At 44.0% G+C, this 122152-nt stretch overlaps 1 protein-coding gene and 1 long non-coding RNA gene across 7 annotated transcripts; both read left to right on the top strand.

Annotated features, from left to right (window-relative positions):
- Window positions 1-2084: 2084 nt before the first annotated feature.
- On the top strand, window positions 2085-5338 carry LOC144929831 (uncharacterized). The gene is made up of 5 exons (XR_013634973.1): window positions 2085-2106; window positions 2746-2776; window positions 4515-4572; window positions 4968-4998; window positions 5312-5338. It is a non-coding gene; the product is annotated as an uncharacterized LOC144929831 (long non-coding RNA).
- A 24110-nt stretch (window positions 5339-29448) lies between these two features.
- Window positions 29449-101592, top strand: OTUD7B (OTU deubiquitinase 7B). 6 transcript variants are annotated; one of them, XM_073323618.2, is made up of 12 exons: window positions 29449-29605; window positions 64026-64176; window positions 71955-72125; window positions 73209-73424; window positions 82989-83090; window positions 85803-86029; window positions 88618-88730; window positions 90095-90222; window positions 90889-91038; window positions 91948-92059; window positions 93897-93981; window positions 95441-101592. In XM_073323618.2, exons 2-12 carry the CDS (start codon window positions 64092-64094, stop codon window positions 96767-96769), a joined length of 2718 nt encoding a protein of 905 aa, XP_073179719.1. In that variant the 5' UTR covers window positions 29449-29605; window positions 64026-64091; the 3' UTR covers window positions 96770-101592. The 6 variants fall into 6 exon arrangements, with proteins under 6 accessions (XP_073179719.1, XP_073179718.1, XP_073179721.1 ...); XM_073323617.2 differs by having other exon boundaries at window positions 91945-92059; XM_073323620.2 differs by having other exon boundaries at window positions 85803-85930; window positions 91945-92059; window positions 95441-101591.
- The last annotated feature ends 20560 nt before the right edge of the window (window positions 101593-122152 follow it).

The raw sequence follows: 122152 nt of genomic DNA, 5'->3' as shown, positions 1-122152 counted from the left end.
ATAACAAACAAACAAAAGGTTCCTGAAGACATTTACATATACATTATTAATGTTCAGTCTGTGAAAACTGAGGTTCGTGTATGTAGCTCAGACTCTGTGAGGTCTGGTCTACACACTGTTTTCAGATTGGTATAACTATGTCTATTCGTGGTGTTATTTTTTTACTAATATAGTTATATTGTACAATCACTAGTGTGAATGCTCTTTTACTAGTATAAAGGTGCCTTATATTTCTATAGCTTATTCCCCTTCCCATATGGTATAACTGTTAAAATAATAATAATAATAATAGTAATAATAATACTGTAATTAATAACAAATACAAATAATAAAGCAGTATAACCTTTGTGTGTAGGCAAGGCTGCCTTTTGCTAAAAATGATTCCTCTATTCACCAGATAATGCAACATAAACAATCAGAACCAACAGGAAAGTAATTCTTCTACATGTGAAGGGACACAATTATAGAATACCAGGGTTGGAAGGGACCTCAGGAGGTATCTAGTCCAACCCCCTGCTCAAAGCAGGACCAATCCCCAATTTTTGCCCCAGATCCCAAATGGCCCCTTCAAGGATTGAACTCAGAACCCCGAGTTTAGCAGGCCAATGCTCAAACCACTGAGCTATCAATCTCCCCCTCTGCTGAGCGCAATGAAAGTGCTCAAGCCAGAAAAGTCTCCTTCCCCACTTTCCTTCTGTAAACATGGCATATTCCACTTAGACGCACAGGGAGCAGATAGTAGAGGAGAATCCAGTAGTATCTCCAGAGTGAGACAGATTGTAACAGTCTTAAAATCCCAGTGTATAGTTTGAACAACCAACTAAATCAGACAAGGGCACCTTAGTTGGGAATCAGGGGGGTCAGAAGTTCTCTGTGAATGAGGTCAAGGGATAGGAGGGGGAGTGAGGGGAGGTATTGAGACTTAGGCAGCCAGCTCTTGGCTGGGAAGGTGGGTTCCAGGGGTTGCAAACTTCTCCCAAGCGTGTTCCAGCTTCTCTGATTCCCATTCCCTGCTCCCTAGCCTGACCCCGGATCCTGCAGCGACAGCTCCAGCCCCCTGGATCCACCTCTCCCCCTCTGCCCCAGATGCATGCAAGTTTACACAGGGGTGGAGCTCCCACAATATTTCCATTGCAGGGGTGCTAGTCCCCCCTACTTCCCTTCATTCCATCGCCCCTGACCTGGGTCTCTCCTGTTCTCCAACTGTGGCACACAACTATTTAGTCTAACTCAAGTTATTGGGCTCAACAGAGGGGTAGCTGGGTGAAATTGAATGGCCCATGGTACACAGTCGGTCGGACAAGATGATCCAATAGTCCGTTCTGGTCATAAACTCTATGAAATCTGGATTTGTTGGTAACATGGCTTGACTGTGTGTGTGACATTGAGGAAGGAGTAAACCTCACAATAGTCATTATATCTTTCACTGGCTTCATTTTTGTGATCCATCTGGGTAGTAACATTCTGCTAAATTACATTATACTTTTAAAACAATGGCCCTGTTCCTGGAATATACTCTCTGTGTAGAATCCTGCTCTTGCATGGAGCACCAATGAAGTCACATCGCAGGATCAGAGCCTGTGTGATTACAATATTTATTAGCCTAATGTGATTATCATATTTATTCAGTATCAGTAAACGAGTTAACTTTCTTAAAGTTGTTTACAGCATATACCTAACATATAGAATTAAAAACAGTATTACAGGTGTTCTAAAATTTGACAAGTATATTGTAATAAGACCTGAAAAAGCTGACATTAATTTCAAGATCTACAAAGGTGACACAGATGGTAAAATTTTCCCAACACAATGATTGATATATTTATTTTTCTTTCTTAGGTCCAAGAAATTGATGCTTTGAGGACAGAAAATAGGAAGCTAAAAAATGCGGTATATATTTTACATAATGTATTTCAATTTTTAGGTGGTTAAATGTATGACAGCTCTCTGCAGTTGCTCAGGGAATAATTACAGAAATCACTTTAGCTAATTCTGTTTTTTCAATATACAGAGATTTCAATGTTAATGTTTCTATATTTGTGCCTAATCCCATTTTCATTCTGTTTCGTTTTCATTAGAACTCAAGGCTGCGTTATAAAACTAAAGGTACATAATCTAAAAAGAACCTAGAAGTTTCCCAGCTGGATCATTATAGATATTAGAAACAGAATTGAAGATTAAATGTGTGGGTTTGAAAAGGTTTAGATGCAATATTATGGTAGAAAAATGATGAAAATGAAGAAATTGGATATGTATTGTAAAATTAACCACTGATAAAATGAGTTAGACTTTAAGGTATATATTCTGGCCAAAATGTTTAAACTTAGATTACTTAAATTTAGCATCTAATATGTGTCCTGAGCTTCAGAGGTGCTGAGCACCCACATTTCACCTTTAAGTCAATAGAACTTTGCATAGAAATCCATGGGCAATGTATGGCTGTCTTAGACCCCAATGCTGCAACATGTAGCATGTAGACAGAGGACTGCACCTGCATTGAACCACATAGAAAACAACATGTTTCACACCACATTTTACAAGATCAGGGCCCTAAATTGTTTGTAAACAGACTTTGTGAAAGACAAAAACGTCCACAAAAAAGAAATTATCTGTGGGAAAATTTGCATGGATCTTTTAATGTTGGAAAGTAATGGGGACTTGTATGGAGTTTGGTAAACAGAACTTCACCTTTTTTTTTTTGGGTGGAAAAATTAATGACTCCTTTTTTCTCCCTTCTCTTCTTAGATTGGGCATTAAAGAAAGAAGAATATGAAAAGTAAGGTTGATGCACTAGTATTTTCTTACAGAGGGTTTAAAATGGTCCACAACGGTGCTAAAATGTATTTGCTTTCAATAGCACTTCCAAATTTTGCAAAAGGTGGATTCATTCCTGTCAGAGTTCATTTAGAAAAATCGGCTCACTTTTGTGCCTGTTTTCCATCTGAGTTCTCCTTGAACCACAGTTTTTGCTTGTTTTCCTTTTTCCTACATGGGATGAAATTAAACAAATGCAAATTTAGGGTGAATAGCAGGAAAACATGGATCAATGGCTCCATGTCTAGTTGGCAGCCGGTATCAAGTGGAGTCCCCAAGGGTCGGTCCTGGGGCCGGTTTTGTTTAATAACTTCATAAATGATCTGGAGGATGGTGTGGATTGCACCCTCAACAAGTTTGCAGATGACACTAAACTGGGAGGAGAGGTAGAAACGCTGGAGGGTAGGGATAGGATACAGAGGGACCTAGACAAATTGGAGGATTGGGCCAAAAGAAATCTGATGAGGTTCAACAAGGACAAGTGCAGAGTCCTGCACCTAGGACGGAAGAATCCCATGCACCGCTACAGACTAGGGACCAAATGGCTCAGCAGCAGTTCTGCAGAAAAGGACCTAGGGGTTACAGTGGACGAAAAGCTGGATCTGAATCAACAGTATGCCCTTGTTGCCAAGAAGACCAATGGCATTTTGGGATGTATAAGTAGGGGCATTGCCAGCAGATCAAGGAACGTGATCGTTCCCCTCTATTCGACATTGGTGAGGCCTCATCTGGAGTACTGTGTCCAGTTTTGGGCCCCACACTACAAGAAGGATGTGGAAAAATGGGAAAGAGTCCAGCGGAGGGCAACAAAAACGATTAGGGGACTGGAACACATGACTTATGAGGAGAGGCTGAGGGAACTGGGGATGTTTAGTCGTCAGAAGAGAAGAATGAGGGGGGATTTGATAGCTGCTTTCAACTTCCTGAAAGGGGGTTCCAAAGAGGATGGCTCTAGACTGTTCTCAGTGGTAGCAGATGACAGAACGAGGAGTAATGGTCTCAAGTTGCAGTGGCGGAGATTTAGGTTGGATATTAGGAAAAACTTTTTCACTAGGAGGGTGGTGAAACACTGGAATGAGTTACCTAGGGAGGTGGTGGAATCTCCTTCCTTAGAAGTTTTTAAGGTCAGGCTTGACAAAGCCCTGGCTGGGATGATTTAATTGGGGATTGGTCCTGCTTGGAGCGGGGGGTTGGACTAGATGACCTCGTGAGGTCCCTTCCAACCCTGATATTCTATGATTCTATGAAAACCTCTCAACAATGAGTTCTGGTATACTGTGGAACAACTAAGGCCATTGTTTAAGTCACTGAAAACTAGACATGAGAAACCATTGGAGAACATAAGCCCATCTGACTTAATTGGGACTTAAGCACATGCTTAAAATTAAGAATGTACTTAAGTGCTCTGATAAATTAGGGCCACAGGGAACATCTCTGCATTGGCTGGGGTGAGATGATAGATTAAATTCCCCCAGTACAGATGAGCCAGCTAAAGTTCTATAGCCCATTTAAGCCCTTAGTATGAAACTTAAATGGACTTGTAATTCTGCTGCACAGGGGTGAACGAATTTCAGTTAGATAAATAAATCTTCCCAACTTCTAGCTGCTATGATTCCAATAAACTGATGTAAGTTAATTTTATAAATTAAAATAGTTCTGGTGAGTGACACATCTACTTGCATTTTGCTTTGTTTTCAAAGTGAGATTGAGAGGCTTTCTGGTGAGATATCTAATTACTTAAATGTCACCAATTTCTGGGTGAGTATATCTGTATTACTAACAGTTCGGGGGAGGTCGTTGATGGGATTACCCCTCTTGAGGATGTTGTTGTGCTGTCAGCTAGTGTGATATAAAAATAGTCAGACCAAAGAAAAGAAGCCCAGGGACATTAACTATTCCAATGATTGGAGTTCATTCCATTTGTTTAGAGGGAATAGAAGACTATCAGAGACAGAAAAATTATGAATCCCAAAATGAAGCAAAGAAAGAAAGCAATTATAAATCTTTGTTTTACTTTCTCTGCCTGCATCAGGGAAACAGATGCTAGTGATGCATTTAGGAATGCAGTACTTCTGGTTATGTCCCAAAGTGGATTTTTTCACAAAAATGCCTGACTTTTTCTGATTGACTGAAATGAACTGTCTCTCCTTTAGTATGAAGAGTCAGAGCTTTTGAATGGCTCAGGTATGTTATTTTTAGAGATCTCAAAGAACATTTAAGATAGTTATAAAAGTACTTTCCTCTGTCTGGCTGTCATGTTTATTTGTTTGTTACAAGGCTACTGTAGTGTGTACCTCAGCTATCTTATATCCTGCCATAATTTTCACTGGTTTGTACTGAAAACATTGATCCAATATTAGAGCATGAACAGCAGCATGCTAATTTAAAATACATCACAAAGCAAATAACTTGAGTGTGGTGTTAAGGCTGAGAAATCAAGCCTTAATCAGGAAATTCTAACGGTAGAGAGACCATAATACATTTGTATGTTTAACAGATAAGAGAGCACCGAGGGAATCGACCAAACATGTGAGGTGAGCAATGGAACAGGTGGCATTTACTAGCTACCGTTTGAAAGGAAATGATAACATGAGATAATACCAGGATGTCATCACTCCGCAGACTGTGGAGTTTGACCTGAATAACTCTCAGGTGAACTTTCTGAAAATAGACTGTCTGATTTGCAGAGGTGCTGAGCACTCACAACTCCCATGGACTTCATTCAATGTGCTGGGTGATGAGCATCACTGCAGGTCAGGTCTGTGCTGTCTCAGGACCAGCACCCCAAATTGATAGTCACAGTTGAACCTTTTGTCTTTGGCTTTAAAATGTTCAGATGTAGGCTGTAAAATGCATTTTGTGTCTTAAAAGGAACTCTTTCAAAGAAAGTTGCAATTCCACTTCAACATTATTTAACTACACATTTTAATTTTGAAGTACCTACATTTAGCAATAAATTTGTAGGAGCTGAGGGCAAATAGCAAGTTAAACATAAACAGTCTGGGGTTTTGAATATTATAAATACCCAAAAGCTGCAGTTTAAAGGGCTAATCCTGAATGATCAATGGCTTTTTGAAATGATTGTACTTGCATTTGAACTTCTACAGTACTCAGACAGAGGGCGCTCTTGGATCGGAGAAAAGGTAACAGCTGTTCTCTCTATTAATTCATTAGATTGCACTTCATTAGATATAAACTAATTTAAATGTTGTGTTTTTGTGGTACTTACACTACTGGGATGGTTTCCGTGTTGAATTAAGTGGCCACAGCCTTCCATCCACTGGAGGGATGCTGTAAAGGGCCAGCATTGCCCATAGAGTGGATGATGCTCGCCAGGGCATCCCTTTAGCAGCTTTTGGGAGGATTGGTGAGTAACTCCTAGTGGGATTTAAAACTAGTAAGTACCACAAGCAGTGTCACTACCATGCCCCTCCCTTTGGGTAAATCCCTTATGAAAGAGAAGGGTGTGTCATTTTCATCTCCCCTTGCACTTGGTTTAATGAAGATCTATAGGAGGGAATAATAAGAAAAGGTGAATTTCAAGTTGGTAAATATAATGAGAAGATCTGCTAGACAGAGTCTTTTGGAAATGTTTGGGCAGGATTAGCCAGTCTCAGAGTCCTTTATACATAGCTGTGGTATATGGGTCCCTAAATCTGTGTGTGCATTGAAATAGCAATAAATTGTGAAGGATTCTGCAGCCAACTGTAGTCTTTAGATCCCTTAAGGCGTGAAATTTCAGTGTGGTGCGTTGTGAGTCCAGGCTTCCAGCTGCTTTTACTGTTTGAAAGTTGCATAGCTAAATTTCTGTGCATCTTGCTAAAAATGTTTCTAAGTGTACAACCAGTTCTCCGTATGAGAGTGGTCTATAAATTAGAACCTGGCACTGGGATTCAGGAGTTCTTATTTCTCTCCCTGACTCTGCGCCCCACTCACTGCGTGACACAGGTCAAACCACTTAACTTTCTCATGTCTCATTTTTCCTATCTACAAAATAGGAATAATAATACTAAGCCACTTTTCTAAAGTGCTTTGAGATCCTCTGATGAAAATGGCTATATACATGTCTTTATTGTTAATTTGTCACTAAGACATCTAGTGAATTATCTGGTGATTATCAGCATCCAACCTTTTTGCCTCCCCATAGATGTGCAAAAGAAAATTTACATCCAGAATAAGATCTACATTGCAAATATCTCAGTTGCATTGATCTGAGGGACCGTTATTAAATAAATGGGGATGGTTTAGTGGTCTGGACATTTGACTTGCACTTACAAAATTCCCTGTCAACACAGATTCAGGTTTTGGCAGGGTTCATACCTGCAAATACTTAGGACTTAGGTGACTGGAGTTAAATTCCCTGCTCTGCAACAGACTCATTATGTGACCTTGGGCAAGTCACTTAATGTCTCTGTGCTTCAATTCCCCATCTGTAAAATGGAGTTAATAGCACTTCCCTGCCTCACAGGAAAATTGCAAGGATATTGCATTAAAGACTTTGTGGCACTCAGTTGGGGGTCATGTAAGTACCTATGACAGACAAGTATCAGAGGGGTAGCCATGTTAGTCTGGATCTGTAAAAGTGGCAAAGAGTCCTGTGGCACCTTATAGACTAACAGACGTATTGGAGCGTAAGCTTTCGTGGGTGAATACCCACTTCGTTGGATTCATAAGATGCCACAGGACTCTTTGTCACTATGACAGACAGAGATAGCTCTTCATTTTTGTAAGCAGGGGTGGGTGCTTTGCTAAATGTGTGATAAAGAAATAAATGACCACAGTTGCTCAGGACCTCAGTTTTTCTAACTATTGGTATCATTTCTGTTCTTCTCTATGGATCTTATTTAAGGAGTGTGTTTGGAAGCATCCCTAGCTTTTGTTACTTGCTTTATCTAATTGCTATAGCTATGCTTGGTCTCAGTGGAGTTATTTGCAGCTACATTTGGCCTTAAAATGAATGTGAATCAGTGAAGGGAGTGGGAGTAACCATTGAGCACACACCCTGGGTGTCAAGTGGCAAAGGCATTGGCTGGCACCCTTCTCTAAGCATTTGGCAATGAGGGTTGTCACCTGCTACTTTCCTAATTAATTCTTCAAGAGTGTAAATGTAGGAGCAGCTATAGATGCGACCCAAGCCCAAATGCCATTCTAGTTAGGTATTTCCTGTGCTGAGGATACAGGTAATAAATAGGACTCCACAGTTGGAGGGGGCTTATCAATTTGCTCAGATATCTTGTATAACTAGTTACTGGGACGTCATGCCTAATGAGTATTTCAGCTTGTGCATAAAGGTTCTTCATAAGAGGCAGTAAGCAGAGACTTATCTTGAAACCCAAAGCGAACATTAAACCTAGTGTGAGGAGGATGGGCCTTGAGACGTGTGGAACAAAGGAAAACTCGCCACCGCTGGAACTGGCCCATTGTATCTGTCAGGCAGCCAGCACATACACAAGATTGGTTATCATGTCATAGGAGGTTACCATGTCATAGGAGGAATCTCTCAAGGAACAGAGTGGAAGAAATCCAAATGTATTTTGAGTAGAGTAGAGTAGAGACATCCTGAAATCCCTTTCAGCGTCTCTCTTCAGTGTTGTTAAAAAGCAGATTTCTGGGAGCATTCTAGTGTTGTTTCAAAAAGCTATGACATTTCCTTTTGGCCATCAGACATGATGTAAATGAGTAAATCCCTATCAGACAGAAACTTGTACTTTAAAATCAATGGGAATTAGGTGCCTAAATACCTTTTGAGGTTCTGGGCCTAAGTCCAGTTTTTATAGGTGGCAAGGGACTATTGTATTGACTGGTCCACTTATTTCTTTCCTTTGTCAGTTTCTAGTATTCAAGGATGCCTTTTTTGTCCTGTGCTACCTATTGCATCTCATCTGTTCAGTGGTTCCTGGTCAGAACACAAACCATAAGAAAGATAGCATTACAACTTTGTTTTTCTAAGCCACCTGTTGTTTGTTTTTTTATAATTCGTATGTTTTAAAAGCTTTCTCACTCTCTTCTTTTCTGTGCTTCCCTTTCTCACCTCCTCCAACTTCTCTGTTCCTTCTGCCCCTAATTTGAGAGTGGTGCATTCAAACAGCTGCAGAGATATTTTCCTTCTAACCCCTGGAAGTGGCTTTGGCTTCAAACTGTCACCAAAGTGGTTTGTATCAAACCTGAGTGATCAGATTGTTTTGTATGGGGAAGTGGCATGTTCAGCATTGTAACTTCTGTATTACAGGCCTTTATAACTGTCTAAGAACCAAGTGTCTCTGTTACTCAGAACTAAACATGGACGTTAGCGCCTGGCAAATCAGACTGTTGTAGCCCTTGGTTTGGAGTACCAGAAAGGTTTCTGTTTTTACAGGAAAGAAGCTAATACTACTTTTAAAGAATATCAGCTCTGATTCGTTAATGTTGAAGAACAGAGAACAGCTCTTGGTCCTGTTAATCTCAGTGAGAATAGCATTTGGGATTAGAAGCTATTCCTAGCATGAGAGAGCTAAGAAAAGAGGTTAAACATAGTCAATCCAGTGCACCTCCACTATAATGTCACTATTTATAGTATAATTTTGAATGGATAAATCCTGCCTTTCAGCTCCAATTAAGCAATTCTCCTTATCTTCATCTTGTAAAATATTTATTTGTTGCCTTTTTAAGCACAGGTGTGATTGTGTTTTATTTCACTTTGCTGATTTATGAGCTCTCGGATATATTCCTGTAAGAACTATTGTAGGCCAAGAAGCTACACACACTTAGAGATCTTTATACTGTACTGTTTTGTATGTTTTTAAAAGATCTAAGCTTTTTCCATAAGAAGGTATTTTCTAAGGACCGATTTTTGCCACTCATACTCCCTTACTCTAGGAGTCAATGGGACGGCACATGGCATAAAGTACTACTCATCATAGCACCAGATTGTAAAATCAGGTCTTAAATTAGGGTTTAATTGCATTTTGTTGTTTTCTGGGCCTGTTTTGGTTTAAAATGCTTTGATAATGTCAGGAAAGCACTTATTTAATTATTTGTTCTGTTTCTGTGGAAATGCTTTTGTAATGATGTCAGCGATGTTACTTTTGACTAAATAAGCCAAGTATGTTGTCTACTCTTTAGAAATTCATCTTTGTAATCATCCTTGAAAGAATAAGAAATGTCTTTTTGTTCATTCACCGGCTTGTATTGTGTTGGATTTGCCAAAGTGAATTTTAAAAGCTTAAAGTAGATTTGATTTTCTGATCTTAAAACTAATATCTTACTAAAGAAGGATGCAAAAGACATGTAATTAATCTCCTTTTGTTTGTTTTTGCAACACAGGACTGTTGCAACTCAGACTGGTGATGATAGGTCAAGGTACCATATGATGAAACTGATATTTCTTAAAACCATTGCACTTCAGGTGTTAGCAAAGTACTTTGTTTCTTTACATAAGCTCATTGTACATAGGTTTTTACTTAATTTCACATTTAAAGGCTGTGAAATACACCCAAACACTCAAGTTCAAGTTTTTGCTGTTAAAGTATCTTAATCTGGGGCTGGATGACATGGGATGGATCACTCAGTAATTGCCCTGTTCTGTCCAATCCCTCTGAAGCATCTGACACTTGCCACTGTCAGAAGCAAGATCCTGGGCTCAGTGGACCATTAGCCTGACCCAGTATGGCTGTTCTTATGTAACCACTTCATTGGTATCAAAGGATTTGGCTGCTTCTTTGTATTTTTGGATGCCCAACTTGAGACACCTAGGGCCAGTTTTTCAGAGGTGCTAAGCATCCATAACTCCACTTGAAAGCAACAGGAGCTGCAGGTGTTCAGCACCTCTGAAAATCAAGACTAACGGCGAAACCTTGGCTTTGCTGAAATCACTGGCAAAGCTCCCATTCACTTCAGTGAAGCCAGGATTTCACCCTACATGTTTAAAATCAGACACTCAAAAATGGAGACACCCCAAATTAGTTGTAAATTGTGGCCTGAGCCTTGAGCCTAGCTTATAAATCAACAGTGGCATGATTGTGTCTTTTTATGTGTCCTGAAAGCTCTTTGGTCAGGGAATGCCTTTTTGTTTTCTGTGGTGTACAGCACTTAGTAAATGTGGCGCTGGGGCTCCTCCAGGCTACTGCAGTACAAATAAAAATATTTTAAAGTATCTAGCACTCTTTTGGTGCAATACAAATACATAGTCGTATTGATTATAGATTAGAGTCTTACTGAAAAATGTAAGATACGGTAGCAATAATTGTGTTTTGAAAGGAGTGGCATAGTAGTTCAATTAACTAGTTTAGTAGTTGAATAAAAAGGTGGCGTAGATCTCATGCTGGAGATATTGATATCTTGTTTAATTTGTTTTTTTCTTCTAAACCCAGCTGCATAGTTGAAGAGCCCTTGGCAAAGGTAATCAAGATCTCTTGGCTTTACCTCACTTGAATCCAGCAGACTGTAGGCAGGTGCTATGCAAACTTCCTCTTACAGAGTTTTGTCAATGCCCCTCGCTCCTGACCTTCAAAGTAGTCCTGAGCCTGTGCTGTTCAGATAGCATCAGTCAGGCCAAATATCAGTAATATCTGTGGACATACGTTTCAGAGTAGCAGCCGTGTTAGTCTGTATCCGCAAAAAGAAAAGGAGGACTTGTGGCACCTTAGAGACTAATAAATTTGTTTGAGCATAAGCTTATGCTCAGATAAATTTGTTAGTCTCTAAGGTGCCACAAGTACTCCTTTTCTTTTTGTGGACATATGGGAACTAGAGTGAGACCACAAAATTAATTCCTTTGTTACCTTAACTGGAATTTGAACTGAAATCTCCAGAACTTCAAGGCTGCTTTGGTAGGGTCAGTGCTGCAACCCATAGTCGCTCTCGCAAGTAGTCCCATTGAAGCCAACAGACCTACTGTAGTCACTAAAGATTTCTAGAAAAGAATTCCAAGATCAGGCCCTGGGTTTTCCTTAAATACTTTTCCACTGTGGCATTTTTCTAACTGTAGAAGACCGATATCTTAATGCCATTATTGCTTTGAGGAAGAATCAACAAAAACATTATCTAGCTTTTGTGATAAACCAAAGTCCTGCTTAGACTTCCACGGCATAGAAACTAACCATGTTTTATTAACTGGAATTGGTTTATTCTGATCTACTGATTTTCCAAATTAGTTAATAAAGAATATGATAAAAACTTTCCACTGCTACCAGAAATGAAGTGGTCCAAGTTAAAAATAGCTCAGATGGTTCTTTTATTAAACATGCAGAGTGAAAATTTTCATGTACCCTTATAGGAAGTTAATCTGTTATTTTTAGAAAAGACATTTCCAGCAACTGTTTTGTATTTCGAAGAAATGATAACCATCTTGCCTTCTCTTCACAGGATGAGTCTGAATGGTAGAAGAGCAATTTCACTTTAATATGTCTGGCTGCCGGACAACATGTTTGACATTGTTTCACATTTAACTCTTACTGAACAAATTATTCAAATATATATATATTAAAAATAAAAACCTATTCTAATCCCACTGATGCTTTATTTTAGTTCGGTTACTTTTAAAACATTCTGATGACAAAAGGATTTCTTAGAGCCAGATTTTATACCTTTATTTTGAATGGCACCCTCTCCAATCCCAGTAAAATCAATGAGATTACTGGTGCAGTAAAATGCTATTCAATGTGAATAAACTGATCAGAATCAGGCCCTTGTTATTTAAGAATAAATAGATTTACCTTTACTCATTTTGAAAGGAAGGATGACAGAGGCAGATTCTGCATGGATAAGGGGATTTACTGTTATTTTCTTCAAATAACTTTATTAAATTCTCACTTAAGATAATCGCCTTCCACTAGCTGTACCTTAGCATATAATCCTGGTCCAGTTTTTATAGCTGGTCCATCTCATTAGGTTACAGATTTCTATGCCAACCATTCACAGCAACAAGTTTCCAGATACTGACACAGCAAAGCCTAAGGGATTGGCTTGGGGGTGGTTTCTCCTGATAAGACTGAGACTCCACAAAGTCATTCTTTACATGACATTTATTTTCTTTGAGTAACTTACTTGACCTGTATCAAATAGCTTCCTGCAGCTATAAAATTTACACCATAGATTTTAGTCATACCTTTACTTGTGACATTCATATATAACTGCTCCAGTTGGCTTGTTTGGGAAGTCGTTTATAGGTTTCTGATTAAAGGCAAGAGGTAGTACTGCAAACTATATCTGGGAGGACAAGAAACCATTCTGCACAAAACAAAAACACAGTTACGGAATAACTTTCCATGTTATGTTTATATGTTGCCACTTGAGATGTCATAAACACTGGGATTCACTGTTAGAAAAAAAATTGGATGTGCCCACTTGAACCAGCTGTCTCAGTTGTTCTGACATGAGTGTCTGTTTTCTGCTAATATCACATCTGCATGATGAACTGGTTAGCAAACGTACAACATTTCAGTTATCAAGCTCCCATGCCTGCGGGTGGGAAGTACCAGAACTGCAGTGAGACACAGAAGATAATCCTTCCATACATTCTGTCATTGTGTCATGTGCAAAGCTTCTGTTGAAAGCAATGACAGCACGGCATATGAAAGGATTGCAGGATCAGATGTGTGTGTAATCATGCCACACCCAGCATGTTAACCCTGTTGTCAGACTGCTATATGTTAGGAGTGAAATGGGGTGAGTTTCATCTCTGTGAATGATAGAATAATTTTTAAAAGCAGCAGAGTCTTTTGATGAGAAATGCATGTTGGAAATGTTTCCTTGGATCCCATTACTGCCTGTCTGTGTGTGTCATGGGAGACTAACCACATTCTAAATATGCAGGTCTCTGCATGTCATCAGAAAATATATTTCATCTCTTGTACTTCTTAGTTTGACATCATGGGCCAAATTCGTCTTTGGTGTAACAAGATATAGCTCTGGAGTTCCACTCGCACCAGGCCTGGATCTGGTCCTGTAAATTAATATTTTCAGTGCACAAACAAAATTATTTTCCTGTGATATCACTACGGGGGGTGGGGGGGTAATAAGCTACAGTGGATGTAACAGATCACCAGCAAAAGTAACAACTTGTTCAAAGAGCTGCTAATGGAATGGAGCTATAGCTCATGGAAAACTGATACATACAGTAGGTGCTTATCGACAGTAATGTCTCTATGTCCCCTTCTTTGTGATATTTCTCCTTCCTCTGGTTGTCTAGAATATTTACTAGGAAACTTTCTAGTATATTTAATGGGTTCATTTTCCTTAGCTATCTGTCTAAGGTACTCTGATGGGATAGAGCACTGGACTGGGACTCAGGAGACATAGGTTCTAATCCTGGCTCTGCTGCTGGATCCCTCAGTTTCTCCATCTGTAAAATGGGAATAATGATATTGACTTCCTTTGTAAATTGCTTCGAGGACCACTGATGAAAAGTGCTAGATATTATTACATGGCCCCCAGTGGTGTAGTGTCTGTCACCTCTCAATCATTAATGTGTTTATCCTCACAGCGCCCAGGGGAGAGAACGATTACTATTATCCCCGTTTCCAGATGGGGAACCGAGACACAGTAGCTAAGTGATTTGTCCAAGGTCACACAGGAAGTCTGTGGCAAAGCAAGGATTTGAACCCAGTTTTCAGGTAGTGCAATTACCATCCGATCATACTTATTTCTCTACTGAGCTCCTCATCACAAGGCTGATCCAACTCCCATTAATGTCAGTGGCTAGACTCCTGTTCACTACAATGGGACTTAGATCAAACCCCATCTTTGGAGAGCTGCTGGTCCATAAAGCCATAATATGATTTGTCTTGATATGATGTATTAGATGTCATCTGCCCTTTAAGCCTCTCATTTTCTGATCTAGTAAATCCATTCGTCGTACCATGAGTACGCATGTTTTTTTTTCTACCCAGTTACATGTCATCAGTAAATATGAATATCTGTATTCAACTGCCTTGGGGATAGTCTGCATTTATTGAACAGACCTACAGTAAAGTGCGTTTTATGGTTTCCTGCTGGTCATTTGGAAAATGTGCATACTTCATTATCTGGAATGGGCTGCATCACTTCATTATTTTTTTCATAATCTAATTCTTGCTTCCTCTTTTACAGAGAGGAAAAACAAACAAACAAAAGGTCTTTTTCTATCCAGAATGTTATCAAATGCCTTTTGGAAGCCACATAGATATGTCAATTGTATCAAGTTAATTACCCACTCCATGAGCTGTTTGGAAAAAGTCAAGTAAGTTTTAAGGCAAGAAAAGCTTTCACTAACCCAAGTGCCTTCTGGTTAGCTAAGGTCCTTATCATCAAGTCACTTCTCATTGTCTTCTTCACAAATCAGTCCAGTATTAACTGCTCGATTCTAATTCAAGCTGAAAAGGCTTCATGGTCCCAACCCCGGTGCTTTGCTGTGATCATTTTGCCTCCACTGAAATATTTTCTATCCAAAGCACAGACAATAGCAGTCCTAGCTTAACAAATGTCTTCCCTCACCTAGGTTAGTATGTTGGCACACAGACCATCTGTTCCTGTGTCTTTATCCCATTTTACTCAAATCCCTTATCCTCTTCATTGTGCTGTTCTTATACTAATGTCCCCTAACATATCCATGTGATCTCCCACTAGTCATAGCATTGACTCAGGACCTGCAGCTTAATCTCCCTTAATATCCATAAAGGTTCCTGTTTGCCTTGGTGTCAGCCTCTTGTGAAGGAGGTAAGGACAGAAACACCACGCCCTGGGACAGACCACTGGGCCACCAGTACAGTACTTCTGCCAATAGGCAATCCCTGGTGCTCCAAAGGAAGCTGGAAATCTCTATGCTGGGCCTGTTCCATGGAACCTGAGCTTTGAGTCTTTATTGCCTGTGGAGCCATGGAATATTGTTATTGAGCAGAGCCTGTTTACATAGCGTCTTAGTAACTGGGAGAATCGAGCTAAAAAGCTTGACTGCAATAAAAAATAGCGGGGGTAACAGCGGGAAGGCTAGGTTCAGATTTGGATATTCAGGGCCAGATCCACAAAGCTATGTAGGCACCTACCTGCAGTTGATTTCAATGGAAGTTAAGAGCCTAAATACCTTTGAGGATCTGGGCCTCAGTTCTCATTAATATTAATAGGAATGGGGCATTCTAAATCCCCTAGGTCACTTGAAATACTGAATCCTACAGTATAAGCAAAAAACATTTTACGCATACTGACCAATCTGTATTTGCCTTGCTTCTACTGTATCTACACTACAATGACAACTGAGTCAGATTATCCCTTATAACTCACTCCTCATTCGAGTCCATTTCAAACCCCATTTCTTCAAGGAGCCTTATGAACTACATTTATATCTCTTATAGATGAAACAGACGTAGTTACCCTCGAGCGGCATTCATTAGTCTCTGAAGTGACCATCTTGTTGGGGCCTCCTGCACTTCCTTCTCCACCCCATATTATTTTCAATATAGATTGCAGACAATTTGGAGCAGGGATTCCATTGTCATCTGCTTTAATTAGTGCCATACATAGAGATCTACAGTGCTGCAGAACTACTAAAAAATAATAGCGTTACCCCCTGGCCCAGTTACAATGTTTAGTGTAGATGGGAATTTAACCAGATTGTGTAGCTGACCTAAAGTCCCAGAAAGTGGCTAAGGTCCCAGATAGTCTGCTAATTGGAACTGTGCTATTACTTAATCTCCTGAATCAGCTGCAAAGCCACAAAGACCTCCTCTTAAGGACACGGATATAGCCCTCTCGGAAATTAACTGAAACCTACAACTTGTTTCACATCAGATGGGAACAACTTTTAGTAAATACCAACCTGGGTTGTAGTTGAACTGGCGACATGGAGACGAGAGGCTCCACATCCCATTACCCACCCCCTGAATTCATCCAGGCAAACTTTTTAACCTGCTGTTATAATATTCAAGGCCACTATGTAATGTACCATATATGAACACTGGGGATTCTCAATTTTATGTCCTTAATTCCCTGAGACCTGCAGTGACCCAAAGGGGAAAGTCCATATGCAGACAGACAAACAAGAGACTAGATTCTCAACTGGAGTAAACCAATGGATGTCCATAGAGCTATGCTGATTTACATCAGCTGTGGATCTGACCCAAAAAGTTATTAACTTCATGCACACACACACCTTCTCTTTTTGTCTAGCTGTAGCTTATAGCAGACAAAGACGGTAGGTCCAGTATACCCAAATAAATGCAAACTTGGTGTTTTAGTTCAAAGAACATACTGTTCTTGTGTGTTCTTCATTTTTTTGCTTCCAAGGCATTAAAACTGAAACAAACAGCACCAGCTGTAGCCCAGTTAAACTTAACAGTTCACAGGTGAGCAAGATTTATCCAAATAGATCCGCTGTTGTCTAACATTCGCTTCTCCTTTAGGGGGGTTTGCAAAGAAAAGATCATATGCCAGGATGCTCCTGCTCCGGCAAAACCACCCCAGGCTTCCCCCAAGGTGGCATAACCACCTTGGAGAACTGTAATCTGGCATTTGCCAGGGCAGCCACACCCGGGCATTTCCCATCTTTCTCTCTTGATCTGTGAGGACAATCCAGTTAAAACTAACCGGATGAAGGGTCCAATCTCACCCCAAAGGGCTGGAGACAAGTGAAGATGGAGCATTGCTTTTAGAACCAGCTGCTTGGCTCCTTCATTTAGTTCGACTCTCCAAAGGGGTTGAAACCTTCTTTTCCAACTGCAGTCACTCTGTTCTTCAGGCAGCATTTCTGTACTTTGTGCCCTGCTTGGGAGAAGCAGGGGAGCAAAGTCCCTGTGGTCGGCCACAAAACCACCTCATTGTCCTCCCTCAAATTCTCCTTTGCTGTGATGCCTGCAAAAAACTTGACACCAGTTGGACAGCTGGTGGGCTGAGACCGCTGCCTGTCATGCTAACCAATATCATCTAATTCTTTTGCTGTAATCCCCGATCTGTCAGTATCCACCTGTTGTTTCTCATCTTTTACTTAGATTGTAAGCTCTTTGGGGGTAAGGATAGTCTTTTTGTTCTGTATTTTGTACAGCACCTAGCACTGTGGGTCCTGGTCCGTGACTGGGACTCCTGTGTTACCATAATACAAATAATAATAATGTTTTTCAGCACACCGGCACATTTAGCCTCTAAGCCCCAGTATATCCAGTTCTTTGCCTCTTGATTGAGACTCGATGTCATATGCTGCGCTCCTCTTACAGAGATTACTGTACCATTCATTTTCACATGAGTGATGCTCAGACTATGCAAACCCAAGGGACACAACCAGCCTCTGGTTCTGGCTACGTGGAATTTGGAGAATCAGGGTTGTACTCTTCCAATTTTTAGAGCTTAGAATAAGGCACTGGAAATCAGGACGCCTGGGTTCTCTTCCCAGCCGTGCCACTGACTCACTGTGTAAACTTGGGTAAATCACTTAACCTTGCTGTGCTGCAGGTTCCTCCCCCTGCATCTGTAAAATTGATTTAATAAAATGTACTTAGGCAGCATTGAGAGGGTTAATCCATTAACATTTGTAAAGTGCGTGAGATCCTCAGATGAAAGGCCCTTTAGAAGTGAAAAGTATTGTGATCTGGTGGCTACTGAGATGTTTCCAACCAGGAAGCTCCAAAAAAGCTTTCATCTGAATACAAAAATCCATAAAGAATCTCGGCAGGAAAGGAGCAGCCCATTCAGAGCTGGTGTTAGTAAGCGAAACTGTTGAAGACGATGGAGTTGTGCTGACTTACGTCAGGTCAGAATTTGGCCTGGCACGACTGATGGCATCGTGTTGTGTGGTAAGAAGTGACTGATGCAAGCTCTTAAGGAACTCCAGTGCCTTTCATCAGAGACAGCATTGTGCTTCCTGATATCAATAATTTTTCAAGGCAGCTCCCTGCCTAGGTGGAGTGTAGGGAGACAGGCATGGATCCTCATTTGTGCTGTCCCTTTCCCGCAACCTTGGTTTCAAGTCCACGGAGGGAGGGGCTGACCTGGAGGGCCTGGTCTTAGTTACTCTATTTTGACACTGGGACCGGGATGGCAGGGTGGGGGGAGTGAAGGTGGTTTTAAGACACATTTGCACTCCATGTACTCTGGGAGGCCCCTGGTGTAAGGTAGCCTTGAGGCTGCACTAACTTATGCTTTGCACCCCGTGGCCCCCTGGAAGCAGAGAACAGTCATAGTATAGTGTTCTCTGGCCATGTCCGTGACCCAGCCTTTTGCTGGGGGCTGGAAGCAAGGCCTTTACATTAACTGCACACCCTCACAGGGGGATCCTCAAAAGGCTCTTTTCACTTCAAGGCCCCTTTATTCTGCCAGAGCAGAAAGGGGCCCACGGGTGACTGAGCGTCAGGCCTGGAGAGTTTAGTGCTTCATGAGTGTCACCCTTTGGGCTGCAACAACACGCCCCTTTTTTTTGGTTACAATTTCCCATCTCTGGTGGCAGCAACAGCGGGCGCTCCCACAACTGCACCAGGGTTGTGCGCGTGACGGTGTCTAGCCCTGCTCACCAGCCCGCCTGCCGTTGGTGCCTCTACTGGGCTGGCAAATGAGAAGGTCCCGCTACTGCACCAAGAAGGGGACTTGCTACTTGAGGTTGTTGTAATGTGACACTTCTGCAAGCAGCAGCAGGGAGCAGTGGGCCAGGCCCATCAAGAGAAATTTGGGGCCCGGTACACCATGTTTACTAGCACCCCAACCCCTCCCATTTCACTTTATTTACACAGATGTTGGGGTGGGGGAGGCCCGGTACAGTTGTCCCCTCTTTATGCCTCTCTCAGCAGCCTTGCAGAGCACTACGCTGAGTGGGAGGGAGAGGTTTATAGTGGGATGATGTATGCAGTGGTCAGAGACTGGTCTCAACTGATTAGGGCATTGATTTGCTTCGCTGAATTCTCATTATGGGAGATGCGGGTAGCACACGTTACAGGCTGGTCTGGTAAATACAGTATTGTTATGCCTTGTTATTATTACTAATATTTCCGTAACACCGCCACCTAGAGGCCCCAAGCAAGGTCGGGTCCTCCCTGTGCTGGGCGCTGCACAGACAGTCTCTGCCCCGATGAAACTTCCACTGTAAGTGGACAAAGGGTGGGAGAGGGGAAGTGACTTTCCCAAAGTCACGCAGCAGGTTAGTAGCAGAACCAGGACTAGACCCCAGGACTGCAACACGCCAGGTTACTGTGCTGCCCTGCCCTCACTGGCTCCCACTGCACCCTCTCACTGCTTCTTTGGTGAAACAGTGGAAATCAGTCACCAGGTTTGTCATCTGTTTCCAGCCCCAGAATTGATGCGAACACATTTTGGAAAGGGGAACCAACAGAAAATACCTCCTTGGAGGCGCTGTGCATTGAATATTGTGAGAATATTGCCTCCCGCACATTGGACTGCAGTGCCTGAGCTTTTGTTCCTCTGCCATCCCAGCTTGCTCAGGCAGCCCAATTCACCTGGCGTCTCCTGTTAGTTCTGGATTCCAAAAAATCGTTCCCTGGCTCTTGAAATTTACAAACAGGCCCCTTTTCTGCCGAGCCACCAAAGGTGCGAAGATGTATTTTAGGAACCATTCTGCTTCCAGGTTGGCCTCAGTACTGCCAGAGTATCCTCTGACGGGAATGATTGTGATTGCTAGACGTCTACCCGAATCCCAAGACGAGGCTACGTCACCGAAGGGCTTGAATTGCAGTGACAGAACCACAAAGTTGCAGAGCTCCAGACGAAATTGAAGGCGACACCCCGAAGTGTAAATTCACTGGATTGGAGCAGCAGCACTGATGAGATGCACATAGGTAGGTGAAATACGTGCACGGCTGCCGGGGGATGCAGCTCACAGCTTTGCTTCCTGAGCTTAGTCTTCGAACTCTCAGCAGTCTGATTATTAGAGCTAGACATGAGGGGAGCTGCAAAGTTGGCTCCTGGGTGCGCATGTCATTATTACTCTGTGTTATAGGAGGCAGTGTGTAGTGGATAGAGCAGTAGATGGAGACCTGGGTTCTAGTTCTGGCTCTGCTGCTGGGTGACTTTGGGCAAGTCACTTTCTCCTCTCTGTACCTCAGTTTCCCCATCTGTAAAATGGGGACAATAATACTGACCTCCTGTTCAAAGTGTTTTTAAATCGATAGACGAAAAGGGCTAGGTGTTGTTTGCACTGGAGTAGCGTTTAGGAGCCCCAGACAGGGACCAGGTCCCCAGAGTGCTCGGTGAACAAAGATGCTCTCTGTCCCAAACAGCTTACAGTCTAAGGAGAAGACAAGAGACAACAGGTGGCTAGAAACAGACAGGGAAGCACAAGGAAGCGATGAGACAGTATTGGCCAGCATGGTGGGCTGTAGTTTCAGCATACAAGCAGTCTAACTGTTGTAAAGTTTTTTGTAGGCATCATGGAAAAGCAGAGTTTTAAGGAGGGATTTGAAGGAGGACAAAGAGGTGACTTTGTGGGTGTCTATGGGAATCTCCTTTTGAGCTTGAGAGGCAGCCTGGGAGAAGCCACAGAGGGGCCTGTTTGCAAGGTCACCCCAAATTCAAGTGGATTGGGGTTAGCAGTTTGGGTCAGCCCATCTGAAAGAGCTATGTTTCTTGGGAACAGTGTTGCACTCAGCTGTTCAAATCCTGAAGCTCTTTACACTGTTTGCATCTAGCCAGACGCACATTCGAGTCACCGAAGGGCCTGATTCTCTGTTCCCTTGCATGTTGCACAATCATTTACACCAGGGAAAAATAGATCTAAATGCTACCAGGTCAGAATGGGCAGCATCTTTCACTCACTTTACACCAGTGCAAATGACTGTGCAAGGTGCAGGCCAGCAAAGCCGAGTATGAATTTGCCCTTGTTTCTCAATAGCTATTATTAAAGCTTGGTTGGTGATACAGAGACTGGGGCGGGCAGTGCTACAAAACCAGAGTCCCATAAAGCATCAGCTAACAGGGATAGTGACAAGGTGAAAACTGTGCTGGCCGAGTGAAAGTTCAGCATAAAGCTGGTTCCTGCAGGGTTCCCATGCTTGTGCTGACAGCCCTGCTGTGTCATATATTGGAGAGAGCTGCATTAGCAGCAGCTTGACTTCACCTGCCACATATGGCTGAATATTGACCTGCAGCTCCATCACGCTAGATCGTGCCAGAGTGAGACACATGGTGTTGGGAAACAAATGGAGGAAGCTTAGCTGCAGTGTGTGCATCTCTGTGTGTGTGTCTCCTCCTGGAACCAATTCAAGGTCTCTCATATTCACTGTGTCACTTGGCCTGGTGCTGTCTCACCTCTTGTGATTCTACCTGACCCAACACGCTAAGCTAGGGTGGGCTTGTTCCCCGTGTGTAAAATGACCTTGCCATCAGTGAGAATCAGGGAGTGATTGATGATGATGATGATGTGTGTGCCGTCACAACAGCTGCTGTGTTTCAGCCCAGAAGTGGCTGCATTTCAGCGGCAGAGTGGAGACGTCCCTCTGCGTGGCCCCTTTAAGTTTGTCAATCTCTTTGGAATGAAAGGGGCTGTGGAAATGTAAGCCGATTTTATCTGAACTGGGAGGATGCCCTTTTTCTCTGCTCCCGCTGTGGTGTTGGCGGAGGTGAGTTCATTGACAAAATAATTTCTCCCGGGCTATGCAATCAGAGGGCCTTAAATAAGAACTGGCAGAAAAGGGACAAGCAGACTTTTTATTTTTTCTTACACTCTGAGCCTCTCGCGTTGATCTGTGCGCTCCAGGCTGCTGGAAAGAAGCAAAACCTGCAAGCTCTGAGAAAGGAAAATCACACAAAACGCACTGGTGATGGGGAGCTGGGACCATCTGAAATTCTGTTGATTTCTATAAAATCACTGTCACTTGGGAAGATCTGCCCTTTGCTTAAACACCGCAGTGAAAATCAAACCCGGCCTCACAGGGGCCAGCCTTGAGGGCACAGCCTTTCCTTTCTTTGCTGGACTTTTCTATGCCTCCAACACGATAAACAATCCTTTTGTGTCCGACATAAACAACACCAGGCTGCTGGACAAGAACAAAAGCCGCGATTCATTCCCTGGGTCAGCTGAGCTGTCCACATGACGAGCCCCATCCTGCCTCGACTGCCGTGGATGGTTGCCGCTGAAACAGGCCTGAGAGCAACAGCTCCTCTGATTAGAAGAGCAGCCTTGGATTGGAGAAGGGGGCCCCTCTCTGCATACAATGGGGCTCCTTATAAACTCACGGAGGGTAACATGTTAGTGGGCTTGAAACCGAGGGGGACTGAGAGGGGAGGGTTGATAGAAACCGGAAATATATGGCACAAAGCTAAGAAGCAAAGCTTCACCCCCCCATCCTGCAAAGGCGGCATAATGGGCAAAGCTGGTGGGCCTTGTGGGCCTTTGCAGCAAGGCAAAGTGGGGGTGGAAACGCTTTTAGCCAAAATCATGGCGTTTTGCACGCGTGTTGGGCAGGGCCAATAGGCAATTCTGTGGCTTCCGTGAGACTGCACACGGGAGCAGGGATCAGCCTGTGCAGCCTGTACAGTCAGGTCCCTGGACTGTAAAGCCTAGATCCTCAAAGGTAGTTCGGGACCTAATTCACATCGACTTCAGTGGACGGTAGGAACCTAAACATCTTTGAGGCTCAGGGTCTACGTTCTTTGGGGGCAGGATGTCACAGCATGGCTGGCCCTTTAAGGGAAGTTGCATCCAACCACAGGTGTGAGGGCTCAGCTATCTCACAGCTGGGGCTGATCAACTAGGGATCAGGTGATTAGAAAAGCCTGCAAGGGGCTCAGTCTGGGGAGCCAGTGACAGGCAGCCCATAGGGGAAGTGCGGGAGAGGGATAGCAAGCAGGTTGATGCTAGTGGGAGCCTAGAGCAGGTAACTTTCAGGCAGCCTGTCCAGTGGAAACTAGGAATAGCCAGGCCTCTGCAGAAGACCCCGGATTGGGGGAAGGGGCAGCTGATGTGCTGTGTGAGTTCTATGGAGAAGAAATAGAGCTAAAGCCCTAAGCAAAGGGCCCAAACCGGGCTCTGGGTGGAAGGCTCAGCTCCAGAAGCCTCATGGGCACTGAATGGGTGTATGGTGCCCAATGCAATGGGGCTCCAGTCCAGGAGTGGGCACCTAAGGCTACCTCAACGCTGCATGGCAAAGCTAGGTCCAGGAGAACCTGCACGTGAGGACTTGGTATTTTTGAGCGTCAGCACCTACGCTGCATTGTAAATCTGGGTTTATATGCTAACACGTCCACACAGAGCTTCTGATTGGGCATTGTGGCTTGAACCGTTTCCCCGCTGCAAAACGACAGGACTTGAATCACAGTCTCAGTGAGGTTTGGACTCCCCTCCCCGGGTGGGTCCTAAGACCTGGGTCCTGAGCGCTTGCTGACCGGAGTCAGACAGATTTGTGTGGGCATGGGAGTGGGGTTGGGCTCAAACCTGAGTCTGAGTCTACCTTGCAGTGTAGACATACCCTCATGTAATAGAAAATGGAACTGTGCTGGATAGAGCTCTCTGTCTGAAAGACAGCTTTCCCCCTTTATTAAAGTTATGAAGGGTCTATTCAGTCCTCAGTCAAGCGGCTGGCAAGGGAGCTGATCTGTACCTTGGGGGCTGGCTCTTTGGCCCATAGAAACTGAAACCCATCAAAGCATCCCTGAGATGGTTCCAGCCTCTCGTCACTACTGACCTGAGCTGGATTGGACTAGGTGACCTCTGTATCCTGGCTTTCCAGCCCCTTGAGCAATACAAGTCTGGCGGCTTCGTTTTGGCTTTCTACAGCAATATGACTGGACTGGAACGTTGACACTGGCATAACGGTGAGGCCCAGTGGCTACGGGGCTCATCTAGGAGTCAAGATAACTGCGTTTGATTCTTCACTCTGCCGCTCACCTCCTGCGTGACTATAGGGAGGTCGCTTTGTGCCTCCGTTTCCCCATGTGTAAAAGAGGGGGGATGATACTGACTTTCTTTTGTAACATGCTTTGGATAAAAATCACGATATAAGAGCTAGACGTTATTACAGCCAGAAGCCAAGGTGCTATTCCCCACTATGGTGCTAGGAAAGAGAGGAAGAAAAGGGAGGTGCAGGTGGTAGTGTTAAATTCAGGTTTCAAGTACAAGGCTTGGCTTCATCTTGCCCAGAAGATAACCTGTTACTACTGCTCGTCCTCTAGCCCCAGGGGGAGGGATCTGTGCTTTGGAGCTGAAGGTCTGCAGCTGAAAGCCGACTGGCGTTCCCTAGGGGGAGTTGTAAAAAATAAATTACAGTGATGCTGTCCGGCCCCAGAGCGTGGGATGACACACCCGGGCATCTACTGAAATGCAGCCATTTCTGGGGTGGAACTCTTCAGCATGACGCAACATTGCCCCTTAATGCAAATGATATGTTGATTACTGTTGGCTGATGGAGGGGCTAGAAATAAGAACTAACTCCACCCCCACCAAACACGCTCACCAAAGCAAATAAAACCAACACCTGGAGAATCAGTCGTGGCAAATCACTTGTGCTACTGTAATGCCTGGATTCTAGAGGCCCCAGCTATGATCACTGTGCACTGCACATCTCCATAGTAAGTGCTTGTCCCTTCCCCTTTCCCCGCCTACCCTCTGCCTCTGCGGATGGGAACAGACACACAGAGAGGGAAAGGGACTTGCCTATAGTCACAACAGGTCGGAGCCAGGAACAGAAACCAAATCTCCCTCCCGAGTCCCAACCCAGTGCCACATCCACCAGATGCCTGCAGGGGGTGGTGTGAAGCCTTGCTGTGGTCTCCCTTGGGTCTGATCAAACCAGTCAGAAACCCAGCCAGTGCTAGGGTCATGCTCAGTCAGAGCACAAAGTGCCGGGGTGACCCAGGCTCCGTAGCTGTGCTGGGATTGTTATGGGCACCCTAGCACATAGGTTTGGTTATAAACAATGCTGGGAATAGAAATGTTTTGGAGATTTTAAGAAGTTATTCTAACCAACAAAAACTAAAGCATTCAGCAATGTGGGTCGCCTAAATTATTAGGGACCCAAAATGAGACATCCCCTGCCCAGAAAAGAGCCTGGTTAGCAGGGAGTGGGTGCTCTAGGGAAGCGGAGGCTAGAAAAAAAGAGTATCAGATAAATGGAGGTGCTGGAAGGACAGTCCCGTGGCTACAAACGCTATTCCCTGCCCTGTTTGCTATTAGCAGTGACCCCAGTGCAGAGAGGCATGTCTCTGGATTGACAGCTGATTCTGCTGCTTGACAATTTTCAATCTGAAGTGGCTTTCAATCCACGAAAAAAAATTCACACTAGTCCTGATTCCCAGTCCCTTGCTCCTTGGGGAGTTATTTATGGCAGAGCAAAGTGCATACAGAGTGCTAGCCAAGGGGAACGGTAACGTTTTGCGTGGAGGTAAAGGACCGCCCAATGTGCAGGACAATGGAGAATCAGCTTCCCTGCATCCTGCTCTAACCACTAGACCCTGGTGTCTGTTAGTGCCTGCCACTGGCATGCAGAATAACCGCAGCTAGCACATGATGTATTGATTACACCCCTGCTGACCTGCTGTGATGGGTTCTGGGCTAGTGTAGCCCTCAGTGCTTTGGTTTGATTTTAAACTTTGATGTGTCGCTGTAGGCCAGTCGCTCAGCGCAGCCTCATCCCTCGCTCTCCAGAGCTTGGGGAAAACGTGGGCCTATTACACATGCGTTGCAGTGAAGTCTCCTTCTTACGTGAAAGTCTGGGAAAGGGTTAGCAGGGTCCTCTCAGCCCTGAATAACTCCCCATCCCTGCAGGACAGATCCTGACCTCAGTCGCACTTGTGCAAATCCAGGGGCCGCTAGAGTTACTCTGGGCCTGTAGCAGAATCCCATGCAGTGTGGCTATGGGAACCTCTGCTCTGCTTTGTGAGGATGCATCCTCCCTGCCTTTAAAAATAAAATGAATGGCAGCTGACGCGGTGCATTTTCAGCATGCCTCGCCTGTGAGCGCTGGCAGCCTACGGCCGGGGGAATGCAAAGCACTTGGTGCCTCTTAGCCCATACGGTACACGCCGTCCCTTTCCTTTCAGGGTCTGAGCGGCAGGGCAGCCCACAGAGCATTGTTCCCTCTGCTCCCTCATCTTCTACGCCCCAGACTTCCTGGGGCACCCAGGCCAAAACTGTTGCAGAGAGGGAGGAAGAAGGAGCTTTTATGATTTCATGGCAAAGGCTTAGGCATTCCCCCTCCCCCTCTTCCCCTCCCCCACCCCAGTGGTTAAAAGGATTCCAGGCTGGAGAGAGGACAGAGTGAGAGACACTGGGTATGAGTCAATGACCTTTCAGAAGGTCCTGCTTAAGGGTCTGATCCTGCCAGGTGCTGAGTTCCTTCAAATCTTATTGACTTCAGTGAGACTGCTTGCCAGAGGAAGGATCTCAGGATGAGGCCATTAGTCCATATAATACAATATCACACTTAAGAGCAACTACATTCCCCCGGGCCTTGGATACTTTCACTAGCTTTGCAATGGGTTGGCCCTAAGGTCCTGCTCTTGCCCCCAATGAAATCCATAGCAAAAATCCCAGTGATTTCAAGAGGAGCAGGATTGGGCCACCGATCACTTTCCCTGCTCAATCCAGCCCCTCCCCTGCATTTTCACTGCTGCTGGTGCAAGAGCCTCCTGCCATATGGATCGTTCTCCCTGCACTGCGGTACGTCAGCACCGCAGTGACCATTACGCAGCCCTTACTCAGGGCTCATCCACGTGGTGAGTTAGTGTACAGCAAGCCAGGACCTCAATCTACAGCGCCCCACTTTGCTGCTCACGAACTCACCATGTGGACACTGCTACAGTGCAGTGAAAGTCCTGGAGTGATGGTAAGTGACCACACAGTGAGTTAGTGCACGGCCCTGTACATTCGCACCCTGGCTTGCGGCACACTAACTCACCACATAGCTGCTGTGGGCAGGGTTGCACTGAGGAACTTCTTCGTAGTGGGTGGGGGCTTCAGGATAGTGCTGTGTTGTTTGTGCACCAGACAGAGGCACCATCAAGTAACAAACTCTCAAGAGTAGCAATTGCCTGCTGTTACCTAGAAGATGCAACCAACATCAGGGCCCTGTTGTGGTAGGTGCCGCACAGTCACATAACAAGAGACATCCCTGCCACAAAGGGCTTGAAATCTAAATAGGCAAATGAAGTGTTATCCCCTTTTTACCGATGGGGAACTGAGAAATGAAGTGACTCCCCCGAAGTCACACAGAGAGATGCTCTTGGCAAAGTCAGAACCCAGATTTTCTGAGTTCCAGCCCAGCATTGTAACCACATGAGCATCCGGCTTCTCAATTACATTCTCAAATTCTCCCTTTGGGCTGAAATGTTCCATGCTTGATCTCAACCTAGAGGCAATATACTGGAGCAAAATCCACAGAGTAATTAATGAGTTAGTGAAACAGTGGAAATCATTTGGGGGGGGGGGAAGCGGGGTTAAATTTTAAAAAAAGATGTATTTGCTCAACTAAAATTGAAATATTCAGGTAACCCCTCCGCCTAGAATCTAGAGTCATGGGGCAAATGATCAGGTCTTTGCTGCACATGTGCTAGGATGTAAAATTCACTACCATTTTGCATCTGTCTGCGTCTTCCTCACAACTCCTAGACATCATTATTCCCATATCTTACGCAAAGAAAGACCCCTCACTTTGATTTGTTCATTTCTACTGTTTCAGTGAGTTTTTTTCCCCCAGAAATGCAGTCTCTATACAAACCCCAACCATTCAAAATTCATGAATCAGCTCCCCCCCACTATGAAATTGGCTTAAAAATAAGCATTACTGTTAAAATTATTTTTCAAATTAATACTTTTGGGTCTTTCCCTTTGCTTTGTGGTTTCTGAACTTTTAGGCGACAGTTGGGATCATATTTTCCAGCATTTCTCTAGAACCATAAAGGCAAAAAACTTACTGGTTTGTTTGTTTTTTTTATGAAAGCTGGGATTCTCACCCCAGAAGCTGGGGCTCTGAGAACACCAAAGATCATGAGACTTGTAACGAAATCTCAAATTAGCAACCTTGGAAATAAATACTTTTTGGCCTTGTCAGCTTGAGCGAGGGGGCTGATCTAACAAGCAGATTGTAAAGGACAGGAGAAGGGTTTCTGTCGGCGGGGGGGAGAGAACGGGGAGAGGGATACTCCTGGCAATTGCTGCACTAGGATGTTCTGGGGGGTGGGGGGGGTGTATTATACGGCAAGGCTTTTTGCACGCTCAGACTTTAAGGCCACAAGGGACCACCATGATCGGACAGTTTGCCCTCCTGTGCACGGCAGGCCAAAGAACCTTACCCACCCCCGCCTGCAATAGACCCCAGCCTCCGGCTGTGTTGCACTGAACAGCGTTGTCATGGGTGTTGTCTCGGGGATGCTGCAGGGAGGAGCTGCACGGGGGAGGGTTGCCATGAAGCCGGGTGCACGTTGGCACGTGGCGAGGGTGCAGGGTGACTGCACGGGGGGAAGCGCCGCACGAGGCGGTGCACGCGGGTGGGGGCTGCTGGCGGCGCCAGCTCTCGCGCGCCAGGGCAGCGGCTACCGGCGCCTCGCGCGCGGCCCCGCCTCGCCAAGGCCACGCCCTCCGGCCCCGCCCGTCTCCAGGGCCGCGCAGGCGCAGCTTGACAAGTGGCGGCGCCGCGCTGCGATTGGCCCCGGGCCGGAGGTGGGCGGGGCCCGAGTGTCCCGTGTCCCCGGGAAAGACGTCCGGGCGGAAACCCGGCGGGCGGAGGGTTGGGAGCGGCGCACACCCCTCCTCCCCTAGAGGAGAGCGAGCGAGCGGCGAGAAGAAGGAGGCGGCGGCGGCGGCGGCGGCGTAGCGAGAGGGTCCCGCAGCGGCCTTCGCCACGCACCCGCCCCCGGGCGGGGACCCCTCAGCGCCGGCCGGGGACCCTGAGCGCGGGGATGGAGCCGGCCAAGGGTAACTCCCCCCCCCCCCGAGTTCCCTGCCGAGCCCCCCTCAGTGGCCCCTCCGGGTCCCCCCCGCCGAGCCCCCCCTTCCCCATAGCGCCCCCCAATGCCGAGCCCCCCCTTCCCCATAGCGCCCCCCACTGCCGAGCCCCTCTCCGGGTCCCCCACTGCCGAGCCCCTCTCCGGGTCCCCCCCGCCGAGCCCCCCCTTCCCCATAGCGCCCCCCAATGCCGAGCCCCCCCTTCCCCATAGCGCCCCCCACTGCCGAGCCCCTCTCCGGGTCCCCCCCGCCGAGCCCCCCCCTTCCCCATAGCTCCCCCCACTGCCGAGCCCCTCTCCGGGTCCCCCCCGCCGAGCCCCCCCTTCCCCATAGCGCCCCCCACTGCCGAGCCCCTCTCCGGGTCCCCCCCGCCGAGCCCCCCTTCCCCATAGCGCCCCCCAATGCCGAACCCCCCTTCCCCATAGCGCCCCCCACTGCCGAGCCCCTCTCCGGGTCCCCCCCGCCGAGCCCCCCCTTCCCCATAGCGCCCCCCACTGCTGAGCCCCTCTCCGGGTCCCCCCCGCCGAGCCCCCCCTTCCCCATAGCGCCCCCCACTGCCGAGCCCCTCTCCGGGTCCCCCCCGCCGAGCCCCCCCTTCCCCATAGCGCCCCCCACTGCCGAGCCCCCCCTCCGGGTCCCCCCCGCCGAGCCCCCCCCTTCCCCATAGCTCCCCCCACTGCCGAGCCCCTCTCCGGGTCCCCCCCGCCGAGCCCCCCCTTCCCCATAGCGCCCCCCAATGCCGAGCCCCCCCCTCCGGGTCCCCCCGCCGAGCCCCCCCTTCCCCATAGCGCCCCCCACTGCCGAGCCCCCCCCTCCGGGTCCCCACTGCCGAGCCCCCCCCTCCGGGTCCCCCCGCCGAGCCCCCCCCTTCCCCATAGCGGTCCCCACTGCCGAGCCCCTCTCCGGGTCCCCCCCGCCGAGCCCCCCCTTCCCCATAGCGCCCCCCAATGCCGAGCCCCCCCTTCCCCATAGCGCCCCCCAATGCCGAGCCCCCCCTTCCCCATAGCGCCCCCACTGCCGAGCCCCCCCCTCCGGGTCCCCCCGCCGAGCCCCCCCTTCCCCATAGCGCTCCCCCACTGCCGAGGCCCCCCTCCGTGTCCCCACCGCCGAGCCCCTTCCTTCCCCATGGTGCCCCCCACTGCTGAGCCCCTCTCTGGGGCCCCCCTGCCGAGCCCCCTCCTTCCCCATAGCGCCCCCCAATGCCGAGCCCCCCGCCGAGCCCCCTGCTTCCCCATAGCGCCCCCAATGCCGAGCCCCCCTCCTAGCCCCCCCACCGAGCCCCCTCCTTCCCCATAGCGCCCCCCAATGCCGAGCCCCCCTCCTAGCCCCCCCGCCGAGCCCCCTCCTTCCCCATAGTGCCCCCCCACTGCTGAGCCCCCCCTCCGGGTCCCCCCGCTGAGCCCCCTTCTTCCCCATAGCGCCCCCCCACTGCTGAGCCCCCCCCTCCGGGTCCCCTGCCGAGCCTCTCTCAATGGTCTCTCCAGGTCCCCCCCGCTGAGCCTCCTCCTTCCCCATAACGCCCCACCCTCCGTGTCCCCCCTGCTGAGCCCACTCCTTCCCCATAGCACTCCCGCCGAGCCCCTCCCCCCTTGGGGTCCCCTGCCGAGCCTCCCCTCAATGGCCCCTCCAGGTCCCCCATGCTGAGCCCGCTCCTTCCCCATAGCACTACCCCCCTACCCACCCCAGCCGAGCCCCCTCTCCAGTCCCCACCCTTCTGGGTCCCCTGCCGAGCCCTGTCTCTCTCCGAGACTTATGCATAAGGCCCCCCAGACTTCCATCAGCCCCTCCCAGATCCCTGACTCAGCCCCTCCCTAGCTCCCCCGCTGGTTCTCATCCTTAGCTCTGCCCCCATGACCTCCTGCCTCGTCGTCTCCCCCCCCACCCCCTTTGCACAAGCCTCCAGCCTCAGCCCCTTCCAGGATTCCCTCCTCCTCCATCTTCCCCCTCATTCCAGGACCCCCAGCCCTGGCTCCCTGCTTCTCCATAGCACTCCCCCCCCTTATCTCTGTTCCCTTCCCCTGCAGCCTTATTCCCCGATAGCCCCCACCTCCGCCCCTGCCCCATCACGCCCAGCTGTATCCCATGGTGCCCACAAGCAGGCCAGCTGATTACGCAGCCCTAAGAAAGGTCCCTCGTCACCCTCACTCACTCTGCTCTAACTCTCCCTTTCCTCCTCGCATCTCTCCCCTCTCATTACAGCTTCCTCCCTCTTTCCTCTTTCCTCCTTCCTCCACTGCTTCAGTGCCAGGCAGGGACCAACTCTCCCTCCCCTCCGCCCCTATCTGGCTGATGATTTTCCCCTTCTCAAGTTTTATCTTTCTGTGTTCTCTCCTTGACTCTTATTATTTTTAAATACACTAAGGGTGACTTTGCTGGAAGAACAGCTGCAGGCAGTGTTTGTTTTGTGGACTCACTCTCTTCTGTGATAAGTAGTTAGGGACCCATGTGTCTGAAGCCTGGATGCAAGGTTTAATTTGTTTAATTGGTCTCACTAAACTTTCTCTCTTAGGCTAGTCAGCTCTGATAAATGAGGTTGAAGTTGGGTAACATCTTCCTTAGGCTACACTGGTCACAATGTCATTAGCTTTGAAACAGCTTTATCTTAAGTGCTGTTACTGTATCCTCAGAGGGTTGTTTTGTTTTTCTAATACAGTATCCTTTCAGTCTTGGTACGAAAGGGTGATGAGCTGCCCTCTTGTTTTGAGAGTGCTATACAAGTGCTAAGTTAATATTAGTATTTGGTGAAGCCCTGTGTGTGTGGAAATGCACACAAGATGTACAGCCTGGGACACACACCTGTTAACTTGAAGTTGCAATGCAAACAGAAACTTTAGGAGATGCTGATGACTAAGTAAAGCTGTTAGATTTCCTGTGTCTGTAATTAATAGGTTAACAGTGGATAGGGGTGAACATAATGGGGACTCCTAGCCCTGTGTGTCTACTACTCTTGTGTATTTTTAGACTGGCTACCCTCAGTGGCTCACAGCAGTTAAAGATGGAGAAGCTGTATTATACTATCAAATCCAGCCCTGTCTGCTGCACCTTACCATGCATCCACAGGGTTATAGGTGAATGATCATGCATTCACCTATATCTGCATCATTGGTTCTTCTCTTGAATTCAAAAGGAAAATTGGTGTTTACTCCTAGTGTTTACTCATATTATAAAGTGTCATTTACTTTCAGTCCTTTTTATCTCTTGATCTTTTCTAGTTCCAGTGTAGTGAAGAGTTAGTCAGACATGCCGTCAACTGAGGACTTTGCACTGCCCTGGCAGGGAGATGGACTTCATTCAAGTTTCTAACTCTTATGATACATCAGTAATTATTGGCACCCTCAGTATACTAAGCCTTTCACAAACAAAGATGCAGGTGAGGTTCCTGCCCTGAGAACTTTAATAATGACCCCAGGGATATGTTACCTATGTTAAGGCCAGAAGTAGAAAAGTATGCACTTGAACGTCTGTATTTTTCATAAAGATATATTAGATGACCTAGATAAACTGGGAGCAGACTTCTAGCAAACTTAATTAATGGGTTTCCTCCCAAATACTACCCAAGAGAACCTTTTAAAAAAAAATCAAATCTTCATGTTTGCACTCTGTAAAATATTTCTTAATTGGGGCATGCTCTGAAAGAGCCTAAGATTCTACTATAATATTTTGTCCTGCCAGAAATGCTAGTGCATGTGGTAATCCTAATGGAAGTCAATAGCTTCATAAACGTCTGTGTCTGAAGTCTTGCTGCTCAGCCAGTGATTTCTAACTTGAGCTTGACTAGGACCCTGGTCTTGCAAAGAGCTCTGCTTTGACAGACTCATAGTGAGGTCAGCGGGGCCCTGTGCAGGCAGAGGGGTCTACCTGTGCAAAACTTATTGCAGGATCAGGGCCAAAGTAGTTTAATAAAGAGCACTAAGGATCTGACCTTGAGTGGTGCTGAGCAATCTCAGTTCCCATGGTGGTCAGTGGAAATTGGGGCTTCTTAAGCACCTTGCAGATTTAGATTCTTGAACAGAATGATCAACTTTTATTTTCTGCAGGTGGCTGCCAAGTCAACCAAGATGTCATTTTGTTTTATGGCCCTATAGAAATTAAATATAAATATTTTTGCACAATTATATTAATAAGGAAAAGATCGAGAGGGGATAAAGTCACTATTAGAAGTCCAAGAGCGTTGTTCATTTCTCATTTGGTATTTGTCATGAATAATAAATACTACTTTTGAATTACAGTGGCACCCACAGGGCACGATGGTTCTCCATTGTGCTAGGCACCCATTGAACTTATAGATCCTGCCCCAAGGAGCTCATATCTAAGATAAAATGCAGGTGGGGGAATGAGGATAAGGGCAACAGTGAGAGGAAGTACTGCAGAACTTGCAGGTTTGAGGGTTGCTTTTTAATGATAAACAAGCGGGACAGTGATGTCACTGGTTCCTTCTGGCCACTTGCCTCATCATTAGGTTATTAAAATGTTTTCACTTGCAAGGGAGTAATAATTAATCATTTTAATCTGGTTAGGATACTCTGATGTGGACCAAATAGGATTAATATTAACAAACTAGAAATCTACGTGGCTTGCAAATGCCATCTTTGTATGTAAATGCTACTTTCTGATATAAATCAAAATGGACTATGCTATCATCCTGCCTGGTCGCACTAAGGATTTAGTTTTTTTAGAAGGCTATTGTCTGTCACGTGCCTGCTATTTTTAATGGTGCCAAATACAAGATAGAGATGCATCCTGCTGATAAATGTTGGGAAGCAAGGCTTTATTTTGCTGTGCAGCATGCGCTTTGTGTGCGTGAGTATATGGGCGAGAAGAAATTAATTGCCTTGAAGTGAGCGTAGTGAGGCAATGACACAGGTTTAAAAACAAGACCTGAGTTTACAAGTCCTAATCTGATGAGGAAAGGGAGCTTCTTGCCTTGATAATTGAAGGTTACCTCACTGCAGAACAGTAGATTCTGTGTGCTTTCACTGTGGGTGAGAAGGCTCATGACTCACGGACTTCAACTGTTGAGCAGCTTGGACAAACCCATGCTTACAGGAAACAGTCCTCGCATTGATGTTCGATAGTGGGAGTCACTATGTAAGGAATGCAATAACAGGACAGGTATTCTGTATGGTTTCAGGAGGCAGTGTTGTCTAGTGATTACACTAGGGACACAGGACTCCTGGGTTCTATCTGATGTCTGCCACTGAGTTGCTGTGACAATTTATGATTAGCTTACCTGTCTGTAAAATGGGAATAATACTTAAGCATTCCTGAGTGTTACGGTGTATGAGTGAAACCTTTCCTTTTGCTTTTGTTTGATGAGCTCCTGTGTCCTAATAACCAAATGCTACCACAGGTTAGCAAGAATGGCAGTCTTTGCTCAGGAGATATGTGATGGTGGAAGAGGAGTGTGTTGCTAATGAAAAATAAGATGTCCTGGCAAAGTAGTTGTGTGGCAGCTGGAACAGCTGTTACCTTTTGTATCTTCCTTTGCAGAATGCCAGATTTGAATAATTTTTTAAAATATCTATCAGTTTTTACGTACTAAAGAAGTGGGTGAATTCAGCTGGTAGTGTATTTAAATGGATATATTTTAAAGGTAAATCCAAGGAAGAAACCGGTTATGCATGCACATCTTTAAGGGCTTGTTCCCTTTCTTCCAGTCTTCTGGTTGATCCTGCCATGAAGTCATAGACTCTATTTACAGTTTCCCCATCATTGCCATAGCACCAGACTGTGGTGCTGCAAAAAACAGTATTATAACTTCATTGCAGGATTGAGCAACAGGAAACACTATACTGCGTGGTGGGGAGAGTTATACAAGCACAAGGAGTCAATTATAGAAATTAGGGTTGAGGACCTTTTAGGTCCCATCTAGCTCATCCCCTAATTAACATGGGATTGATTCCCTGTAATACGTTTTCTGATGCATTGTCCAGTTCTCTTGCTTTGGGAGGTTGCTTCATAGTCTAATGCACTTCCAGATACTCAGAATTAACTTTCATTTGTTTAACTTCAGCCTATTTATTTGTAATTATATCCATCCTCCTAAACTGCTTTCCCACCAGTGGATGAAATCCTAACTTCGTTGAAATAAATTGAGTCAGGATTTCACCATTTGTGTTTTATGCATGTGAAATTCCTCCAAACTTAATATAACTGTTTGCAGATATGAGTGAGTTATATTTAGCTCTGTAAACTTTCCTCAGGATTTGGTCTCTCCCGCTCCTTAATTTTTGTTATTCTTCTCCAGAGTTTGCTATTTTTCTGATGAGACCACTTAAAGTTCTGGGCATCCCAGTGCCAGAACCATATATAAAGCAATATCTAATCTTTGCTTCCTGACATGATGCTTTTGCAGTCTAAAATGGCATTGTCTAAAATTGCATTTCTGTCTTTTTGGTCAATATTGGAAAAAGAGATGCTGAATATCGGGCAAATAAATACCTTTGCCTAGATGTTGTTTTCCTCAAGTGTAGCAGCTGTAAAAGTTTCTTTAAACAGGTTGACCTTAAGTTACTCTTTAAGATGTCCGGTAAGCTGTATGAAAACCAAAGACCTATCTATACTGTCAAGAAGTTTACTGAATCAAAGATAGTATATGTAAGAGTCAGTGCCTGACAGTGTAGTTAAATCTCTTATGGCTTTATTTTCAGAGGTGCTGAGTGCGCTCAGCTCCTATGGGAGGTCAGTGAGAACTGCGATGGCTCAGTAGTTTTGAAAATCAGGCCACTAAGTATTTCCAGCCTAACCCCTGACTTTTATGCAGGTGCAGTTTTCTCAAGCTTTCTATCTGTGCAGATAGCCAATAAGAAAACTGCTTGTGTTTATATTAGATAAGGGCTGCGTACTTGGCTGAAGTGGAGGAAAGATTCTAACTTGATTCATTATGTATTCTAATTACTGTAATGATCTGTAATGTAACTGTGTGGCTAAGAAACAGTTACAGTTGCATAGGGATCATTCACACGTTGTTTGGCGCCTTTGAAGCTAACTGGCTCTGGCACTGTAAGAACTTGTGAGAGTCTGTACTTACCCATGCTTAGAAATGTAATGAGAGCATACATTGTTTAAGCTGTATTTGGAAGTGTAAAGTATTTTTTTAAATTTTTTTCATAGTTTTTTTTACAGTGTTTTCTTTTTGTCAAGTTCTTGCATAAAAAGGGCTTAATTGTGTAAAACTTCCAATTCACATGCTCATTTCTGCATTGTCTTCTTCTTGCCAGCACAGCCCTTCACCCTCATGAGGCGGTTAAATGCAACACTGTGAATGTTACAGTATATGGGTCTTTGGGACAAAACCTTACAATCCAGAATTCTGTCTGCACTGCATGGATATTAAAGATCTGATGGCAGTCTTCATAAGAGTTCCGGTTACTCTGGGTGCCTCAGGCCAACCATTCCTCCCCCTTAGGTTGTGCAGCCTCCTGTAGGCTGCTGTTATGACTGGTTGCCGTCCATTCCCCTGCAGATGGCTGCATTGAACATGTATCAGAGTAACAGCCGTGTTAGTCTGTATTCGCAAAAAGAAAAGGAGGACTTGTGGCACCTTAGAGACTAACCAATTTATTTGAGCATAAGCTCTCGTGAACTACAGCTCACTTCATCGGATGAGTACTGTGGAAAGTATAGAAGATCTTTTTATATACACACAAAGCATGAAAAAATACCTCCTCCCACCCCACTCTCCTGCTGGTAATAGCTTATCTAAAGTGACCACTCTCCTCACAATGTGTATGATAATCAAGATGGGCCATTTCCAGCACAAATCCAGGGTTTAACAAGAACGTCTGGAGGGGAGGAAAAAACAAGAGGAAATAGGTTACCTTGCATAATGACTTAGCCACTCCCAGTCTCTATTCAAGCCTAAGTTAATTGTGTCCAATTTGCAAATGAATTCCAATTCAACAGTTTCTCGCTGGAGTCTGGATTTGAAGTTTTTTTGTTGTAATATAGCAACTTTCATGTCTGTAATCGCGTGACCAGAGAGATTGAAGTGTTCTCCGACTGGTTTATGAATGTTATAATTCTTGACATCTGATTTGTGTCCATTTATTCTTTTACGTAGAGACTGTCCAGTTTGACCAATGTACATGGCAGAGGGGCATTGCTGGCACATGATGGCATATATCACATTGGTGGATGTGCAGGTGAACGAGCCTCTGATAGTGTGGCTGATGTTATTAGGCCCTGTGATGGTGTCCCCTGAATAGATATGTGGGCCCAGTTGGCAACGGGCTTTGTTGCAAGGATAGGTTCCTGGGTTAATGGTTCTGTTGTGTGGTATGTGGTTGCTGGTGAGTATTTGCTTCAGGTTGGGGGGCTGTCTGTAGGCAAGGACTGGCCTGTCTCCCAGGATTTGTGAGAGTGTTGGGTCATCCTTCAGGATAGGTTGTAGGTCCTTGATAATGCGTTGGAGGGGTTTTAGTTGGGGGCTGAAGGTGACGGCTAGTGGCGTTCTGTTATTTTCTTTGTTGGGCCTGTCCTGTAGTAAGTGACTTCTGGGAACTCTTCTGGCTCTATCAATCTGTTTCTTCACTTCTGCAGGCGGATATTGTAGTTGTAAGAATGCTTGATAGAGATCTTGTAGGTGTTTGTCTCTGTCTGAGGGGTTGGAGCAAATGTAGTTGTATTGCAGAGCTTGGCTGTAGACGATGGATCGTGTGGTGTGGTCAGGGTGAAAGCTGGAGGCATGTAGGTAGGAATAGTGGTCAGTAGGTTTCCGGTATAGGGTGGTGTTTGTGACCATCGTTTATTAGCACTGTAGTGTCCAAGAAATGGATCTCTTGTGTGGACTGGACCAGGCTGAGGTTGATGGTGGGATGGAAATTGTTGAAATCATGGTGGAATTCCTCAAGGGCTTCTTTTCCATGGGTCCAGATGATGAAGAGGTCATCAATAGAGCGCAAGTAGAGTAGGGGCGTTAGGAGATGAGAGCTGAAGAAGCGTTGTTCTAAGTCAGCCATAAAAATGTTGGCATACTGTGGGGCCATGCCGGTACCCATAGCAGTGCCGCTGATCTGAAGGTATACATTGTCCCCAAATGTGAAATAGTTATGGGTAAGGACAAAGTCACAAAGTTCAGCCATCAGGTTAGCCGTGACATTATCGGGGATAGTGTTCTGGATGGCTTGTAGTCCATCTTTGTGTGGAATGTTGGTGTAGAGGGCTTCTACATCCATAGTGGCCAGGATGGTGTTATCAGGAAGATCACCGATGGATTGTAGCTTCCTCAGGAAGTCAGTGGTGTCTCGAAGGTAGCTGGGAGTGCTGGTAGCATAGGGCCTGAGGAGGGAGTCTACATAGCCAGACAATCCTGCTGTCACATGTACTGTATGTATATAGTTTGTGCAGAACTTTGGCAACCTTTGGGCCTATCTCAGTGCTGGTGCTATAGAAATCATCCTAAAGGATGAATGGTGCTAAATAATACTGTTGAAACTTAGATGGATGCAAGTATTGTTCAAAAACTAGTCACTGAACACACATAGTTCACTGCTTTTACTATGAAACACTGCACTTTAATAATAATAATGCATATTAACATGTACATTATTTAAGATTCAGTCCTTGCTGCATTTTTGGTCAGTTACTGTCTTGGCAGTGCTCTGAAACTGAAAGCTAGAGTTTTTAATTTAACCTGAGAGAGAAACACTTTAGAATTAATAAATACAATTAAGGGTGAAGTCAGTCGTGCATTTACTGGATAGTGGTGATGTGAGTAGGACTTCGGAGTTATTCAGGTTTCAGAGTAACAGCCGTGTTAGTCTGTATTCGCAAAAAGAAAAGGAGTACTTGTGGCACCTTAGAGACTAACCAATTTATTTGAGCATAAGCTTTTTGTGAGCTACAGCTCACTTCATCGGATGCATCCGATGAAATAGCAACAATGCTAAAAGTAAGTAGTTTCAAAACATTTTGAAACAGAAGTGCCCCCCCGCCCCCCGTTTCTAAATTAAGGAAGTTTTAACTTTTGTAAAAACAGCAACTACGCTTTTTATAAGTGGCATCTTCCTAATTAATTGTATTTTTGTGCTAGAATTAAAATATGACCTAACCACTTTCAGCATTAAGGCTGATAGCATAAGGCGCTTCAGACCATCAGCCTTAATGCTGAAAGTGGTTAGGTCATATTTTAATTCTAGCACAAAAATACAATTAATTAGGAAGATGCCACTTATAAAAAGCGTAGTTGCTGTTTTTACAAAAGTTAAAACTTCCTTAATTTAGAAACGGGGGGCGGGGGGGCACTTCTGTTTCAAAATGTTTTGAAACTACTTACTTTTAGCATTGTTGCTATTTTGGCTTAGCAGCTGCTTTTTGTAATGTGCATGTAGATTTTGGACCCAGGATATTCAGTTAAAAATGTCTTGCCTCCTGTGTCTGAAAACCCCGCCTGGGGGGAGAATACAATTTGCTATCCTGCAGTAGCTCACCTCATGACAAACAATAGTCATTCAAGTTGAAATTTAATACACTTTGGCTTTTTGGATGTCTCAGACTGGGACAGGTCTTCACTTGGGCTATCTGAACTGATGGGTATTTGTCAATGGGAGGAAAATAGGTATCCTTCCTCAAGGCTGCCCAATAATCAGGAATTATTTGTATCTTGTCTTTTATACAATGCTAAGCACATAGCCAGCACTTAGCAAATATAATAAAGGTGTTGGGTCACATCAGGCTCATTGTGTTTGTATCTGCAGTCTCTGTATTGTGTTACTAGTCTGGCTTTGGTGTGCATTGGCTATTTGAGAGTATATTAGACACCCAACCAGTGTTGCATATGTCTGATCAGCAATGTGCTTGGGAAGGAAGAGAGATGTCCAAAAGCCAAATGTGGCAAAAGTTAGAAACCACCCTGAAAGACTTGGATCTCATGTGTCTGGATGAAGGGCAGTTGTGTAGTTTGCTTTGTGAACAGCTATTTTGATAAGGAGCAGGGTTTGGTCAGTACAGGTGTTGGGCTGCTTAGCGCACAGCATTCTGTCCTGCCTAGCCTAAGGGTTTTATCCTGAATATTCCATTCAGGCAGGTTTTCAGTGCAAGTCTAGGGAGGCCATGTGGGGTTTCACAATACACCTCTTTGGGGTGATTACTTCCGTGTAACTGTACATGGTGATAAGGGAGGAAGAAAATGTTGCACAGGGCTTGAATCCAGATACATCTTTGCTCTTTAACTGATGAAATGGAGTCCCGATGGCATGTTGTGTTGTCTCGTGTTCAGGGCCTTCCTAATAGGGTAGTGGTATGGGTGACACAAGTCCTATTTCAGAATTAAAAATGTTTCAATATTTATTAAAAAATGATGTTGGGCACTTTCAACTTGGTCAGCCTCCAAAGCTGTCCCAAATTGTAGGTCTTGTTCTTGTAGGTGTGTGTTATAGCTCACAGTTTGTTTATTTTTAAAAAGTTAATCTTCTGTCATGTCATCTGAGGATCTCCAAGCACTTTGCAAACATTTAAGCTTCACAGTACGCCTGTTTAAAAGGCTCTCATCCAAGTTTTATGGTTGGGGGGGGGGGGATATTGAGGCACAGAAGACAAACAGTGAGTTCATAACAGAAATGGGACTACAGCCCTGAAGTCCTGGCTCCCAGCCCAATGGTCTATCCACTAGTCTGTGCTTCCTCCCACACAAGAAGATCACACAGTAAAGCGGGGGAAGGGGTCTACAAGTTTTAAGTTTCATGTTCCTAATGTATTTCTTTGGAGATATTTTTCTGGATTTAGCTAAAATGTACAACATAGGGTTGCATTTAAGATCAATATTAATGCTTGATTTTGGCAGTGGCCCTTATGAAACCATAAACTACTACTTTCCAGTAAAATTTAAAGTTCTAACAAAGCAGCTGTTCTTCTCACTTCATTTTCTTTACGTTTTTAAAGTGTATATTTGATCATGTGAAAACTCTCAAGTTCTCAATCCTAGAACTAGTGTATTGGGTGCAGGCATGAGCAGTTTGATACGGTGGATTTTACTTGTGTCCTGGTAAGATGCTTGGTAAAATGTGATACTTGGTTCATCATGCTCTGGAAGACCCAAGTGACTTTAAGAATGTATCTAATGTGCTTAATTTACAGTAAGTGAATAAACATACTTCATCAATTGCATTTTTATTCTTTTCCCTTTCTCTTTCTTTTTGTCTGTTCTCATATTGAATGTTTGTATCATTTAGACTGAGATCTTTGGGGCAGGGACCATGACTCTAGTCTCTGTAAACTGCCATGCAAAATTATGGCTCTGTATATGTATATATGTTTTTGATTGTAGCATGCTAATTAGTATCAGCATTTTTAAATCTTATTTTGCTACATAAACAATTGCAAGGTACCACTATTATGGTAACAGCAAGTACTGTGTGTGCCTAACACTGTAATTCTGTTGCATATTTTTATGGTTTGGAAAATAAGTCCTTTTTTCAGAAAGTTTGGCTGGCATGGGACATGTCTCATAAATGATCAGAAAAAGCAGACTAGCTCAGAAAGACACAGACAGATCAGCCTCGATTTATATTTGGGGCTGTATTTTTATGAATGCTATTCAATCCTTTCTGAAAACCTGACTCTAAACATTAGTGAATGGAATATGAGCTTCATATATAACACACTGATTATTGGCAGTTTCCACGGTATGCATCCGATGAAGTGAGCTGTAGCTCACGAAAGCTCATGGTCAAATAAATTGGTTAGTCTCTAAGGTGCCACAAGTACTCCTTTTCTTTTTACTGATTAAAGGGTTGCCTATACTTGTGAATAGTTTGTTTGGTTTGAAGGTGGGATTGTTCTAAGGACAGCAAGTTCCTCATACAAACTATTAACGGCTTTTTCCTCTCTTGGACTCCAAAGGAGGATGATCAAGATTTTTGATTTTTTTTTTGTTTGTTTTTGTTTTGGGTTTTTTAAACTTGTCTATGGCCAGATCTTCATTAAAAACTTTTGCTAGTATAATTTTGATTAGGGGTGTGATATTTTTAGGACACTTCTGTACTGGCAAAAGTCATCACGTAGACACAGTGTGCTGTCAAACACGTTTTTTATATTGGCATAACTCGTGTCAACATTCACATTAGCATAGCTGTACTGGCAAACCCTCCTAACTTGTCTAGTATAGACATTGCCTGATTACAATATGCTATGCTACAGTTTTGCAGTAGTTCAGTCTTGTATGTACTGCATGACTCAACTGTGTCTTTGTTTTTAACCATCCAGGGACACTACTACATTTATAACTGTCCTTGCAACATGGTTGACTTTTGCTGGGGGCTGCAAAAGTGGGTTAACTTCTGTAATTGTCTTGGGCGCTTAAGCTTTGTGTGAACAGTGTAAAGATTTTGAACACTTAAATACTTGACCTTATCAATATAGCCTTGTTCATACTAAAAGTTGAAATACAATTCAACCCAATTTGGCAGTCCTGTGGGCTTGTCTCTTGCACTGCCTACTGTATGAGTCCAGAGAGGAACCCTATGGTTAATACTGAATGCTGTCTGCTTTCTGAATGTATCTGATTCATACAAATTGTTTTTCACCTTCAGTTCAGCGATTAGCAGCTACTAGACCTGTCTGTGTTGTCCTGATAGGTTGGCCCAGCTCCTCACTTAAAGGGTTCCATTGGGGTATGGTTACAGCTAAAGGCGATGTCTCCTTTTCTGTGCAGTTACATATCTATTGCTTAGAAGAATGAGGGAATTAAACTTAGTAGTGATGAATATGGATGTTCTTAATGTGACTTAGTACTTATGGCATTCGGTTTCTGTGGGTGTGGTGGCTAAGCAAGGAGTATTATTCATGTAAGGACCAGGTTTATTATACATCAGAGCTACATGTGGCTCATAGTTCACAGTGTAATCTTAATATTGTTTTCCCAATGCTTCTGTGTAATAACATTTTGAACCACAGTTTAATTTGACTGCAAACCCTATGTTTAAGTAGTGATCATTTGTTAAATAGTGCGCACACAATTTGGGGTGAAGGAAAAGAAGGGGTAAAAATGCAAGAGATAAACTTAAATGTTACTCTTAGCTTTGAAGTTGCTAGCATTAGAGTGGTATCATGACTTAAATGTCGTGGTATAGGTTTTGTGCCTAACTGTTCCCCATATTTAAAAAAATCCTATATTATGTGAGCGTAGCAGGGTGCTGCTGAAAAAACACCTAATTAGCCCCTACTCAGCCAGCTCCAATCAAGAGAAATAGATTGGGGCTGGTGTAACAGGCATGATGCCTGGCCTGGGGATTGACTCCACCTGTGGGCCTGACAAGCCAGCAGTTCGAGGGCTGGGAGCCAGTAGGAAGGGGGGCTGCCAGGAGAAGGGGCAGTTTCCTGGCTGCAGGATGACTGCTAGCCAAAGAGGGAACTAACCCTGTAAGCCTTGTAAATAGCTCAACACTGGTGGTGGGAGAACTGTGTGTGTAAATAAAGCCAGGGGTGCTGCATAACCGGAAGCCTCTCTGAGCTTTATTGGGGCAGTCAGCGGGCCCCAGGAGGAGGAGCGGGCAGAGGACCCTGTCACAGTGAGGTTAGAGAATGCACTAGTAATTAAAAAAATTGGAATCCTAGGCACTGGAGATGGATTAGGACCCACTTAATCTGCTTCCTGCCCCACTATCCCCTGGTGTACGTTTACTAATGTTAAGTCCATCTGCATGAAATTCTTCCGTTCTACCTCACAGCCCAGACCATCTTATGACATAGTATTTCTGACATTTGACACACCCAAGTCCTGTTAAAAACAGGCTTCTGTAACTGGGCTGGGAACTGCACAGACCCATCCCAATTTCAATGTACATATTTTTATTTTAAACAGCACAAGAAACATTTGAATGTACTTGAAGTTAGGATAGACATCAGGTTTGGCTGCTGTTAAAGTAAAATCACCTTTAAAAATAAAAGGCAAAGTCAGATAAACAACTTTAAATTCTTTCGCAAATGAAATATATTTCTTGGGCTGTAACTGCAAAGATCCCTAATGTGGTGTTGGGTGTTGTATAAACAAGTCACCTGTGTGATCATGAGTTAATAGGAAATTGACATCAAGTACTGTAAAGAAATAGGTGTGCACATCCTATGAATTTCATAGTTCTTTTAAGACAAAAATGCTTTCTTGGGCATTTTTAAGAGCCTGATCCTGCAACACTTACCTGCATGAGCAGTCTCTTTGACTTCCGCGGGGCTGCTGGATTTGACCTAAAAATTGCATAGTCAGTGTACAGGCTCAGAATCCTTTAGCATCCTTTACAAATGTTCTTTCTTGAAACCTAAACCTTGAGAAACCTTAAACAAAACGTGTCCATGTGTGCACTCAGTCTTTTCAGGAGTAGTTATTTAAGGTTGGGCAAAAATAAATACCAAACCTTTTTTTCCCTGTTCAGTCTACTAGGGTTGTGCCAGAATCAAGATTGGATGCTATCCTACTGGCCTTGATAAGATTGCCCAGTTTTCTGAAGGTCGACTACTTATAGGAGCCGAATTATTAAAATTCTTAAAGAATTGTAATGCAAGAGTCTCTTATCAGTGGTGTTGAAAGTGCAGTTGCCAATTTGAGAATCTGTAATGTTTTGCTTTCATATTTGTGTACAACCAATATAGGATCTGGCACACTGATCTGATTCAGTGCCAAATGCAAACCTGGGAACAGTCTTTAAAAACAAAGTTTGGTATAGAGCTTTTTTAATTTGACGAGTGGTATTGACAAGGCAAATGACTCCAGTATTGTAGGCTGTGGACATAAGGACTCTGTCATTGTTGGCAGAAAAGTTCTGTAGTGTAACTCATATAGGTTTATGCAAAATACTATATTGGGGGCTTGATCTCTCCAGAGACCCATAAGAGACCACAGAACTATTCTGAATTTAGCATGTGTTCATTAGAGACTTGGGTAAAATACCAGATATACTTCGCTCCTGACCAATAAAAATGGCTTGGTTATAACTTTTTATGTGTGTGTAACGCTTTGTAAATTATAAATAGGGGTGACTTTACCCACTGCTCAAATGCAGGTGTTTCTGGGGTGTTTTAACAGCACAAAACTTTGCATGGTGGTTCTCTCCATTGGCATAGGAGTGTTCTCATCTAAGCACTGCACCTGTGCCGATGCAGTGTGTTTCACACCGAAGCAGTGCAAGATCAATGGAAGAATTCTTCTGTCGACCTAGCTATGCCGCTTGGAGAGATGGATCACCTGTGCATAGCTAAGTTGACGGAAGAATGCTTCCATTGACCTTGCACTGTCTACGCCAGGGGTTAGGTCAGTATAGCTACATGTCTCAGAGGTGTGGATTTTTCACACCCCTGAGAGAGATGTAGCTACACTGATGTAAATTCCCAATGTACAGCAGTCCTCACTCAGTTTGCTAATCTCTGCTTTGTGAGAGATCTGCCTGGAGCACAGCACAAGGTGGTCAGCTACAAGCCAGTATCAGAGGAAAGTGCTGACCTTTTAATGACTGATTTAAAATATACTCTCATCTAGGGGAGAAAAAATCAACCATTTCAAATGTCACAAACTGAATTCCTAAAGGGAATCTGGATTTGACCACACACCTCCAGAGATTAATCTGAGACCAGGCCTGATTCATTCATTCAGCATCGCTGCCATCCTGTCCCTCCCTTTTATTTAGTGCACTGCAATTTATTTAAAAAATGATGTATGACTCTGGAGAAACTGGTTTCCTCAAAAGGAGGTTATTGGTGCCTGAATATCACTCTTGCAGTATGACAATATGTACAGAGTAGGACAAACCAAGTTAAAAATCCAGTAACCAAAGATCCAATCATTTTCTATCAAAATACAAAGGAGTGATCCATGAATCAGACTGGAACCCTCAACATGTAGTTCTATGATATATAATTAATTATATGCCATGTGCTGAAATACCTATGTGCAACAGGATAAGTGCAGGATGTACTAATAACATTTATTCTACTCTTTTCCTCATTCTTGTTGACCCTGTGGTGGTTACATTTTAGAAGTATTTCATTTTTTTTCTTTCAATGCCAATAATAATTCTTTAACTTCATTGTGGGGCAGAATTCTTTAAACCTAATACACTAAGAGTAGAATTGTGTCCAGATAATTCTTTTTTGAACACCCACGGAGATTTTAGTTAGGGCTTGTCTACACCATGCAGCTTTTTTGACACAGCCTTGTCACTAAAAGTCAGCATGTGTAAAACACTCTTTGTCGGCACTCTGTCGGCTCTTTTGCCGACTAAATACTTCTAGCCCCACGAGTGGCGTTCACTTTGTCCGCAGGAGAGCGCTCCTGCCAACAAAGTCGCAATCACCCTGCCACTTGTGTCCGCAAAACTTTTGTCTTTCACTGGGGGGGCTTTTTAAAGTACCTATGAAAGACAAAAGTTTTGTTGACAACTTTGCAGTGTAGACATACCCTTAGAGGAGCAGAGAAAAGCGATTGAAATTGAACTGATGCACTTTGCGCCTGGTCTTTGGAGGGGTCGAACACTTATCAGGACTGGATTTCTCCCCCCCCCCCCCCCCCAATTGACTAACTTAAACTGTAGATTTAAGTCTGGCTAAATATTCAAGTCTCACCCTGATACAATCCAAGTCATAAACTGCTTAAACAGGATGTGATAAAAGTTGAGAAGACCCTCTGTAAAGGTGATTTGCTACTATAATTCAGTATCAACTGTAATAAGATCAAGCTTGTGTGTGTGTTCTTGTAAATATATTCTTTGTTTCATATTTTGCAGTAGAAGTTGAATATTGAATAAAACCAATTCCTGTGTGTACTAAGATAATAGGACTTCTGTTTTCCCAACTTTTTTCTTGAGTTGACTTTGCTTTTGAAAAATGCGTCATGGAATGTTGTCCAGAGGTTTGACCAAGGTACTGAAATTGAGGTTTGTTCTTGACTGTACCTCATGCTCTCGCGCTGTGAGAGTTCCCTTGTGTTCTCAGTTTCTCCTCTGCAAAATAAGACAGCAAATACTTACCAATGTGTCCTAATAGTGAAGTTAATTAGCCTTTTTATAGCTTAGCTAATGTCTGTAAAATGCTAAGTAGTCATCATGACATCCCTATGAGGTGGGTATTTTCGTTCTATTAGGATAACTAACTGATGTCTGTAAAACACATGAAGATCTGTGTAGGCAAGGATATATTATTGGGGTCACCTATCCTGCATCATAGTCAAGGTTGAGCCATGCTCCAACATTAAGAGCAGATGTTTGAGTGCTATAAACTCCACATGCATTCTTTGATTGTTTTGAGAATTGGTATGCCTCGCTGAGGCCTGGAATAGGGTTAGTGGAGCAAGTTTGGGGACATTTGGTCAAGAGGTTTCTCAAGATATAGCTACACCTAAAAATGATCTGGCTTTTAGAATTTTCAGTTCTTCTAACATTTCTTGGGGCAGAGCTAGGAAAAACAGTTAATCTTTGACCCTTGTAAAACTCATATTGCTGTACTGCCTCTGGGCTCAGCTGTTCAGTGGAATGAAGGACCAATTCAGAAATATGTCAAGGTATTACTGTACAAGAGCCTGAGCACCTTAGCTTAACAGTGTCAGCTGTAAGTGCAATTTTGAGGAGGGTCAGCAGCCTATAAGCATATCCCCGATGCTATCTAGCTGTCTGAGCCTCCCCTTGGGAGAATTTCATGGGTGGTACTGTCTGGGATATGAAGCCTGGTACAGTGGCCTGGTGCTAGGCTGCCATACTGAAAATGAGATGAGAGACGTACCCAAGAGTCCTTGACAGGATGAAACTGTGCCAGGAGGGGTTCGCTGAACTCTGCAGCACCAGGCACCACAGTCTGAGTCTGCAGGGAGGTAAGAACAGGGCTGTTTGGTGCCTGACACAGGGATGCAGTGCTGAGATTGGACTGGGGAGCTGAGAACAGGCATGCTCAGTGCATGCCACAGTCATGCAGTATTGAGGGGAGATGAGACTGTTGGGCTTGTCTACCTGCACTGCAGTTCAGACCAGGGGTTCTCAACCTTTCTGAGCACCCCCCCCCCCATGCTATAAAGTCCACGGTCCACGTGTGCCACAACAACTGTGTGTGTGGTTTTTTTTCCATATAAAAGTCAGGACCAGCATTAGGGGGTAGCAAACAGGGCCATTACCTGGGGCCCTGCGAAGCTAAGTTGCTCAGGCTTCAGCCCCATGCAGTGGGGCTTTGGCTTTCTACCCTGGGCCCCACCAAGTCTAATGCAAGCCTTGCTTGGCGCAGCCCCTGACACCTGCTTGTGGCCACTGAGGGGGTCTGGGGTCCCTGGCTGAGAACCACCGGTTTAGACTACAGGGGTGCAAATTGTACAGCGTGCCAAAATGTTGCACTCTATCTGCAAAATGTGGACTGTGTTAACACAAACTAGGTACCTTTAGTTTGCAACAGCAGCATCCACAAAGGGCTGTTGGAGTGCAACATTTTGGTGCACTCTGTGTTCACACCCCTGTAATCCGTAATGTGGTAGAGTGTAGATACAATGGCTAAGTGGATGCCACAGGCACATACCCCTGAATTCAGAAGGGGAGGGAGAACTCCCATTGAGATGAATGGTACAGTTTACATCTCTTAGAGCTGTTGTTTCAGGCTATATACATCTCCATGTGGAGCTCTCATTCTGCTGAGAACATCTCATGGAGATGAATGAGCCACTTTGCACCTCTGAGCTTATTTGGGGGTGCAGTGTGTGTTTGGGGTGGGGATGGTTAAATGTATGTTTTGGGGTTTTCAGAGGCTTACAGTAAAGTTTATCGATCCTTCACCTTCTAGAAGGGCACAAGGCAGTGCTAAGCAACCTTACGCCTTATGTCTGATTATGAACAAGCAAAGTTATGAGAGAGCATAAAAAGCAATCCCTCCTGTGATCCGATGAAGTGAGCTGTAGCTCACGAAAGCTCATGCTCAAATAAATTGGTTAGTCTCTAAGGTGCCACAAGTACTCCTTTTCTTTTAACCAGACTTTAGTAAGCTTAACAGCAGCTTTGGGTAGTGGAGACCAAACTGGGGCTGAATGGACTTACTGCCCTTTTGTAGTGAATAGGAAGAGTGATAAAATTAAGTCATAATTTAGTTCTAGCTTTTAAAAAACCTGTTAGTGAAAACATACAGATTTCATAGAGGTGTCCTGAGATACTTCATCTGCTCAATAGGCTGCCTTGAAGAACTAGCCAGTTGAACTTACTGCAATGAGCTGTCATGTTAATATGCTTATAATAGGTGTCCATGTGGTAGACAGTCAAGATAAAAAGAATGAGAAGTCCTTGTGGACCTTAGAGACTAACAAATTTATTTGGGCATAAGCTTTCGTGGGCTAAAGCCCACTTCATCAGATGCATGCAGTGGAAAATACAATAGGAAGTTTCAAGCTCTACTGTATTTTCCACTGCATGCATCTGATGAAGTGGGCTTTAGCCCACGAAAGCTTATGCCCAAATAAATTTTAGTCTCTAAGGTGCCACAAGGACGACTCCATTCTTTTTGCTGATCCATACTAACACGGCTACCACTTTGAAACCAAAAAGAACAGGAGGACTTGTGGCACCTTAGAGACTAACCAATTTATTTGAGCATAAGCTTTCGTGAGCTACAGCTCACTTCACTGAAACCTCTCACTCTGAAACCAGTCAAGATAAAGAGGCTGGTGGTAAAAATACATTAGCTTACAAATTGATTTTCATTGTAATGTGCTACTGAAGCTTGAGGTCCTGACAGGAGCTGAATACTTTGTTTTGCATACACTTCTCATCTGCAGAGATGTAAAAGCGCACCTCTATACTCATCCTAACATGCCTTTCAGAAACAAATGCTCAATGGTGCTAATAAATAGTATTTCCGCTTAAACTGCTTAAAACAAAATTAGATTTTTGTAAGCAGCGTTGTTGTCATCTTGTCAAGGTGAGCAGTGCTTATCTAAGATTTATTTATATATATTACCAGAAAAAGGTAATTCTGTGAACTAGCAGCATTGGGCATTCCCTTACAAGTTACTTCAATATTTAGCAAAGTTCTGAAGCTGATTTGATGTCTTTATAGTGCCCTAATTTGTTTGGCATGTCTGAAAATTAGATTAAGTTTAAGTTATAGTGGATCCTTCTGTTTCTTGCTATTTGGTGTTTGTCTGCTATCGACTTGGACGTTTTTGCCAGTGTTTGTCTCAAAGAGGGATTTTCTTAATCAAGAAGCGCAAGAAATTTTATCAGCCTGACTCTACACTGATCATTTCTCTTGTTTTTTGCATGCATATTTCAGAGTCTGCATCACAGCAGAAGAGGCGTTGAACTTTGAGAATTCCTAACAGTCTTGGACATTGTGGTTTTAAAATGAGTAGTCATGCTCCATTCGAGGAAAATATTGACATCTTTCTCAATAGTCTAAAATAAGGCTGGGGGGGTGTTTACATCTCTAAGTCTCCAGTTGTTGAGATGCTAGTGGCATTGCTGCTGCCACATCTGTGGGAGGTTTGTTTTTCTTGTTTTTTGTTAAAACAGCTCCTCTTTTGACTCTGGGGATTACCTTTTTAATCAAACTTCATTGCATTAAATCTTTTTTTCATGGTTTTCCCCTTTGATTTTGAAGGCTGGAATTTAATACATACTGAACTGGTATCTTAGACTTGGAAGGACCTGTTGTATTTTGAAATTAGGCAGCATTTTAGGAAAATATGTATGAAAGCTGTGTTGAGGAAATACTTAACTTACAGTATTTTACAAAAGTAAAATCTTCTGTGCCCTGAAGATCTGGTAATCTAAGTAGATAAAGCAGAAGAGCACAGGACAGCGGTTGAAAAAAGATATTGTGATGGGCTTATTGATTATGGGGGATTGCTAGGAGAGATTTGAAGGAGGGGGAAGATAGTGTGTTTGGGGACAAGGGGAGACTGCTCCAGGGGCTGCCTGAAACAGAATAGAGGAAGACAAAACAGTAAAACAAGAGAATTAGAGTGAGCATGTATGGAACTTTTGTGTGAATATCATAATTGCAAGATGTACCTGCCAGTGCCAGGTTCTGAAACTGAATTTTAGTGAGACTTGTTATACCAAATTGTGGGATTGTATACAGTAGGATTTGAGTCTATAAGATCATAAATTCAAGCAAGACTTAAAAGTTGGAGGAGGGGAAATGTCCAGACAAATAAACTATTACTGTTTTGAAGTGTTTGACCAAGAGGAAGTAGGGTTTAAAGTTGCTTCCGTGAATGTATTATTCTAGTGGGAGGGCACTTCCTGGTAAGTGGTTATGGTGGGCTCTATGGTCCTCCGCTATGGTCCTTTTTGTCAAACAAGTCAATAATTTACCATGAAATGTCTGATCTAGTGGGGTGGTTATTGTTGGCATAAAAGGTGGATAATAGCGAAAATGTCAAGAAAATAAAGTGGCTTAAAAGTTGCAAGCTGTAAAGATGTGATCTCAATAGTAACCAATCAGTGAGCAAAAAGAAAAGGAGTACTTGTGGCACCTTAGAGACTAACCAATTTATTTGAACATAAGCTTTCGTGAGCTACAGCTCACTTCATCAGATGCATACTGTGGAAAGCGTAGAAGATCTTCTATACACAAAGCATGAAAAAATACCTCTCCCCACCCCACTCTCCTGCTGGTAATAGCTTATCTAAAGTGACCACTCTCCTTACAATGTGTATGATGATCAAGTTGGGCCATTTCCAGTACAAATCCAGGTTTTCTTCCCCTCTTCCCCCCCACCCCCCAACACACACACCCACCCACTCTCATTTGTGCTGGAAATGGCCCACCTTGATTATCATACACATTGTAAGGAGAGTGGTCACTTTAGATAAGCTATTACCAGCAGGAGAGTGGGGTGGGGAGAGGTATTTTTTCATGCTTTGTGTTTAAAAGATCTTCTACACGTTCCACAGTATGCATCCGATGAAGTGAGCTGTAGTTCACGAAAGCTTATGCTCAAATAAATTGGTTAGTCTCTAAGGTGCCACAAGTACTCCTTTTCTTTTTGTGAATACAGACTAACACGGCTGTTACTCTGAAACCAATCAGTGAGCATTACTATGGTCTCTGTATTCCATTAGAGTTGTAATTTACTGCAATTTCAATGTCCTGATGACAAACTATTTTTCCTGTTTTCATTACGTAAGGTTATACCTCAGTTTTAATGTGCCTAACACAGAAATGTATCAGACCGAGTTCACGGAACATAGATCTCAGTGTCGTGCCATTGACAAGCAATAGGTCAACTGGAGTGCATGTGAGAACAGTCACAAAAGTAGGATGGCAGCAAGGCTGCTAGCTCTTGTATTTTAATACAGTTGTGACAGGATCCCATGTGGAGAACAAGGGCTGGTCTACAGTAGAGTTAGGTTGGCTTAAAGTACATAGCTCAAGGCTGTTTTAAAAAAAAAATAAAAATTCCCTCCCTGTCCAATGTACTTATGTCAATCTGAGCCCCAGTGTAGACATTGCTAGGTTGGTGGAAGAATTCTCCTGTCAAGGTAGCACAGCCTCTTGCAGGATTTACTGTAGTGACAGAATTCAGAGGAGCAGCCGTGTTAGTCTGTATGCGCAAAGAGAAAAGGAGGACTTGTGGCACCTTAGAGACTCACCACTTTAACCATAAATTGGTTAGTCTCTAAGGTGCCACAAGTCCTCCTTTTCTTTTCACAAATTTATTTGAGCATAAGCTTCACTTATGAAGTGAGCTGTTGCTCACGAAAGCTTATGCTCAAATAAATTTGAGAGTCTAAGGTGCCACAAGTCCTCCTCCTTCTTTTTGTAACGACAGAAGAAGTCATTTCATCGCTGCCATAAGTGTCCATGCTACAGCAGTACAGCTGCAGTGTTTCTAGGGGGATGTACCCGAAGACTGGAAGGGGAGCAGAGCAAATTTGAGCGGGGTTGCTTTAGAAGGAAAGAACTGGGCTTGTAATGGCTGAAAATGAGAATAGAGACTAGAGGGCTAAAGTAGAGGAGACTATAATAGCCCATAACGTTTATGAACTGAAGGCCCAATGGCTCATTTAATTTAATTGCTAGAATGATCTCTGTAAGTTGCTTGTCTGGAATGCAAAGTGCTTCCTAAATTGGCTACAAATGAAAGGCTGATTTAGGTGGAGCTGGATAGGAGGGAGGGGAGATAACTGTAGAAACATTAACTTGTATAGATTTTAATGTCATGTATGCTAAGATCTCCCAAAACCAATATACCATGGCTTTTCATTGAGAAATAGCATACTATCACTTGGATTTACAGTTCTTGCAAATCTGAAGGTCTGGTTATGGTATTTATGTGACAGTTGCACCCAAACTGTGCTGAAACTGTACAGAGTTTCTGGAAGACTTTCTGCCACAAAAAGCATATTATCTAAAATTTCAGAAAACTGTATCTGAGGATAAGTAATAGACACATAGCTATACATTTAAAGCAGTCTGGAAAGCTTATATTTATTGTGCCTTTCAAACCATAGGAAGTATTTTCACACTGACTTCGCGATGCAGCTCTTTACTTCTAAGGTGATCTGACGAAGTCTTTATTCCATGCAAGTTTCCAGATGGAAGGTAAACACTTCCTGTGAGGTCCAGTTTAGAATTAAAATTTTCAACCTCTATGTAAAGGGCTCCCCCACTAGGGGAAAATCAATAATGCACCATTCTTATACATCCTTCCAAATGAGGATTTCAAAGAGTTGTAAATATCAATGAATTAAGTATCCCAACTACTTCATGAAGTAGTTGCCCCTCCTGTTTTTAGATAGACTGGCCAACTTTAAACATGAAAATATCTGGCACTACTACCAAGTCTGTGCCAAGAAACCCACAGGTATCTAGCCTAGGGGTGAAATAGATATGATTTGTAATGTTTGATGGCTTTGGTCCCAGAAATCTGTTTACAAAGCAGGTGCCCCCCAGGGAGCATTGTGTTTGACAGTTTGGGTTATTTTATCTGAGTGTTCATCCTGGATTCTTTGGGCACAGCGTTTAATATCCATACCAAAAGGAGTGGATAAGAGCCTTTTGCTCCTAGGCAAAGAATTGTTGGGAGGGAACCGCTGGCTCTTTTCACAGCAAGGAGGGTTATTGTAGGGAATTCTCACCTGGTGTATATACTTGATGCCCATTTTTAAATTCTGTGAAATACTTGTTTAATATACCTAGGGTAATCAGTTATGAAGCTTCACTGATTCTGGTCTCTTTGTAAACCAAACCTAGGCCTCGTCTACATTTAAAAGTTCGGCTGACATAGCTACAGCACTCAGTGTTGTGAAAAACTCACACCCCAGAGCTCTGCCAACCTGATTTCAGGTGTAGACGTAGCTAGATTAATGGAAAAATTCTTCTGTCAGCCTAGCTGCAGCTGCTTGGAGCAGTGAATTACCTACAGGAATGGGGAAAAACCTCTTCCGTCGCTGGAGAAAGCATCTGTTACAGTGCTACAGCAACTGCGTTGTCATTGCTGTCCGTAATACAGACACGGGCTTAAATCTTCCGAGGCTAAACCTTTACGTTGGTGGGAATCATTTCAAAGTGTTTCAAAATAACAAACATCCCTGGTTCGGAAAATAAAATGTGCTAAGGAACTGCCTTTTATGGCTGTCTGCAAATATAATTTGGAAAGCCAACATGCTTCCCCCTGATGTTTAAATAAATTGCTTACTCCTAGAAAGCTCAACAGTGAAATTAAATGAGTAGAGAGAAACCTATTCAAGAGAAGCATCAATGGGATAGTTTCATATCTCCCAAAAGAATATAGAGCTTGGAGAACGTTCACGAGAAGAAAAAAATTCTGTTGGGAAAAAAACCTGGCCAAATCGTTAGGACACTTGTTTCTGCCTAAATTTTATCTATTTTAACTATTTGATCAGTTAGGAATCTTAGCAACTCAGGCCTTTAAGACAGTGACTAAGACAGCGGATCCCACTAAGGGAGAATTTGAGAACTGTGTTTTCAAATTATTTTTGTTTTGCACAAAACTGGAAACACGTTTTTTCACACACACAGCACTCTAGTTTACAAACCTATAATGGTCTCGTCCCGAAAGGCTTCAAATTCTAAGTAGCCAAACAGAAAAATATTTTTTCTCAATTATTAAATATGTTGAGTATTTGTAGAATTCAGAGGGATAACTTATAACAATTGAATGTCTATTATACAGTGAGTTTTGCAAATCAGAAATCCTAAATGTGACTAATTATAACCTGTTGTAATATCAAAGAAACTAAAAAAAAAAGCCAGTTAGAAACCCAGTATGCTTTAATCCCTGTGTGCATAAAACAGACTAAATAAAGCAAACTAATATGTTGTAAGAATAAATACAAAATTTAAAGTGGAATTTTGAAAAGTGCCTTTGTAATTTGATTGCGTATCCCATTGACTCCAATGGGACCCTGCTTCTAAGTGACTTAAGTGCTTTTTAAATTTCACCCTAATTTTTACACAGCTTGTTTTCTTACGATTCGTAAATTTTTCTGTAGTTTATGTGCTTGGGTCATAGCATCCAGGGAAACCAATTATGCCTTGGGTACTAAAGACTATTGATTTGATTCTCAGTTACGTTAATACCCCTTTACACAGCTCTGGCATTGTTAAAGTGGTGTAAGGCTTTATCTACACAGAGTTACACTGGTATAACTTAGGCCTGGTCTACACTGGGGGGGATTGATCTAAGATGCATCAGCTACATTATTCTCGTAGCTGAAGTAGAAGTTGTGTATCTTAGATCGACTTAGAATCACTTACTTCGCGTCCTCGCTGCATGTGATTGGTGGCCGCCGCTCCCCTGTCGACTCCGCTTCCGCCTCTCGCTGTGGTGGAGTTCCGGAGTCAACGGCAGAGCGATTGGGGATTGATTTATTGCGTCTACACTCGATGTGATAAATTGATCCCCGATAGATGGATCACGACCTGCCAAATCGGCGGGTAGTGTAAAACATGGCCCTAAAGTGTGAATTTAAAATTAGTATAGCTAAACTGATGTAAATGTCTATGTGGACACTCTTATAAGCTAGAGCAGGGATCGGCAACCTTTGGCACGTGGCCCATCAGGGAAATCCGCTGGTGGGCTGGGATGGTTTGATTACCTGCAGGGTCCGCACATTCGGCCGATCGCCAATGCGGATTGCTGTTCCAGGCCAATGGGGGCTGCGGAAAGAAGTGGCCAGCAAATCCCTCGGCCCATGCCACTTCCCGCAGCCTCCATTGGCCTGGAACGGTTCGCAGCCAGTGTGAGCTGCGATCTGCCGAACCTGTGAACGTTGCAGGTAAACAAACAGTCCTGGCCTGCCAGCGGATTTCCCTGATTGGCTGTGTGCCAAAGGTTGCCGATCCCTGAGCTAGAGGAAGGCCATGTCTACACACACTGCCACTTACATTGGCAAAACTTACAGGGAGTGTGGAAAAAACACCTCCTGAGCAATATAAGTTTCGCGGGCATAAGTGGTAGCGTGCACAATGCTATGCTGGCGGGAGAGCTTCTCCGTTCGACATAGCTACTGCTGCTTGTGGCGTGTTTGTATTATGTCTACAGGAGAGCTGTCTCCTATCGGCGTAGAGCGGCTACACGAGCGATCTGCCTTGGTACAGCGGGGCTGCTGCTGTAAGCTCAGTGTAGACGTGGCCTAAAACTGGTTTTCTTCGGTTTCGCTGAAGTTGGTTGGAAACACATTTACGTTAAACCAAACAAGCTACTCTTTTACCCAGTTTTTGTGCTAGTACAAATATTTTGCATAGGGATGTGAATGTTTTTTACCCAAATAGTTATACCAGCTCATCTAGTATAGAAGCTGTTACACTGGTTTAGCTTTATTCCTTTTCCTGCACAGGAAAAGCTATACTGATAGAAGGCTCTGCATCCGCCCCAGGGGGAGAAGGGGAGGTTGTACTGTTTACAAGTGTAGTTAACAATACAATTTCTGTGTATAGATGAGCTTTTACACTGAAATGATTGTCCGCACAGGGGTTTGCACTTGTTTACTTAAACCAATTTAATTAAACTGATGCAGGTTTGTGTACAGATAAGCCCGAAGTATTGTGATGAATTCTCAATCACTGGAATCTTTTAAATCAAGATTGGATTTTTTTAAGAGCGAGATGGTATAGTTTGAACAGGAATTATTTCAGGGATGTTTGACCTCCTGTATAACACAGGCTGTAGGACAGAATAAAAGATCAGTGGTTTCTTCTGGCCTTAGAATCTGTCTCTATATGTATAATTAATCTAAGACTTGGTCTAAACTGAAAAATATATCCGCATAGGTATTTTGGCCCGGGCTATGGAAGAAAAATACCAATGTAGCACAGCACCAAAAGCCCCGGTCGAGACATATCTACGTTGATGAAAGAGGGCTTCCGTTGACATAGCTAACTTCATTTGGAAAGGCGGTGTTCCTATACTGACCAACTCCTGTTGATGTAGGCTGAATCTATGCTATAGGGCTGTGCCAACACATGGCCGTATAGTCTCCATAGTGTAGACATGCCCTCACTTTAAGGCCCATTTACGCTGCCAGAGTGGTGTAAAGAAGCCTTGGAGAAAATGCCTTTGCCTTTAGGTGCAAACTGCTAGGCCATTGGGTCTTCAGAGAACTTGACATGTCACCTGGAGAAGGAAAATAGGTTCTATAAAGAACTTTGAGGGAGGATGTTTATGTTCAGCTGCTGCATTTAGTGTTGGTTTTGAAGACGCACTCCTATTACAGGTGGCAGAAACCAGAGGAAGTATTCCCCAGGCCCTTAATATTTACTGAGCACCCTTCACGTATATGGCAGCACCATTTGTTCATCTTTCTGAAGTATTGAATATGCTTGTCTGGAGATGAAGGAAGCTATATTCATCACTTTACCAGTACTATTCATTCGTGTCCATAAGAGGATTTTTGTTTGGTTTTTTTTACCTATCCTGCATTTGACAGGAAGAAAAAACAAAGCCTCACTTAATTTTATTATTTCTCTTACAATGTAAGCTTACCCTTCTGGCCATTCAGAAGCTAACAACTTGCTTTTTTTTTTGCTTTTTAAATTGTCTCGGCTGATGTAGCTCAGCATGCTGAAGACGTCTGATGCTGTGTTTCCTGTGCTTTATTCTCAAATCTTCTGCTGCATCTGAAATTTTCACTGCATTGGAAATCTTGACAAGGATGAATTCTGGAGCTGATTAACCTTGAAAGACCTGCAAGTGGGGGGGCGGGGGGGTGTGTGTGTGTGTGTGTGTGTGACTACTTGTATCAACAGTACAAATGGTAATAAATGCATCTGAGCATTGCTGCATTTATACAGTCCGGCACAGCTGTTTCATTGTAAAAGGCACATTGGTCCCAACCACAATACAAAAAGCTACTGTGTGGGGGGACCTAGTTACAGCGCAGCTGGGAATTGTGGTTTAGGCCCTTGTCTAAATTCAACTTGCGCACTGGCTTAATTAAAGGTGTGATTATTTTTTTCTAAATCCATTCCGTTAACTTAGTTCAAAAGGCTCTGTGGATCCTCCTAATTGGATTTAAACCTGGTTTATGTGAGTTTAGCTTGTATTAGTAAATTATAGGTGCAAGCTAAACAGATCTAACCAGTTTTAGATTTTTGGAAATCTTGACAAGGATGAATTCTGGCGCTGATTAACCCTGAAAGATCTGCAAGTGGGAGGGGAGGGGGTGACCACATAAAGGTTTGCCCTAGATTTTAATCTGATTTTAAACGGCTGCTGTTTGTCTGTACGCCAGTCCTTAAATGAGGTTGACCTGTGTAGTAACTAGGTGTACAGTGTAGTTGTAACTAGGTACCCCAAGAGGTCTGCTTTCTATAGAATAAGCAGAATAAACTACGTATTCATTGTAAAAGGTGAAAAATCAAGGAAAGACACGAAAAGCATGGTGTCCCATAATGGCTTATTAAGAGAAACAGCTTCTTTAGGTGTGAATGTTTTGGCTGTAGGAAAGCCTCCAACAGTTCCATTTAATCTGAGTGTGTGGGTAATCGTTGTTTGTCAGTAATTCCTCCTCTTATATTTGTGGGTGATCAGAAAGATGTTTTTCTTTTTTCATTGCAAGAGGTAGCACTATCTCTCAATGAGTGAATGAGACTGATATTGATCTCTGCATGCAGTGTTGTAACCATGTTGGTCCCAGGATATTTAAGAGACAAGGTGGGTAAGGCAATATCTTGGACCAATTTCTGTTGGTGAGAGAGAGACACTTTGGAGTTTACACAGTGCTGGAAACAATCGCTTAGCAATTAGTGAGGAACTTGACGTGCTAGAGGTTAACCTCTGTGACTGTCTGGTTTAACTTCAGTGTTGGCTCACTTTAGACAGAAGTGATGGTGTCCTATCTCACTCAAGGCAAATTTGGGTTCAGAAAGTGAATTACAATAATATTTGAGGTATAGCCAAATCTGAAGCCAATAATAGAACAGGTCTCAAATACTGATTTATCTGAAGCTTTTCTGATCCTGTTTACAGTGTTAGTCTTATCAATCTAACAGAGAAACACTAATGGGAGTGGGAGGGAGGGAAGAGATTGGATAGTTTTTCAAAAGATGGGCCTTGTAAAACATTTAACACATGATGAAAATAAGTTTATCTTGAATTTAAAAAAAACCCAAACAATAGTGAAATGTTTGCATTTAACCCACTTCGGTGTTTTGGTTGTGGTCACTACTTCAGCATTGTGCTCATGGTTCTTCAAAGTGAAGCTAACTTTTATTATGCAGGACAAATTCAGTGTGGTAAGTAAAACTGCATACATAGGGAAAAGTTTTTTTTTTTTTTAAGGACATTTAGAATTTTTTAAACAGAATCTCAATGTTATGCTGACTCATTCCCATGTGGATTTCTAGTGAAGTGTGTTAGGTAAAAACTAGATTTTTGAAGGGAAGAGATTTAAAACAAAATGTTCCCTTTGAAGCATCTCTGATTCTGTGGATGAGCTTCCAGGGAGTACAGAAAGGATTTAGAGTAGCAGTCGTGTTAGTCTGTATCTGCAAAAAGAACAGGAGGACTTGTGGCACCTTAGAGACTAACAAATTTTATTTGAGCATAAGGTTTCGTGAGCTACAGCTCACTTCATCGGATGCATTCAGTGCTGTAGCTCACAAAAGCTTGTGCTCAAATAAATTTGTTAGTCTCTAAGGTGCCACAAGTCCTCCTGTTCTTTTTTTTTTTAGAAAGGATTTAGCGTACACTGGTGCAACCTGAAAGCATTGTAAATGTTGTACATGTTAAAACCAGTCCTAACACTTTTTTTTGCATTAGTGTTTGTTGCTTTTACAGCAAGCAGGAAACTCTACCCATGGTTTACATTCCTCAGTGGAGCTAATCTGATTTAGACAATATGTGTAGATGAAGCGGTAGTAGTTCTTGTGTTCTGAGACACTGGCTGGGAATCAGGAGATTCTAGATCTGCCACAAGCTTCCAGTGTCACCTTGAATCAGCCACCAAATCTCTGTGCTTTGGTTGTCTATCTGTTAAATTGGGGGGGAAAGGGTGGAAAAGGGGGGGGGTAGTTCTCTGCCTCACAGGAGGTGTTGAGGATGAATATATTAATACTTGTGAAGCAATCCGATAATTTTGCAGTTAAACAAATAAGGTCAATGACTGGAAGTTGAAGCTAGTCAAATTCAAATCAGAGTGCACATTTTTAATTGTAAGGGTAATTTAACTGCTGAAACAATTCACTCAGTGATATGGTAGGTTCTCCATCAATTGACATCATTAAGACAGGTTTCAGAGTAACAGCTGTGTTAGTCTGTATTTGCAAAAAGAAAAGGAGTACTTGTGGCACCTTAGAGACTAACCAATTTATTTGAGCATGAGCTTTCGTGAGCTACAGCTCACTTGATGAAGTGAGCTGTAGCTCACGAAAGCTCATGCTCAAATAAATTGGTTAGTCTCTAAGGTGCCACAAGTACTCCTTTCCTTTTTATCATTAAGACAGACATCCAGGCTTGATTTAGTGATGTGCTGTAGCTCAACTACAAGTCATCAGGCTGGATGTAGTAATTACGGGGTGAAATTCTATGACCTGCGCTAAACGGGCTGTCAGACTAGCTGACTACAGCAGTCCCTTCTGACCTTAATCTCTGTATGAGCTATTGCTTTTAAGGCTAGCATGTGTGTGCTTGTGCTTCAGGTCTTTGAGGTATTTGTTGTAAAAATATTGGGCATTGCTGCGGTGAGTAGAAAGCACTCTCTTATCCTAAACAGAGTTTTGAGACCTTGGTCTCGTTTTGTCTGGATTATGAGATAGCGCCCTCTAGGCTGCATGGTGCCGCTCCAGCTTGCCCTTGCTGTAACAGCCACAGTGATGGTGAAACCACAAGCAGATGTGCTGCATAAAAACACAACCCGAAAACTAATGAGGGTGTGGATGTTTCTTCATTTGAACCCTGGCAATTAGTCTGCTTAAAGTTCATTGCTGTGTCTTCAGAACTGAAGTTTTCCGTCAGTTTCACCTCTGAGATACTGACATTCGTTTGCATGAGGCAGTTTTCGAAGCAACTGTAAATGCTCTGGGTGAATGGGTGTAGGCTGGTTTTGCTTCTTTTTTCTACATTTCAAAGGTCAGTGCTTTGCTATGTAACTTTTTTAAAAATTGCTGAAACCGTCAAAAGGAAATATGAGATTATCTTTGGTTCCAACAATATACAAGCTCTCCTCTAAAAGCTGTGTAAACACTGAATATAGCATCTGTCAGAGGTTAGGTAGCATGTAAAGGATGAGTGTGTGACCCAGAGCTAGAATGTAGAGACGTTTCTATACCTGATTACCATAACCACAGCAATGGTCCCCACGTATTGCCAGCAAAAAACTTGCTTTATACTTGCATATTCTAATGTTTCTATAGCCTACAAATGAGGACAGTCCAGAAATTGCATAAGTGATAAAAAATATTATGGCTTTTCCATTGTGATTAGCAAACACAAACAATTACATTAAGCTGATAAACAGAAAATTCAAATATAATGCTTGCTTGTTTGCTTACTTTAGAGTTTGAGATCTTTATGCCATTTTGCAGTTTTGCTCATCTTTCATAGGCCTAGAAATTTTTGACATTTGGTAGGGTAAATGGGTTAGTCTGTCTTGGTAGGATACTGGAAATATCTTAATCAACCTTACACACACATTCTCCCCCCCGCCCCGATTTGCATAGGAAGTTTCAGTTTAGAATGAATTTTTCAAACTGTTTATATGCCCTGAAAATAGAGCTTTGAAAATAGCCCCTTAGCTACAGTGCTGCTTAATCTCTCCAGGATATTTGCTTGGTCCAAACTTCTGTGGATGCATGCATTGATTTCTGGCCTAGAGGAACATAGCAAATCCAGATTTGCTATGCCTAAGTAGGAGCACACACCTTGCATATCTCTCCAACTCTTTGGAACTGTTTACATTTAGATTACATAAATCTTGTGTCTGGACTTAAATTTTTAGGACTGGCTTGTTTGATTCCTAGGAAGAGATTTAGCCATTGGAAGGATCTTTTTCAATACACCTCTTTCCAGAGGCCTTTCACTGAGGAGAGTAGTGACTTTATGGGTAGAAGGAGATCTTACATAGAAAATTGCAAAGGCTGCTAAGCTGATTCATATTTCCACCAAGCTGAAGTCCATCATCATTATCTTTACAAGGTGGACTTGGCGGGTTTTATAACTGCAAAATCTGAATGGAAAGTTTTGTAAATAAAGCTGTTCACCAGCTATTTCATAGCTTTATTAGCGGTTGGTTGTTTTTAAAGCAAGTGCATGCTGAAGTGGTTTCTGCCTAGTACAAAGTTTGATTGGTCAACTATTCTAGTCCAAAGGAAGGATAATTTTTTAACCTGAAAAGTAGTTTGTTTTGTACAGACTGCATCTACTAATAAAAATCAGTTCTCTTTTTTTTTTTTCTTGTGAATTACAAACATGCTTTGAAGAGGAATGTCTCTAGATGAGAGGTCAAGGATGTACTGGTTTCAGTACAGATATCGAGAGATCCTGCGAATTCTCTAGATAAACTAATTTATTTTGCTGACTACTTGTCTACTGTTTTGAAATAAGTCCTGCTGACTAAAGGAATGGCTTTTCTTAAGTTAGTCAGCTTTTGTATTCCTTTAATTAGTAAAGCTACTTCTCTGTACACTGAATATTCTTTGCCTCACGCTGTGTTTCTGGTTTTGCATAACGTCTCATTTAAGTTTAGTTAAAAAGTTCTGGTATCACAAGCCATCACAGTTCCTGTCACATAATTTAGGTGTATTGAAACAATTAGGGTTCTGTTCCAGGAAACAAGAATAGCAACATAATTCATATGCTCTATCAATTAGTGAATAGTCAGGCAAGCAGCCACCTCTAATCCTGAAACAAAATTAGTTTTTAAAAGATGAGAATGAACCATCTGCTATTGGATACTTCCCAGTTTGCTCATAGCCTGCATTGCCAGGCTAATTATTTTATACTTTGTAACATGAGCTGTGTACATTTCATTCTTAGATTGAAGACTAAGCTTTGATCTATGTCCCAGCTGTTTCCAACTGCCTGCAAGGAATTCATGATCACATGACCCTGGATATGGATGTCGTCTTGTCGGATTTTGTTCGCTCAACGGGGGCAGAGCCAGGACTGGCCAGAGACCTACTTGAAGGTAAAGCGTGAGTGACGGGGTAGGAACAGTTAGTTCTTCAGTAGGTTTTGTGTTGGTATAGACGATAGAAAAAGGAGTCGATCGAGAGGGGTAGGTAGGCTGTTTAGTGGGGGTGGTACTGCCCGTATTAAGATGACCTTTGTAGCTCGATTAGTGAAATCTTGGCTTGATCTCATGTTCCATGCCAATGCAGTAACAAACCTCAGCTGGCTGCTAGGGATAGAATGCGTAAAACGGAAGTATAGTGTTGGAATATGCCTTTTTATTCTCGCGTGATGCACACCATAAGCAATCCTCTCAAGGGCTAACAAAAATTGGTGTTTGATCAGAGGTGTTTTCTAAAGCTTGAACAACTTGTACTGGGAAAAGAGCCTTTAGTGTACTCTACCATATGGCTATTTCAGAATTTTGTGAGTGATTATGTTGTAGAGGTGTGAATTTCACATGTGCCCCTTTTGCCTCTGAACTACTCACTTGTAAACTTTTTCTGCTATTACTTTGCCATAACCTTGATCTTGGATTAAGACTTGAGACAAATTCACTGCATTTGTATAATCTCTGATTATTTAATCTTCCATGCATTTAGTAGGCAGACAGCTTTTATCATAAAAATTGCAGCTTTCAAAACTGTACACAACCCTGGGGATGTGTTGTGCTTTAGACATACAGATCCCAAAGCAAATACAATCTGAATTGTAAAATCTAATTTGGAATCGCTATTTCTCATTAAATTAATTCTACATTTCTGATCAGTGTATGAATATTAGCTCTTGCCTACATAGCAGTTCTGATAGCATACAATTTTTTTTTTCCATAGGAGCATAGGTCAGTGGTTCTTAACCAGGGATACGCAAACCCCTGCAGGTGTGCAGAGGTCTTCCATGGGTACATAAACTCATCTAGAGATTTGCCTAGATTTACAACAGGCTACATAAAAAAAAAGCACTAACAAACTCACTACAAACTAAAATTTCATACAGACAACAAGTTGTTTATCACAGTATTTATATTCCAGTGGATTTATTTTATAATTATATGGTACAAATGAGAAAGTAAGCAATTTTTCAGTAATAGTGTGCTGTGACACTTTTTTTGGTATGTTTGTCTGATTTTGTAAGCAAGTGGTTTTTAAGTGAGGTGAAACTTGGGGTACAAAAGACAAATCCAACTCCTGAAAGGGAAACAGTAGTCTGGAAAGGTTGAGAGCCACTGGTGTAGGTTAATCGTTTATCTTTGTTATGAAAATAACTAACTGTGTTTATAATTTTTGCTGTTTAAAATGACATCACACTTCAGTCCAGTCTCCCATCTAATATTTATAAACACTTTCAACCTGGTGGCAGAGTACTGAGGGGGAAAATGAGCAAGTCTTCTCCCAATCTCTGTCAATCTTAACTATAGATATTTTAACAATTCCAGTTTTGGGTAGATAGTACTTCAGTGTGGGTTTTTTAATGTTCTAATCAAATTAAGATGCTAGCATGCAACTGTTTTTTTTTGTTCTTTAATGGGACATGCTGTCGGTTTACTACTAGTGCTAACGAAGATGGGACCAGCTGCCGATATTTTTACTGCTGTCATGTAGCCCACTTAGAGAAAAACTAGCCAACATTTCAAGAACATCTACATCCAACTTGCACTAGTTTCTCTGCGGTTACTACCAGTTTGGATCTACAACAGTAATGAGGTACAGGCCCTAAAGTTGTTAGTGTAGATCCAAATTCCTTCACCTCTTAGCTTCCGTTTTCCCCCTTGATAATGCCCCTTGAGGGCTGAGGATTGGCTCATATTCATATAGAGAGCTTTTGCTCTTCAATTACTTTGGGTGATGGGCAAAGTTCCCATTTACTTTACTGGAGCCAGGATTTCACTTTGTGTTTACAGATGGTAATATTGTCGAGAAGGAAGTCTGTCGAGTGTGGGTTTTGTGGTGTTTATATATCTTCTGGTTTCTAATTTAAGTTAGTGTTTCATTTTAAGGATTTTGAATGTTGTCTTTCAGGGGAAATACTTTAGCTTGAGATGGAGAGGTATTTTATAATTTTTCTCTCCCACTCCAATACTTGTGTAGTTAGTTATTTTGACAGCTGTAATCTTAATTAATTTTCATAATTCACTAGCAGAACTGCAGTCTTATATTTTTTTTATTTGCATTATCATAGTGCCTAGGAGCCTCAGTCATGGCCCAGAATCAGAGTTGCTAGGCACTGTACAAACACAGAACAAAAGTAGTCAGAGTTTACCATCTGAGTATAAGATGAGATAACAAAGGGGTACAGAGAGACCAGCGGGAAGGTTCAGGGAAGCAATAAGACCATGTGGGTCAGCATGATAGACTGTGGTCTCAGCACACAATCCATCTAAATGTTGTCCAATCTTTCTGTTGGCCTGGCAGTAAAGGAGAGTTTTGAGATGGGTTTTTGAAGGAAAATGAATTTGTTTTGTGGATGTTTGAGGCACTCCTCACAAGTGTGAGGAGTAACATGGAAGAAAGCATGAGGTTGCCTGTTCGAATATATAACAAGCAAGTGATGGAGGCTGATGACAGACCGGAGTTGACTTTTTGATCCTGAATGAGAGAAAAGTAGGGTTGGGAATAGGCTGTGAAGGGCCTTGCAAGTGCAAAGAGGTAGATTGTTTGATATGTTGGAGAAGAGGGAGCCAGTGGAGGGATGCAAAGAGAAGAATGACCTAGTTAAAGCTGCGGGTAGGGAAATTATCCTGGCAGCAGCATTCTGAGTGGATATGATGGGGACAAGATTGCATTTGTCAAGACCAAGGAAAAGGATGTTGCAGTAATCGAGATGCGAGGTGGTGAGAGTTGTAGCTGTGTGGATGAATAGGAAAGGAGATATCTTAGCGTGAGATGTTATGCAGTGTGTAGTCTGTTAATAGAAGATCTCTTTTAACTGCATTTGCCAATCAATGTTTGAGAGGTGGGGCAAGGCAGCTAGGCTGATTTGTGGGGCGGGGGGATTCGTATGGTTTTTGGAACAGGAATATTTTATAAAGTTAAGTTATCCAAAACCTTGACAATTTAAGAAGGGTGAAAGTATGCAATGTGGCCCCTTTTGTGTATAAAGAGCCATATGCTTGTGTCAGCTATACAGAGCTGAACATATGAATTTCAAGCTGTCTGACTCTGATTACACGTTATCCTGTATCTTGATTACCTTTCCTACACACAGTTAGTTTTTTATACCTGCTTTGTAGTTTTGATTAGAGTCTAACTTTACTAATGCTGTTAAGTGTAAATGGCTTTGCTTGGCAAGACCTGGTGTTAAGTTTCAGGTGTAAGGATTTCAATACAAAAATAAAGAATCTGGAAAATACGTCATTTGGAAAGATCATCCAGGCTTTGTCTTCCAGTTAGAATGTGCACTTGTTAGATTTTCTTTTTGTGGCCTCCAGAAACCAAATATTCTGCAGAAATAGTTGACAGATCTCAGTTGTCCATGGTGAATTTCCTTTTTGTCTCCACTGAAGTTCTAGCCTCTGGAATACCCCTTTATTTTCAGTCTGGTTATTCAGATGTCAATGCAGGATGTGTGTGTGTGAAATCTGATTAATTCATGTTGCCATTTGCTTTCAAAAACCATATGGGTCTGAGCTACCTAAACCACACTCGCTTTTCAATGAGAGTTTACTTTATGCTCTACTTAAATACTGCATTGTCATTCACAGAAATGTATATTCAGTTATAACAGAATATTTAAAGATTAGTGCCCAGTGGAGCACCCTTATCTACAAAATAACTGCATGCAAAATTTAGTGTCTACGGTATTTATTTACATGTCTACCAAAATTGCTTTGTGGTGTTGTAGCTGTGTCAGGCCCAGGATATTAGACAAGGTGTGTGAGGTAATTGGTCCAATAAAAGATATTACATCACTCATCTTATCACTCTAAATTTACTTTACTAATATGTTTATAGTAAGAGTTTATATAAATATCTGATATTAGTGGTGGTAGATTAAAAATGGCAGTGTTGTGATGAGGTCAAATCTAAGACCTTACTGCTAATCTAGGGACTGCTACAGTTTGAAAGACTAGTGGCATGACTGTCTCTTCCAAATAGTTTGGGAATTTATAAGACACCCTGAAGATAATATAAAATATCATAACCAGAGTTTTTTTTTTTTCCTTGGCTTCCTTATCTGGCTCCTTCCCATCCTTGTCTAGTTCAATATTTTATGTATAAGATGAAATGTACTTTTTCAATAATAAAATTTGTCTGGAGTAGAGTTGTGTAAATCTACTTATATTAAGAGGTTCATTGTACTGGATAAATCTGATGACGTGAAGGAGCTGTAATGTTTCTTGTATAGGATCTATTAAGTTAGCGCATCTGCTCTCATCAATTTGAGCAGTTTGTATGTTAGTGATGTATTACATATGTGAAGTTTCTTACAATTGTGGGCATATGGAATATAGGGTTGGTGTGAATTTTTGTCTTGGATTTTTTTCAGTATATTTGGACAACTTTTTAGTTCTTGAACTAATTAAAGTAAAACGTGAGCAGTTGATCATATCTGGGTGTGGTTAACAGGCACTTGTGTAGCTGAACTAAATTTTATCAGTCCTCATGTAGGCTTTTATTTAGAAAGGAGAAATGCAGTTTGTAGCAGCAGAATATAAAATTGTTCGTGCAGTACTAGGGTAACAGAATTATTGTAGTAACAGAAATGAGCACGCTTATCTCCTACAGGTTAAATTCTAAATTTTGCTTTTTTTAAACTTAGATATTTCCAAGTTTTAGGAAATAATTACTCAATATTGAAGAATGCTGGTAACCTATGTAGTTGCTGCTAACTGCAGATGAGGCTTTGAGTGAAAACACTCATGACTATTTTTTTTTCATAATATTTTCAGTGGGTATCAGTCTGATTCAGATAGAAAATTTGAACCATTATTTCAGGCAGTCTCAGTGATTTAAGGATAACTGACTTTTTTTTGTAAGAGGATACTCTACAATAAACAATATAGTGGTTGCTATTCTTAGTTTTTAAGCTGTTTAGTGTTGATCTATAAAATCCTTTATAGTCTTTGTTTATATGTATATCAAACTTCCTCTTTGTATTTTAACCTAACAGCTATCATTGGCTGGAAGACTTGGGTTGACAATACCTACATATTTGTTTGTAGTGTTGTTGTAGCTGTGTTGGTCCAAGGATATTAAAGACACAAAGTAGGTGAGGTAATTTATTAGACCAACTTCCGTTGGCAGAAGGGACAAGCTTTGAATTTCACAGAGCTCTTTTTCAGGTGTGAGTATGGTAACCAGAGTATCAAAGCTAAATATAAATTGGGACTTTTTTTTTTTTTTTGAAGTGATCTCCTTCATGTGTGAATCCCCTTATGCTTTATCTATCCCAACTTGTATTTAGCTTGGACACTCTGGTTACCTTCCCCAGATATGAAGAAGAGCTCTGTGATGCTTGAAAGCTTGTCCTTTCCACCAGCAGAAGTTGGTCAAAAAGCACCCTTCCCTACCTTGTCTGTCTCAATCCCTACAAATGTATGTCTGTGGACAGGGCCCTTTACTCTGCCTTTTTCCTTAAGGGCTTGTCTACGCTACCGCACGGGGTCAATCTAAGATACATAACTTCAGCTACGTGAATAGCATAGCTGAAGTCGATGTACTTACCGCGGTGTCTTCACTGCGGTAAATCGACAGCTGACGCTCTCCTGTCGACTCCGCTTGCGTTTCTCATTCTGGTGGAGTACCGGAGTTGATGGGAGAGTGCTTAGCGGTCGATATACTAGACGCGATAAATAGACCCCCCTCTGGATCGATAGCTGCCCGCCGATCCGGCGGGTAGTGTAGACAAGGCCTAAGTCTGACATAGCTAGTTTCATCTTCAGGGCATGCGTGCAAGGCCTGATTTAAAGGTGCCGAGTTCCTGCAGCTTCTATTTGAAGCCCAAAACAAGCCCCTAGGCTCTCGCATATTTGGGTTTTTATTCAGGGGAATTACTGTGTGAGTTAATATTAGTTTAGCTGACTTCACAGTTTATTCACTTGTTTTAAATATAAATGAAGTTTGACCAACAGCCGCATCTCATAAATAAATCTGGTGAAAACTTTGTTTGGGCAGCAGTTTCACTGTATCTGTCTCCATCTAGAATAATGAAGTTGTTCAATGCTGAGTCCACTTAAAAAAATAAAATACACTAGCTCTAGCTATTGATTTTGCTTTTAGGAAACAGAACATCACTATAAATCTGTGAATACTTAAGAATCCTCACAACTGGCACCACATGGGATCCTTCCATATAAACTTAATGTCGTCTTTGTGAAAATAGGGGAAAAAACATTTGGTGAATTGTTTGGCTAATATAGAAATTCAGAAGTTGTAGTAATAGTTGAGTATTCACAGATGTGTATTGCTTCTAGAACTCAGAAGTTCGAGCAATGTAACAGTAGAAATTGTTGGGTTTGTATGTTTGCGAGTGAGGCAGATTTTGACTTGTGATTGCAAATTAAATTTTGATTTAATGGGTCAGTAAATTCCTGATGCTGATGCTTTTAAATAAAAGCTTGGCTCAAAAAAGTGATCATTTACCAAGCAGGTTGCTGTGCAGTCAGTCACTAAACATTATCAATTTATATCTCTCTCAGAAGAAGTTTAAACCCTCCAGAAACATATTTGCCTTGGGAAATTAGATATTGTGACACTTGTTTTGATTTGGCTTATAATAGATCATGGACAATCAGCAATTTAAGTATTCTTGTAGAGAATGTACTGCATATGTTGGCTTTCTTTTAAAGCAGTAAATGAACAATGTATTAAGATTCTGGGTAGGTTAATAAATCCTCAGTATTGCAGGTTCAACATACATCATAACCCACTTGGTGGCATCTGTTTTTTCTATATCTAAAATGACAATTGTTTCTAAAAGGTCAATTTATTGCATGCTGAAAGATTTACATGGTTTAATTTTATATTGATAAATCTTATCTGGGATCCTTTCAGATTGGTGGATAGTATTAAAATTAAGAGGACTGACATTAAAGATGCCGTCAATCCCACTGAAGTTGCTGTTGAGCGACATTGTCTCTCATTCAGTTAGTAGCACATCTGATTCTTCTATAAAATGTCCCAGCTAACTAGTGTGGCTGGCAACTCTCATGCTTTCATACTTTGATTTTGTCTCCTCTGGGGAGAAATCTTTTCCTCTCCCTGACATGAATGATCAGAACCTTAAATTCCAAATCAATTGTCAATTTTTAAAAGAACTGAATTTGACCATGTATGACTATTTGATCCTTGTGTTGCCCTACAGTAATGTGAATATCGAATGGAAAGCTCTGTGCTATTAGCTTTATTGGAGAGCAAATGGGGCTTACATTGTAATAAATTTCTGAAATACAGTAGAAGAGGCTTACAAAACAATATTAAGTATGACCTCAATCAGCTGACAAATTGGTCTGCATAGAAAGTGCTTGTTGAATGTGAAAGAAATCTGAAGATCAATGCAACTTTACAGACAAAATAGGCATCTTTCAAAGTGTGAAATTAACGTAAATACTAAACTGTTAGAGGCTTTCCCCTGTTCCATCTTCTACTCCTAAGCATATACAATGCATACTATTGAATTTCAGGCTTGACGTCTGTTTCCATCACATGGTCGTCTTGGTTTATTTCCAGGTTAGAGTCAGTGTTTTGATAACAAGTTGATAACTTGCATTTAAGGCATTCCTCAGGGGCGCATGTTCCAAAAATGGTTTAACTCTCTTTCTCTAATGCTGAGTTTTCGTTATACTTTCCAAACTAGGTAAAAACTGGGATGTGAATGCAGCACTAAGTGACTTTGAACAGCTGAGGCAAGTGCATGCTGGGAACCTGCCGCATTCCTTCAACGAAGGGCGCAACTTTAAATCCTTGGAAAAAGAAGCTGCTCGACCGGTGCGGCCACCGCTCCAGCGGCAAGATGACATTGTTCAAGGTAAAGCAACGTTTCTAGATGACTTTCAGCTGGATCATATTCACACTGTCATGTGTCAAAGGAGAATTAAATCCTTTCTAAAACACAGTGGGACATATTCTTTCCCCTGCTTTGGCAATATAGGGGATGGAATCTAGCTAGGGGAAAACTCACCTGAGGCAGACACGCATTGTAGGGCCACTAGAAGTGATCCTAAGTTACTCCTTAGAAGCCTCAGCACAGGGTGCTTGCTGGGGAGTGCTGCACCCCTGGATTCAGGGCTGCACTGGTGTCTGTAAGCAGCCGAGGGTGAGATACTGAAAGTCAGAGCATTTGAGCAACCAGGGGCCATTCCAGCTTGTGTCTGAGGCTGTTTCAGTACCTGTAGCAGCCCAGAATTCACAGGTTGCAAAAGGTGGTGGCAAAGCCATATTTGCACCCCACTTCCATTGGCTATGCCTTTGTGGAAGTGAAATGTGGAAACTGGGCCTAGTCAGTCTTCAAGTGGTTATTTGATAACAAGCTGAGTGCCGAATCCAGAGCAGAGCATTGTTGCCTCTTCCTTTTAATCTTCAAGCTGGAACCACTAGTCCAGGCTGCTGTTAACTGATAGGCTCTGTACAGTCCTGGCAGTTTGAAGGGTCTGAGAATCACTTCATTGCAGTTTCTTTGCACTTTCGTTGCACTTTCCATCTGAAGATCTCAAAGCACTTTCATGAATAAAGCCTTAATTCCTGGTGGATGAAGGCTTTAACTTCAGTGTTGGATGTGGAAACTGAGACAGAGAAATGAAATGACTTGTCCAGGGTCACATGCTGAGGTAGGGGCAGAGATGGGAGCAGAACTAAGGACAGAGTCAAGAGACCTGTGGTTTACAAGTAGGTTATGGTCCTTCTCCACAACCCAGTTTTGCTTTCCTTCCTTCCCTTTTGGAATTAGAAGTACTTGTCAGTTCTATATGCTAGGGCAATTCAGATGCTTGCCACAAAACTAAAATACTAGTTGAAGACTATGTAAAATGTTTTTACTTCGAGGGAAAGTGGGCCAGGAAATATGCATAGGCCTTATCTTCACATCTTAATGTTTCTTCTCTTCTTCCTTCAGAGAAACGTCTGTCTCGGGGCATTTCCCATGCTAGCTCCACCATTGTCTCTTTGGCCCGCTCCCACGTCTCCAGCAATGGTAGCAGTGAACATCTGCTGGAGATGCCCATTTGCACTTTCCAGTTACCCGATCTCACCGTGTACACAGAGGACTTTCGCAGTTTCATTGAGCGAGATCTCATTGAGCAGTCTATGCTGGTAGCATTGGAACAGGCTGGTAAGTGTTTCCCTGATATTTTTTTTTTTTTGGTTCTTGACACTAATTTGGTGCAGCGGTAGCAATTTTGTGCCAATGCCAACTGGAATGCTCTGGTTTACAAGCTTCTGGCTGTAAAGAACGGAACATGCACTCCGTATCTACAAAGGATAAAGTTGTTTGATCCTCTCTCTAGCATGAAAACAAACCATAGAGTTGAGAGAGAAGTCTATAGAACAGGCTTAAAGCTACTTTGTTTTTATGCGTAGGCACTGTATGTACGTGATCTGTTCGTGTTGTTTCTAAATATTACTGTGACGGGGCTCCTGCTGGTCGTCTTGGGGATTAGCTCCAAAGGTATGCCCGTTCTCAGTGGTGTCTCACCTGCCGTCATGTCTGCTACTGGACCCACGTCACTCCAAAGACCGCAGCATCCTCTTCATGACACAGCCCTCTGGCCATGCCACAATCTGTGCTCCGCCCTTCCTGGGGGGCCAGTACTGCAGTCCAGCTGTCCAGCCACCCCATGGGTGGGGGAACATGGACCCATCCACTACTCCAGGTCCTGGCCCAGGGACCCTCTAGGTGTCAGCCACTTTGTGTTCCCTCCAACCTCACAGTACATTTCCCTGGGCCATTTTCCTGTGGCCCCAGCACCTTTTCACCCTTACCTCGGCCTTGGCGTGCCAGTCTTAGCAGCCAGCCAGGAGCTCTCTCTAGGTTCCCCGGTCCTTGCTCTGCTCTGTCCAGGGTGCCGGTTCCTCTTTTAGGAGCCTGATTTTCCCTCCTTGAGCTCCAGGCAGTTACTGATTCTGCTCTGCCCTGCCCTGCAGCTCTTCTTATATGGCCCTGATTGGCTGCTCTGCACAGCCTTGCCTCCTATTGGCTGCTTTTTGCACAGCCTCCCTAGGGCTCATTAACCCCTTACAGGCCAGTGTGGGGTGGATGCCCCATCACAGTTACATAGCAGTACTCCCTACTTCTCCCTCACCTAAGATTTCATTTCTGCTGTGTACTATTTATTCAGTTATTGATGTGAGAAAGGCGGGAGAGGTTTTTACCCAATATATACAATAGCAGATGACAACAGATGACCGTCAATACATTTTGAAATGCACGATTTGAAAAAAGATGCATGGTAACTACCTTAGTGCAGCAACCTGAAAATGCACATGAAACTGATGCATAAGTAGTGCAAGAAGAGCTGCTTTCTAGAGGGTGGAAGCATGAAATGTATAAACCAGCATGTATTGTATTTATTTATTTATTTTGTATTATTGAAGCACCTAAGAGCCCTAGTTGTGGACCAGGACCCCATTGTGCTAGGTGCTCTACATATACAGAACAAAGACAGTCCATGCCCTCAGGAGCTCATAATCTAAGATAACGAGAGACAACAGGTGCATACAAATAGACCGAGTATAAGGAAACAATGAGACAGTATTGGTCAGCATGATGGACATTGATCTCCACATTCCTGCAGCCAGAAAATTTATGTTGAATATAATCACCACAGGCAGTGTAGACATGTTCTATGTGTGCGCACAGGGCAGAGTCTATATCTCAGACAGTGGTGGATGCTTAATTCAGATATTGTACGGCTTTAATAAAAGCATTTGGATTGGGGTGTCGTAAACCTTGATTAAAGTAGGAGAGGGGACTCGTGAAGTCTGTTTTAGGAGCTGCTTACAACCTGGGTGAATCAAGCTAATAAACTTGAGATTTCTTCAAAATCCTCCTCTCTTTAAAAGGAGTCCTGGTCTGAGCAGAAGACTTGAAGATAAGGTCTTCCAAATTCTAATCTGGTTCCAACACCCACTTCCTGTGTGAATTTTTTTTTTTTTTAAATCTCTGCACTCAATCTCATCATTTTTTGCCTGCACCACCAATACACATGTCTAAATAAGACTTTTTCCTCAGTAGGTAACAAATTTTAGGGTAAGTCAAATTTTAGACCTAATCTGCTTGAGTGTCTCTGTAATAAATATTCTGTGGTTTTGGAAATTGACACTTTATAGGAGTGATATTGTTACTTGTGGCTTTGCCATTTAGCAGTAGTGAAGCCATCTTTTCTAATGTGAATAAATTTCATGTATCCTAGCCTGGGGTCATATCTAGGTGGATCTGAGAGATGCATTTTTTAATATGGAAAGTGTGTTGACACACAAATGATTGAAGAGGATTTTATTTCAAGATGTAACTGGGTAACTCAAATATATTTTATTCAAATGATTTTACAGGTCTTTTATACCCTAGAGCACATGTTGCATATCTAATGGTGAGACCAATGACCTGAGAGTGAGAACTCATGGATTCTTTCCTGAATTACTATGGTTATAGGTAGTAGAAAGATTCCCATTGACTTCAATAGAGCTGGAGCAGATCCTTGACTGTAATAGGACAATACCTATCAGATTGGAGGGGTGATGGATTGAATTAATAGATGTCTAGAAAGTGCTTTGAAGATGAAATGCAACTACATTCTGTATTTATTTATTTTATTTAAATACTGTAGGTATTTCTTTTAATATAGAAATATCCTGTATAGTAAACAAAATGTTAAATGTTCCAAGCTTAGTTCAGAGCAACATTTGAGTTTCATTCTCAGATTTTAAATTAATTCCTTTATTATGAGGTTTTAGTGGGCAGTATCCTTAGTGGATGACATAAGCTTAAGGTCTAATTCTCAGTTACATAAAGGACCCTTTGCTCTACTGGTTGTGTAAAAGGGCAGTGTAATTTACACCACTTTAAAGCTTCGTTACGCTGCCAGAGTAGTGAAAACAGGCCTTATTGTAACTGAGGGCTTGTCTAGATTTAAAACAATGCAGCACGGTAATGAAGACACTACCAATGCTAACGGGAGGGGTTCTCCCAGTGGTGTAGGTCAGTGATCCCCAAACTTTGGAGGGTCATGCACCCCCAACCCTGTCCTCTCCTTTCCACTTCACCAGGGGCGGGAGCAGCACCATGGCTCTGGCAGGGGAGGGGATGCAGACAGGATAAGGGGGTTGCAGCTGAGGGTAGGTCTGGGGCCGGGAATGGAGCCGCAGCCAGGGGCTGAGGCTGGGGGTCGGAGCGGGGCCGGGAATGGAGCCACAGCCAGGCTGTGGTGGGACCCAGCAGTTGGGCCCTGGCCAGGTGCAGAACCCCAGCAAGGCTGGGGATGGGGCCAGGCACAGGGACAGGAATTGAGGCTGGTGGCGGGGCTGGGTGGTGCTCCCTCCCTGAGCCCATGGGGGCTGGCCTGGGCCCGTTGTGTCCCCCTGTATTTTCCTCCATGCCCCCCCCACAGGGGTGCACCCCACAGTTTGGGGACCTCTGGTGTAGGTAATCCACCTCTCCGAGAGGCAAAAGCTAGGTCAACAGGAGAACTTGCCCATCGACAGCACTGTCTACCCTAGGGGAGTAAGGTTGGTTTAACTGCGTTGTTCAGGGCGTGTGGATTTTCACACCCATGAGCGATGTAGTTATACTGACCTAATTTCCTAATGTAGACCAGGCCTGAGATCAGGCCCTTTAATAGTCTTCCTACTGAGCATCCTGAAGTGCTTCATAATGCTAATGTACTGAGTCTTAGTACACACCTCGGAGGTAAGGAAGTATTTTCCTTCCTTTGCAGCTGGAGGTGAAGTTACTTGCTCAAGGTCGCATAGAAAACTGGAAAAGCAGGGAATAAGCTCCAGATCTTCTGTCTTCCAGACTTGTGCCTTAATCACATGACCATCAGTCCTCCCTAGAGATCAGTTGAGCAATGCTGAGTAGCTTTTTTAAAAAGCCCCACCGCATATTGGCAAGAGGAGAACTGCTTTCTTCTATTTATAAGTTACGGTAATACAGCTGTGAATTGCCATCTGTAGGCAGACTATTAGAAATTGCTGTATGATTTTTAGAACTAAGCATGTCCTGTCATTGAATGCAATTTACCCTACTGATGAAGTCAGTGAGTGAATGGCAAACCAGATGCTGTATGCTCAGAATAGAAACCTCCCATTTGTTAACGGGTGATAAGAGAAATCAATACAAGACTTCCACTGGCCTTAATAAAGGTCACTTTCTATCAGGATGTTACCTTTTGCTTAGGTTTAATATACAAAAAATGCATACATGTTTCTCCAAGCCATCCCCCAAAGCACTACGTATCATGCATTTTCGGCTTTCAGAGGTTCTGCAAATATTCTGGCTAGTATGTTGTTGACTAAACTGGCTGTTACTGGAGGTAGGTTCACAGTTAAGTCAGATTCATTGCTAGTTCAATACTGTTCCAAAGGGTTTCTAATGGCTCTCTGGGGATTGGATCACTCAAGGAATTTGTAATATATAATAGCCTCTCCAGGTTTTTGCTGATCAGGTGCCCACGCTGCAAACCCCACCCCTCCATCCCCGACCGCCTTTTGTGCTAATTGGACCCTCTGTTGGCATTCTCAGTGGAGAGGCCAATGATTGAATGAGCCCTGACATGGAATTAACCCTATAGAGATGGTTCCTCCAGGGTTAAGCCACATTGGTCAAGTTGCGGGTGAAGTTTGTACTACACCATTGCCGCTACTCTACATTTTCTATAGATACAGGACTTGTGTCTCTGGGGCTGTCACTCAGCACCTTATATGAGCCTTAAATTCACATAACTTTCTGAAAGGCAGAAAAAGCCCTGTGCTCAAGGAGAGAGCTAATTGTAAATGCATCAGTACATTGGAATAGGCTCTCATCATAGCTGTCAACTTTCAAAGGTAAAAATGTTCAGACTGTCAAATCCGTTTTGTGTGGGCTTTCTTAGTTTTCATTAGGAGAATCAGTGGGTGAGTTAACTAATCTATTTAATATATAATCAAGAACTATGAAAAAGCAGAAGCTATGATTAATATTTAAAAGAACTCAGCTCAGTATAGACACCAGTTCTCTTAATTGCACTTTCCAAGCTGTCCCCTTTATTCATTTCTTTGCTCTCTTAACCTACTTTGCATTTTGATTCCACCCAACACACCCAGTGCTCAGTGATTTAGTAGGAGGAAAACCTGTGCTCAACAGTACATGAGCGGTGTGGTGGTGGGTGTTTGATGTTAAATCGATACGCGAAAGGACAAGTAACTCGTGGTGTTACTGTGTGCTCTAGTTACAGAGGAAGGATGGTCTTGTGGCTAAGGAAGTGGGACTGGAGTGCTGCATTCAGTTTCTGGCGCCGCTACAGATTCTGTGGACCATGAGCGCTCCCTTGATTTCTCTGTGGCTCAGAGAAATTGGGAGTGGCAATGTCTGTCTTTCCGCCCCACCCTTTCTTTATCTTAGGGGTGGGCCAACTTTGTGGCCCGAGGGCCACATCCGGGTATGGAAATTATATGGTGGGCCATGAATACTCAAAAAATTGGGGGTTGGGGTACGGGAGGGGATGCAGGCTCCACCTGGGGGTGTGGGTGCTTGGAGAGTTGGGGGTGCAGGAGGGTGCTCCAGGCTAGGATTGAGGGGTTTGGAGGGCAGGAGGGGGATCAGGATCAGGATTGGGGCATGGGAGGGGGTAGGCTCTAGGCAGTGCTTACCTCAAGCAGCTCCCAGAAGCAGCGGCATGTCCCCCCTCTGGCTCCTATGCAGAGGCACAGTCAAGCAGCTCTGCACGCTGCCCTATCCACAGGCGCCACCCCTGCAGCTCCCATTGGCAGCGCTTGGGGCAGGGGCAGTATGTGGAGCCCCCTGGCTGCCCCTACGCATAGGAGCCAGAGGGGGGCATGCTGCTGCTTCCAGAAGCCGCACGGATCAGGACAAGCCCCAGACCCCCACTCCCCGGTGGGAGCTTGAGGGCTGGATTAAAGCGTCTGGAGGGCCAGATGCGGCTCCTGGGCCGTAGTTTGCCCATTCCTGCTTTACCTGGTCTATTTAGTTTTGGGATAGGGACTCTCTTACAATGTGTATATATCACACTTAGGACAAGAGGGCCCTGATCTCAGTTGGAGCCTGTAAGTGCTACTGTAATACAGTAAGACCATAAGAATGGGTCAGACCAATGGTCCATCTAGCCCACAATCCTGTCTTCTGGCAGTCGCCAGGGCCAGATGCTTCAGAGGTAATGAACAGAACAGGACAATCATTGATGATCTTTTGTCATCCCATTTCAGCTTCTGGCTGTCAAAAGTTTAGGGACACCTAGAGCATGGGGGCGGACAGGGGTGGGGGCCAGGCTGTTTGGGGAGGCACAGCCTTCCCTACCCGCCCTCCATACAGTTTCGCAACCCCGCTGTGGCCCTTGGGTCAAAAAGTTTGCCCACCCCTGCTCTAAAGCCACTAGCTACTGCAATTCTGGTGACAGGTGGTTTGAGTGATGGCACTTTTTAGGTTCCTGTGGTTACTCTCTCCCTGCACTTAAGTCTGCCACAGTGTTCAACTACCTATTACCTGAAATCCATCTCTAGACCATGGTAAGGCAGGGTAATAGCTCTGAGGCTGGAAAAGAAGAGCAAACTGGGATTTTCACTGGAAGTACAAAATAAACTATTCCTGGGTTATTGTTAGCTGTACTTCTCTGTGCTCATATTCATTTGACTTGCTACCCAAAGCCACTTGTAGTGTAATTGTATCTCTGAAGCTAAGGTTTCAGAGAGAACTGGCCTGCTTTTGGGTTAGCGCTGTGCACAAAGCTTCTTAAGATAGACTTCTCGAATTGTGTGGATATCTTGTTTTCAAGTCTTTTAGCAGGTATCTTGGCCTTTTCATCACCTTGGAAAAGGCATAACATTTCCAAAACCTGTTTCTGAATGTTTTAAGGGAATGGAGTTGAGGTGCCCGCTTTTGCATAACTTGGTGCATGTGGGAAAAAGTACAAATTGCTACTCATACGTCCCTTTGGAGGTACATTGCAGCCTGTAATCAAGACATGCTAATAGAAAATGCCTCTCTAAAATGTGTCCTCTGACTTTAAACTGATGTTGCAGTGCGAGAGGCCACGTCTACACTATGGGCACTACAGAAGCAGAACTATGGCGCTGAAACTATGCTTGCTGTAATGCTGTAGTGTAGACCCTTACTACAGCAACAGAAGGGGTTTTACTGTCACTGTAGGTAATCCACCTCCCCGAGCGGCAGTAGCTAGGTCAATGGAAGCATTCTTTCATCTACACTGGAGGCTAGGTCTGCATAGGTATGGCTCTCAAGGGTGTGCAGTTTTTCATACCTCTGAGCAGTGTAGCTATGTTGATCTACATTTTATATGTAGCCCAGGCCTGAGACTGCACAATCTATTCAGACACTAACCAGAGTTACAGTTAAAATCCAGGAAAGTTAACTTCCTTGTACACATTAAAGTTTAGTGGCTGAAAGGAGAACAAATTCCCAGGAAAACATGTGAAGTGGACAAAAGGCTTAAGAGTCACTACAGTGGTGTTAAATTTTGTTTAGCTTTTGTCAGAAGCTGTTTTGTTTCTCAATTTACTCTTCTGGCACCATTCCACCTGGCGAAGGGTTGTGACTTTGCTGTGCCAGAAGCTATATTGACTGAAAATAGCCTGTTTTTCTGAGTGGAGCCATTGTCTTGAGAGGTTGTGTACTAAACCATTTTCATCTAGCGTGGACTCCTTTTCTAGTCCCAGGAAAAGAAATTTCTGGCATCAGATTGCAGTTTGCACTCCATTTTGTGCTTTCTCTGTTTATCCCTTTGTGGTGTTAAAACTTCCTTAATGTAGTTCTTCTGCATCTGTTGGTGAGACTGCAAAGAGAAATCACAAGAAATGTAAAAAGAAAAGGAGTACTTGTGGCACCTTAGACTAACAAATTTATTTGAGCATAAGCTTTCGTGAGCTACAGCTCACTTAATTGGATGCATGCAAGAAATGTGTTCCTAACTTTTAAGTGCTGTCTGTGTCTAATATCTAGCAGAGATTCTTCACTGACTCTATAGACTAGAAAGCTAAATTGTAATGCTGGGAAGAGACCTAGTTTTTCTAAAGACGGGTTCACATGCTGATTCAACTTATTTGGAGTATGAATAGAGGCATGCTAGCCTATTGCCTGCAGATTGACATTCAGTTGGTCTATTGTGGAGAAGTTAACAGTGGTCATTGGGAGCTGGGGAACACGTTTAGAGGACATGGTTTAAAGCTGAATCCTGCTTAAAGGTGGCTTGGAACATTTCTGTAGGTTTGTCTCTGCTGGATACTACTGTAAACTAATTTTGTTTTCTTCATAGAAACAAAGATTCAACTTCTTCCAGTTACGCTACACATGACCACAATTCTTAATATTAATTTTTCAAAGTCAGTTTGGTTTTCAGATGATCCGAGAGGCCATATCTTGATTTGCAGTGATTCAAATGCTTTATACTACCTGAGAGCTTGGATTCCCAGTTTTTAAACTGTCAAAAGCACTAATCTGACAGTTTGTATATTGATTGCTAAAATCACTTTCAAAGCTGCTTAGTTGGTGTGATATGTGAATTTTCCCAAGCACTGTTCCTCAACTGGTGAGCAGACAAAAAGAACATTGTACAGTATATGTCTGCATGCTTAAGATATGAATGATGAAACCACCAGGAGAAACTAAAAATAGCATTTTGCAGTTGAAGATCGGCAGAAAAATCGCTAAAGGCTAAAGCGCAGGACTGGGAGCCAGGCCTTCCGGATTCTGTTTCCAGCTCTGCCCCTTAGTTCATGTGACCTCGAATAAGTCACTTCACCCTCTCTGCCTATGTCCTCAGCTGTAAAATGGGGCCGATCTAGTAATCTACCTCAAATGGGTGTTGTGTGATTTTAATGTATTGTATTAAATACATTAAACCTTGACATCTGATGAAAGACACTGTAGGTGTTTTGAGTATCTTGCAGAATGGATTTGCTTGGCGTGCATGTTAGTAGACTGTAGTTGGTTGTGCATTCACCTTCCAGAAAAGATGATAAACCCCACCATCCCTGTACTCTCTCCTATTATCCCCTGTCAGTGTAGCCTAATGTACTTATCGCTTACAGCAACTCTTATTCCTTCCTTTTTACATCTTTCATATGTTTACAGATGGTAAGGCTTGGCTTTCCAGAGTGGCCAGGGACGTTTGTCTCTGATACTGGAGACTCCAATTGCTATTTTTGTTTAAAGTGCTATAGGGATCTTTAACTTCCACAAGGGCCCTCATCAGACCCAGCCAGAGAGAATACTAATGTCTCATTCAAAAGCCGACACAGCCGGCAATATGGGCCACCTCGATCTATTTAGGCATAACTTGAGTTCCACATCCTTCTGGCTCAGATGGATTGTTATCAACTGAGCCATAGTAGCGCTTTGCCTTATTTGTTCAGCTACTACAGTAAGTGGGTTTACTTGTTACTTTGAGTTCCTTCCTTATTTTTTTCTTCGGAGAGATTTGTTCTCTGCTGAAAAACAAATTGGGGGGGAGGGTCATCTGTCAGAAAATGCAATGAAATATGTTTGTTCCCCTCTCCCTTCCCCACTGGCAAGTAGATACATAACTGCTTATTCCTGTTTGCCGGGTGCTCGGAGACAGGCCAAGATACAATCCGTTCCACCTTTCGCCTTTGAACAGGCAAAGACAACGATTGCTCTTCCTGTGTCAAGTATGAGCTTACAGTGGGGGACTCTGCAATATTTCCACAGGTCGCCTGAACTGGTGGGCTAATGTTGATCCCAGCTGCCAAAGGCTACTTCCTTTGGCGACGACAGGCGACGGGAACTGCCTGCTTCATGCTGCCTCCCTCGGTAAGACCTCAAAACAATTCATGGTGAAGTGAATAACAGTTGTGACTGATCAGTTTTTGACACTTGAGTATCAACAGATCCAGAGAAGTTTTGCAGGCACAACTTCTAACCACTCACTTGATTTTTACCTCCTCCCTTAATAGCATAGTATGTTATAAAGGAAATAAAGGGAGGGTCATTAAGGAAGGGAAATAAAACTTGTTACATTTCAGAGAGGGAGATGATCTAAGTACAGGAGTTAGTCAGGAACTTGACTTATAATCCTAGATTTGTAGCTTTTGGCACATCCCTTCACCTCTCTGTGCTTCCATTTTCCATCTGCTTCACAGAAAGGTGACAAGAACTAAAGTTTGAAAGGCCCTATGTAAGTGTGTGTGTTATTCCCTTCTTGAAAACCTACATAGTCCAGAATAACCTAGGATGGGGCAGTGAATTCTGGTTTGTGCATCTGTCTGCCTTTTTCTGAACCCATCCCTAAAAGAGCTTTATTCTTTCCTCAACAGTGTTAGCTTGCATCAGCCTGAAAGGACTAAGCCTGTCTTTCACTTTTAATGGTGCCCCCTCCCCCCGCTTCAGGTGAAGGATTTGTATCCTCAGAGTAATGAGGTAGATATGCAGCTGTGGGGAAGTTTCCATGAAAGAGATGCAGCTTAACTGGTGTTTCCATGAAAGACTGAACTAAGAGCAGAAGGGAGTAAAAAGTTCATATAGTGCCCACATCCCTACTTGAGAAGGATTATTTCTGGGTTGGGTTTTTTTTAAGTGAAGCATGTAGCATTTCCCCATTTTGTCCTAGTCCCATTATTTTAAAACCTCTGGTTCCCCCACCCCACCCCAATGTCTCTATTTTTAGACATGGATTTCTAGACGAAATGTGTGAAGGGTAAATATGTTCTCCAACTATGAAAGTGGTTTTTTGGTAGTAAATGAATATCCTTAACACTGTTTAGAACAGGGGTGGGCAAACTGTGGCTCGGGTGCCACATCCAGCCCTCCAGACATTTTAATCTGGCCCTGGAGCTCCAGCTGGGGAGCAGGGTTGGGGGTTTGGCCAGCTCCGTGCGGCTCCCAGAAGCAGTGGCATGTTCCCCCCCCCCCCCCCCAGCTCCTACATGTAGGAGCAGCCAAGGGACTCCACATGCTGCCCCTTCCCCAAGCACCTCCCCCCCGCAGCTCCCATTGGCCAGGAACTCCAGCCAATGGGAGCTGCAGGGGCGGCACCTGCGGACAGGGCAGTGCTCAGAGCTACCTGGCCATGCCTCCACATAGGACCTGGACAGGGGACATGCCGCTGTTTCTGGGAGCTGCTTGAGATAAACAGGACCCTCTTCTGCTTTAGGATAGCTTATCCTCGGGTTTTTAATCCATTTTATTCAGAGAGAAAAGGGTAGTCTAGTGGTATGGGGACCTAGGCTGGGCCTTTGGAGATCCAAGTTCAAGTCCTCTGCCCCAGACTTCCTGTGTGGCCCTGGGCAGCTCATGTAGTCTCACAGTGCCTCAGTTGCCCATCTGCAAGGTGAAGCTAATAGCAAGAATGCTGTGAGGATAAAGACATTAAAGATTGTGAGGTGCTCGGATTCTCCTGTGATGGTGGCCAGATAAACACCTAAGATATCAGAAGCTTGAAAATGATATTTGTCTCTACCCTTCCCTTTGGCAAAGCTTACTCATATCTGCAAAGGGAATTTAAAGTAGCAGAGCCACCCGTTCTTTCCCCTCACACATTTAGTATAGGGATGCTGCCTCCTGGTCTGGGACCATTTTAGAAGCCCAACTTTTTAGTCCCCAGTGATCTAATCTTCTCAGTGTTGGTATAATATTCTGAGGTTAAGTCAACAGAAGTTAAGTATTTCCTACATGGGACTGGTGCTGTTCATAAGTAGTGAAGCCAGCCTGCCTCATGCAAATGTTATCCTGGCCCCCTGATTGATTTCAAGTAATTTATGGACACGATACTTTACTACCATTGATGGGTTTTTTGGAATTTTAAATTAAAAGTGTCAACTTTATCTCGAACTTCCACATTTCTTTGCTACAGAAAAATGCTATTCAGCTGTTGTCTTGTGGATAAGCTAGGGGCTTGGGGTCAGGATTCCTGGGTTCCATTCCTAACTTTGTCACTAACTCTCAATGTCCTTAGGCAAGTCACTTTATCTGCCTGCCTTGGTTTCCCCATCTGTAACATGGGGATACAGTAGAACCTCAGTGTTACGAACACCAGAGTTACGAACTGACTGGTCAACCACACACCTCCTTTGGAGCCAGAAATACGCAATCAGGCAGCAGCAGACACCCCAAAAAACAAAACAAAAAGGAAAAAAAGCAAGTACAGTACTATGTTAAATGTAAATCACTAAAACAGAAAATTTGAAAAAATATTTGACAAGGTAAGGAAACTGTTTCTGTGCTAGTTTCATTTAAGTTAAGATAGTTAAAAGCAGCATTTTTCTTCTGCATAGTAAAGTTTCAGAGCTGTATTCAGCCAACGTTCAGTTGCGAACTTTTGAAAGAACCACCGTAATGTTTTGTTCAGCGTTACGAACAACCTCCAGTCCCGAGGTGTTCATAACTCTCAGGTTCTACGCACTTCCCTACTTCACAGGGCTGTGGTAAGGCTTTAGTGTGACACATCTTCAGAAGGCGGAGGCTGGAGAAAGGCCAGCGGCTATTAATGCTTTTCTTTTTCTCCCCCGCTCCCTTCCCTCCACGTAGGTATGTGGGGTTTCCACGATCGAGATCTCATGCTGCGCAAATCACTTTACACCTTAATGGATAAAGGTGTGGAAAGGGAAGCGCTCCAGCGGAGGTGGCGGTGGCAGCAAACACAGCAGAACAAGGAGGTAGGAGGCGAAGGAACGAAGACTGAGCTCTTAGTTGTGACTCGAGGAGGCATGTCCAGGCATAATTCTAGTTGGCTCTGGGACCTGCTTCCTCTTCTGGTAAAAGCTGAGCTTTTTAAAAAATGTTAACGTAAATTTGGGGCAAACCCATAATGTACAATGAATTGGCTCACTCCGAAGGGAAGTAGCCATCCATTTGAAGTACAGTTGTGAAACTTTTGAAGAAATTATTTTCCTATGGTAAGGATGTTCTGTTGACTTGTAGCTGTGTTTGCAATATTGATGTGTTAGGCTCCCAAGTGAGAGCCAGTGTAAATGGGATAATACAACGTGACCGAAAGCTCATACTTTCCCGTATTGTTACATTATGATTTTGCTGCAGCCATTCCTACTGTGCCTACATTAGGGATCGCATCCTGTCACTACCAACAAAACAGTTCTTTCAGAGAAAAGAAATGCATCATACCCTGTGTAGGCTTCTCTTGTGATAAGATCGGAGAGACACTTCTCAGTCTGAGCGCTGTGTGGACTTTACCACCAAAAAAGGAAATTCACACTCACCACATTAAAAGACCATTACAGTTGTGACACTAGCCCCAGAAAGCAAGGACATATGTTTGTCAGGATGGAAAGTTACCAGATGTCTTTGAGTAGCTAGATAGAATACCATTGCGTGTAGGGTCTAAAGAACACAGTAAGTTTTCCTTAGGGCTGTTTGATCTTTCTTAAAAACATAATTCATAAATAAGAGACTTTAGATTAATATTTCCCAGTTTAGAAAGAGAGAACCATCCTTGTTAAAACTGAATATTTAAAAAACCAAATTGACTTTTCATCATTAATGTTAAAAGCGCAGATTTCAGCACCTCATCAGTCTGTGGCATCTGAGTGCTGTCTCCAGCTGTAGCCTGCAAATAAAGCACAATTATCCTGTGCTTTAATGACCTTTAGTGTTATGAAAGGCAGGCTTGTGCTAGTCCCTTTGTTTGGAAAATCTGTCTGATTGTTCACCTGGTGACTGACTGGCATTCCAGAGTTCAGGTGATCTCTGCCACCAGTTCTTCTGTTCATGAGTAAAAGCCCTGGTTGAATTGGGGAAGCATGTTATCCAACAAGCACAAACATTCTTTGGGTGTAGAGTAAGACACTAAAATAGCGTTGGTATCTCTGAGTGGAATGACTTCATTTCAGTGGAAGTGGAGTGTCCAGTTTGAAATATTAAAGGTGCAGTTGAACTGTTGACTTGTAAGTTGGGGTTTGGATTGAAAAAGATTAGTGGTGCAAGCTCCCCCCTCCTCCTCAAAATAAGCTCACTGTAATGAGATGTACGTTGTAGATGCTCAGTTCAACTGAAATACTTAACAATGTTGATGATTAAATTATATCCTCATTAAACTTCTGAGTTAACACCTCCCTGAGACCAGCAGGGGCAGACACTGCTGCACTGGTTACTCTTGGTTCACATTTTGAATGATTTCATAAGACTAGTGATTTAATTTTCTAAAACTGAAGCTCAGATTCTGGAGCACAAGATGGCAGAGAGGTATGAGTACACCAGGCTCCCATGCAGTCCCACATTCCAGTCCTGGGAAATTGGATTTCTGAAATCTGATTTAGTAAATTTGGCATAATGTCTTGTGTAGTCTAACTTCAAAATCAGTCTGACTTTTTTTTTTGTTTTTGTTCTTTTAGGGCATTGTGATGGTTTCTGGTTCTTTTTACCTTAAATTGTCACTCTTTTTGTGGGCATGTTGGGCGTTAACATAGCAACCTACCAGCTTCAGCCAAGAGAGCAGGTTGAAGATTCCTTATTCCCAAAATATAATTTACTGAATGATATGATTCTGAAGACCACAGCTAATGAAAACATAGTAAAGGTGGCACCTGTGTAATGCCACTCGCCAATAATCTTTTTGGATTATCAGCTTTTCAGGGCAAGGATTGCGCTTTCATATGTGGGTTTTTTTGGTAGTGCTCAGCCCACTAGGGCACCAATCTATTCTGAAAGACCCCTGGGTACCGCTGTAATATAGATATTTCAGAATCGTGCAGTACATCATGTGAGACCAATCTGTGCTCATAACTGAAATGAAATGAATAAATGAAAGCACTAAAGTAGTGTGTGCAGACTAAAATGAAAGTGGGATTGAAAATGTAAACTCAGTTTGATTGTAACACCTCGAAGAATCACTAACAGCTGAAAATCTGCCCTTATGTGGGATCTTTCTGGACACTTTGCTGCTGGCTTGTTCGGTAGGAAGGGAAGATAAACTTCTTTCTAAAGCAAAACCTGGATGTCTGCTAATCCAGTTATAATTTCCTGCTACTGTCTCTCAATAGGTTATGCAATCTGTAACGCTTAGAATCAAGATGACTTCAGTGTAATATTGGGATATTTAAGTTGTAGTCCAATTCTCCAGCTTTAAATATTTGTTCATATTTCCAGTGCATCAGAAATGTATTTATCTTTCACATGAGTGGTAGATTCTGAATCTAACCCTATTATTGTGTGTTCTGGTTACTTGGTAGATGTCCAGATCATATCACTGTATGCTCTTTTGCATGAAATATATTGGCAGCTTTTGCAAAATTCTGTAGAGGAAATTGATGCTGGGGCAAATTAAAGCAGCTTGCTTCAGCGAATTGGTAAACCCTTATTCTGTGTGGGTTTTTTGTGTTTTGTTTAGTCTGGCCTTGTTTACACAGAAGAGGAGTGGCAAAAGGAATGGAATGAGCTAATCAAGCTTGCATCCAGTGAGCCCCGCATGCATTATGGTACAAACGGTGGCACCTGTGGAGGGTAGGTAGAAGACACCTGTGTAAAGATGCCAGATGCCACAGGGGTTTGGCGGCCCAGTCAGATAATTCAGTAGTCCTTTTTTTATTTTTTTCCCCCCTTCTTTCTTTCCCCCTGAGATGCCCTCAGTTCAAAAACAAAATAGTTTAGTGGTCTCGTAAAACTCACTGGACGTCATTGGTGCGTGACTTGCAGTAATTGCTTGTGGGGAGCTCAGGACTGGGACCAGAAGGTGCTGTAGGCGCAGCCCTACTTAAACGGTGAACTTTTGGGGCAAGGCGTCATCTCTTTATGTTGTGTATACGGAGGGCCGATCACAATGATCCATGACGGGGAACCTCTTCAGTGCTACTGCCAGCAGTACCTCTGTGTACTCTGGTTCTAGCCAGTGTTTTGTCTCATTAAAACGTACTCACAAATACTAGCGAGGGGCTTGTCTGTACAAACATTTAGGTTGCAGCAAGCTGGAGTATGAATCCACGGTGCGTTAATGCACATCAGCAGGGTCTCCACAGACAGCCTGCGGCAGGCTAGTACAGGTAGATTCGCGCCCCAGCTTGCCGTGAACGAGTTGTTTATGTAGGTGAGCCCTAAACCTTAAATATTAACCCTCACTCATGAGTAAGGCCCAGATGAATTAGTTGATGCCCTCTAGTGTTTGCAATTCTCATTTATCGTCTAACCTCTCAGCCAGATGACAGAGGCTAAAGTAAAAATAGCCACACACCAAGTTTAACAAAGAGGAAAAAAATTTAATCTTCTATGTATTTGTGTTCCTAAGATTAATGTCTCTACAAAGGCTACCATGAAATCCTTGTTATGTTCTGATGTTGGAGCACACTTTCTCTTCGCATTGGACAACATTTAAGGATGCGTGTCTCTACTTTAGCGGGATCTTGTTGGCTCACAACTCGTGTTTGTCTAACCTTGTCCCAGCTTTCTTCTGCAGTAGAACACTGGTGCTTCAGAAGAGCACTGCAGCACCGGCTGAGGTTGATGCTCCATGTGGCAGGGAAGTTCATCAACACTACAGCCCCCTAACTGGTTTAGGGATTGGCTGCCTCCATTTCCCATCTGAAAAATAGGAATAATAGCCACCTTTTGAGATCCTTAGGGTGAAAGACCTTTAAAAGTGCAACATCTTAGTATTTTTGGAGATGACTCATTGTCACGTTGTTTGGATTGGGATCCATACGGGCCCAAAATTCAAATCTGTTTAGTCCCTGCTTGCACCCGTTTCTGATCTGATATTAATATGAGCTGTGCGGATGCTTTATATAAACTTTGTTCAGAGTCTGTTTGTAAAGCAAGTAATTTAAAGGTGCAAGAGGTGAAGGGCTGATCACATTTCTCCATTATTTCCAAAGTGTTGACAGCTCTGAAGAGCCAGTGTACGAGAGCCTGGAGGAGTTCCACGTCTTTGTTCTTGCCCATGTGCTGAAGAGGCCTATTGTAGTAGTGGCAGACACTATGCTGCGAGACTCTGGAGGAGAAGGTAAGTCCCACAGGTCTGCAGTCCCCTTCGCTCCACTGCCAGGCTGCTTTTATTTATTCAAATGTATGTGGTGCAGTTTAGTGGAATGCTTCCTTCCGCCCTTCACTCGGTTCCACAGGGGCTTTTTTTCCCTCTAAATTGACAGGGAGAAAAGATGCATTGCACTGGCTCTGGTTTATGCAGAGCAGCTGCAGTGAACCAGCTTGGTTCCGATGGAAGCTCTAAGGCATACCACTGAACACCTTATAATATGAGGTCTCGAAGGCATTGAGACAGCATGTACGTGATGTTTTTTTCCAAATTTGCCCCCATGTACTCATGTGCAGAAGGGAAATTCCACTCCCCATGAACATAATTTTCCACTAGCAGACTTTTTCATTTCCTGTCAGAAAAGATGAATCAATTACTGATCTTGTGTGTGTAAGTTTTAGGTATTTGTGGAGAAGAAAAGAAGGGTGTGTAGATAGATTTAATTCCGCAACTGTGCACCTCTGATTGTTTTTTATCCTTTCTAATGTGGTGGTATCTGTTACCTCTTCCCCAATAAAATAATTTAGATAGGACGGACCTAAGGTAAAACAAGCTGGCTCAGTCTGTCAGAGGTTTCAATACAAATGGTTCTTAATAACCTATTCTGAAAAATAACGCACTATACATTCTTTTCAGCATTTGCTCCTATACCGTTTGGAGGCATCTATCTGCCCCTGGAGGTTCCAGCCAACAAATGTCATCGCTCTCCTTTGGTACTGGCGTATGATCAAGCCCATTTTTCTGCACTAGTATCCATGGAGCAGAAGGAACCCATAAAAGATCAAGGTACCTTATAGGGCTTCTGATTTTTGGTTTTCACCAATTAATGCCCCCAATACAAAAAAAGTCTTTTTTTAATCCAGTAGACACAAGAAAAACTCCGGAAATGGTTCGGTGTGTCAAAAGGCTTGTCTTCATGGAACAGTCATGTGGACTATGGGGTGGGGGTGATTTCTAAAGAGCACTACTGTATTGCGTGTTAATTGGTCCATGTAGACCCTGCTGGTGCGCGTTAAAGGTTCCCTCGTGTGTTTTTAGTGGGGTACTGTTTGAAGCAGTACTATGTTAAAGCACACTAAGGAATGCTGCAAACAGATTACTCAGTACAGTATATACAAAGAGAGCCCTGGGGAAAAAATAATTTTTAGACATCTACATATAGAACTCAAAAATTGCTTAAAACACACCCCCACCATCCCCAAATTAAATTATAAACCCTGAAAAACAGAATCTCTATTTATAGAACAAGACTGGTGACTTTAAGTTATGAGCAATAAGGCTGCCAGTCTAAGAGACGCTGCAGGTCCCAGACTGTGGGCATGTTTTGGCATTACACAAGCCACCCTCAAAATTGACACCCTCCTCAGTAGTGTAAGTCAAAGGCTGAGCCAGAGAGACTGTGAATCACTCTGACTGCTAAGGGTGACGCTCCCAGGATAGGGTTTCGACAACTGGAGCGCTTAGTGATATGAAGGAAGCTTAATTTGCCCATGCTGTACCTACTCTGTAGATAAACATTTGGCTTCACCCTCCAGAGCTTTTCACTAACACTCTATTCACTTTCCAAAGAAAATGATGCCCTGTAGAAATAGTAAACTGTGATTTGCCATTTCCGCTCCCCATTACCTCTGTCCACTTCCACCTTGTTGCCCAGGCCCTACACAAGCTGTGTTATTCCTCTTTCCATTGCAGCAGTGATCCCTCTGACTGACTCTGAACACAAACTGCTTCCCGTGCACTTTGCTGTGGATCCTGGGAAAGAATGGGAGTGGGACAGAGATGACACTGATAATGTCAAACTAGCAAGGTGAGTTCTCAGCTGGAAGTTAAACTCCCTGATTCCAGCTGCTCTGTCGCTTAGTATCCCCTAGCTAATAACTTAAATTTTAATTATTAGCATCTTGTTTCAAACTTGTGCTTGGTGTGTGAAAATCATCAATAGAGATGTAGTAGCCCTTTTTTTCAAATGCTGTCAATTATTGTAAGGCCGTAGGACTGTATGGGCAGAAGTATTTAAGATCAAAGTACTTAAGGTAGGTGCAGGTTTATGTATGTACTATATTATATGGAACAAGTAACCTCTCTAAAGTTCTCAGTCTAGAGCAGGTAGAAAACTTTTTAGCAGTGTATTTTCAAGGGCCAGTTGCTTTTTGACCAAATAGACATTTTTGTGAAAAAATGGCTTTTGATGAAATCAGTCATATTTTTGTGGAGGAAAACGCTTATTTCCCAACCAGCTGTATTTAGATTTTTTTCTGTGATACCTGCTTCAGGAATAAGTGCACATCCATGTACAAATGACTGGCCTTTTAACATTATTACAAAAATAATCCTGTATGCCAAATTAATACAGAGAAATATTTTTGAATTTGGCCACATTTCACATGCAGTCATTTAATTTTACATAATTACAGTACAAAACCGTTTCTGCTACTAAATCTTATTGAGGCCCTTGGAAGCTTACAGAAAACTCAATGGCACTAGTTAACTTTCTACAGCTCAGTCTTTTGTCTATTCTTGCACAGGGTTAAATAAGCCTTATTTTATTCAGTTCCAGAACTTCAAATGGGTTTATTTTTAAAGGGCCCTCTACTGGACAAAATTAACTAACCTTTGCTCTTTAAGACCCTTTAAGTGTGGTCAAGTGTCTTACATGTTACAGTCTCATAAACTTCAGCCAGTTAAAAGATAGAGCTCTCCTGAATAATTGAAGGCATGATGTATTTGTTCTTTGACTTTGCATGTGCATGTTTGCTGTAACCTAATCCCTGCTTCCTCAGGATCTCTTAGGTGGTTTGTTAATTTCATAGGAATTTATCTCCTGGTATGCCAAAGAACAGCATAACTCCCCTTTCTGTGTAGGCAGGAACAGAGCCATGATATGTCTGCGTGCTACTAAGGTTGAGTTAGGATGCTGGATGATGCTCTGTTTTCTCTTGTATTGCTGCTACCTCTTAAAGGGACACTGACAAGATAGAAATCCATATGCAGCAAATGTATGTGACCACTTCATTTTTTCAGCTTCAGTTAACTGAGATCATTGTGGCCAATATTCAACTATTTTCTTTTATGAAAAGAATATGTAGAATTTGTTTATGTAAAATCAGAAAAATGTAAATGATTTCTAAAGATACATTTATCTTTAAAGAGATGAGAAAATTGCTGCCTTGTTTCGTTGATAAAACTGCTGATAAAAGTAAAGTTTTTAGTGTGTGGTCAGTTTTCCTTTCTGGTTCTCATGCACTTGTTTTGTCCAAGTTTCCGGACCTGCAGAAGAATCTGAATTTAAAAACTTAAGTGAAATAACTTTTACAACACTAGTGTGAACAGAAGTGTTTTTCAGAAATTCCTTTTACACAAATCCTGAATATGGGGCTTAAATGAAGCTGATTTGTCCCATTAACTTTTTACATAAATGCTAGTCGTATAAGGAGGAAATTCATATAAAAAAGTCCAGGTATCACTCCAAGGTATCTTTTGATCCAGTTATTACATTATAAAAATTAGCAAGCAATTTTTAATAGAAGAAAAAGGCAATTAAAGTGTAATTAAATCTCCATGTATGGAAAATAGAACCGCAGTTACTAAAAAGATCCTGGATCTACCGGTACTTTGTTTCATACCATTTTTTTTTTTTTTTTTAGTGTGACATTATCATTGGAAGCAAAACTACATTTGCTGCACAGTTACATGAATGTTAAGTGGATCACCTTGCCGTGTGAAATGCAGGTAAAGAAACAGGAAATATTTTATTCCTTTGAACACAGTGATGCTTCCTTCCCACAGAGGACTAGACGGGGGGTGGACTTTTGCTTTCATTCTTGTACATTTCTTTAACCTGCCATTAGAAGGCCTGGATGTCATTGATTTGATCAGAAAGAGCAGAGAAATGCCATTCAGATGTACCTCTTAGATTCTGTGCACACTTTAGTAACAGTTTACATTAAATGTTAAAGCTCAAAATACACAGAGCCGCCAGTTCAACTTACTGCACTACACCACCTGGGATGTTCTGTACGCTGCGGGGTCTGGACACTTGCTTTACAGCCACCAGAAAGTGAATCAAGATATTAAGGTGATCAGCTATAACTTCAGGGCCTTAAACCTTAAGGGGTCATATGTAGGGTTCTGAATACTTCAGCATGCTCCCGAAATCCCTATGCTGTCATATCGCCAAGTCATGGTAGCTGCATTAACAGTGAAAACATGGCTTAGACTCTTCCAGGTTCATAAATATATATATATATTTTTAAAGGAAGTTGTGGGGTTGGTATAATTCAGGACCTGGAATGAGTCCTCCAAATTCCGTGTGAATTGTTAAATTTCAAGCTTGGATCATTTCCAAGAACAAGGTGCTGCCAAGGTGTGATGTGTAAGGAAAAAGCTCAAATGACTGCATTTAAAAGTAACAGTTCTCCTTCTGTCCCCCCCACCATTCCTGTCCCCCCCCCTAGATTGTCCACAATACTTGTGAACCTATATCCTCTCTAAATCCTCGCCTGCCATGATGTGCCCCAGGTCATGACAAGTAAATTACATTAGTGAACTATGGGGGTATAGTGCCCCCTAGTGAAATGGGCTGCAGCTCTGAGCTTGAGCAATAGCTACCATTTTATTGTGGTGGTTACTACTTCCAGAATCCAAACGGCTGCTCCTGTATCCCATACAAACACACTATAAAGAACCACCCCACTATGCTCCTGGGTTGTTTTATTAGGTGGGCTACATACATTCCTGCATTTGTCCTTCGTGGTGACCTTATAAGGGCTGTTTCCAGAATGCATCCAGAATAGCTTTTGTAGCTGGCCAGAAGGGGATAGGTCGCCCTAGTAGAGCACATCCCTGGTTAAGGTCTTGCTTTCCCCCATTTAAATCTTGCACTAAGTTGATGCGTCTGCGTCAATGTAATTTTAGGGATGTATTTTAACCGAGTGGGGGCGTGCTATGGAGTACACAGTGATATAAGTGCAGCCTTGTGGCTCAGCGTGTTCCTCTGCAGCTCCTGTCACGGAGTAGCCTGTCCGCGGCTTTTGGGAGAGCCAGCATTGGTGTGGAAAAGGCTCCCCCTGGTGCATGTTCAGGCCTTTCTAGTGAGCACCTGTGTGCTGCATCCACTCAGAATTTGGCCAGAAGACTGCAACTGCTGAACTAATTGACTTTCTCTGATGGCTGCTTTCTTTCTCCTTAGGCCCCTCTAGCCCAGCCAGAATCCCCTACTGCTTCCGCCGGAGATGATGCCCGCTCAGCTGCGGAATCCGGGGAGTCGGACAAGGAATCTGTCTGCAGTAGCACCGCCAGCAACAGTGGCAGTAAGAGCAGCAAGGACAAGGAGAAAGAGAAGCCGAAGAGAGACCGAGAGAAGGACAAAGACAAGGAGAAAGAGAAGAAACGGGCCGACTCGGTTGCTAATAAGCTGGGCAGCTTTGGCAAGACTTTGGGAAGTAAGCTAAAAAAGAACATGGGTGGCTTGATGCACAGTAAAACTGTCAAAGGAGGAGTGAGCAATGGGCAGGGGGAAACCTTGGAGAAGAAGAAGAAAGGATCCTTAAAGGCGAGGAAAGGCAGCAAAGAAGAAACTTCCCAAGGGGATTTGTCGGCCTCTGCTGAGAAGACCTGCCCAGGCCAAGTGAGCACCGAGAAGCAGTCGGATCCCTATAAATACAGCAACGACGTGAAACTTAGCCTAAGCATCCTGCGAGCAGCCATGCAGGGTGAGCGGAAGTTTATCTTCGCTGGCCACCTCAAGACCAGCAACCGGCACCAGTACCAGGAAGAGATGATCCAGAGGTACCTTTCTGATGCCGAGGAGCGCTTCTTGGCTGAGCAGAAGCAAAAGGAGGTAGAGAAGAAGGCCTTTGCAAACGGCGGTACTGCCGCCAAGAAGCTGGAACCGGAGGCTAATCTTCACAAAAGCGAGGATGTGCTACTGAATCCATCCTACCCCCAGTTGCCTCCTAGTTATAGCAGCCAGACCTCGGAGCATGTTATAGGAGCTAAAATGACAGCTTTTCCTTCCAGCTACTCGGGGGTCTTTACCATTCCCCGGCCCGCTGTGGTCAACTGTGTAGAAGGCGCACATCCCCCCAGCTATCAAGATACCAGGAGGCAGGTAGCAGGTGGGTCCTGCAGCAGCCTTCCTCCCTATGCTACCTTACCCAGACATTGCACTCAGGGGCGGCCTCATCCGTACCAAACTAGCCCTTCCCACCTGGGACGGCTCTCCCCAACAGAGATGGATATACCCCCAAATTACCCCGTCGAGTGCGACGGCCCCGCCTGCATGGCCCCCCACAGCAACGGCTGCAGGGACCCCCTAGAGCAGGACAGCTTGCAGAAGGGAGCATGCGGGGACAAAAGCAAAAGCCGAATACTTTATAACGTTCAGCAGACCAAATGCAAGCAGCCGACCTGCAGTTTTTACGGGCATCCGGAAACTGGGAATTTCTGCTCCTGCTGTTACAAAGAGGAGCTAAAACGCAAAGAGAGGGAACGAGAAGCACTAATACACAGGTTCTGAAGAGTCTGGCTAGCTCTGCCATCTGGACCCATGAAGTATGGGGAATGCAATAATAATTTTCCATGCTCCTCTCTCCCTCTTCATAGGAGGGTGGGGACGGCTGGCTGGGGTAACAAATGTGATCCCACTCCAGTGTTCTAGTGGTGATCCATTTAAATGGAGCGGGGGGAACAAACCTTTCCTTCCAGGAGAGAGGGGGATGCTATCACAGCTTTCTTCTGGCAAAGGGTGACTAAGATTAGCAAGCCCCTGGAGGCGGCATGCTTGGGTCAGAGCACATGGTGAAGCAGGGAATAAGACACCAGGTTCTTAAAATGATCAAATCAACAAGACCAAAGCTTTAAGTGAAGGCATGTGGAGAATACTGTGACTGTGTCCTTTTAGTTGGATTCCAACTTAAACTAATTTAAAATAGCTTTTCAGAGGAGTTAGCAAAACAGCCCAGCAATTTTAGTTTAAATATCGTGGACCTTTTTAAGAAGAGATTTTAACATTGTTTTTATTCTTTGCTGGTACTGAAAAGAATTTAAAGTTGGAACTGGATGGTTTCAGTGTAGTGGCTCTGAAGGGGGCCCTCACCTCCAGATCCATCTCCATCCTATGTCTTCTGAGCGTGCCTCTTAGCAGCAGGCTCAGGACTCTACCCTTTAGATGGGCTTGACTATATTTTTTAAATTTTATTTTTAAACTTTTTGTGGGGGTGGGAGGGCTGCAATACCGAGTGTTTGCATTTTCTTAAAGAAGTACTGTGCAAAATGATTCTGTTAGGGATACAGTCAAACCTACTTAGTAAGAATCAATGTGAAAATGAAGTCGATGTCTCCACCCAGCAATAACCATCAGTGTGGAGAAGTAGAAGTGGAAAGGATGTATCAAGCACCCTGCAGCACTGGAAGCTAAATCTATACCAGTTTGCTGCTATTTTTACACACACGCACACTTTCTCTCTAACTTGATTTTTCTACTTGAGCAAGTTATTTCCATACTACCTCTGTTGTGCTGAATAGCGTTAATTTGGCTCTGTTTTGTTGAGCCATAGCTGACATTTGAACAATGGGTAATAGATATTTTTTTGATAACAGGGCTAAAGGAACTGTAATAAGTACAGCATAGCTATTACATAATTTTAAACACACTTTTATTACGTGGTCCACAACTTTCCCTCCCTACCCTCCCTGAGTCCCCTGCAGCATTAGCGTGGACGGGACCTTTATGTCCACATGTTATTTTGCGGGCGGGCAGAACTTTGGCACTGCAGTGTTTGCACAGACATTTGTAAAGATAGAGGCCAAACTGGAGCTGTCCTCATTCCAGTCTTGTACAGAGCAGGGATGAACATTTGAAATAAAATTTGAATTGTAATGATAAATTAAAAGCTTTACAACGTTCCCTTTTTGATTTAAGAAGGCATAACTATGCAATTTTCCATTTTAAGTCTGCCCATTGTCCTTAACTTGGGGGAGGGAAGGATCAGCAAAGAAGGTGAAAGTATACTTATACTGGAAAATGACCTTCGGGCCTTATTCTCTTTTACACCCAGGTTGTGTCTGAACATGCAAGTTGCACCAGTTTAATGTAAGTGTGTTTTTAAATGATGCCTTGTCTACAGGGAAAAGTTGTACCAATTTAACTAAAGGTGTGCTTTAAAATGGACGGACTCTTTTCCCATTAGGAATCAGCTTATGCTAAACCAAAAGAAGGTGCTCTTAAACCAAAAGAAGTGTCCACACAGGAGTTTGCACTGGCGTAACTTAACTGATTTGTTAAAGCAGTGTAACTTTCTTGCATAGATAAGGCTTTATTTAAAATGGTACTAACCCCCTGTGGATATTATTTTGGCTGGAATGCCTTATTTCTGTTTAGCTTAAACTTCTTTCTAATTGACTGAAGCTAGAAGCCAGGTGACTAGTGACATGAGTGTCCACTCGGCCTCTTCCACTGGCTTCACTAAATTGATTTTAAATCACACCTTTAATTAAACTGGTACTGCTTTGTGTTTAGACAATCAGAAGCCCCTGTACACAGCTGTGGCAGTATAAAGGGCCCCACAAGTAGGGTAACTATAATTGACAGATACCACTTTACACTGCCAGAGTGGTAGATCCGAGCCTGAGTGTAACAGAATAATGCCCCAGGTGTTTAGTTTGAGTGTTATATTCTCATTGTGTTTCCTGGCTGCGTTTTTCTTTCCCAGGAACCAAAACAGCAGCTCCACATTTGCTATGCTGATAAAACATCAGCCTTCGGTCTTATTTCCTTTTCTATAAGGGTATCCGTCTCCCGTTCTGGGCTGATTCCTGTATGTTATCAGCATTGTTCCATCCAGACCAAACTGATGAAGGAACAATGTCTGTTCTCCCTGCTGTCAGGTAAATGAGTCTGCAGCATGCTTCATGAGGGTGATGTAAGCCAAGGTTTTTCAGAAGTGCCGAGTGATTTTTGGGCACCCAGCCAAGGCCTCGTTCTCAGAAGCACGTTCTCAGTCAGACCCCTCTAAGGTATCTGAAGTTGGGCCCCCAAGACTTGAGATCCAAAACCACTAGTTGCTTCAGAAAATCTTAGCTGTACAGAGTAAATTGAAATTAACCAACCGGTTTCAGGGCAGCTTCACTTATTTTGTAAGCTGACATCCACACACGCAATACTAATTAAAAATAATAGACTAGCTAGGAAGATGCGAGTTACAAACACTGAATCAATTCACTCTTCTAAAAGGAATTAATTTGAAATCTCTTGAGTTTTTGCTACAAAGATTCACTGCTCTTTAAAAACAGCTTAGCTGGGTGCTTTAATTCTCCAGTGGCAGCATTCACTGACAGTATATTCTTATTAATGAAGTTTGACTGTATTGTCCTCTCTCTCTGAAGACTGTTTGAACCCAGCTTGCTGTACTGTGGTGTGAATGTAAACCTGTACATAGTGGATAGGAGTCTGAAAGCGTGAAAGAGAAACACACAAAGTCAGACTCTCATATGCCAGGATCTGATTGCTCAGTAGTTTGGCAAAGAGATAGTGGAAGTTTAGCAGGTAAAGGGCAAGTTTCCTCAAACATTTGTTCTCCCATTAAACCCAGCTCTGCAATTTTTGCACAAGAAGAGTTCCCCTTAACTACCTTGGGAGCTGAGACTGCAGGATGGGGCCCTGACCGCAGGCGCTGCTGCTTGTGTGTCGTCCGTTATTAGACAGAGGTTTCTTACCCTTGCGGTCAGTTTCTGGCATTTGCTTGTCTGCCATTTTTTTTATTGCAGTTTAGGTATAGTTCATAGCTTTTTTTAATCAAAAAAGAAAAATTTGAACTTCAAACAAAGTTAAGTTTCCAATAAAAAAAAAAATTTGAAGAGTATTTTTTCTATAAACTACAGAGTTTCAACTATTACCCTGAGCATAACTGATTCCAAAGCTTTCCCGCCTTAATATGTCATAATGAATTGACTAGAGAGGTATCTATTGAATTTCTGTAGAGCTGCTAGGATTTTTTCAGGTCATTTATGTTTCCTTATAGTGAAAGTGTTTTGTGTGTGTGTGTCTTTAAAAAAGGGATGATTAAATATACATTTTATATTTATTGAAAGACAGTATTAACCGTCAGTTTTCCTTTGCATAAACATACTGAATCGATTGCCCACACAGCATTAATCTTCCTGTGGTGGGGCTGAGTATTTTACGGTACTTTATTTTTTTTAAAGGGGATGGGAGTGGGTTGGGAGGGCGGGAGGAAGGAAGAGCAGCAGTGTGGACTCCAAAGCACCTTTGTTTTAAAACAAGCACCAAACGCTCCACTCTTCCAAGAACCAAACAGGAGGGGGCTTTTCTGTGTCTGCTGGCCTGGCAGGATTCCCACGGAGACTAGTGGGGACGATGTGCACGCACCAGAGGCAGAACAGGCTCCTGGAGGACTTGCATAAGAGATGGAAAAAGGGGAGGATGCCATTTGATTTGGTCTTAAAACAAGTGCACTTAGGGGTGCAGTTGGAAGAAACGTTGCTTGCCGTTGGGACCTGGATAGCCCCGGGCAGCCTCTTATTCTGCACTGCCCTGGCTCCTGAGAGACACTAGCGGCTTTTTTATACGTTAAAATATTTAATGAACCATTTAAAGAGCATTTCAACTGCCCTACACCTTTGTTTTACACTCCAGCTCTGTTGCAGGGAAGGCACCGTAGGATATGTCGTTCTAGTATTTCACCGGCTAGACTTTAATTCTACAAGATCTGCGGCATCATTTGATTTTAAAGACCAGTTTTTAGAGCCATGGATGTGACTAGCAGGCCCGGAGAATCTCCATAGAAAGGTTTAGCACATAGCCTGGTTTTCATTAGTCATAAAAGAAGTGACCTGAATTAATTCTTCAATTGCTTATTGATAAACTTTTTTTTAATTTAATTTAAATATTGGGTTGGCAACTTTTTACTCTAGTTTAAATGCACTGCTGTAATGAACACTAGATGGCGCTTTGTAATCAGTCTTATTACATGGTATACTTTCATTTATGCTACCATAGATTTCACTGACCAATAAAAAGAAAAGTTCAACTAATAACCGCTGAGAAGCAGCTGTGGCTGTTTTGTCTGCTTCTTTCTTGGATTGCTAAAACCAGATCTCAGGGATGCAACTTTGCAGCTACACAAACCAACCGGCCTGTGTGTGATTATTTATTGGTATTGCAGGAGAGCCCTAGTTGTGCTTGGCACTCTACGAACAGAACAAAAAAGATGGTCCTCCTGACCCAAAAAGCTGACAGTGTGGAGGGCTGTCAACCTCATGCATAAGAACATAAGGAAAGCTGTGATCCATCAAGCTCACTATATTGTCTTCCGACAGCAACCAGAGAGAATGAACGGAACAGGGCAATTATCAAGTGATCCATCCCCTGTCATCCACTCCCAGCTTCTGGCAGTCAGAGGTTTAGGGACACCCGGAGAATGGAGTTGAATCTCTGACCATCTTGGCTAATAGCCATTGATGGACCTGTCCTCAATACATTTATCTAATTCTTTTTGGAACCAAGTTACACTTTTGGTCTTCACAACATCCCCCTGCAACGAATTCCACAGGTTGACTGTGTGAAGTAGTACTTCCTTCTGTTTGTTTTAAACCTGCTGCCTATTAATCTCATTGGGTGATTCATAGCTCTTGTGTTACATGAAAGGGTAAATAACACTTCCCTAGTCACTTTCCCCACACCGTTCATGATTTTATAGACTTCTATCATGTCCCCCCTCAGCCATCTCCTTTCTATGCTGAACAGTCGGTCTTCTTAATCTCTCCTGTGGAAGCTGTTCCATCCCCATAATCATTTTTGTTGCCCTTCTCTGTACCTGTTACCATCTCAAAAAAGAATTGGGTGACCAGAACTGCACACAGTATTCAAGGTGTGTGTACACCACAGAATTATGTAGTGGCATTATGATTTTTCCTGTCCGGTTATCTATCCCTTTCCGAATGGTTCCGAACATTCGCTTTTTTGACTGTTGCTGCACATTGAGCAGATGGGTTCAGAGAACTAGCCACAATAGCTCCAACCAAAATTTTTCATGCTGGAATTGTAGTGAATTCTCTTAAGTAGATATTAGAATCAGAGAAATGAAGGCCAGGAAGGGACCTTGCAAGGTCGCCAAGTCCAGCGTGTGTTTCCACCCCCCCCCCCACGGTGAGGCAGGAACAAGTAAACTTAGGCCATCCCTAACAGGTATGCGTCCAATTTGTTACAAATCTCCAATGATGTGGTTTTCTCAGTCTCCCTTGGAGGCCTATTTAGAGCTTAACTACCCTTAGAGTTAGAAAGTTTTTCCTAATATCTAACCTGAATCTCCCTTGCTGCAGATTAAGCCCATTACTTCTCCATGTCTACTGAAGGCAGGACAAGAACAATTCATCACTGTCCTCTTCATAACAGCCCTTAATGTATTTGAAGACTGTTTTCGAATCTCCCCTTAGTTGTCTGTCTTCAAGACTAAACAGAGCCAGTCTTAAAACTTTTCTTCAGAGGTCACCTTTTCTAATCCTTTTGTCATCTTTGTTCTGCTTTAGACTCTCTCCGGTTTGTCCACATCTTTCCTAAAGTGTAGTGCCCAGAGTACAAATTTTGCCCAGAGCAATTTTCTCCTGAATGGTTTCAGAGAAACAGCCGTATTAGTCTCTATTCGCAAAAAGAAAAGGAGTACTTGTGGCACCTTAGAGTCTCCAAGGTTAGTCTCTAAGGTACCACAAGTACTCCTTTTCTTTCTCCTGAATGTCCGTTCGTGGCACTAACGTCTGTGAACATGGATTTAGATGTGTATCAGGTCCTTGCACTTCCCCTTGGCACCTTTTCAAACTTCCACCTTAACCAGTCTGGGTACAAAAGCAGTGTGGCACATTTTCTTCACTTCAGTTGCTGGCTCTTTGTAAGTATGTAATGTAGCCTCACATTTTGGACTAGCTGACAGTGCTATATAGGATTGTGCTAAACTTCCGATTTCCCTTTATTTGGGTAACAAATCGTTTTTTCTACTAAAAACAAGCGAGGGGAAAGGCTTCCAATTGCCACTACATAAATACTTCTGTGCAGGTGTTTGAATTAAAAGGGGTTTTGAATGTAAACTGTCCCCTGACATGTTAGAAGCTTAACCACAGCAGCGCAGGTGCCAACAAGAACAAGAAGGTGAAACGGACTTCTCCATCCCAACTGAGAGGAATTCAGAAAAGTAAACCATATAAATCTGGGAAAGGAGTCCATTTTTTTAAAAAATAGTGTCGAAGATCTAGGGATGGCTTTAGTGATGAGAGAAAGATTTAAGGCCCTGAGTCAAAAAAAAATCACTTAAGTGCATCTTAACTTTAAATAATGCTTAAGTGCTTTGTTGACTTGGGTGCAAAATTAATTCCTTTGGCTCTGTCCTGTGTGTTCCAAAGTCCACTGAAATCAGTTGATTTCTGCTCAATGTAATGGGCTTTGAGTCAGGCCCGTAAGAAGTAACCAGGGGAAATGGCCTTGGGTTTACCATGAGTTTCTTTTGCAAATGCTTTCAGATGACTGTTTGGAAAATCCACACTTTATCTTATTTTAGTTTTTATTATTCTTTGTCGAGGATTGTCGACAATTGTGCTGGAATCTGCTACTGAGTCAGAATTGTGCCCACTGTTGGCTGGGTTAAATTAAAAACACAGAGCATGAATAATGGAAGGTCTTCATGGAATGCCAAGATTTCCTGCCCAAATCCTCCCACTTTTTTTCAGATGCTGATGTTGCCTGCATGGAGCATGCTTAGATGCATTTGCTTAGCAGCACACCTCTCGTTATTTGCCAGTGTTTCCTAACTTCCTGTTTTGCCTCCATACCTGGTATTGGTTTTACATTATATGACTTAATAGTTTAGTAAAAGAATAAAGTATGTTGGCTTTCTAGTTGATGTATCAAATGAGCCACCACTTTCCATTGTTCTCTTAAACACTCATCCTGGATTAGCACTTTGGGATTATCCCATGATGTTTATCCCTAGACTTTTTTTTATTCTCACTGGTCACTTTCTCACCCATCTTTAAGACTGGAGAGGGATTGGCCTCGACCTCTTGCAGACACAAAAGCAAACTTCCTAAGCATCCCAGCGTACATCTATGCTGCAAAAATCAGATCAAAACCTGTGGCAGCAAGCCTCAGAGCCCAGACCAGCTGACTAAAAATAGCAGTGTAGATGTCCCACTCCTGCTGGAAACTGGGCTCTGAGATCCAGCAAGGGTGTGGAGGGGAGGGGGTCTCAGGCCGTGGGTTCCAGCCCAAGCAGGAATATCTACACCGCTTTTCAGTTGACCCAGGCTCTGAGAGACTCCGCCATGGGTCTCTCCCCCAGAAACCTGCCATGTATCAAAGCTGCATCCTCTCGCTTTGTGGTGTCAGAGCTTCATGTTAACCGCTCTGTCCTTCTGGTTGGCTACTTCTTCCGAAGCCCTCACGCGCTCGTGTGGTGGTCACACAGGTGGCCAGAGAGAGGTCCTGGTTCCCTGACCCAACCAGAGCACAATGTGATGATCAAGAACTCCTTGCTATTATTGGCTTCTGACTAAACTCCTAGAGGCCCACAAAGTTTTTTTTTTTTTTTTTTTTCCATCCAGCCCAACGTCTCCTTGACTGTTCTGTGCATTTCCAGCCACTCTCCCCTGTGCTGCTTAGAGTGAGTATTCATGACAGCATCATAGTTGTTTCAGCTCAATCTGACCATAACTAAACATCCTCAGCTCCATGGTCTCTTCTCTCTCTGGATTCTACTTCACCTCCAAAAGCTGGAAGTCCCGCAAATAGTGGATCTGGATTATTGCTGGGTATCCTTGCTTCCCATAGTTACACTCCATCTAGCTTGACTTGACGGGCAAAAGTCCCAGCCCGTGCTGTGTGTCAAACTGAAACAGCTGTCAAACATTGGTGTGCATCCTCCCCAAACCATGCTACTGATTCTCTCTGGGCAGGCACGGGAAAGGACAGCATGGCCGCTATAGCGGCTGAGTGGCCGTGATTTTCCAAGCCTGAAAGTGGAGAGGTTGAAACATACTTAGGCGTCTTGTGTGTGTGAATTCTCCCCCAATAGGAACATGCTAAAGTGATATGGAAATCAAGCATTTCAGCTGCTTCTAGTGGCTGCACGCAAACATTTGAGCACAGCTGAGAGGATCGCAAACGGCACAAACCATTTTTTTATCATCACTTCACTTCCTGTCTCCCCACCCTCTGGTGCAAAAATAATCTTCTGAATTGATCCCTTTTTCTGAGGACTGGATGATATTAATTTTATGGAACGCAGCATGGTTTCTTTCCATAGTTGTGAACTGAGTAAGCCTAAAAAAACAACACCCCCCGCACAATAATACCATTATAGCTGTAGAAATTCAGGCCCTGTAAAAGAGATTCAGCATCTGTTGTGTGTTCATGTATAAATACTGTCTTGTTTGTTCATTACACTTTGCACTGTGCTGATCTGGGTTTAACACTTACTGTAAAATCCATTTGAACTTCAGCATCTGAATTTAGGATACAATACTCCGAACAGTGACATTCCAGTTTTCTACTCAGTGCAGTTCATTGGAACTGTGGAACTCCTTGCCACAAGATATCAGTGAAGCCAAGAGCTTCACCGGATTTAAAACGGGACTGGACGTTTATATGACTAACAAGAATATCCAGATTGACAACAGTAAATATACTGGTAGGGGTATATTTGGAAGGGATAATAAACCCTCATGTGTCAGAGCATATGCCAGTGGCTATCTATTGGGGGCTAGGAAGAAGCTTTCCTTGTGGGTAAGTTATCCTATAAATGCCTTCTGCAGGTGTTTTACAGCTTCCTCTGAAGCAGCTGGTGTTGGCTACTCAGACACTGGACTAGATGTAGTGCGGTCTAGTGGTTAGGGCACTGGGTTTGAGAAGCAGGACACGAGTTCTATTCCTGGTTCTGCCTCTCTCCAGCTGAGTGACCTTGGATGAGTCATCCCCCTTCTCTGCCTTTGTGTCCTCCCATCCTTTATCTGTATCCCACCCTTCAGCTATTTGTCTAGTTAAGTTCTTTAGGGGCAAAATCTGTGGGTCTGGGCAGCGCCTGGCACAACGGGGCCCTGATCTCAGTCGGGGCCTCTAGGTGCTACCATAGTGGACTATTGTAGTGTGGCAGTGGCTCTCAACCTTTCCACACTCCTGTCCCCCTTTCAGGAGTCTGATTTGTCTTGTGTACCCCAAGTTTCACCTCACTTAAAAACAACTTGCTTACAAAATCAGACCTAAAAATACACAAGCGTCACAGCACACTAGTACTGAAAAAGTGCTGACCTTCTCATTTTTACCGTATCATTATAAAATAAATCGATTGGCATATAAATACTGTACTTACGTTTCAGGGGATAGCCTATAGAGCAGCATAAACAAGTCTGTATGAAATTTTAGTTTGTACTGGCTTTGTTCATCTTTTTTATGTAGCCTGTGATAAAACCAGGCAAATATCTAGATGAGTTGTGTACCTGCCTTGTACCCGCAGTGTTGTGTCCCCCCCAGGGCTGTGTCCATGCCCCGTTGAAAACCATTGCAGTATGGCAATTCCATGCTCCTGTTGAAGCCAATGGGAGTCTCACCACTGACTTTAATAAGAGCAGAAACAGGCTTTTTGGTACATGCTCTTCGGCGCCCTGTACCTCTGTGCGCTCTCTGAATTGGTCTGAGAGTTATAGAATTTAAGGCCAGAATTGGCCACTGGGTCATCTAATCTGACCTCCTGCCACTAACCCATGCTGCGTTACCCTGGCACAGAGACCGATAACTTAGCAGAGACTAAAATATTACAGCCCAATTAGTGGTGGTATGGGAATTTCCCTTAGATTCCAGCCTGAAGTGCAGAATAAGCCCCCACGGTGGTCTTCATATTGCACTCGTGGCATTGAACCCTTGTGAGAGAGGGCTGGGTTTCTCCAGCTTGTGTAGAAATGATTGAAAAGAATGCTTTGGCTTTATAACCCTGGAGGAAATTCCTCTTTCGCAAGGTGCCAGATTCTTAGCTAAGTTCAGACAGCATCCAAGTTCTCCCTCAACAAAAAGTGGAATGGCTGGAATTGACTGGAGATTTCATAGTTGGCATAAGTCATTGGACTGTCAATTTCCTTTTTGTTTTGGTTTTTTTTTTTAAACTGGTCTTTGCTTCAGTCCCCTGCCCTGGCTTTAATGATCTCCTGCTGCTTGAATGCTTGAACAGAGTCAAAACTTATACCAAAGCATCTGGGAGCACAAGCCTAAATAAAAGGAATATATGCAGTCGATACTGGTGGAAAAACCTTCACACTAAAAGCAAGCTAGGATAAGGGAGAAACTATCTTAAACCTTCCACCTGTTCCTTCATTGTCCTAGCTTGCATTCCGTCTTCACGCCATCTGGCCATGGCTCCTCTACCAAAGCCAGAGATGACCAGATACAATTTCCTTTCTCTGTGTGCCTTGACTGCCATTTTGCTACTCGAGTTTAGACTGACCCCTGCACTCTGAATGCTGTTGACCGGCTTCTTCACGCTGTGATACGTGCAGTGACGTTTGTATGTTCTGATGGATCACCCTGGCTGTGGGCCTGGCTCGGCCAGCTGAAAAGTCGCAGTAACTTAGCATCAGATGCGTTGGTGCACTTACAAAATGTCCCTCTGCAAATCTCAGGGGTGGGGTGGTATGGGCTAGTGGCCAGAGCAGCATCTGGGACTCAAGGGAGCTGGCTCCCAGACCGCTGCTCTGGGCATTTAAACCTACAGATGCCTTGCTGGGCTTGAGGAGTAATTGTGACTTGTCTGTACAATGGGGCTTGACATTTGACTGCCTAAATGCAAAGGACAGCTTGCTGTTGCAAGCAAGAGGTCTTCTGTTCCAGCTGTTTGGCTCATAAAGAACAAGATCACTGAGATACTTCCCCATTTGCAATCTACCAGCGGTAAGGTCTTGTCTAAACACTTAGTGTCCCAGTGGTCTAGACTGGTACAGTTAAAGCAGTGCGACCACCTTCATTTGGATGCAGTCAGATCAGTATAAAGGGGTTTATACCAGTGTAGCTTATTTCCATATGGGAAGGGAAATAACTTATCTGGCTATAAGGCGCTTGTATGCCAGTGTAACTGTATCCACACGTGAAGTTGTACCATTATAACTGTATCGGTGAAATTAATCACCACCTAACCCACATAGTTATCCTGGGACAAAAACGGTGTCTACCAGGCCTTTCTGCTTCAATCTGCCTCAGTCTTGTGCTGGCAGACACATTCGTGGTAGGTGAATAAAGCCGTTTGCGTTACCAATCTGGGGTCCAATGCACCCAATTTCTGCAAAGCGGTTGGCTGCTTGAGCTCTAAACGCCATTACCCGTCTTTGACTACAGGAAAGAACCTTTTGTTGAGTTAATGGTACTAAATGCACCTCCCTGTGCGAAAGAACAAACATCTCCAGAAATTCCCCCCGCATTGCTCTTTTTTTTTTTTACAGGGGAAAAATCTCTCCTAACTGCATCCCTTCTGGTCGCTGTTGGCCTAGACTTAAATCTACAGCTGGTCTGTGTTGTACCAATAAATTAAAAACCAGCAGGATCTTATTAAAGGGAAAAAGGCAAAATACCACATTTATTGTGAATACAGAAAGAATCCTAGTAAGCAGTTAGTTATAGCTATAACATTACATTCAATCTCATATTTATTCACACATTCATTCATACACACACACAGGTTCTGCAAGGTTGTTATCATAGTTACCAGCATTAGAGTTGCTCATGCCAAGCCACTGGCCAGGTGGACTGGACACGAGGCGGGAGCAGGGCCTTGTCAGATGCTCACCTGATGCTCCTGGAAGTTGGTTTGCAGAATCAGACCCCAAAGTTCTCACTTTCTAGAGTCCATTTTTATAGGAATTTCTTCCTATGCCAGTCTGTGGGAATTGCTTCATCATGCTGTTGCTGAATCAATCAGCAGATGGCACATTCCTGATGGCTCCGTGCTGCTAGATGTTATCTTGTTCTTTGGTTCTCCCATTCTTGAGGCTGTTGGGTGGATTCCAGTCTGCCCTCCGGGGGCGGTGGGGTGGGGTGGGGGGGGTCCTCTGGTTATTTCCACTTGACGCCTTCTTCAGCTGATGAACACTGGATTCTTAGGCTGGCACCTCCCTGATCATTCAGTTATTATCCACACCAAGCATCCATCCATATACATCCTGTATCTCTATTTTAATCACAATTGTTAATACAACAAAAGGGCGGGGAGTCTCTGGGTGCTGTTTCTGTTGTTCGAGTATTGCTTTGAGTCTCTCTCTCTCTCTGTCTCTGTGAATTGCTTTGAGAACAGACTCTGTCTTAGAATGTACTAACGCAATTAACAGCTTGCAAGTTTCACACATAGAGGGAGAGAAACAGCACCAAAACCCAAGAGACCTCTTAATTAGTAATACCCTGGAATTTAAACTATGGGGAATCAAACTCATTTGTGATTTTAATTCAGAACTTCTTTAATATGATCCAACATATCAACCTTGAGTTCCAATTCAGGGCTGAGTTCACGCTCCATTGACTCTTATCTATGGGATTTTTACTGATCATGAAGTTTGAAGGATGAAGTTTAGCAGGGTCTTTGGGTGAACTTTCACAGCTAGTTTGCTGGCTGATCCCAGAGGGGCTGGTCTTCAACTTTTTGCCTTTGTTCCGATTCTCGTTGAAAACACGGGTAGCGGTGAAAAGCTGCACTGACTGGCCAGGGCCGGCAGAAGCTTGTGTCCAGATACATTAGAGTATTAGGTGGCATTTCAGAAGTAAAGCTTGAATTTTGAACAGGGAATCCCATAGGCAGGACCCAAAACAAGTCAATAAGGCAGATTTCACAGCCCGGAACGAATAACTGGGAGAGGTTTAAGTGCAAGAATCTTAACTTTTAAAAAACCTGCACATGATTGACCTAAAAGGGGAAGGGAAAAGAATAAACTAGGGTAATTAAAACACTAGTTCTAATGCTATTCCAGTAGCACCCGGCCCTCCCCATGGTGCTGGCTGGTGTCCAGACGTACAGGGTACATCTTCCCCGCAGAGCTAGCATGCGTGTGAGCAGCCGCACTGCCCTGCCCCGGTGGAGTCACCCCGTCCTCACTAGCGCTGCGCTTTCCCAGTGTGTGTCACTAGGGCTTCCGGGCCACAACCCCTTGGTTCATAGCGCTCAAACAAGCGTGTGACGCTGAGTCTCTCCCAGTGAATTGTGGGAGAATTTCTCTCCTCTTGGGCCCACTGGGGAGGGGCGGGACTGGCAAGACACTGGGGGACTCGCCTGTAGCCCCACCTGTGCCCGTTGGCCTGGGTTGAAAGCACAATCAAACTTGGGTGAGAGGGTTTGGTGTGTGGACAGGCGTGGGGTTAGGAGTAACCCCTAGCTCTGCAGTGACGTCAACTCCCTAGTGTGAGGCAGTCTCTGCATCGAAGAGTTCCCGATCTAAACAGACAAGCCAAAGGGGGAAGAGAAAGGAGGGGTTATACCCATATTACAGATGGGCAGCTGAGGTATTGAGACTTGACGTGACGTGACCAAGGTTGTGGGAGGAATGTGTGGCAGAGCCCACACTGAACCCAGGGTTTTTTGAGAGCTGGTCCAGTGTCTTGTCGTCCTTCCTCTCTCAGTACTTCAGTTCCTGGTTTGGGCCTGGTGCCCCTCGTGTTCTGCCAGCATCCTGCAGCAGAATGTGTGTTGATGATGCCACTTGCAAGGTTAAAACAATTCAGTGGCATTAATCCCATCAAGTCAATGGGATTTCCCAAAAGCTTTTAAAGGTGTTTTGCAAAGGAGGGATCCCCTGACGTTCCTGGAGTGGAAAGGGAGAGATTTCCCTCGTCACGGACCTAGAAGCAAATATCCTTCCTGCCCCTGCAGGTTGACAGGTACCAGAAGCCTATGGTCCCTTTTGCAGGACAGGGGGAGAGAAGAACCAGGAGCTCTGAACCTAGCAATCCGAGACCCTGAGGGAAGGGTCCTTGACTAAACCAGAATTTAGCTCTTGCTCCATGCCCCTGCAAGCAGCTGGTGAAGGAGTATGACCAGAGCAACCTATTTGCCTTCATCCTCCTGAGAGAGCTGCAGCCCAAGGGGCCAGCCTCTCTGCTAGCCGTTACAGTTTCACCTCGACTCCCCAGGCCTGCTGCATTTCAGCGCCAGGCCTTCACTGTTGTGATCTGCGATAGCAATTTGGTGATGCTCTAAAAGGCTGCTTTGGTGGTGACTGATGCCTGATCTGCGGTCCGGTGCTGGAACAGTGGGCCGTCTAGACTGTCCCTCGAGCAAGCCCCATCAGAGCAGGGGTACAGAGAAATGCCTGCTGCATTCCTACCATTCCCTCTGTGCTCAGGCTGCCTAGTGCTGTAGCCCCCCCCTCTTTTTTTTCAAACTGGAAATGCTTTCCTGGGAGTGCGGGCTAGTGGTTAGAGCAGTATACAAGCTGTCAGGACTCCTGGGTTCTCTTTCTGTCTTGGGGAGGTGAGTGTGTTGTGTAGTAGCTGGAGCAGGACACCAGGCATCAGGGATCTGGGGTTTCTATTCCTGAATCGGGGTGGGGGGGAAGTGTGTGGTCTAATGGTTAGAGCAGAGTGGCTCCTGGGTTCTATTCCTGACTCAGGGAAGGAAATGGGTAGACCTGGGGACGGGACTTGGGACTCCGGGGTTTTGTTCCCAGGCTGTGGGACGAGTGTGTTGCTAAGTATTTTAGTCTTCAAATGGTTAATCCCTTTCGAGTTCTATTCATCGCACGGTTGGTTTGGACGAATGTTTTTGACGCAACCTTTCTCCCTTGAATGCCCCAGCTCCTTTGATCCGCTGGCCATAATAGGCCCTGCTTTTAACATTCAGCTCCATGGGGCGCTCTGCAAAACCTTTCTAACCCTCTCCGCTTCCAGCTGAATGGTTTCCTCCTTTTCTTCCATCTTCATTAGGAGCGAGAGGCTGCTATGATTCCCCAACGCCTTCCAGCAGTTGAAGGGGACGGGATCCCCCCCCCACCACCACCACACGCACACACACCCCGGGAGCCGTTCCCCATCAGCTGAAATGACTTTGCCTGCAGTCAGCTTTTTTCCACCCTGGTTCTTGGCAGCCGGCTTCGCTGTGCTGGGTGGGAGCCATGCCTGAGAACTGTCTGTACCGAAGCTTCCTGCAATTTCCAACAGATGGTGTCTTGCAGACTAGCCCCCTTCACTGAAGCCAGGCCTGGGATTTCCCTGGGCTAGTCTCTCTCCGAAGTGGCTGAAATGCACCTTTTTGATTCGGCAAAGGAAGCTGAGGCGGAGAGGGGCAGCCCAGGACATGCGGGATCAGGGCCTGTGTTCCACTCACCTCTCGCTTGAAGTAACCTCTTCATAGCTGTGCACGCAATGGCATGGGGCTTGTCTACACTAGGGTGCGGCTATGGCCCTATACCCCCCCCCATAGTGTAGACACATCCTACAACGATGGATGGGTTTTTTTGTTCCTCTAGGTACTCCCCGCCACCCCCAGGTGCCAGTAGCCAGGTTGCCGGAAGCTTTCTCCCATCAGCCTAACTGTGTTTACACTCGGTGTTATGTGGGCCGAGCCGTGGCCCAGAGGCCTGGGGATTTTTAGGACCTTGAGCTATGTTTTTAAGTGTAGACTAGGCTTTAGTTCTCATTGCTGCCATAACTGACCAGAGAACGCCTGAGCTGGCCTCGCTTAGCAGGAAAAAAAAAGCTTTTGCTGGGTTCCAAAAACAAAATGGCGTCTGAGTGCCAGATGCTTTGAGCTGATGGCGGCTCTTAGTTTAAGAGACCTAGTTCAGGGGACGGGGGTTCTAATCCCTGCTCTGCCCAAGCGGGGCAAAGTTACTTCCTAGCTCCATGCCTGTTTCCCCTCCCATCTTTTCCCTTGTCTGTTTAAACTGTAAGTCTTTCATCCATCATGTTGTCTGCACAGCCCCTAGTACCAGTCTCAGTTGGAGCCTCTAGGCGCTATGGTAATAAATTCCCCTAGGTCTTTAACTTCCAGAGTGCAAGTAGCATCTCTCTTAGCCCCCCAGCTCCTGTCTCTTTCCCCTGAGCAGAACCGCCACAAGAAAATTCCAGGGTCCTGTGTGCTCTGAACCCTCGTGTTTGCCCATCTCCTCTGGACCTCCTTCCACGTCCCCCGTGCTTGTTTCTGGGTGCTTGAGATGTCCGATCAGCCAATAAAATGAAGCCAGGTGAAGGAAATTTGCCAGGCGTGACTCCTGCGGATGAATCTCCCTGGGTTGTTGGTGGAAGGCTCCAAGGTCGCTTTGGGGAGGTTGAGGAAGCAAAATACGTGTCGAACAGCTCAGGTTGCCAGCACTCATCCTACATATGACATGGACCTGCAGTTTAAATGGTACAAGCTGTTCCTGTGCTTACATCGAAGGTACCTTGCCATCGATTAGAGCAGTGTTGTAGGGGAGGGGCGTTGGGATAGTGGGGCTGTTAACGATCCTTGTGCTTTGGGTAGTCAGATTTATAGTGTGTGTTCCACCTGGGGCTCTTCTCCCAGTGCTTTCTCAGCATGACGGTGTGGTACCTGACTCTGTGTATCAATGAGATACTCCAACCCGGGCTCAATAGCCGGAAGCGGCTCTTGAGTGCGGCTCTTTGCAGCACGTGATATTAAAACACTGTGTGGTTTAATTATTAACTAATCAGGCTGCTTTTACTGTGTTAACTGATTGATTGTAGTTGAGAAAATGTGGTCAGTCCTCTTGCAGTGAGAATTTATATATATACACACTAAATATTTCTCCTCATACTGTTTCAATATGAATGGATAGTAAATGAAACAATGAATTCATACTCCTGTGGCTCTGTTGGGTACTGTTGATCACTAATTTGGCTCCTGAGGCCTGAGTATCACTACTGTGTATCAAAAAGATCAAGAGTTGACTTGATTAGTGTATAAGACTCATAGACTTTAAGGCCCGAAGGGAACATCGTGATAATTTAATCTGACCTCCTGCACATGGCAGGCTACAGATACTCACCCACCCACCCACTCCTGTAATGGACCCCTAGCCTCTGGCTGAGTTACTGAAGTCCTCAAATCATGGTTTAAAGACGTCAAATTATAGAGAAGCCACCAGTTACACTAGTTCAAACCTGCAAGTGACCCATGCCCCATGCTGCAGAGGAAGGCAGAAAAAAAAAATCCCAAAGGCTCTGCCAATATGACTTGGGGGAAATTCCTTCCCAACCCCAAATCTGGCCATCAGTTAGACCCTGAGCATGCGGGCAAGACCCACCAGCCAGACGCTTGGGAATTAATTCTCTGCAGTAACTCGGAGCCCTCCCCAGCTAGCGTCCCATCACCAGCCATTGAAGATAGTTGCTGCGGGCAGTCGCAGATCAGTTACATGCCATTGTAAGCAGTCTCCTCCTACCATCCCCGCCATAAACTTATCCAGCTCAGTTTTGAAACCAGTTATGTTTTTTTTCCCCCTGCACCCTGCTCCCCTTGGAAGGCTGTTCCAGGACTTCACTCCTCCCAGGGTTAGAAACCTTTGTCTAATTTCAAGCCCGAACTTGCTGATGGCCAGTTTTATCTCCATTTGTTCCTGTGTCCACATTGGTCTTAACTTAACTCCCCTCCCTCCCTAGTATTTATCCCTCTGATGTATTTATAGACAGTAATCAGATCTCCCCATAGCCTTCTTTTGGTCAGGCTAAACAAGCCAAGCTCTTTGAGTCTCCTCTCATAAGGCAGGTTTTCCATTCCCCAGATCATCCTAGTTGCCCTTCTCTGCCCCTGCTCCAGTAGGGTTAGAATATACCAGGAACTAAAGGGCTCTTGAATCTAGCAGAAAAAAGCAGAACAAGCACCAGTGGCTGGAAGTTGAAGTTAAAGCCAGACAAATTCAAATAAGAGCCCAGGCACCCATGTTTACCAGTGAGGGCATTAACCAGCGGAACAAAGTGTCAAGGGCAGATGGGGGATTCTCAAGCTCTTGATGGCTTCAGATCCAGACTGGCTCCCTCTCTGGAAGATGCTTGAGCCTAATACAAGATATTGAGTTCCATACAGAGATAATGGAGGGATTCTCTGGCCCATGCTATGCAGGAGGCCAGACTAGATGATCTAATGGTCCCTTGTGGGCCTAAAAATCTGTCTATACCTGGCCTTCATCCTTGTAATATCTGAGGCCAGGTCTAGGCTATAGAGACTCTAGCCGCAATAGCTACAGGACTATACAATGGCACTATGCCATAGCCCCCTAGTGTAGATGCAGCGGCGGAAGGGGTTCCCCCCAGCGTTGTGGAAATATCGCCTTCTCGTGTGAGAGTAGAGAGGTTGATGGAAGCATTCTGCCACCCACCCACCTACCTGCATCTATGCCTAAAATTTAGGTCAGCCTCGTGCCAGGGCTCGAGCGTGGATTTTTCACACCCCCGTGCAGCGTAGCCGGGCCCACCTCACTTTTAAGTGCAGACCAGCCCTCAGTAGCTCGGTGTCGCTCATAATTGCCCTTGTCACCTCCCAAGTGCTTCGAGAGCCCCAGCTGTGCCACATTACGGAAGAGCAAAATAGAATTCGAACTGGAGTTTCACTGTGATTTTTATAGCACAGCAGCGCCTGCCTTTGGTACCTTGTTCATTGGGGAAACTCACCTGCTGACCACGCCCGCTGCTATTTATAGCTCTGTGTTTACTCTGTTGCTATAACCTGCTGCAACCCATCTAGAATGCTACACCGTCACTGGGCTGGCCTCTGGGGCAAGTGACATTGCAGTTGTGTTGCCGTAACCGAGCAAAAATAAGGTTCCTAGCTGAGGCCTAGAAGTGCTTTCCTCTCGCTCACAGCCGGCAGCCCTGTAGACAGCACAGCTATGCTGCCAGTGTAGCTTAGGAACTCTGCCTTGAAGGATGGTCTCTTAGTTGGTAAACGTGCAGCGCCTAGCACGGCGGGGCCCTGATCTCTGTTGGAGCATCGAAGCGCTACCATAATAAACAAGAGTGCCTGCCACTTGTGCGTTAGGACATCTGGAGCTGTTTTTAACCCACAGGCTGCTCGCTGACCCTCCGTGAACAGAGCTCTCATGGCCGGGAATGCATGCGGCCCCATTGCTGAATCAACCCCTTCCTTTGTGTCTTAGGCCTTTGTCTTATGTCCTACATCGTGTGTCACTCCCACTCTCCCCCTTAACCAGACTGCTCCCCCACATGCGCACACTGCACGGCCTTTGAAGCGTCATCTCCTGTTAGCTCTCACCCATGCGCTGTGGCCGTAATAATCGGTTTCAGACCATAATTGGGCAGCATCTAAAATGTTCCCTGCTGGGGCCAGCATTGCAACAACAGGGGAACATAAAAGAACAGAAGCTCCTCGTGGGGTTTTTGTTTGGAGCTAAGTTTCTTTCAAGAGAATGCAGGCCCAGGGCTGGGGGAGTTTCTCTCTCTATGGGAACAAACCCCTCTGTGCCGTTAGAATTTACGGTCGAACGCTGATTTGCAGCAGATGTTGCATATGGCAAGTGACTGCCTGGCTTCTTCACAGGGGCTTGCCTGTCTAGAATTGGAGCAGACAATATTTGTGTAAGCTGGGAAAACAATGTGGGTATTTTCCTTTCCAAAAGGCAGAGCTAAATAAACTCGAGTCTGAAACTTATTTTACCCTTTACTCTGCCCCGCCCTCACCTCACCCTGAGGGACATTTTTGTGGCTGGAAATTTTCTTTAGTTTCTGTTTTAAGTTTTGTATTTATTTTTTAAATATACAAGATGGAGCAAAGCGGGAGAGTGCATCTAGTAGGGAAATAATAAACAGATGGACTGGGCTAGGCAGTAGCTTTGAAAGCCCTGGGAGCTCAGGTTGAGAGCCCGGTGGAGTTGGCTAAACCCTTCTTCATGCTAACTTTAGTAGCTGCAGTTTGACATCCTCCTGCAATACTAGTGGAATGGAAAGAGTGTTAGCAACATCATGTGATGTGACTGTCTTTTCCCCCCTAATACAGAACAGAAATATTTGCCTTTCCTGCATTATTACTGACAATCCTATCATTTCCATCTAGTAATGGACCGATATCATTGTCAGAATTATTTTTGTCCCTACTATACTTTAGAAACTACTGCTCGTTGTCCTTAACTCTGCTGGCCATAGATTTCTCCTTGTATCCCTTTGATAAGGGAAACAATCTTCTACACTTCCTAGCTTCTGATTTATATTCAATACTATCCACTTCCCCTTTCTTCTATTTGTTAAATATTATTTTTATAGTTGGCTTTACTTCCCTCTAAATTGTTTGTTTGTTTGTTTTTAACCAATATGGCCATTGTCCTCAATTGTGGCTTTTTGGGCATCTAAAAGTCATCTTGAACAATTCCCTGGGATCAGTAACAGTTTTCTGATTAAATTCTTCCTCCCAGCAGATCTGGCTCATAATTCTTTTCAGCATTGTGAAATTGTCCCTTTTAAAGCACCATGTGTCTATACGTATATATAATATTACTGCTCTGGACTTTATTCTGTTTGCACATTATAAGTGTGATCAAGTCATGACCCCTTGTACTTAGGCTACCGGTAATTTTCAGCTTGGTGAGCAGCTCCTTTTCATCCATCAAGACAAGGGCTGATAAAGAATGCAGGAGGCTCTTTGGGAAGAAGAGTAAAATCCGTACAGGCACAGATGGCCGGAATTGTAACAGCAACAGAGTGCTACGTTCAAAAGAGGTCTCATCAGGTAGGGGTCAGGGTCTGTGGCATGAGCGGCAGGGGTAGGTGCCGGGAACCATGGGGTCTAGTCTTGACTGTGCACTGCCTTGCTCTGTGGACATGGGCAAGTCGCTTGAACCCTCTAACTGGATACAAATGCTCATCTCACAGAGCTTCATCGCAGTTAAGGCCAGCAGGGACCATGTGATCTCTTAGGCCAGAGAATTTCACTCGGTTAGCTCTTTACTGAGCTCAATAACCTGTGATGGCTTCTGCTCTGTTCATTGCTAGCCATGCCGTACTCGATGCATGAGTCTTAATGGAAAACAAGATCAAAATCTTTATCATTGTACTCTCTTCCCTTCTTGGCTAATGAACTAAGCTCCAGAACTTCTCTATTTACAGACATCATGGACCCAGCCTTGGGGGGCGGGGGCTTGAATTGGCATAGTCCACTGCTGTCCATCCGTCCGTACTCACTTACAATAGTCTTGGGAGTATCTCTCTGTGCACTAACCAGCTAAATGATCCTGGGGGAAGTGACTGCTGCAGGGGCAGTGTGATAGAAAGGGCATGAGCCCACCTGGGCTAAAGACAGCCAGAACTGGGGTAACAAAATAGCCGGGGGAGCCCAGGGCCGTGCGTCTACAGTGGGGCTTTGAACCACAGCTGCTCCGTGGCACCAGAACCAAACACCCCAGCGGAGCTACTGTGCTTGTTCACACCCTGGAGCCTGTGCAAATAAGCTGGGCTTATCTGCTCCCAGGGCTTTGCAGCATCACAAGGCCAGTGCTGCTTTGGTGCATGGCATCTCCTCCGTTAGCAAATCTGGTGTATGGCCTTCTAGTTTTCAGGCCAATAGCTCCTGAAGTGAGCACAAGCAGACACTGGAAATGACCTCCCTCTGTGTTGGATTAGAGAATGAAATAGCTAATGTGAACATTAGAACCACTGCTAGGCTTCAAAGTCAGTGTTGCATTCAGATAAAAGAGGATTGTTCACACCTGAGCTATTGCTCCAAGATCTCTCCAGCTGCTGGTCTAGGCATGATACTTTATCGACGGCGTTGCTGTGGGGCTGTAATGCTGTAGCCAGCAGGAGTGGAGCTGGGGGTAGAGCAAGGGCAAAAGGCAGGCCCTAAGTACCTAGTGAATGGCCCAGGGGCAGTCGTGACCCGGTTTTATTGCACTTTTCCAGAGGAGCGTCTGCCAGAGTTACCAGCTTAACAAGCTAGAATGCAAGCTCCTGTCTTACCTAGCCCTGGAATGCAGTCACCATGGGACCAGGTCCAGAGCTCACTGTGACCGGGCTATCCATTATTAGTCATGTTCATTAAGGTAGTGCCTAGGCCGCAGTCAAAAACACGGCCCCCTTGTGCTGGCGCTGCACAATCACAGAGTAGGAGATGGCTCCTGCCCCGGAGAGACCAGACCACCAGGGTAGACAAGGAATGACAGGAACATATGAGATGAGCTGATTTGACATTTGGCCAGGACACCAGGGTTTGCATCCTTACTCTCCCCATTCGTCCCAGGGGCTGTTAATTATTATGGGATGTCAGGCCCTTTGGCTTTGTCTCAGTTGGGAGGGGGTGTCTCCTTCTGCCCGGTGGCGCTCTGGTACCATGACGGGCCTTTGGGTTCGGTACTGAGACGGGGAGATGCACGTGAGACGGGCAGCCTGCCTTTCGGTTTACAATGTAATTTCCCGGCATGCTCTATTTCCCCTGGGATGGCACGCTGGAGCCGGCTGATCTATATTGCATGAGCATGAACAAAAACCATCAGGGCATTATCTGATACAGTGACTGTGCTCCCATGAGCTGCTAGCCTGCATTTCATCTCACCTTGCCTCTCCTGCTCTCTTGCTTCTTGCTAGGCTGATCTCCTATGCAAGCCCTGCCCCGAGGGAGCGGCCAGTCAATTTGTTGAGTGCCAAGCGTCTGCTGCTCCCGTAGGTTCAACTATTAGTTCTGCTTGTTGCGTGGGCAGGCCCAGCTCCCCCCAGGACTGAGTGTTGCAGGGGGCAGCTGCTAGCCAGCTGGAAGCGCTTAGGAGTGAGCTGGATTTAGAGTTGTGGTGGCCATGTGGCCCAGTGGGTAGGGAGTCCTGGGTTCTATCCTTACTCTGCCCCTGACCTGAAGGAAAATTCATGATGAAAATGGCCAAAATCCTCCAACCATAGTTTAAAATAAGCCTGAAGTGCCAGGCCCTGGGAGAGCCCAATGTCTCCCTCCCGTCCCAGGAACACGTGGGCCCTGAAGCTTGCACCGTAGTTTTCTTTCTCAAGGATTTAAGCCCCTGCTGTTACTCTCTGCTCCTTTGCGGTGCTGAGCAGCTGCCTGGGGGTTCTCAGGGACGTTTGCCCAGCTACGTCGTAGCGTTTCAGAAATGAGTGAGTGATGCTTTCTGCTGGGCGGAGGATACAGGCTCGTCACCTGCAGGCCCTGAACCACAGCACCAGGGACCAGCTGTCCGGCAATAAATTGGAGTTGAGACAGTGGCTGAGTTTCGATTGTAGAGCGTAAACCCCTCGGGGCAGGGCCTGGCTTTCTGTTCTATGTTGGTTCAGCGCCTAATGCCTATGGGTCCTGATTCACACCTGGAGCACCTAGGTGATACTGCAGTATGGATAATAATGATACCAGTGACGTTACGCCGGATATTGTGTATTATGCTGGCGCCTACACGCCCAAGCTGAGATCAGGACTTTGCTGGGCCAGGCGCTGCGTGTCACAGAATGACAGACCGTCCCTGCCCCAAAGAACGTCCAATCTAAATAGACCAGACATACTACGGAGTAGGAGGAGAAGCGAAGGCACAGAGAGAGGATGTCGATGGCTCAGCTGTTCAGCTTGGTTCTAACCTGCTCCTCCGGGGACCTGCTCACCTGTGAGTTCAGAACTCCGCTCCCCCAGAGGGGAAGCGCTGGAGACGGATGGCTTGGGAGCCATGCAGCCTAAGAAGGTTCATCTTCATTGCACCCATGAGTGCCATGCCAGCTAGCTGCAGCCCTAGCTTAGAGCCCCACTTAACTCAAGCTAGAGATTTGTGCATGTGGGGACAGGAGGCAGGTTAGGGGCAACGTAAGCATTATAGCATGAGCTAGTAGCCCAGGGAAGACGAACCCCGAGTACTTCTCCAGTCCTGGGCGCTGCAGTGTCTCAGCACCTTGCAGTCGCAAATCAATTTTCAGCCTGGGGCTGATAGCGGCATAATAGGGGAGGAACTGAGATGCCGAGAAGGGGCTTGCCCCAGGGTGGCTGCAGCTGAGCTGGGAATTCATCTCAGGTCCCTGGGGCAGGGTCCTAACCACTGGACCATCCTTCCCCTCTATGAGCCATTTGTGGTTCGAGAACCAGCATTACCCCAACAGAAGCAGCACTCCTCCAGCAGCAGGGACTCACCAGCAAAGGGTTTGGTTTATTCACGTTCTGCTACAGCCCTTGAGGTAGCTGGACCCTTCAATATTTCAGGGGTGCTGATCTGCAGTGCCCCCAAAGCCAGCACCTTCCTCTTCACTTCCTATCCCCCTCTTGGTTTGGCCTTTCCACGAGCCTGCTTCCAACCTCACCCCAACAGCTGCTGTGGTTCAAAGGTGGGATACAAGGTGGGGACAAAGGCCCAAGGGGTGGGAGATGAGGAAACCACTGTAGGGAGCTCTAAGTGATGCAGGAGGTATCTGGTATCGGCAACACCCTCTAGATCACTGTACTTTGCCCTCCTTGAGCACTTCTCAGCTAGGGCTCTTAGAGTGCTTGGTAAACGTTCGCTGCTGCGGAGGGTCGCCAACACTCACTGTATTTGGTGTTTTCATTAAAGCCCCCACTCCATGAGTCATGTGATTATATGAGAGCCTCAGCTTTCTAGCTGTTGGGGTCATACAGAAAAGCTTGAAACTGTGACCTGACCGTGACCCCGAATGCTTGGAGCCCAGAAGACAAATGAAAATGTTATTAAAAAAACCCCTTCCTAATTTTTAAGGCAGTCTCACAATTGTTTGAGGCCTGATAATTTTTTTGAGTGCTTTCGCCTGGCGATAGGGGGAGGTTACTGACTTGCCCAAGCTCGCAGAGCGAGCCAGCAGTCAAAATACAAATAGAACCCAGGAGTCCTGACCCCCCTAGGCCCTTGCTCTAACCAGTAGCCCACACTCCCTTCCAGGAGCCCGGATTCCCAGCTCTCCCGTTTAACTGCTAGATCAGGCTCACGGGCCTGAGCTGGGAATAGA

The sequence above is a fragment of the Lepidochelys kempii genome, chromosome 24 (assembly GCF_965140285.1).
Source record: "Lepidochelys kempii isolate rLepKem1 chromosome 24, rLepKem1.hap1, whole genome shotgun sequence".
NCBI lineage: Eukaryota > Metazoa > Chordata > Testudines > Cheloniidae > Lepidochelys > Lepidochelys kempii.
Note: the sequence above shows the minus strand (reverse complement) of the source record. Positions and strands in the feature narration are given on the sequence as shown.

What these genes read in the sequence shown, in the direction of transcription:
- OTUD7B (XM_073323617.2), top strand. Translation starts at nt 64,092, where the DNA reads ATGACCCTGGATATGGATGTCGTCTTGTCGGATTTTGTTCGCTCAACG. An exon ending in GGCCAGAGACCTACTTGAAG is followed by an intron (nt 64,177 to 71,954) that starts GTAAAGCGTGAG and finishes TTTCCAAACTAG; the next exon opens with GTAAAAACTGGGATGTGAAT. An exon ending in AACGGTGGCACCTGTGGAGG is followed by an intron (nt 88,731 to 90,094) that starts GTAGGTAGAAGA and finishes TTATTTCCAAAG; the next exon opens with TGTTGACAGCTCTGAAGAGC.